The sequence below is a fragment of the Cavia porcellus genome, unplaced genomic scaffold (genome assembly GCF_034190915.1).
Source record: "Cavia porcellus strain 051 isolate PalLab524CR breed Dunkin Hartley unplaced genomic scaffold, mCavPor4.1 scaffold_41, whole genome shotgun sequence".
Taxonomy (NCBI): Eukaryota; Metazoa; Chordata; class Mammalia; order Rodentia; family Caviidae; genus Cavia; species Cavia porcellus.
The window spans coordinates 393,293-537,471 of NW_026947524.1; the positions used below are offsets into that span (position 1 = coordinate 393,293).

General features: G+C 41.8%; 2 long non-coding RNA genes across 3 annotated transcripts; both read right to left on the bottom strand.

The window, feature by feature from the left end:
• Positions 1 to 2,043: 2,043 nt before the first annotated feature.
• Positions 2,044 to 53,670, bottom strand: LOC134474891 (uncharacterized). Of its 2 annotated transcripts, none has more exons than XR_010045805.1 (5): positions 53,523 to 53,670; positions 34,208 to 34,307; positions 28,475 to 28,565; positions 23,882 to 23,983; positions 2,044 to 2,313 (listed from the first exon to the last, which is right to left on the bottom strand). It is a non-coding gene; the product is annotated as an uncharacterized LOC134474891 (long non-coding RNA). The 2 variants fall into 2 exon arrangements; XR_010045804.1 differs by lacking the exon at positions 2,044 to 2,313 and adding an exon at positions 9,903 to 10,057.
• LOC134474890 (uncharacterized) lies at positions 20,570 to 23,768 on the bottom strand. Its single transcript, XR_010045803.1, has 2 exons — positions 23,361 to 23,768; positions 20,570 to 22,583 (listed from the first exon to the last, which is right to left on the bottom strand). It is a non-coding gene; the product is annotated as an uncharacterized LOC134474890 (long non-coding RNA).
• Positions 53,671 to 144,179: the final 90,509 nt, after the last annotated feature.

Consider the following 144,179-nt stretch of genomic DNA (forward strand, 5'->3'; position numbering starts at 1 on the left):
CCTCCACTTCTCAAAATATGTCAAATTTTCTTGATCACTACAACTGTGAAAAAAATTCTGAGGCAACATAGCGAGGCTAATCAAATATTGCACGATTGGAATGGCTGTGGTTGTATGAGGTGGAAAGCTGCAGAGTTGGGCTGAAACAGTTCACAGAAATCCACAAGCTTGTGGTTGCCAGGCAACCACACTGGGCTGTGATTGGCTGAGCACCATTGTGAGCTGGACTTTAGGCTCTTGGATACAAGTGTGCAGTAGGAGACCTGAGTCACAATGCTGGGCGTTGCCATGGAGACCTCAGTGGCACAGAGGACCTTGTAGGGCAAGATTTAAATAGGATGAATATTCTTGGCCTGGTATGCCACAATATTCTCTCTGAAGGCTTCACTGCTCAGAATTTGTGGATGGAAATGCTTGCCAAACTACACATGGATGTACTTTCAATGGGATATGAAATATGACAGGGCCTGGCAGATGATCTCTGCCATGTCCTATCCTTGAGCATACACTTTTCCCTTGTCATGTCTGTCATTTGGCTGAGTCCTGTTCCCTAAGCTATTCAGTCAAGACTTGCTGGCATCATTCACCTGCAGTATAAGAGTTTTCTGTGAAATTTCTCAGCAGAAATCCTCTGCAAGCACATAGCTTTGGATATGAGAGACAGTGGTGGAAGTTGAATTTCAAGGGCAGATATTTGAAAACAATGAAACAAGCCCCGAATAAGATCTTTACATGTTTCCCAGATGAATATGTTTGGAAATACGGGGGAAGAGGGAGATCAAGGCTGAGAAGAGTGCACACCCATTTCAAGGTACAAAAACCAGGGAAAAACATGGGTAAGCAAGAGAGCTGGTTAATCTGATGTAAAAATCTTTGATGATGAAAGGAAAATTATATTCTCATGATGATATAATCAGGCTGTAGAAGTGAACTTCTCATGTTGGTTCTCCTATGTGTGGCCTTCTGCATTGGCCAGTGGATGCAGGACAGGAGATCTTCAGATAAATCTGGTGGAACACAAAATACTGAAAAAAAAAATTCAGCCTAAATCCTGTGTATTCCTTCCATTTGAGAACATATATGGATAATGTGTGAAGTTTCAAAAGAGAAAATGTCTATTGCGTCATGGTTTCAACAATGAAATGGTCACTTCACATAACATTTTGAATTTTGTTTTCACAGTTGCTCATGTACCGGGCCTGAGTAAAGCAGAATGCAGAGAAAGCCTCTTCAATAGTTGTGCATTCCATAAGTGGTTTTAAAACCAGTGAAACCCTTGGACTTAGTGTTTGTATTTATTGGTTGATTGGTTTTTCAAATTGTTTCTTTTACTATTTTTAACTTTGTGACTCAGGGAAGCCCTCACTTATAGTGATTTAGACCTCTCCAAAAGCTCTGAAGTTATTCATGTAACAGCTATTACATGTTATAAGTTTCTGCTATTAAAACTTGAAATACAAACAGACTCTGCTACTTTTCATCTAAATTCAGTGTTGGGCTAAATTCAGTGTTGGACTTTTCCAAGTCCTTTGAAATGTGTCCTCCTCTAGTCACTGGTCGTGCTGGAATTTACTTTCTTGTGAAGACAGGATTTGAGCAAATTGACACAAGTAGAGTTTGCCACTACTCTGCACGCCTGGTTAAATATCGAGTTCCCTAAATGGTGTGCGTTTTACTTTGATCTCTGCTCACACTTTGCTCATCCAGTTAGAACCACAGGGCTCCAGGCCATAGCGTTCCAGGCCTAAACAAGAAAATTTCCATTCCATTTTGGGAGTTCATTCCTCTCTCATAATTACTTTTTCCACAAATGTGTGCTTCAGGAGAGGCCCTGTCCAAATGTGGAGAGGCCCATTTTCATTCACTCACTTTCAGACTTTCTAAGGTTTTCAGTTACTAGAGGTTTGCCCAGACTTGCCATTGTCAAGGGACAGTGCACTTCAATTGAAGTTGTGCAGTATTACTTCATGTGTCTCCGTGGAAATTCCACCAATGGGAAACTCTTGCTGTAGTCATCTCCAAGTGTTTCTGGGTAAGAAAATATAACTAACAAAGGATGTGGTTTCAAGCAGAATGAGGAAAGGAGGGATTATCTTTATTTCAGTGCAGGTTGACCTTTCAAAGAAACAGTAATTCCTATGAAATAGGAGGTAAAATCTTTTGTAAAGAGACATGGACATGACGCGCTCAACATTATGTCACTTTTTTTAAAACGACAAGGGCATTTGAGAAATTCTTGGCTGCTGAATTGTCCCTTTTTTCAAATTTCTCTTAGGTAAGACACTCCAACTTCTTGAAACCATGGTCCTGTTCCTTCCATGTAAAAAAACAAAGCAAAAAAAAAAAATAAATTAAAACAAAACCCATCAAATTACATTTGAGAGCACACAATTGCTCAGCAGGCCCACTATTCAAGAAGCTAGAGGTACAGAAGCCTCAGCCTTCAGCCCATGGCCTGAAGTTTTGTCTCTATCATGGGCCCTCAATTCCCTGGCATGTCCACATTAACTCATGAATCTTTACTCATTTCCTCTTCAAATGCACAGGATCCAATATATTTGATCCCTGTTCACCTGGGCTGTAATCATTCAAGGACACACCAGAGGAAGGGCAGCCTCCCCCTTGCCTGCGGCCTGGAGCTTCTCACAATAGAAATGGACACCTGAACAAGGGGAGCCAAAACAAAGAGAGGCATATTCCTAAAGCCTGAAGCACAGAAGCTACCTATAGACCAGTAGTGGGATTTCACAAATTATGTAAGAATCTCTGTGCACATGCTTGGCATGGTGGCTCATGCCTATAATCCCAGCAATCTGGGGGCTGAGGTGGATGGATCCTTGGGAGTTCCAGTCCATCTTGGTCTACGAATTTATCTCAAGGCCTCTTTCAACAACTACATAAGATGCTGTTTCCAAAAAGAGGACAACAGAAACCTAGACACACTTGGTCTAGGTCCCTGGGTTCACTACATGAGTTGTGGAGTCTAAATATTCCATGCCATGAGAAAATACCTGGGATTTTTAGGAAAAGGTGCATTTGCATCCCTTTTCTAAGGGTTTCCCTTTCACCATGTTACATTTAAATTCTGGGAAAACCTGCTGGTGATAAGCTATCTAGCATTATGTTGGTTTAGGTATTGAGCTAGTACCTCATGTTTAGTGTCCAGGGTTATGCTGGAATGGCTGCAGACCTCCTTGAAATAGCGATTGCAGACAAGTGAACCCCGAGGAAGCTGGATAGTTGAAGCAGGCACTCCAAATATTCATGCACTGCAAGGATTCACTTTCATTTTGGGACTCACCTTCTGGTTGCTGGCATTTAGTGCTAACTGATACTACCATGGTGGCAGTAATCCAGCAGAGACTGCATGTATGGTTTGCAGGTTTGCTTCCCAAGCCACCAGAAACTTGGCAGAACCCAAATCATTGTGGCATTTTCTTTCCTCCCCTGAAACATTTGGCTTTCTAAGTTTGAAAATTGAATAGACTGGGCTAGCCAAGTTTGGACCCCATAGACCACCAACAGAGCTAAAGACAGAGCCAATTACTTCCCTCCACTTGTCAAAATATGTCAAATTTGCGTGATCACCACAACTTCAAAGAAAATTCTGAGGCAACTTAGAGAGGTGAATCAAATACTGCATGATTGGAATGGCTTTGGTTGTATGAGGTGGAAAGCTCCAGAGTTGGGCTGAAACTGTTCACAGAAATCGACAGGCTTGTGGTTGCCAGGTAACCACACTGGGCTGAGATTGGCTGAACATCACTGTGAGGTGGATTTTAGGCTCTAGGTTTGCAAATTTAAAAGACTGGGGTAGTCAAGTTTGGAACCCATAGACCTCAGACATACCAAAATGTTTTCCAATTACTTCCCTCCACTTCTCAAAATATGTCAAATTTTCTTGATCACTACAACTGTGAAAAAATTTCTGAGGCAACATAGCGAGGCTAATCAAATATTGCACGATTGGAATGGCTGTGGTTGTATGAGGTGGAAAGCTGCAGAGTTGGGCTGAAACAGTTCACAGAAATCCACAAGCTTGTGGTTGCCAGGCAACCACACTGGGCTGTGATTGGCTGAGCACCATTGTGAGCTGGACTTTAGGCTCTTGGATACAAGTGTGCAGTAGGAGACCTGAGTCACAATGCTGGGCGTTGCCATGGAGACCTCAGTGGCACAGAGGACCTTGTAGGGCAAGATTTAAATAGGATGAATATTCTTGGCCTGGTATGCCACAATATTCTCTCTGAAGGCTTCACTGCTCAGAATTTGTGGATGGAAATGCTTGCCAAACTACACATGGATGTACTTTCAATGGGATATGAAATATGACAGGGCCTGGCAGATGATCTCTGCCATGTCCTATCCTTGAGCATACGCTTTTCCCTTGTCATGTCTGTCATTTGGCTGAGTCCTGTTCCCTAAGCTATTCAGTCAAGACTTGCTGGCATCATTCACCTGCAGTATAAGAGTTTTCTGTGAAATTTCTCAGCAGAAATCCTCTGCAAGCACATAGCTTTGGATATGAGAGACAGTGGTGGAAGTTGAATTTCAAGGGCAGATATTTGAAAACAATGAAACAAGCCCCGAATAAGATCTTTACATGTTTCCCAGATGAATATGTTTGGAAATACGGGGGAAGATGGAGATCAAGCCTGAGAAGAGTGCACACCCATTTCAAGGTACAAAAACCAGGGAAAAACATGGGAAAGCAAGAGAGCTGGTTAATCTGATGTAAAAATCTTTGATGATGAAAGGAAAATTATATTCTCATGATGATATAATCAGGCTGTAGAAGTGAACTTCTCATGTTGGTTCTCCTATGTGTGGCCTTCTGCATTGGCCAGTGGATGCAGGACAGGAGATCTTCAGATAAATCTGGTGGAACACAAAATACTGAAAAAAAAAATTCAGCCTAAATCCTGTGTATTCCTTCCATTTGAGAACATATATGGATAATGTGTGAAGTTTCAAAAGAGAAAATGTCTATTGCGTCATGGTTTCAACAATGAAATGGTCACTTCACATAACATTTTGAATTTTGTTTTCACAGTTGCTCATGTACCGGGCCTGAGTAAAGCAGAATGCAGAGAAAGCCTCTTCAATAGTTGTGCATTCCATAAGTGGTTTTAAAACCAGTGAAACCCTTGGACTTAGTGTTTGTATTTATTGGTTGATTGGTTTTTCAAATTGTTTCTTTTACTATTTTTAACTTTGTGACTCAGGGAAGCCCTCACTTATAGTGATTTAGACCTCTCCAAAAGCTCTGAAGTTATTCATGTAACAGCTATTACATGTTATAAGTTTCTGCTATTAAAACTTGAAATACAAACAGACTCTGCTACTTTTCATCTAAATTCAGTGTTGGGCTAAATTCAGTGTTGGACTTTTCCAAGTCCTTTGAAATGTGTCCTCCTCTAGTCACTGGTCGTGCTGGAATTTACTTTCTTGTGAAGACAGGATTTGAGCAAATTGACACAAGTAGAGTTTGCCACTACTCTGCACGCCTGGTTAAATATCGAGTTCCCTAAATGGTGTGCGTTTTACTTTGATCTCTGCTCACACTTTGCTCATCCAGTTAGAACCACAGGGCTCCAGGCCATAGCGTTCCAGGCCTAAACAAGAAAATTTCCATTCCGTTTTGGGAGTTCATTCCTCTCTCATAATTACTTTTTCCACAAATGTGTGCTTCAGGAGAGGCCCTGTCCAAATGTGGAGAGGCCCATTTTCATTCACTCACTTTCAGACTTTCTAAGGTTTTCAGTTACTAGAGGTTTGCCCAGACTTGCCATTGTCAAGGGACAGTGCACTTCAAATGAAGTTGTGCAGTATTACTTCATGTGTCTCCGTGGAAATTCCACCAATGGGAAACTCTTGCTGTAGTCATCTCCAAGTGTTTCTGGGTAAGAAAATATAACTAACAAAGGATGTGGTTTCAAGCAGAATGAGGAAAGGAGGGATTATCTTTATTTCAGTGCAGGTTGACCTTTCAAAGAAACAGTAATTCCTATGAAATAGGAGGTAAAATCTTTTGTAAAGAGACATGGACATGACGCGCTCAACTTTATGTCACTTTTTTTAAAACGACAAGGGCATTTGAGAAATTCTTGGCTGCTGAATTGTCCCTTTTTTCAAATTTCTCTTAGGTAAGACACTCCAACTTCTTCAAACCATGGTCCTGTTCCTTCCATGTAAAAAAACAAAGCAAAAAAAAAAATAAATTAAAACAAAACCCATCAAATTACATTTGAGAGCACACAATTGCTCCGCAGGCCCACTATTCAAGAAGCTAGAGGTACAGAAGCCTCAGCCTTCAGCCCATGGCCTGAAGTTTTGTCTCTATCATGGGCCCTCAATTCCCTGGCATGTCCACATTAACTCATGAATCTTTACTCATTTCCTCTTCAAATGCACAGGATCCAATATATTTGATCCCTGTTCACCTGGGCTGTAATCATCCAAGGACACACCAGAGGAAGGGCAGCCTCCCCCTTGCCTGCGGCCTGGAGCTTCTCACAATAGAAATGGACACCTGAACAAGGGGAGCCGAAACAAAGAGAGGCATATTACTAAAGCCTGAAGCACAGAAGCTACCTATAGACCAGTAGTGGGATTTCACAAATTATGTAAGAATCTCTGTGCACATGCTTGGCATGGTGGCTCATGCCTATAATCCCAGCAATCTGGGGGCTGAGGTGGATGGATCCTTGGGAGTTCCAGTCCATCTTGGGCTACGAATTTTTCTCAAGGCCTCTTTCAACAACTACATAAGATGCTGTTTCCAAAAAGAGGACAACAGAAACCTAGACACACTTGGTCTATGTCCCTGGGTTCACTACATGAGTTGTGGAGTCTAAATATTCCATGCCATGAGAAAATACCTGGGATTTTTAGGGAAAGGTGCATTTGCATCCCTTTTCTAAGGGTTTCCCTTTCACCATGTTACATTTGAATTTTGGGAAAACCTGCTGGTGATAAGCTATCTAGCATTATGTTTGTTTAGGTATTGAGCTAGTACCTCATGTTTAGTGTCCAGGGTTATGCTGGAATGGCTGCAGACCTCCTTGAAATAGCGATTGCAGACAAGTGAACCCCGAGGAAGCTGGATAGTTGAAGCAGGCACTCCAAATATTCATGCACTGCAAGGATTCACTTTCATTTTGGGACTCATCTTCTGGTTGCTGGCATTTAGTGCTAACTGATACTACCATGGTGGCAGTAATCCAGCAGAGACTGCATGTATGGTTTGCAGGTTTGCTTCCCAAGCCACCAGAAACTTGGCAGAACCCAAATCATTGTGGCATTTTCTTTCCTCCCCTGAAACATTTGGCTTTCTAAGTTTGAAAATTGAATAGACTGGGCTAGCCAAGTTTGGACCCCATAGACCACCAACAGAGCTAAAGACAGAGCCAATTACTTCCCTCCACTTGTCAAAATATGTCAAATTTGCGTGATCACCACAACTTCAAAGAAAATTCTGAGGCAACTTAGAGAGGTGAATCAAATACTGCATGATTGGAATGGCTTTGGTTGTATGAGGTGGAAAGCTCCAGAGTTGGGCTGAAACTGTTCACAGAAATCCACAGGCTTGTGGTTGCCAGGCAACCACACTGGGCTGAGATTGGCTGAACATCACTGTGAGGTGGATTTTAGGCTCTAGGTTTGCAAATTTAAAAGACTGGGGTAGTCAAGTTTGGAACCCATAGACCTCAGACATACCAAAATGTTTTCCAATTACTTCCCTCCACTTCTCAAAATATGTCAAATATACTTGATCACTACAACTGTGAAAAAAATTCTGAGGCAACATAGCGAGGCTAATCAAATATTGCACGATTGGAATGGCTGTGGTTGTATGAGGTGGAAAGCTGCAGAGTTGGGCTGAAACAGTTCACAGAAATCCACAAGCTTGTGGTTGCCAGGCAACCACACTGGGCTGTGATTGGCTAAGCACCATTTTGAGCTGGACTTTAGGCTCTTGGATACAAGTGTGCAGTAGGAGACCTGAGTCACAATGCTGGGCGTTGCCATGGAGACCTCAGTGGCACAGAGGACCTTGTGGGGTAAGATTTAAATAGGATGAATATTCTTGGCCTGGTATGCCACAATATTCTCTCTGAAGGCTTCACTGCTCAGAATTTGTGGATGGAAATGCTTGCCAAACTACACATGGATGTACTTTCAATGGGATATGAAATATGTCAGGGCCTGGCAGATGATCTCTGCCATGTCTTATCCTTGAGCATACGCTTTTCCCTTGTCATGTCTGTCATTTTGCTGAGTCCTGTTCCCTAAGCTATTCAGTCAAGACTTGCTGGCATCATTCACCTGCAGTATAAGAGATTTCTGTGAAATTTCTCAGCAGAAATCCTCTGCAAGCACATAGCTTTGGACATGAGAGACAGTGGTGGACGTTGAATTTCAAGGGCAGATATTTGAAAACAATGAAACAAGCCCCGAATAAGATCTTTACATGTTTCCCAGATGAATATGTTTGGAAATACGGGGGAAGATGGAGATCAAGGCTGAGAAGAGTGTACACCCATTTCAAGGTACAAAAACCAGGGAAAAACATGGGAAAGCAAGAGAGCTGGTTAATCTGATGTAAAAATCTTTGATGATGAAAGGAAAATTATATTCTCATGATGATATAATCAGGCTGTAGAAGTGAACTTCTCATGTTGGTTCTCCTATGTGTGGCCTTCTGCATTGGCCAGTGGATGCAGGACAGGAGATCTTCAGGTAAATCTGGTGGAACACAAAATACTGAAAAAAAAAATTCAGCCTAAATCCTGTGTATTCCTTCCGTTTGAGAACATATATGGATAATGTACAAAGTTTCAAAAGAGAAAATATCTATTGGGTCATGGTTTCAACAATGAAATGGTCACTTCACATAACATTTTGAATTTTGCTTTCAAAGTTGCTCATGTACCGGGCCTGAGTAAAGCAGAATGCAGAGTAAGCCTCTTCAATAGTTGTGCATTCCATAAGTGGTTTTAAAACCAGTGAAACCCTTTGGACTTAGTGTTTGTATTTTATTGGTTGATTGGTTTTTCAAATTGTTTCTTTTACTATTTTTAACTTTGTGACTCAGGGAAGCCCTCACTCATAGTGATTTAGACCTCTCCAAAAGCTCTGAAGTTATTCATGTAACAGCTATTACATGTTATTAGTTTCTGCTATTAAAACTTGAAATACAAACAGACTCTGCTACTTTTCTTCTAAATTCAGTGTTGGGCTAAATTCAGTGTTGGACTTTTTACAAGTCCTTTGAAATGTGTCCTCCTGTAGTCACTGGTCGTGCTGGAATTTACTTTCTTGTGAAGACAGGATTTGAGCAAATTGACACAAGTACAGTTTGCCACTATTCTGGACGCCTGGTTAAATATCGAGTTCCGTAAATGGTGTGCGTTTTACTTTGATCTCTGCTCACACTTTGCTCATCCAGTTAGAACCACAGGGCACCAGGCCATAGCGTTCCAGGCCCAAACAAGAAAATTTCCATTCCATTTTGCGAGTTCATTCCTCTCTCATAATTACTTTTTCCACAAATGTGTGCTTCAGGAGAGGCCCTGTCCAAATGTGGAGAGGCCCATTTTCATTCACTCACTTTCAGACTTTCTAAGGTTTTCAGTTACTAGAGGTTTGCCCAGACTTGCCATTGTCAAGGGACAGTGCACTTCAAATGAAGTTGTGCAGTATTACTTCATGTGTCTCCGTGGAAATTCCACCAATGGGAAACTCTTGCTGTAGTTGTCTCCAAGTGTTTCTGGGTAAGAAAATATAACTAACAAAGGATGTGGTTTCAAGCAGAATGAGGAAAGCAGGGATTATCTTTATTTCAGTGCAGGTTGACCTTTCAAAGAAACAGTAATTCCTATGAAATAGGAGGTAAAATCTTTTGTAAATAGACATGGACATGACGCGCTCAACTTTATGTCACTTTTTTTAAAACGACAAGGGCATTTGAGAAATTCTTGGCTGCTGAATTGTCCCTTTTTTCAAATTTCTCTTAGGTAAGACACTCCAACTTCTTCAAACCATGGTCCTGTTCCTTCCATGTAAAAAAACAAAGCAAAAAAAATTAAAAAAAATTACAACAAAACCCAGAAAATTACATTTGAGAGCACACAATTGCTCAGCAGGCCCACTATTCAAGAAGCTAGAGGTACAGAATCCTCAGCCTTCAGCCCATGGCCTGAAGTTTTGTCTATATCATGGGCCCTCAATTACCTGGCATGTCCACATTAACTCATGAATCTTTACTCATTTCCTCTTCAAATGCACAGTATCCAATATATTTGATCCCTGCTCACCTGGGCTGTAATCATCCAAGGACACACCAGAGGAAGGGAAGCCTCCCCCTTGCCTGTGGCCTGGAGCTTCTCACAATAGAAATGGACACCTGAACAAGGGGAGCCAAAACAAAGAGAGGCATATTCCTAAAGCCTGAAGCACAGAAGCTACCTATAGACCAGTAGTGGGATTTCACAAATTATGTAAGAATCTCTGTGCACATGCTTGGCATGGTGGCTCATGCCTATAATCCCAGCAATCTGGGGGCTGAGGTGGATGGATCCTTGGGAGTTCCAGTCCATCTTGGGCTACGAATTTATCTCAAGGCCTCTTTCAACAACTACATAAGATGCTGTTTCCAAAAAGAGGACGACAGAAACCTAGACACACTTGGTCTAGGTCCCTGGGTTCACTACATGAGTTGTGGAGTCTAAATATTCCATGCCATGAGAAAATACCTGGGATTTTTAGGGAAAGGGGCATTTGCATCACTTTTCTAAATGTTTCCCTTTCACCATGTTACATTTGAATTCTGGGAAAACCTGCTGGTGATAAGCTATCTAGCATTATGTTGGTTTAGGTATTGAGCTAGTACCTCATGTTTAGTGTCCAGGGTTATGCTGCAATGGCTGCAGACCTCCTTGAAATAGCGATTGCAGACAAGTGAACCCCGAGGAAGCCGGATAGTTGAAGCAGGCACTCCAAATATTCATGCACTGCAAGGATTCACTTTCATTTTGGGACTCACCTTCTGGTTGCTGGCATTTAATGCTAACTGATACTACCATGGTGGCAGTAATCCAGCAGAGACTGCATGTATGGTTTGCAGGTTTGCTTCCCAAGCCACCAGAAACTTGGCAGAACCCAAATCATTGTGGCATTTTCTTTCCTCCCCTGAAACATTTGGCTTTCTAAGTTTGAAAATTGAATAGGTTGGGCTAGTCAAGTTTGGACCCCATATACCATCAACAGAGCTAAAGACAGAGCCAATTACTTCCCTCCACTTGTCAAAATATGTCAAATTTTGTTGATCACCACAACTTCAAAGAAAATTCTGAGGCAAATTAGAGAGGTGAATCAAATACTGCATGATTGGAATGGCTGTGGTTGTATGAGGTGGAAAGCTGCAGAGTTGGGCTGAAACAGTTCACAGAAATCCACCAGCTTGTGGTTGCCAGGCAACCACACTGGGCTGTGATTAGCTGAGCACCATTTTGAGCTGGACTTTAGGCTCTAGGATACAAGTGTGCAGTAGGAGACCTGAGTCACAATGCTGGGCGTTGCCATGGAGACCTCAGTGGCACAGAGGAACTTGTGGGGTAAGATTTAAATAGGATGAATATTCTTGGCCTGGTATGCCACAATATTCTCTCTGAAGGCTTCACTGCTCCGAATTTGTGGATGGAAATGCTTGCCAATCTACACATGGATGTACTTTCAATGGGATATGAAATATGCCAGGGCCTGGCAGATGATCTCTGCCATGTCTTATCCTTGAGCATACGGTTTTCCCTTGTCATGTCTGTCATTTGGCTGAGTCCTGTTGCCTAAGCTATTCAGTCAAGACTTGCTGGCATCATTCACCTGCAGTATAAGAGATTTCTGTGAAATTTCTCAGCAGAAATCCTCTGCAAGCACATAGCTTTGGATATGAGAGACAGTGGTGGAAGTTGAATTTTAAGGGCAGATATTTGAAAACAATGAAACAAGCCCCGAATAAGATCTTTACATGTTTCCCAGATGAATATGTTTGGAAATACGGGGGAAGATGGAGATCAAGGCTGAGAAGAGTGCACACCCATTTCAAGGTACAAAAACCAGGGAAAAACATGGGAAAGCAAGAGAGCTGGTTAATCTGATGTAAAAATCTTTGATGATGAAAGGAAAATTATATTCTCATGATGATATAATCAGGCTGTAGAAGTGAACTTCTCATGTTGGTTCTCCTATGTGTGGCCTTCTGCATTGTCCAGTGGATGCAGGACAGGAGATCTTCAGATAAATCTGGTGGAACACAAAATACTGAAAAAAAAAATTCAGCCTAAATCCTGTGTATTCCTTCCGTTTGAGAACATATATGGATAATGTACAAAGTTTCAAAAGAGAAAATGTCTATTGGGTCATGGTTTCAACAATGAAATGGTCACTTCACATAACATTTTGAATTTTGCTTTCAAAGTTGCTCATGTACCGGGCCTGAGTAAAGCAGAATGCAGAGTAAGCCTCTTCAATAGTTGTGCATTCCATAAGTGGTTTTAAAACCAGTGAAACCCTTTGGACTTAGTGTTTGTATTTTATTGGTTGATTGGTTTTTCAAATTGTTTCTTTTACCATTTTTAACTTTGTGACTCAGGGAAGCCCTCACTCATAGTGATTTAGACCTCTCCGAAAGCTCTGAAGTTATTCATGTAACAGCTATTACATGTTATAAGTTTCTGGTATTAAAACTTGAAATACACACAGACTCTGCTACTTTTCATCTAAATTCAGTGTTGGGCTAAATTCAGTGTTGGACTTTTTACAAGTCCTTTGAAATGTGTCCTCCTGTAGTCACTGGTCGTGCTGGAATTTACTTTCTTGTGAAGACAGGATTTGAGCAAATTGACACAAGTACAGTTTGCCACTACTCTGGACGCCTGGTTAAATATCGAGTTCAGTAAATGGTGTGCGTTTTACTTTGATCTCTGCTCACACTTTGCTCATCCAGTTAGAACCACAGGGCTCCAGGCCATAGCGTTCCAGGCCTAAACAAGAAAATTTCCATTCCATTTTGGGAGTTCATTCCTCTCTCATAATTACATTTTCCACAAATGTGTGCTTCAGGAGAGGCCCTGTCCAAATGTGGAGAGGCCCATTTTCATTCACTCACTTTCAGACTTTCTAAGGTTTTCAGTTACTAGAGGTTTGCCCAGACTTGCCATTGTCAAGGGACAGTGCACTTTACTTTAAGTTGTGCAGTATTACTTCATGTGTCTCCGTGGAAATTCCACCAATGGGAAACTCTTGCTGTAGTCATCTCCAAGTGTTTCTGGGTAAGAAAATGTAACTAACAAAGGATGTGGTTTCAAGCAGAATGAGGAAAGGAGGGATTATCTTTATTTCAGTGCACATAGACCTTTCAAAGAAACAGTAATTCCTATGAAATAGGAGGTAAAATCTTTTGTAAAGAGACATGGACATGACGCGCTCAACATTATGTCACTTTTTTTAAAACCACAAGGGCATTTGAGAAATTCTTGGCTGCTGAATTGTCCCTTTTTTCAAATTTCGCTTAGGTAAGACACTCCAACTTCTTCAAACCATGGTACTGTTCCTTCCATGTGAAAAACCAAAGCAAAAAAACCAAATAAATTAAAACAAAACCCAGAAAATTACATTTGAGAGCACACAATTGCTCAGCAGGCCCACTATTCAAGAAGCTAGAGGTACAGAAGCCTCAGCCTTCAGCCCATGGCCTGAAGTTTTGTCTCTATCATGGGCCCTCAATTCCCTGGCATGTCCACATTAACTCATGAATCTTTACTCATTTCCTCTTCAAATGCACAGGATCCAATATATTTGAACCCTGTTCACCTGATCTGTAATCATCGAAGGACACACCAGAAAAAGGGCAGCCACCCGCTTTCCCCGGGCCTTGGTGCTTATCGCAATGGAAATGGACACCTGAGCAAGGGGAGCCAAAACAAAGAGAGGCATATTCCTAAAGCCTGAAGCACAGAAGCTACCTATAGACCAGTAGTGGGATTTCACAAATTATGTAAGAATCTCTGTGCACATGCTTGGCATTGTGGCTCATGCCTATAATCCAAGCAATCTGGGGGCTGAGGTGGATGGATCCTTGGGAGTTCCAGTCCATCTTGGGCTACGAATTTATCTCAAAGCCTCTTTCAACAACTACATAAGATGCTGTTTCCAAAAAGAGGACAACAGAAACCTAGACACACTTGGTCTAGGTCCCTGTGTTCACTACATGAGTTGTGGAGTCTAAATATTCCATGCCATGAGAAAATACCTGGGATTTTTAGGGAAAGGGGCATTTGCATCCCTTTTCTAAGGGTTTCCCTTTCACCATGTTACATTTGAATTCTGGCAAAACCTGCTGGTGATAAGCTATCTAGCATTATTTGGTTTATGTATTGAGCTAGTACCTCATGTTTAGTGTCCAGGGTTATGCTGGAATGGCTGCAGACCTCCTTGAAATATCGATTGCAGACAAGTGAATCCCGAGGAAGCTGGATAGTTGAAGCAGGCACTCCAAATATTCATGCACTGCAAGGATTCACTTTCATTTTGGGACTCATCTTCTGGTTGCTGGCATTTAGTGCTAACTGATACTACCATGGTTTCAGTAATCCAGCAGAGACTGCATGTATGGTTTGCAGGTTTGCTTCCCAAGCCACCAGAAACTTGGCAGAACCCAAATCATTGTGGCATTTTCTTTCCTCCCCTGAAACATTTGGCTTTCTAAGTTTGAAAATTGAATAGACTGGGCTAGTCAAGTTTGGAACCCATATACCACCAACAGAGCTAAAGACAGAGCCAATTACTTCCCTCCACTTGTCAAAATATGTCAAATTTGCTTGATCACCACAACTTCAAAGAAAATTCTGAGGCAACTTAGAGAGGTGAATCAAATACTGCATGATTGGAATGGCTTTGGTTGTATGAGGTGGAAAGCGGCAGAGTTGGGCTGAAACTGTTCACAGAAATCCACAGGCTTGTGGTTGCCAGGCAACCACACTGGGCTGAGATTGGCTGAACATCACTGTGAGGTGGATTTTAGTCTCTAGGTTTGCAAATTTAAAAGACTGGGGTAGTCAAATTTGGAACCCATAGACCTCAGACATACCAAAATGTTTTCCAATTACTTCCCTCCACTTCTCAAAACATGTCAAATTTTCTTGATCACTACAACTGTAAAAAAAATTCTGAGGCAACATAGCGAGGCTAATCAAATATTGCACGATTGGGATGGCTGTAGTTGTATGAGGTGGAAAGCTGCAGAGTTGGGCTGAAACAGTTCACAGAAATCCACAAGCTTGTGGTTGCCAGGCAACCACACTGGGCTGTGATTGACTGAGCACCATTGTGAGCTGGACTTTAGGCTCTAGGATACAAGTGTGCTGTAGGAGACCTGAGTCACAATGCTGGGCGTTGCCACGGAGACCTCAGTGGCCCAGAGGAACTTGTAGGGCAAGATAAATAGGATGAATATTCTTGGCCTGGTATGCCACAATATTCTCTCTGAAGGCTTCACTGCTCAGAATTTGTGGATGGAAATGCTTGCCAATCTACACATGGATGTACTTTCAATGGGATATGAAATATGCCAGGGCCTGGCAGATGATCTCTGCCATGTCCTATCCTTGAGCATACACGTTTCCCTTGTCATGTCTGTCATTTGGCTGAGTCCTGTTCCCTAAGCTATTCAGTCAAGACTTGCTGGCATCATTCACCTGCAGTAAAAGAGCTTTCTGTGAACTTTCTCATCAGAAATCCTCTGCAAGCACATAGCTTTGGATATGAGAGACAGTGGTGGAAGTTGAATTTGAAGGGCAGATATTTGAAAACAATGAAACAAGCCCCGAATAAGATCTTTACATGTTTCCCAGATGAATATGTTTGGAAATACGGGGCAAGATGGAGATCAAGGCTGAGAAGAGTGCACACCCATTTCAAGTCACAGAAACCAGGGAAAAACATGGGAAAGCAAGAGAGCTGGTTAATCTGATGTAAAAATCTTTGATGAAGAAAGGAAAATTATATTCTCATGATGATATGATCAGGCTGTAGAAGTGAACTTCTCATGTTGGTTGTCCTATGTGTGGCCTTCTGCATTGGGTAGTGGATGCAGGACAGGAGATCTTCAAATAAATCTGGTGGAACACAAAATACTGAAAACAAATCATCTTAATCCTGTGTATTCCTTCCATTTGAGAACATATATGGATAATGTACGAAGTTTCAAAAGAGAAAATGTCTATTGGGTCATGCTTTCACCAATGAAATTGTCACTTCACATAACATTTTGAATTTTGCTTTCACAGTTGCTCATGTACGGGGCCTGAGTAAAGCAGAAAGCAGAGTAAGCCTCATCAATAGTTGTGCATTCCATAAGTGGTATTAAAACCAGTGAAACCCTGTGGACTTAGTGTTTGTATTTAATTGGTTGATTGGTTTTTCAAATTGTTTCTTTTACTATTTTTAACTTTGTGACTCAGGGAAGCCCTCACTCATAGTGATTTAGACCTCTCCAAAAGCTCTGAAGTTATTCATGTAACAGCTATTACAAGTTTCTCCTATTAAAACTTGAAAGACTAACAGACTCTGCTACTTTTCATCTAAATTCAGTGTTGGGCTAAATTCAGTGTTGGACTTTTTACAAGTCCTTTGAAATGTGTCCTCCTCTAGTCACTGGTCGTGCTGGAATGTATTTTCTTGTGAAGACAGGATTTGAGCAAATTGACACAAGTACAGTTTGCCACTACTCTGGACACCTGGTTAAATATCAAGTTCCCTAAATGGTGTGTGTTTTACTTTGATCTCTGCTCACACTTTGCTCATCCAGTTAGAACCACAGGGCTCCAGGCCATAGCGTTCCTGGCCTAAACAAGAAAATTTCCATTCCATTTTGGGAATTCATTCGGTTCATCATATGCTTGGTGGCTTCTGTGCTGTCACTAGAAAAGTGAATCCTTTCCCACTTAGGCAATCCCAAAGGAGACAAAGTGAGACCTCCTGGTCTGCTGCCTGGCTGGCTCGTGGGTTTGAGCGCTTCCTGGATTATAAATGCTAGCGAACAGCTCTTAGTGACTACCTGCTCAGTGGGTCTGGGTGTCCCTACCATCCGTACCATGGGGGAACAGGGTTATGAGACTGGGTGTGGCCCCTCCAAGCTCACTGTGCAGGGCTGTCCCTGCAGCTCTCTGTGCAGCCTGTGCTTCCAGATGCTGCCAGGTCTCTGTGCTGTATTCACATATCTGGGAGGCTTTGTGGGAGTCCTGATGGCCCCCTTCTCTGCTGGTCTGAGATCTCAGAAGCCTCATGCCTACTACTAGGCACTGTACCAACAGTGCTGCCCCAGACATCAGCCTGGAGCAGGTCCCTGCAGGGCTGCAATACACATAGGTGTACCACTGTGGGGCCTCCCAATAACAACAGATGCCAGCAGGGGGAGAGTGTGAGCTGAGGGGACTCTGTAATGAAGCCACAGGAGGACAGGGGATCTTCAGGATCAGATTACACCTTCAGAACCTCCCTCCAGTGTATAGTAAATAGCAGGCCTGTGGTACTGCCTCCAAAGGAACCTGGGGTCTATGTCTTCAACTATCACATCCTCTCTGCTCAGCCACTAATTTGGCCAAGTGCCAGGTCACTCTCCAAACATTAGTGGGAGCATCAAAATAGAGACATGGACACTAAGTCACTTCACTTCCTGTCATGATTTACTTCCGCTGTTTTAGTTCACTGTAACTCCTGGGCCCAGCTATCCCTTTGGCAGTAGCATGACTGTGTTTCTACCATACCCCCTGCTCTGACACATCATCACATCAGAAGAGGTGCACTCATCCAAAACCTAGGCCCTTGCAACTTTGTCCATGTCTCAGGGTAAATATCCAGCCCCTCAGGTCAGAGGCTAGGGGCACACTAGGCTAAATGACATTGTACCAGATAACAGTGAATACAGCCACTCAGCCTTTCATGGCTAAGAAAACTGGACCAAATTTTTTCAGCAGCACCACAGGCAAGTACCCTGTGAGTCATCACATAAAGGTCCCTATTCCCATACCCAGGACAAGCCTGTTTTCTCATCTCTAGAATGTGTTGTTGTCACAGGACACATGGGATGATACTTTTCATGTAAGGAGTTTATGACTTATTTGCTAACAAACTGATCTGAAAATGCTATCATTTCTAAATACTCCTTATGAAATTTAAACTTTGTGTATCACTGCAGCTTCCAGCACTCACAGTAGGGCATGGCTGGGCCACTAACTCTAGGCTTCCTACTGTCTCATCACAGACTGCAAATCACTCAGTGTAGAACTTGGTGGTGGTTTGCACAGTGAGGGTGGCACAGGCAGAAGGGCTGCACAGCCTGATGGAGCCCCTGGAACAGGACTTTCTGCACAGCTGCCCTATCCACAGCTCTTCCTTCTCAGGTCCCTCAAGGGCCAACATTTCAACCCCACAAGCCCCGATGCTGGGATAGTGAGTTTGCTCTCAGCTGCACAGTGTGACTCGGCCACCTAAAGCTGAGTCTTTGAAATGTGCTTACATCTCTCAGCCTCACTTCACTGAGAACTGAGAATTATACCCAGTAATAGGGCAATTCTCACAAGAGTGAATTGTACCTATGGCCAAGCTTATAGGGTCCCTATGGTACAAAATGGGGTTTCCAGGCAATTGCTTCACCAACCAAGGCTCTATGGAAGGCCTGCTGGAGTAGCTGTGTTTATTCTCCATTGAGTTGGTCTCTCCATGGGAAAGGTTTGTTTCTCCCTCACTGATTCCTACACTGAGTAAACATTCTCTCTTCATTGTAGAGGAGATTGGAGAGTTGCTCTATGTGCTTTCAGATGTATTATTCAGAGCCATATTCTCTGGGGACTGGCAGAGGCATCAGGGCCATTCAGACATCAGGGCAGGAACCAGTTGGTACCATGTGTACATGAATATACATAGAGCCACAACATGCACAGACACTTTCCAGGCACTGACCATGATCCAATGACCAGGTAAGATATATGTACTCCCCTCTTGACGTTCCACATTAGTGGGGGCTATCCTGGATGGCAGATCATGTATCACTGACATTATAGTACATGAGACCCCCTCTTGGTTTTCCTAGACATGGATGCACAACAGTGAAAGAGGAGTCCAGAGGAAGCACAGAGTACTGGGTGGCAAGTCACTGAGCAATCTAATGACTGAGTAGAGGTGGAACAGGACACATCCCTCTGTCCTCTCTCTTCTAACATACTTATGGAAGACAACCCCTGTACCATAACAGACAGTTTTCCATCCCCCATGAAGGCAACATGCTGTTGGAGAGAACTACACAGATGTGTGTACAGCTTCCCTGAAGAAGGGAGAGATGGTCACACCAGTGTACACAGACTCTCCCATGGAGTCATCTATCAGTCTCCCAGGGCTGTCTGGACCAAGACTGATTCACTGATGGTGGAGATAGAGTGGAACTGGGCTCTCCACAGATGGAGCAGCAGGCAGGTGTCTAACTCAGCAGGTTGCCTTGGGCAAGCAGTTTGGGATTGAGGACTAGAGCTCACACAGCTCCCCATACCTGTCTCCTCCAGAACCACAGTCCTATTTCTTAGCTCTAAGCAGCAGCTGCAAACCCACATGAACCCTCCAATGCAGCTTCAACTTGCTGAGCTTGAGCGTTGTGAACAAACTGAGGAAGAAACAAGGGTGACGAGGACTGGTAAGGTCTGTGGGTATGTGAGGAGGACAAGGCTAAGGGACCACCCTGTAGCTCTGAGACACACAGGAATCAGTGGGTGGACGCAGTGTGAGAAACTTCCGGATAGTGGATTTGTGCACAGAGCTGTCTCTGACAGGCACTGGGAAATTTGTTTGCACTGCAAGAAACAGGGGAAATTGGTGATCTTTTTCCCTTTTGCTGTTGAAGGGTCAGCTGCACACCAAGCTCATGGACCAGCTGCAGAGTCTGCACCTGATCCATCTCCAGTGCCTTCACCAGCTCTGGGACCACAGGAACACCCAGCACCAGGAAGCCCATCTGTCAGCTCAGAGGTATAACTAACAGGGTCTCCACAGCAGGTGGCAGGTCCTCAACTCCCTTGAGGCCAGCTCCTGCTAAAAACTTGAGTTTCCCATCTCCTCCACTATTTTTTCCATTTTCTTGCCCTTACTTCTATACTCCTTTTAAATATTATGGCATAAATTAATTTTAAACAGATGATAGGATGTCATTCACTTTAATTAGCATACTCAGTGCAGTGGCATGCACACATTCTCAATATGAACAATCTTCAGTTTTGCCCAGTTCCAGAACATTTCCCACAACTTCACTCCCATTTGGACACATTTCCCTCTCTTCCCTGCCAGCCCCAGCCACCACTGATCTTTCTGCCTCTGTGATTTAGTACTCTAGGTTTTCACATCAGTGCATCACAGCTCTGTTTGGCCAAGCATTAATTGAAGAGACTAACTGATATTTTTCTTTGATAAAGAGGACAGTCCCAAATAGATCCCAGTTTATAAATAAAACTCAGATACATTCATCTTTGAGGTTGGAATTGCTTTTCCATTTGTTTTGTGAGGTAAGAGACAAATACTTGCAATGCAAAAGGGAATCTCCTCATATGGCAAACAAATGTACAAAATGCACAGTTTCCCACTGAAGATACATTCAGGGCCATGTCACTGAGTGATGCTGTGTCCCCATTTGACTTCAGGATTTAAGGTAAGTGGGGAACAGCAATGGGGAGGAAATGGTGTGGGGGAAGCAGAACCATTTCCCTCAGCTCCCATCCGAGCTCTACACAGGGTCCCTGGACCTCTCTGAGCTAAGCATAGAGGTTTCTCCCACACAGAGAGCTGCACAACAACAACACAAAAAAAAAATAAAGAAAAATCTGCATAACATTTTAACTTTCTTTTCAAGATTGTTGTTCATAGCACTTTTAGAAAAGGAAGGAACTAGGACCCTCCCTACCCTGCAGGTAGAGTGTGCAGGGCACCAGTGTAGACCACAGAAAGCAGGGGAAGCTTCAGGGAAGCTGAGCTCAGTATCTCTGGGCCCACAGGGAAAGAGGCCAAGGGATCTGATTATGAAATTCCCATTGATGCAAGATGGATTTGTGTGTGGAAGATCTCAGTTTTTACAATGAAATATCTCTGCCATCAATGTGCATACACACAGAGATGTGCGTGAGACAATCAGAGGGACAGAGGCAGAGTGAGGCAGAGCCTGGGAGACTTGCCCATCACTTAATGAATGGAGCTGCAAAATACTGGAAATGTGAATGCTCTTCTTGGTTTTACTCTCAAAATCCTTTATCATACAATGTCATTGTTGGGTGGGGAAGTGGCACAGGGAACTAACACAAACCTGGTGACATAGATAAATATACCAAGATTTTCTTTTTTTTTAATTTTTCTAAATCTGTCATTTGTAATAAGAGAGCATATATTAATGGCATACAAATAGTTCTCCAGTAGCAGAGTCCTCCATGGGCTTGTCAGTCGCAGATTCAGAAGACAGAAGTAGGGTGGGAGAAGCAGAGCAAGGTCCATATAAAGGTGGAAATTGCATTTTGCCTTAGTTGAAAAAAATGTCACCTGAGACAACTTACTTAAACCAAAGAGAGATGCCACCTCTTCCCAAGGTGTGTGTGTGAGGGGGGGCAGCACAGAGTACAAGGCTGGGTAGGAAGAGAGCCAGGGCTCAGCAGTGTGAGAGGGGATCACAATGTACCTATCAGGGCCATTTAGGATGAGTGGTCTGCCATCCAGCAGCTCCTCTCTCCTGTCCTTGCCTGTTGTGAGGGCCTGTGTCTCTTCACTGCTGGGTGGAGAGAGGGCCAAGCCATAAGCTTTCTGTCATCTCTACTAAGACTGGGGACATGGCCTAGAACATGGCCTTCTTTTAGCATTTTCTGTGCCTGTAAGTTTATAATTCACTCAGCAATTTTGCTGTGTGCTATGTTCATGGTTTCTAATTTTTCACACCTTAACTGAGTAAAAAAGAACACGGGTGTCTTTCAATCTCACTTTTTATAATGAAGACTTAGCAGTACATTTTCCAGGTTAAATGCATACAGGTTGAATTTCATAGTCACAGATTTCAAACCTGAAGTCTCCACATTGAGTTGGAGCCTTGAAGAGGAAGTCTAGGGGTGCTCAGATCTCTGTGGAGATCTTATGTCAGGGGAAAATGGGCCAGGCAGTGGTAGAAGACACCTTGGCACCAGGGGCAAGAAATCCTGAGGTCCAGGCCTCCTGAGCCACAAGTCAGATTCTCAGCAAAGCAGAATACACTGCACACTGGACAGAAGAGGGCTGCAATGACCCTGCTACCAGAACTCCTCCCTGTAGGCCTGAGGCCCCTGACTCACTCAGGGAAGCACTATATGAAAAGGGAAGTCCATTACACAGCCAATACTGATGGAATGTCATCCATCCAAGTGCAAATCTCAACTTCTACATGTGGATGCACCACAGCTGTGGAGCAGGACAGGTGTTTACAGGCAGCAGGTTAGGAGGTGGGGCACTGCAGGCAGGTCAGTTTCTGAAGCCTGAAATAAAAGACGGGCATCTGATCAGCTCGTTTCCTTCAGCAGTAACCACCCAACAAGAACATTTTGCGTTAAAAGTCTAAGTAACTGAAAGGAGTTACTGCCAAAAATATATGCTGTAGTATTAGTTGGAAGATACAAAAGTAAATGGCTGCATCCCTAAGTAAAATGAGATGTGACCCTTAATGGGAATGTGGTCTCCTTTGGTGTCACTGAACCACATCTATCAGGAACAAACACACTGATGAACAGAGCAAAAATGAATATAGGCAATGGGTCAACAATCAAAACTCATTAATAACAACAACAAAACCCATTATAAGATAAATGACTCAGTGAATTTTTTCAAGTGTATAATAAAGAATAAATAGCAATCACTTTTGGATTCTTCCTAGAAATTGAAGGGAAAGAACCAACACCAACTTCTTTTAGATGACAAAGTCACCCTGAGAGTGAAGCCAGACAATAATGTATTAAAAAATAAAATAAAAAACAATTGAAAACACCCTACTGACCAATACTCCTAATGAACATAAGCAAGATTATTCAGCTAAATTCTTATCAGCTAAATTTGCAAACACATGCAAAATTTAACCACCATGATCAACACTTGGCTCAATCTCAGTGATGCAACAACCATCCCACTATAAAAACCATTGAGCATCACTTGCTACTTTCACAGAATGAGACAGAGCTAACCCTTCAATAGAGTTCGAAAAATAGCTTTGACAAATTCCAAAGTTCAACATTTTGTCATGGTAAGAACTACTCACACACCATGTATAGGAAGAATGGACCTCAGCACAGCAAAGATCATACATGAGAAGCCCATCCTGACATCGCACTGAGAGGCTGACAAGCTTCAAGATTTTCTTCTCAGATCAGGAACCAGACAAGGCTTGCAGCAACTTTCAACAAAGTACTCCAAGTTCTAGCCCTAGAATTTACTCAAGAATAAGAAATGAAAGTTTCCAAACCAGAAAGGAAGAATTAAGCACTGTTTCTGTTTCCTGAGGACACAACCTTTCATATAAGAAACTTACATCTCCACTTAAAACCTTTTAGAACAAATTCAAAAATCACATAAGGTGCAGGGTACAAGATTCACATGTCCTAAACAATTCATATCTATGTGCTTCAAACAAACTGCAGCCTCAAATATAAAGAATACAATTCATTTTACAATTCATCAAAAAGCATTAATGCTTAGGAAAAATTTAACCAAACTCACATATTCTTTAAAATTTGTAGAAATTGATGCAAGCAGTACAGTAGCACTAACAGAATAAAACACATACCATGATGGCAGATGGGAAGAATTCATGTTGTGATAATGTACAAGCTACCCAGATCAACCAGCTCTTTCAAAGCATTCTTGTCAAAATACCACTGATATTTTCCTAGAAATGGAAAACACAATATAAAAATTCACAAGGAAATACAAAGTGTCATCCTTTAGCCATGTAAAGAACATTAAATATAGAAGCACAAAATACCTGGTTTCCAAATATATTATAAAGTGGCAGCAGTCAAAAGCATCTTATACTGAAAGAATAGGATCACAGATGAAAATGACTAGCCCAGAGACAAACCAACTCATATAGTCAGCAGGAGTTTGGATTTGTTTCTTCATTCCATTCCTATCCTTTCCTGTATTTTCCTTTTCTTCTTCTTTTCAGGATCTCCCTCTGTCGATCTGCCCTGAGCTGAAATCAGAGTGGCCACTGAGGCAGCAGGCTTGTCTGGAACTCCCAGTATTCCTGCTGCCTCAGTGGCCTAACATTGCAGGTATTTTCACCATTCCTTGCTCAGCCAGTGAGTTTTTAATAACACCAGGATGAAACCACGTCTGGCGGTGTGTCTTGTAATGCTATCACTCTGGAAGGCTGAGGCAGGAACATCAGAAATTCAAGGATAGACTCACCAAATTAGCAACTTATTGAAAAACTCCTCAAAAAAGGAAGACTTTGGGGGCTGGGATTTAGCTTAGTGGCATAAGCGCTTGCCTTGTAAGCAGGCAGTCATGAGTTCGATCCCTGGTACTGATAAAAACAAAAAAAGTCCAAAAGGAAGACTTTTAAAAGTGGAATGTAATGGAGCTAAATGCAAAAGCTCTGTATTCAATCTCTAGAAACTGAATGGAAAATCTAAACCATACCCAAAACAAAACCTTGGAAAGTAGAAGGGAAGGTAACAAAGTTTTATTCTGGCCTGGCCGTCTGGAGGGCAGTGTACCCCAATTAGCTTTATCCTTCACATCTTTTTTTGGGATTTGATCCCAATCATCAATTTTCATGAGTGATCAGAGAAAAAGAGAAAGTGCTTTGGGGATATCAAGCCTCAGTCCCCCAGCAGAAGGCATTTGGAGTAATCTTCTGAAGTGCATTCTGACCACAGTTACAGTTAAAAAGCAGTGACTACCAATATTGTTAATTGGATTTTTAGTCCTACTCATTGTGAAAGAAACTGCAGATTAGGAAGGTGGTAGATAGCTTAACTAGATGGATTCTTTCTACAAAGTCTAAAGATCAAAGTCAAATATTTTATTCCATGAGTATACAAAATTGTTTGCCAATTGCCAACTCAGAATAATGTACACCTGTAATCCCAGCCCTCTGACAGCATGAAGAAGGATGATGAAGGGTTTAAGCCTAGCATGGGAAACTCAGAAAACTGGTGAGACTATGTCTTAAAATGTTTAAAAACAAAATTTTACAAATGTATGAAATTATTGATCATTAAGTAATCCTAGAAATCACTGTGCAAGGTACATTAACCACTCTTATTCTACAATTATTTTTTATTTTCCATAGACTTAAAAGAGTATCTTTTATATAGTCCTTATTATTATTTCAAAAAAAATAGCAATCCCTTGATCCACTTCTGATTCTAAATATAAATTTAGGAGAGGAAAAAAAGCAATGATCACATTCTCTTCACACTGAGCTACCCAAATCCTAAGAAAGTATATTCAGTAGCATATCTGCAGTCATCTCTGTAAAATATTCAAAAAATTGAAACAAGGCAAACCTAGCAGCACATCAGTGTCTACATGATGGTAAACCTTATGCTAGGTGTGCTGACTAAAGTACATTTGCAAGAAAAACTTACATATGTTTTTTATTCTGAATTCACAGGTGATATTTGACTTTGTATTTTTAAACTTTTTAATTTTTCTCTTCTTTTCTTTCTTTCTTTCTTTCTTTCTTTTACTCTTTCATTCTTTTTTTGAGATGGGGTTCTGCTATACAGTTGAAGCTGGCCTTGATCTTCCCTTTTAGCCCCAGACAACCTCAAAATTACAACAACCCCCTGCCTCAACCTCTGAGAACTGAAATGACAGGTGTGTACCAACATCACAGACTGTGTTTTCCTTTTAAAATTTTCTCCAAACAAACTTACTCAGAGTTATGTGATATTCTTATATTTTCTCAGATTGAATATACAAAATCAAATCAGAAACCACAGAAAATACAGTTTCAAAATCCTCACCAACATATAACATAATGTAACATAATATAGCATAGCACAATATACCATAATAAAACAAAACAAAAAGCAACCACCTAACTCTGCTTTAAACAACTGCTTCCAACGATACTTTAAGAATTTCTAGTTAGCCACAAACTAGTAATATAATCCATTAATTTCTAGTTAGCCATAAACTAGTAATATAATCCATTAATTTCACGTTTAAGTTGTTTTTCTTTAAAATGAAAGACTGCATCCACTCAAGCACATGTATAAGATTGGCTGTGGCAGCTTGCTTTCAAGGGTTGAGCCAGAAACAGAAGAAATGGACATCAGCCGATGGGTGAGGGGTGCATGAACAAGTGACAGCTGGTTTTGTTCAGCCCCACAATGGCATGTGGTGGCAGCACACTGGGAGCCCAGGATGGAGACATTGCTTGAAGGAGACCAACCAGAGAGCATTTTGCCTGATCAGCCTCAGGGCCATCACCTCTAGGAAAGGCAAACTACCCAGGAGGGACTCAAAGCCCATGGTCTGTTTGGAATGGGAGGACTGGAAGTGATATCAGTGGCTATGAGACAAGTTCCCCAGGAGTGATGTGTGTCCTTCCTCAGCATGGGGTGATGATGTCCATGGCCTTGGAAAGCCTCCCCTTGCAATCACCACCTGCTCTCCCCTCCACAGGGTGTCAGAGTATGGAGCTACAGTGTGTGGCTGAGTTAAATATCTAAGGATGAATAAGTAATCACTCATAGGCCCATGAGAGTAAAACTTCTTAGGAATCCTCATCCCCTGGACAGGAGGAGGTTATAACATGAAACATTCACATACTTCAAAGAAAATTATTATGGTTATTCTGGGAATATCTCCATACTCCCTAGTGGATTTGAAATAAAACTAACATAAGCCAAGGAAAGAAACTCATCCTAAAATTTGACAGATCTCTAAGTGAAGCCTAATTCTCAATGAAAAAAAAAAACTTTTTGGATGGAAATGTGCACTTGGTTCCCAGCCTGCCACTTCTGAAGAATCCATATGTTTGTTGTATGAAATATTTCAAAGTGAAGAAAAGTATAAAACCACATTCTGTTTTCTAGTTTTTCACTTGCGATTTCGAAGGAACACAAATTTGTTCCACAATAAAAAGAAAGGAGGCATCAGAGGGGGCAGCCCAGCTATGGACCCCAGCACATGACACAACTTCCTTGGCAACAGGTCTAAACAGAACTTTGAAGCTTCTGGTCACCAGGCAACTTTGTCTGGTGGCAGTTGACCTTCACCAGCACTTGGCTAATGAGAGTAACCAGTGAATATGCTGTGCTGCTTTCTGAGGCTTTGAAGCCCCAGCCTCTTGACCCTGCATGGGAAAACCACATGCAAATGAGTGAAAGGATGGTTCACTGGGCCAAGATGTTTCAGGAAGCCCACCGGGAACTGCCTAAAATCCAGGGCAGCACACGGCAGGGCCCAAGAGCCCCAACTCCCAAGACACCAGAAACAAGAGGGAGCCCAGGACACGTGTCCCTAGGTTCAGCCCCAGCCACTCAGAGACACCAACTAGAGGACAGCACATTAAGGCCTGGCCACGTCTTTGAATTCTTCTAAACAATTCCCATCCTAAATCATCAGTGTAAGTGCTCTAAGGACAGGCAGTGAGGGCAGATGCTCTGGGGCAGGGGCAGGTGTTGGGAAGTGTGAGTCTGTGCTCCTGTCATGTTCCTACCCAGAACAGGGCTGGCAGGAGGAGAAGGGCAGCATCATGCTTATCCAGAGCCTCCAGAGTCATCTCCTGTCCCCCTGGGTAGAAGTCTGGGAAAGAGCTGTTAGTCTTTGCGGAACATAAGGTTATCTGGGTTCACAAAGTGAAACCTGTGATGCCTCAGAGTCTCAGGCTTCCTGTTGGCTGCTGGGCACTGCCCCAACCATGCTGCACACAGGACATTGGCATGGAGGTGGACCCTGGGCCCTGTGTGCCACATCCCTGCTCCAGAGATGGGACCCACAATAACAGGAGGTATTGGCTCCAGTGCAGAGTATGTGAGCAGAAGGGAATGTATGGAGGCCCACACACGACTAAGAGGAACTTTGGGTCTGATTAACCCTTCCAACACCTCTATCCAGGGCTTGTCAAACACTGGGCCCATGGTCTTACTCCAAAGGAATCTGGACTGCAAGTGCTCAACTATCATATCCTCTCTACTAATCCTCTACCTTGTCACAGGCAAGGTCACTGTACATATATTGATGGAAGAGGAGAAAGGGAACAGACACAAAATCGTTTCATTTCTTGTCATGAATGAATTCTGCCATTGTACCTCATTTTCTGTACTGGGCCTGGTGTCCAAGGACCATTAGCAAGGTGTCTTTCTCCACTGTCCCCAGCTCTTACACAGCATCACCTCACCAGATGTGTGCTCACCTCAAATGTCAGTCCACTCTGTCCCATTCTCTGGCACTTGTCTCATGGGATTTTTCCATGCATTGCAGGTCCTTTTGCAGGAGCCTCTGGGCTAAATGAGCACAAGAAGAGAGCAGTGAGTACAGTGTCTAAGCCTTCCATGGCTATAGAAGAGGAACTTAATTCCTTCCTGGGGACTTTTCATCAGAATCTTGGGAACATTCTGAGGTGCCTCATTAATGCACCTGGACATCCAGAATGAGCCTCCTTTTCTCATCTCTAAAATGGGTGGGATGTCTTAGGACTCATAGGTTTTGTTCATACATAGACTTTTATTCAACCTCTCTATTGAGGTGATCTGAGAATGCTAGTATTTCTAAGTTTCCCTTGTGAAATGTAAGTTTTAATAAGAGAATCCCTTTTCTGCAGGGGCCCTCCTGTGAGCCCATTACCACTAGCCTCTGCAGACTAATTGGAATGTGGCCTTTCCTTCAGCCCCAAAACCTCCTGAGAAGCTATGTGCAGGACACCAATTCCATGTCTACCCACAGTCTCAGAAGTCAAGCAGCAGAGAGACTGGGAGAGGTCTGTACAGGAAGCACAGTGCAGGCAGATGGGAGTCACAGCCCGAAGCAGCCTAAGGAGCTGGCCTTCTGGATAGATACCCCAGGCACAGCCTCTCCTCCTTGGACTTCTCCAGGGCTAAGCTCTCTACCCTATAGGCACCAAAGCTGAGCAGGTAAGTTCTTACCTAAGCAGCCCAGTGGGAATTGGTCACCTGTGGATTCAGGTCCTGGCCCTATGCAAGGGCCTCACTCAACCCTAGTTTACAGTGCCAAACAGGTTGGGAATGAGTGGATTGAGAGCTTAGGGTCACTGAGGATGAAATGGGGGCTCCATGCCAAGCAGTTAGCTGTGGCCTTGGCCCAATGAAGACCTGCTGTATAGGCTGTGATAATTCTGATGGATGATCTTCCATCCCACCCAGTGACCAACACTTGGTGGATGCAGTTCTGTTCATCAGAAAGCAGACAGGAGAGTCACTCCATGACAGGAAATCTTGAGAATGGCAAATTGTCCATGGCTGTCAGACAGATAGGAAGAGCAGATATGTGTTACCAACCCACAATCGTATATGAAGACACACTGTGTGCAAGCACGTTTCTGGGTATTAACCAAGATTCTGTAAGCATAGCCAGTGGAACCACTGCCCTTTTGAGTTTTGATGTTTGTGGGAGGCCACAGAGTAACCCTTGGCAGCAGAACAGATATTGCTCACCCCAAAGCCATTGTTCCAGTCCCCAGGCCTCCCTAGTTGTGGGTACAAACCAAGCACAAGGAGTTATACAGGCGCAAAGAGAATTGGGCACTGCATCACTGCCTGAGCTAGAGACTGCAGAGATGCAGGACAGACACTGATTGATCCCTCACTTCTCAGATATTCATGGAGTGGCAGCCCTGAGCTTTTGAGTGCAAAGACAGGGCAGATTGCAGTCTCTACCTTCTCCAAGATGACTTTTACTGGGTAGGGGCAGGGAGATACTGTGTCAGGATTCCTTGAAGAATGTAGATGTATGATAAAACTAAGCAAGTTCTCCCTCCCAATGGGACTTCTTTCAGCCACTAAGGGCTCCTTGGGCCCTCACTGCCCAATTGTGGGTGGGTGAGGATGGGGCTGGACACTGAATCAACTGGGCAGGAGGTCCATGAAACCCTCTCTACAAGTGAGATGTGCAGGCATTGTGGGAGGAAAGCCCAGGTCTCTCACTCTGCTGGTTCCCTGTCTTCCCCAGTTCTTCTGTGCTTGAGGCCACATTGGAAGTATATGCCCATGTGGATCCCCAGGCTGAGCTTCTACTGGACCAGCTGGAGCCCCAGAGACTGAGCCACAGGGTAACTATCTTTGGAGTGTAGGATGTAGGGTTGTGGGGAGGTGATGACCTTGGAACTCAGCAAAGTGCCCAGATGCTGGGTGACCCAGGAGTATGACACACTCAGCAGTCTTTGTGGGGATGCAGTCAGGAGGCTTTCCTTGGGTTGTGTTGGTGCACATGGCTGCCTCTGACAGGCAGTAGGAACGTTTTGCCCAGGAAGTCCATGGAAAGTTGGCAATTTTTTCATTTCCTGCAACTACAGGGCCAGGCTCAGCCCATGCAGAAGTTGCACCTGCAGACCTTGTGCCAGCTCTACCTGCAGCTCCCTAACCAGCTGTGATCCCAGAGCAAGAGCCAGTACCTGGGTTCGTTTGTCCAGCAGCTGAAGTTCTGAGCTTCCTGGTGGCTCCACTTAGGAGTCATATCTCGAGCTCTAACTGCGGGCAGCTCTTGACCCACACCTGCCATTCCCCTCTCTTCCAGATTTACTTACTATTGTTTTCACAGCTACACTTATTTACCAGAGATACATTAGTGATAGAACAAATGTAGATAAAATTTAAGATTTTAGTGTTGTTTAAAATAATCAGCTTGCTGGCATTCAGTGCATTCTCAATGTTGAGCAAATTTTCCCAAGTCCACTTCCAGAATATATTCTTCAAATTTTTACACAATGGTGTTTTGTTTTCTTTCCCCTCTTGCCCCATCCCAGCCACCACTGATTGTATGTCCTCATACTTAACCTATATTACATTTCCCACATCAATGCCATAAAGTTTTATTTGGCCAGGAATGTTGGTAGTGACTATCTTGGGTTAGAGTTAGGTTTAGGGGTAGGTTAAACTTAGGGTTAGGGTTGGACTAAGCTCCCAATTATTGCGTCATTACCCACTGTATTTGTCATAAAGAAAGGACAATCAAGACAAAGCACATCCTTATGCTGGCAATCTCTTGGCCCTGAGCTGTATGCTCAATGCACAAAACTTTGAGAGCAATCACTGGTGGTTGGGTTGTACCACTGTGCAAAATATAGGGCCTAATATGCATTCTATGCATCACGTGTGCCCTGGTCCTAACACCAACATAATCAGTCTACACTGTAAATAGGTAGTAAGAAAAAATGTCCAGTAATCTGTAAACAAAACACAAAGCAAGAAAATCCACTTCTGATATTTGGGGAAAAAAAGAGCTATTGATGAAAAATCTCACACAGGAAAGACATGCTCTCTTTGGCCAGCAATGGTTCCTTTGTGCAAATGCAAATCTGTGGAGCAAAGCATCAGTTGTCCTCAATCTATGTCCTTGCTAATGGAATTTCTGGGGCTCATCTCCCTAACATAGGAATATGCACTTTTATACTTTTCTCTATGCACAACCTAACAGAGACACATAGAGGACTCACTGTGTGCTGGGTACCAGAGCTCCTCAGATGTAGATCACACTTGGGAAGACAATGAAACTCACACTGCCAATAGCTGGTGATGACTGAGTCAAGGACAGAAGGTGAAAACCAAACACAGGCAAACCTTCTGTAGGAACCCTCAGTCTGGCTCCCAAGTCCTGTATTTGTAACTCTGCTTAGACCCCTGATTTCTATCAATGTGATCAAAACTGCTGTCTCCTCTCTGGCCTCAGGATACAGGCTCAGAAGTGGGTGTAACAGTGACAGCTGGAGGTGCCCTGGCCCCTCTGTAACCACAGCGTTGGAGAAAGACTCTTGTCTTCCTCCACCTTCCTCCCTTGCCTCTCTCACTACATTTCAAAGGCTGAGCTGCTGCCTGGAAGTCTGTGTGGAGATGCTCAGCAGGGCCTTCAACATAGTTTTATCAACATAGTTTTATATGTGACATACTGTGTCACATACACACAGATTTCCAGTAAATGTTCTTGAAATAGAAAGATGTAGTAAAAAGTGACAGCTAACTGGAATGAACACTGCTTTATACACAAAGGCCCCACATCAATGTGGTGCGGGAGGAAATATATTAGGTTTTTGCCCCACTCTGTGGCCACTCAAAACTCAGCTACCCCATTGCTGATTACACAGATTCCTGCCCCACCCCACCACACTAGACTAAAGACTCACGAACACAAAGACCAGAAACCTAGGTGTTTGCCTCTGGAGCCAATGGCAGGAAGGTGAGGACACAGTGGTGCCTGGCAACTAGCTGACCAGACAAAAAAGAGATGAAGTGGCCATGACCATCTTACCCGAGGGTCAGTCACTGATACAGAGGCATATTATGCACAGGTGAGCCTTGGGCCTTCTCCTTTCCAGGTACTCTCCACTCTTGAAGGACCCAGAGACATACAAATAGCAGGGTGATGACACTGCCAGGAGTTATAACACAGTCATTTGGTTTGGGACAGAACACAGATGGATGATAACAGAGATGGATGAGTTGAGAAGAATTAATGCCCAGACACAGTTGGGCTGGGGCATCCTTATTCCCCTTCCTTCCAATGTGTGGTCCAGATATCAGGGTCCTGCTTCAATGTGTGGTGCACATAGCCTTTGTTCCCTAGCCAGATCCAATTCTGCCCATCCCACAGGAGCCATTTCAAAGTTACTGTTTCTGCTTGGATTGTGCCAGACAGAAGCATTTGCATTTGTCTCCCCACATATCCAGATATTCATAAATCACATGGTAACCCACAGATTAAGCTAGCTCCTTAGATGATCTACAGATAGGGATTTCCAGACTGACCTTGAGACCTCAATTCTGAGCACCATGTTCTGAGGAGAACTTCTAGAGCTGAGAGCTAAAATTAGGGGCTCTTCAGTCCTAAGCCCTGGACCAAGTGCAACACAGATTGGACCCAGCTTGTCCTAGGTGATAACCAATCAGCAATACTTGTGGGAACAGGATTCTCAGACAGAATGGGATGGCACAAAGCATCCCCTAGACCAGCCAGGGATAGCACAAGCCCAGCTTTGTACTCTTACAAGGAGAATGGAATATAGCAGGAGGAGGGAGGGGTGCCTGAGGAATGAGGGAATGAAAGATGCAATAACAGTAGAAAAAGGCCCTGAGTTACTCATTGAGGGACACCTGATTTTGTTACCTACCATACCTTTTTTTTTTGTCTTTTCTTTTTCATTTGTTTATCGGTATCAGGTATTGAACTCATGACTGCACACTTGCAAGGCAGGTGCTTATGCCACTGAGCTAAATCTGCAGCCTCCACCCACCATACATTTTGGGTGACAGCGGACAACAGTGACACTTGACTTTGGGCAGCTACACATACACTGCCTTCTCCTATGATTCCATTCAAAGGTCCAAGAAAGATTGGAGTGGACAATGGGGGCCCTATGTAGACAAAGGTTTGTAGGGGAATGACAAAGACAGTGTGAGAGGATGTCCTGGGCATGTGGTAGTGGTACACACCCTGTGTTGTTCAATGTGGCTACCCAACACAGCCAGTGTCCAAATGCCACCCTGACCCAACATCCCCAGGCATGGATCTCCATAGCTCATTCAAGAGGGACATCCCAATATCTTGAAAGACACTGGGGTCCACACACATCAGAGAAGGGCTGCCCAAATCTATGGGAACCATAGCACCTGCTCCTGCCCTTGTTGTGTGCTCTCCCTCATGGCACTCAGGTACAACATGATGCCACATGTTAAGAACAGATGGCTTGAAGAGTACTTGGCAAGAGTCACCTTCAGCAGGGCTTGTGCTGGGGAAGGGATCCCCCTGCCACACATTAGTGCTGTGCCTGGTTTTAACACATCAAGACACATAGGAAAAGTGAGTCCACATGGGTTCAGGAATCAAGTGAGGCTAAGATATTCTAGTAAGTAGCTCCACTGTGTGAGAGTGGGGCCAACAGACACTATTGTCCTCAGCCTCCAGCTTGGGACTGACTCACCTCAGACCATGATCCGGGCAGTCTGTTCAAGAACTACATGTCTGCTGCTTGGGGAGCTGCATTCCAGGTCCAGGTCAGAACATTTGAGATCTTTCATGCCCTGTGGGGTACAGAAGAGGAATGGAAGTGGTGAAAAGGTCTATCACAGGGCTTAGGAAGTGATCACCATGGCACAGGTATATAACTTGTTGTCCTTTCTAAAGCTGTATGCCAACAGAGATTTTGGCTTTAGGATATGATGCATGGCTTGGAACAAGGCACAGAGACTTTAGTTTTGTGGGACATTAAAATGCCCTGTGTCTGAAGCATGAAATTTTCTCAGAGTTAGGGAAAGTGAATTGGTATTTTAGTGGGTATGATCCCCAGAGAGAAGAAACCACATGTAGCCAACATTAGCAACAGCAGTAAGCAAGCATCTTTATTATCCAGCCTGTATATATCAGCCATCATGAAGCATTACATGCTTGCATAGTGTCACAAGCCTGAGCACATCCATGGCTGTCTATGTTAACTCATGCTTACATAACTATGCTTATATAACTATGCTTATATAACTCATGCTTATATAACTATGTCCATGCTAATCGGTTGGGTCAGATTCCATAGGTCATCATACCTTTTGGTGTTGAAGCAGTGTGCAGTGGTTTCTCACATTCCACCATCTCAAAGATCAGGGAAAGTGTGCTTATTATAAGTGATGTATAGGGTGGATTCATGCACACACAGACCATGACAACAATAAATGTAAAGAATAATACCACAAGTCATGCCACAGTGCAGCTAATGGTCACCCAGAGCCAGGTGGATCCCAAGTATTCCCACCACTGCATGAGCAGGTCCTGACACAAGGCATCAAGGACACAAAACTCCACATCCATTTCTTTTTGTTTTATATTTTAAAAAAATTTTAATTTAAACATAGAAAATAAAATTAAAAGAAAACAAAATACAAAAAAGCAAAAAAGTGTAGAATATAGAATTCAAAAAACTTAACTCCTAAAATTACTAGTTGATACATTACATATTGTCATCTTAAAAACAGTTGTTAAAGTTACAAAACAAAGCATAAAAAGTAGCTAAATACTGAATCATTGATGTGCAAACCCTTCTGTTCAGTGATCTAACAGAAATTTAGTAATATGGTCATCTATCTTACACACTATATGTATCATTATATCATTTAGAGCCCGTTTCTTTGCTTTTGCTTTTACAATATATACTATACTTTTTTGGACCCCAATTCTTTGTCAGTTTTATTATTTTTTTACACTAGGGAGACAATGAGAGAGGATATTCTCAAGCATATTCTTGAATATTCAAATATATTCTCAGCATACAGGTGTTTTACTTATAAAGGCCTCAATCTTTTCTATAGCTGAGTGGTATTCCATTGTGAAAAAATACAATTTTTTCATCCACTTGTGGTTGATGGCATTTTGGTTGTTTCCAAGATTTAGCTATCACAACTGTGTTGCACATATGTCACTGTGAAATAATTTTTTTCAAATTTTCTGCGAAAATACCCAGAAGGGCAATAACTGGATTGAATGGAACATCCAATCTTAGTTTTTTTAGGAATTTCCACACTAATTTGCACAGTGCTTTTATCAGTCTGCATTCCCACACCAACAGTGGACAAGTGTTCCTTTTCCCCTTCATGCTGCCAAAATTTGTTTCAGTTGATTTCTTGATGTCAGTCATTCTTTCCAGAGTAAGATGCAATCTCAGTGCTATCTTAATTTGCATTTATCAAATGGCCAATGTTGGTGAACATTTCTTTATGCATTTATTTGCCATTTTCATATCTTCATCTGAGAACTGTGTACTTACTTCTGATGCCCATTTTTGGAAAGGGTCTTTGAATTTGTGGGCTTGACATTTTTCAATTTTATATTGAAATTTATATAATTTCATTTTATATGTTCTGCATATAAGTCCTTTGTCGTCTGTCCAGATTCTTTCTGTCTCTGTGGGGTTTTTTTTTCACTTTATTTGATTTCTGTTTAAGTCCAAAACTTTTTAGTAATATGAGATCCCAGTTGTTGATTCTTTGAAGTATTTTCTATGTGATTGTGTTTTATTAATGAATTCTCTGCCTACTCCTATGTCTCCAAGATTTCTATCTACCATGTCCTCCAGTAGATTTTTGTTTCTTTTTTAATATTAAGATCCTTGAAACACTTTGACTTTAGTTTAGTGTATGGTGATAGGTATGGGTCTAGTTTCAGTCTTTAGCATGTAATGTCAATTTTTCTAACACCATTTATTAAAGAGGCTATCTTTTTCCAGTGAACATATTTAGCCCCTTTGACAAACTTAAGGTGGCTCCATGTCTTTGTAGTAGTGTTTGCATCTTCTAATCTGTTCCATTGATCCTCAGGTCTATTTCTTTGCCAGTACCATGCTGATTTTATTATTGTGGCTTTGTAGTATAGTTTCAAGTCAGGAATTGAGATGAGTTTTGTCTCTCTGTTGTTTCCCAGAAATGCTTTTGTTATTCTAGATTTGGTTACCAGATGAATTTCAGAATTACTTTCTCTAGATATGAAGGTATGTTAATGATATTTTGATTGGGATTGCATTGAATCTGTATAACAGTTTTGGAAGTATGGCCATTTTCACAATATTGGCTCTTCCTAACCAAGAGCAAGACATATCCTTCCATTTTCCAATATCCTCTTGAATCTCCATTTTCAGAGTAGTATAATTTTCAGCATACAGGTGTTTTACATTTTTAGTTAGGTTGATTCCTAAGTATTTCATTTTTTAGATGCTATTGTGAAAGCTGATATTTTCATAACTTTTCTCTCATGGAGTTTTTTTTTGTGTGTGTGTGTGCAGGGATGTTATTAATTTGTGAGTGTTGACTTTCTATCCAGCTATGCTGCTGAATTTGTTTGTTGCCTCTAGTAGTGTTTCAATTGAGATTTTGGGGTCTTCTATGTAGCATATCATGTTGTCGGCAAATAATGATAATTTAACTTCTTTCCCTATTTTTATTCCTTTTATTTCTCCCTCTTGTCTGATTGCTCTGGTTAATATTTCCAGAACTATATTGACTAGGAGAGGTGACAGGGGACATCAGTGTCTTGTTCCCGATTTTAGTGTGAAGGTTTTCAGTTTTTGTCTACTTAGAATACCATTGGCTGTAGGTTTGCAATAAATGGTCTTTAGACTTTGAGGTACATAGCGTCTATTCTGAGTTACTGTAGGGTTTTTATCGTGAACAGTTGTTGTATGTTATCAAAAGCTTTTTATGCATGCATTGCAATGATTAGGCGATTTTTATTTTTGGCTCTGTTGATGTGGTGTATCACATTCATTGATTTGTGCATGTTGAACCATCCCTGCATTCCTGGAATAAATCCTACTTGATTATGTTGTATAACCTTCTTCATGATTTGTTGCATTCTATTTGCCTATATTGTATCAAGAATCTTTGCATCATTGTTCATTAGTGAGATTAGTCTATAATTCTGCTATTTGGTTTGATTTCTCTCTGGCTTTGGAATGAGAATGACACTTGCTTCTAAGACTGAGTTAGGGAGGACTAATTCTCTTTCAATTTCATTGAAGAGTTTAAGGAGTGTTACAGTCAGATCTCTGAATTTCTTATGGAATTCAGCCCTGAATCCAGTGGGATATGGGCTTTTATTGTTGGTAAGTTTTTAATCACATTTTTGATTAATGTGGCTGATATTTGGTTACTCAAAATTGTTATATCTTTTTGATTGAGCATCAATAGTTCATATTTCTACAAATCTATTTCCTCTATTTTGAACCCTATGTGAGTAGAGATTTTCAAGGTAGGTGTTCATGATGTTTTGAATTTTCGTGGGATCTACAGAAATTTCTCTCTTTTCAGTCCATATTGTGTGGATTGTTTTTTTATTGATAAGCTTGGCTAGAGGTTTATCAATTTTATTTTCTCAAAAAAAACAGCTCTTTGATTCATTAATTTGTAATTTCTTTGGTTTCAATTTCATTAATTTCTGCTCTAATCTTTATAATTTCCACTATTCTATGAACTTTGGGTTTGACTTGCTCTTCCTTTTCTAGAAGCTTGAGATATAGCATTAGGTTATTTATTTGTGTTCATTCCATTTTCTTGATGTGACTACTTATTACTATATATTTCCCTCTTAGGATTGCTTTCATTGTGTCCCATAGGTTGTGGTATGTTGTTTCTGCATTTTCATTGTATTATAGACATTGTTTTATTTCTTGTTTAATTTCATCTGTAACCCACTGGTTGTTCAGGATTGTTATTTAATTTCCATGTATTTGTGCAGGTTTTTCAGGGATTTTTGCCATTGATTTCCAGTTTTAGTGTACTATGGTCCCATAATATGCATGAGATAATTTCGCTCCATTTGCATTTACTTAAAAATATTTTATGGGATAATATATGGTCTATTTTGTAGAATGTCCCATGTGCAGCTGAGAAGAATATATGTTCTGATATGGTTGGGTAGAATACTATGTAAACATGCACTAAGTCTATTCATGCACAGGTATGATTCAGTTATGTTATTTCTTTGCTGACTTTTTGTCTAAGTTGATCTATCTCTTTGTGACAGTGGGGTGTTAAAGTCTTCTATTACAATTGTGTTCTTGGGTGTTAGCTTTTCATGTCCATTAGTATTTGTGTAACATAGTTGGGTCCTCCTGTATTTGGTGCATATATATTTATAATTGTTAGTTCTTCCTCTTGTAGTTATCCATGTAAAAGTTTGTAGTGGCCTTCATTATCTCTTTTAATCATTATATGTTTGAACTTCACTTTGTCTGCAAACAGAATAGCTACCCCTGCTCTTTCCAGGGTTCCTGGTGCATGGAAACTCTATTCCATGCTTTGACTTTTAATCTGAGTTTCTTTTTGAGTCAGATGTATTTCTTGTATACAACATACTCTAGGATCCTATTTCTTGATGTATTCTGTCAACCTGTTTCTTTTGATAGGTGAATTGAGCCAATTTACTTTTATGGATATCACTAATATATACTGCTTTGACTTTGCTATATTGTGTACCTGTTGTTGGTTTCTGCTTTTTCTCCATTATTTAGTTTCTTGTCCAGCCTGGTGGTTTTTTTCTGTTGTTCTGGAGATTGTGGTCATTTTTACCCGTATCTTGCATGTCTTTCAGTATTCTTTCTAGGGTTGCTTTGATGGACATGAATTGATTCAGTTGTACTTTGTCTTGGAAGTATCTTGTTTCTCCATTAAATCTGAATGAAATTCTTACTGGATACATTAGTCTGTGCTGAAAGTTGCTTTCTTAAAGGGCTTAAAATGCTTCAGTCCAAGCTCTTCTTAACGTGAAAGTATGTGCTGAAAATTCTGCTGTGATTCTAATAAGCTTTCCTTTATAGGTGAGTTGTATCTTTTCTCTAACAGCTTTCAGTATTCTGTTTTTATGCTGTATTTCTTGGATCTTAATTATTATATATCTGGGTGTAGATTTATGTTGGTTGTGACTGTTTGACATTCTTCATGCCTCACTTATTTGTATACCTTTACTTACATTTGGGAAATTTTCTGCTATTACTTTCTGTGAATAATTTAGTTATGTCATTAGTATCCATTCCTGTGTCTTCACTGATGCTGGTTACTCTTACAGTGTTTCTCTTGGCATCGTCTTGAAGCTACTGAGTTTTCACTTCATGTTGCTTTGTTGTTTTTAAAAGTTCAACCCTATCATGATCACTATGTTCAACTCTGTCCTCAATGTATCCTCAGCTTCATTCAAATTGTTTTGCCAGCTTTCAATAGTTTTTTGTCTTGGATATCTCTCTGCATTTGCTACATGGATTCTGCTTGTTTTATACATTATTCATTCAAAGTTTCAATTTCCCATGCTACTGTTTTTTTTAAAAAAAATTTCTTCTCTAGCTATGTTGAGCAACTAATTTAATAAGGTTGGTATTTCTGTGTCTACATGAGACAGTCTTTCTAATTTGATTTCTGCTATGACCTCATGGACTTGTTTCTTTACTTCAGTTACTCTCTTTTGAGAGATTCCTGGTGTATGACTTTTAAGATCCTCTGTTTCAGTGTTGCCAGTTATTGCTCCTGATTAACTAATGCTTGAGAATGCACTTTGCCAATTTGCCTGTCATTTTCAAAATTGGGGTACATAGTTGTAAATCCCAAAGTAGTTTGACCTTTAGGGTCCTACTGTTTGGGGGATGTTTGTGCAATTGCTGGGTACCAAAATGAAGAGGAGATCCAGTCACCTGAATTCCTCCTGCAGAGCCTATTTTGTGAGTCCTATATTCTTCCCAGGCTAACTAGCCTAGAAGTATTGATGTAGGTCAACGCTTACTTTCTGCTATTGCTATGTCTTCAGGTTGTTGCAGGTCACCAGATCTCCCTGTCTATAATGTTCATGTCGGCCTAGGCTCTACTGTGTCACTGGGTTTCTTATAAGCTCTTTTAATTTGCTCCATTTGGGGGAGACCTTATTTGGGCACTCCTCAACCTGTCCAATATTCTGTGTGGAGAAGGTGAATCTTCACCCTCTTGTCAGGTTTTCCAAGGACTTATACTTGGAGGGAGATTCATGTCTGCTCCTGTTTACCCACTGCAGACCTCTATTTTAGGGGTAAAATAACCACATTGACTAGAGCCTGATGATGGCTTCTGTTTGTGTGAGGCTTTCCTGAGTCTCTCATCGAGCCAGCATGATAATCACTATATTCCAAGGTTTTGGGAGAAAGGGTTAGAGTCAAAGTTCAATGGCAATACTAGGTCCAGGAGGTGGGGGAGGTCCTTCACGGGGTTGGCCTGAGTGGTTGTCCAGTGGGTCCTAGGTTGTCAGTCAGAGTGGTGGCCTGTGGTGGCAGTCCAGGTGTCTCAGGTGCACATCCATTTCTTGCAAGGCTTCTTGTTCCTATCTCTGCTGGTCAGGGATATAAATGCCAGATTCTACATGCAAGACAGCACAAGGACCTTCTTGTGCTGTGGTTCACAAATCAAGGATCATGTGGTTTTGCAAAACCAACTTTCACATTTGTGATGTTTCATCCATGAGAAACACCAAGCCTAGCATGTGAGGTTCATGGATTGGGACCTGTATTGACAACGATTTCAATCTGGGTGGTGAGGTCAATGATTCCTGCCCTTGGTAGCAACACAGCTACCAGAGACATCCACCAGGCCACCTGTACAATATGGTGGCACCTGCCGAGTATTGTGTCACTTGTAGAACTGTTTCACAATATTGCAGAGTGTCCAATATAATGTGTTTGATGGTGTCCTGGATATATGGGAAAACCCAGGTTCTGTCACAGTCATTGTGGGGATAGTTATGGTCATCCCTAGCTCACACAGACCTAAGAGGCTCCCACAGTAAGCCAATCAGTGGGCACCACCCTGATGAGCTTGTTGCCACCCCAAATGTTTGTATCATTTTTCAGTGATACACAGTTACACAGATCAAGTCGTATCCACTGCACAGTGGGGTGCCCCAATGCTGAATTTACCCATTGCATAAAATGTGGGGCTGCATCCAGTTATGCTCCTTGGTTCCCTGTTACCCAACCCCAGACACTGTATATAACAGGACCCAGTCCCTGTGGTGTAGTCATGTTCTACAAATCAGCACCTTGCTGTCCTGGCATCTCTGATTCCAGGTTGCTGCTATCAACAAGTTTATGAAAGTGTGCTTTTCTGCTCACAGGCTGTCATATGCACATTCTGTAGAACTTGTCACATATAGGGAGTGATGGCTGGAATAAATTTGGGACACATTCTGTGGGCTCACCTTTGTGTTATCAGCACCATTTTCCCATAGCTGTAAAACCCATGTTGGGACAATTTCACTCACATTTTGCTTCAACTGTTTCACCAAGTCTCATATTCCAGGGCATTATGGGTAGAGGGAAGCATTCCCACAAGTCCCTTTCTTAGGCTAAGCGCTCTTCCACCTCCACCTTCTGTCAAGGAGCAGGCCTATCATGAAATACTAGAGAACTCTCACAGGGACTATCCTGGTCATTAGGCCTTAACCTCAGAAGGAGGCAGTGTTCCCTGGGTCATGCAGAGTGACTTATGCAGGAGCCAGCAGTGATTCCAAGGCCTCTATTGGAAGTGTCTATCACTTCTGAAGTGTCCAAGTGTCTATCACTTCTGAAGGCCTTCAACGTTCCCTTGGGAGTCAGATGGACCATTCCCAGTATGTACATGTCTCTTATTATTATCAGTAATCAGGTAAGTGAATATTCATCACACAAGGAGAAACACTGCTCATGTTTTGAAGAGCAGACTTTGTCTTTTACATCAAAGTACACTGATATTGGTGGGGAAGTGTAGGAAGGAGACTCCTTCTACCTTGCTAGTGGTACATTCACTTCAGAAATCATTTTGGTAGTTAATTTAAGAGTAACACATATGACTACCTTAACATTCTGTGCCTCCAATCCTCTTTATGTCATGAAGAGAATTTTGCAAGATATTCACATCAACATTGTTTTCCTTAAACTGAAAACTACAATGTGAATATCCAGTAAAACCTGAATGAATAAACAAACCACAGCAAGCCATGCACTGAAAGTCTGCTAAAAACATAGCAATAACCTCAGAATGACTAATTGGTGAAAAAAGGTAGAGAGGTCGAATTTTGTTCAGTCATTACACACATTTGCAAATATGACAAGACACATGTGTGATAGAAGGCAGGTCAGTCTGTACCTATCTGATATTAGAGATAATATGCTGTTGTATCAAGAGTTGCTGTGTATGAATCCAGGAGACTTAGCTGGGGCTGCTACCATAGTAGCTCGGAGCACAGAGCTACATACTCAGTGAACTTGCCAGTAGGGCAGAATTTGCTCTCGGGCTCCGTCCCTTGCATACCAGGCAGGACTCAAAAGCCTGATGTCTCTTCTCTCTGTTTTCTCTTTTGTCATTCAAGGTTTATCAGCCTGTCCTCAAAGAAGCTGCAAAGACAGGAGTGACTTATTCGGAGCCAGAGATTCACCCCCAGAAAACCCCCACAATACTGGGGAGAACAAATGAAAAAATGAGGAGGTTGGTAACAGTTATTTTGTGTGAACCTTAGTAGTACCAACACACAACCTCTGCCATATCCAGTTATTTAAGACTGAGTCATGAACTGGGGAGAGAGCTCAGGATACAACATGTGCTTACCATGCATGAGGTCCTGGGCTCAATTTCAGCACAGCTAATGAAATATAATAACAATAATAATAATAATAATAATAATAATAATAATAAACCACAAAGCTAGTCCCATAATATAGGGAACAGGCTACTCAGGATACGGCCATCACAAGATGATGTTTCAGTGACTGATCAGGAGCACAGGCAATAGGCCTGGTGGCTCACACAGGTGTGAATATAGGAGCTATGGACATAAATATGGATATGTAGCTCCATCCATAATGCTTGCTTAGTCTGTGTGAGCTCCTGATTTGAGGCTACAGCACCAATACATAGAAGAAATTGAGAGGCTTAGGGAAAATAACGATGGCTGAATAGACACACTTCCACCCCCTCATGAAGCCACCAGGGAAACATGTCCAGGATTTAAGTCTCATTTCTACTGCCATACAGCAGGATCCAGCATTGTGTGCACTGTATTCTACCTCCATCTTAACCCTTCCTGGATTTCACTTCTAGTTCCCTGCTCTATGTAAATTTGATACCAGCCCACAGATTTTACAAATGTTATCTCACACCACTTATGATGTTCCCAGGTAGTAGACGCCAGCATGACCTCCACAGAGCATAGGAACACATTGGGAACGTCCTGAGAGGCATGGTGCCATGTCTAGATTTACATAGGAAGTCAGGAGAACAAGTTCAATCCAAACCCCTGACTTTTGCCTCAGAGGTGAGACCCTGCCAGCACTGCTGTATTTCCTTAGCGTTGGAAAACATAGCATCCTGCCAAGGATCCATCACTTGGATGACGAAGTTGTTGTTTATTGCGAAGGACAACAGAGATTCATTCTGTGGGCTTCCATGTTATCCTGACCAGGAATCTCTGTGAGATATTATGGAACCAGGTCCACACAGAAATCATGGAGGGAGCGGGTGGGTACCTTTAATCATCAATTTCCTAGGCTCTGATAGATGTAATGACCAGATTCAGCATAAACACTGTTGTCTTGTGCTTCAATGTTGTTCAGGCCACACAGTCACCCTGCAGCGCAGATGAGGTACTACCCTCATTATTGTGAATGCACCTAACTTCCTGTCCTCTGTACATGTGAACACATAATAGGGTAATGAGAGTCCCACTAAGAATGGGCTGATGTATCATTATATACACTGAAGATGGAGGAAAGGCAGGCAGGACCCCTCCTCTCTGTCTAAACACTTTGAAGATATTTATAGTACAGCACCCCTGTAGAGTGACTATGAGTAGCATAACATTGCAGATACCACTCCTCCTCACAGAGCCAACAGGCCACAAGGGTGGTAAAGTTAGGTGTATGTCAGGCTTCCCTGAAGAATGGAGGAAAGTTGTTCATAGCACTATTAGGGACTTCTGTCAGCACATGAGGACAACCTGGCCCAGCAATGTTGCATTCCAGGCAATGAAAAGCCTGGGGCTAGGATCTCTGCAACAGGCACAGGAGTTTGATGTCCCACTCTACAAGATGCCCAGTTGAGTTCAACCAACCTAAGCTCACTGAAAATGAGAACTGCAGTCAGGTGGGTTTTTCCTGGGTCTGTGGGCTTCTGGGAAGTCCAAGGGACATTTTACACAGACAAAGACTCCAAGACTTGTAACTTCCAGCAACACTGAGACAAGCAGAAGTGAGTGGGTCAAAGAATGGGAAGCTTTCCTGGGGTGGATTTGCACACAGAACTGTCTGTGACAGACACTGGCAAGTTCTAGAGACTGCAAGGAACAAGGACAGTTGGTGATTTTTCTCCTGCTAACACAGGGTAGTACCTAACTGAGCTCAAGTCTCACATGCAGAATTTATGCTAGATCCATATCCAGTGATCTCTCCAGCTTTGGTAGCAAAGTGAAAACTAAGGCTATGAACCCTGACTTGAGGAATTCTAGAGCTGAGGCTTTTACTGGCTCCACAGCAAGCATCCTGAGCTCTATTCAGGGCCAATCCTGTAAAGCACCTGCCTTTCCCTTCCCCTCCCCTTGTACCCCTTGTATTATTTTCAGTTTATATTTCTACTCCTAAGTCTGTAATTCCAAACATTAAATTCTAGTACAATTTAAATTAAAAATTAAGATACCATTAGTTTCATCATGTTAAATTCAGTAACATATAAGCACATCATCAATTTGTACAATTTTCACATTTGTTGAGTTCCAGCTTTTTGCTAAGTTTTGGAGCCACCCAAACCCCTATCCTCTCCTGCTATAACTCACCCAGCTCTGACCTTTTTCTCAATGTGATTTAATACTCTGGGTCTTTAATAACCTTTTATCAGATTCTGTTCAAATTTTACTTAACAACAGTGGCTGCTATTGCTCTTTGATAGAAGAGAAAACCCCAGATAGAGAATGAGTTCATTCTGTGAGAGATGAAAAATTCTTGTAATTTAGAGCAGAAATCAATGCAATAGAGACTAAGAAAACAATCCAAAAAAATCAACGAATCAGAGAGTTGGTTCTTTGAAAGAATAAATCGAATCGATAAGCCCCTAGACACCTTATTTTAAAAAGGAAAGAAAAAGCTCAAATTCATGAAATAAGGAATGAAAAGGCAAAATCATTAGGGACCCAGTAGAAATACAGAAGATCATCAACACCTATTTCGAAAACCACTACTCACATATTTTTTTGGTCTTTTTTTTTTTTTCTTTTTCGGTACCAGGGATCAAACTCACAACTGCCTGCTTGCAAGGCAGGTGCTTATGCTGCCAAGCTAAATCCCTAGCCCAAAAACCTCTACCCTCAAAGATTTAATAAAACAGAAAAAATAGACAGATTCATAGAAGCATATGAAGTACCAAAGCTAGGTCAAGAAGAAGTAAAACTGCTGAATAACCCAAATTCTATTAATGAAATTGAAAATGTAATTAATCCTTACCCACAAAGAAGAGCCCAGGCCCAGACACATTCACTGCAGAATTCTACAAGAAATAAAAAAGACCTAATGCTGACACTCCTCAAACTATTCAATGAAATTGAAAGGGAAGCAATCCTTCCTAAATCATTCCTGGAATCAAATATTACTCTAGTACCAAAACCTTAGAAATACCCAACTGAAAAAGAGAACTACAGGCCAATCTCCCTGATGAACACAGTTGCAAAAATCCTCAATAAAATATTGGCAAATAGGATGCAGCAAATCATCAAGAATATCATACACCATGACCAAGTGGGATTCATCCCAGGCATGCAGAAATGGTTCAATATAAATAAATCAATAAATGTAATCCACCATATCAATAGAGTCAAAAGTAAGAATCACATGATCACTTCTATATATGCAGAAAAAGCTTTTGATAAAGTCCACCATTCATTTATGATAAGAACCTTGCAGAAAATTGGAATAGATGGTCTTTACCACAACATGATAAAGGCCATTTATGACAAACAAACAGCCAGTGTCATACAAAATGGCTAAAAAGCCTTTGAAAGCCTTTACTTTAAAGTCGGGCACAAGAGAAGGATGTCTGTTTTCACCACTTCTATTTAATATAGTACTGGAAATACTAGCCAGAGCAATTAGACAAGAGAGAGAAATAAAAGGTGTAAAGATTGGAAAAGAAGAAGTTAATTTATCATTATTTGCAGATGACATGATACTCTACATAGAAGACCCCCAAAACTCCATTGAAAGAATCCTAGATATAATAAATAAATTCAGCAATATAGCTGGAGACAAAATCAATAGTCAAAAACCAATACCATTCCTATACACTAACAACAAAGTCACAGAAAAAAAAATAAGAGAAGCCACACCCTTCACACTAGAAATCAAAAAATGAAATATTTAGGAATTACTCTCACAAAAGAATTGAAAGACTTATACAGGGAAAATTATACACTGAAAAATGAAATTGATGATTTCAGAAAATGGAAAGGCATCCCTTGCTCATGGATAGGAAAAATAAATATTGTGAAAATGGCCATTCTCCCAAAGCTGTTATACAGATTCAATGCAAACCTGATAAATATACCATCAACATACCTCATAGATCTCAAGAAATCACTCCTAAAATTCATCTGGAACCAGAAGAGACCTAGAATAGCAAGGACAGTTCTAAGCAGCAAAGGCAAGGCAGGAGGCATCACAATCCCTGACTTGAAGTTATACTACAAAGCAACTGTAATAAAATCGACATGCTACTGGAATCAAAACAGAGCTGAAGATAGATTAGAAGATACAAACACAACTACAAACACACTCAACCACTTATCTTTGATAAAGGGCCCAAACATGTTCATTGGAAGTATGGCAGTCTCTTTAATAAATGGTGGTGAAAAACTGGCTCTCCATATGCCGAAAACTAAAACTAGACCCATGCCTATCACCATATACTAAAATAAAATCTGAAAGGATGAAAGATCTAAATATTAAAACAGAAAGACTAAATCTATTGGAAGACAAATTGGGTAAAAACTTTGAAGACATTGGGGTAGGTAGAGAATTCATAAACAAGATTCAAACCACATGGGAAATACTTCCCAGAGTCAGTAAGTGGGATCACCTCTTATTAAAAAGTTTCTGCACGTAAAATGAGATCTCTAACATAGTGAAAAGAAAACCTATGAACTGGGAAAAAATCTTAGTGAACTGTCCCTCAGACAAAGGACTTCTTTATAAAGCATATAATGAATTTAAAAAAAATCAGACCCCCAATATTCAAAGACCCAATCCAAAAATAGGCATCTGAAAAGAATATACAATTCTCAGATGAAGAAATATAAACAACAAATAAATATATTAAAAAATCTTCATCATCATTGGTCATTAGAGAAATGCAAATTAAAACCACACTGAGATTTCATCTCACTCCTGAAAGAATCACTAAGATCAAGAAAACCACCAACAACAAATGTTGGAGAGGCTGTGGGGAAAAAGGAACTCTCCTGTACTGTTGGTAGGAGTGTAGACTTATGCAAACATTGTGGAGGTCAGTGGGAATGTTTCTCAGAAAGTTGGGATTGAGGGGCTGGGGATTTAGCTCAGCGGCATAAGCACCTGCCTTGCAAGCAGGCAGTCGTGAGTTCGGTCCCCGGTACCGATAAAAATGAAAAAGACAAAAAAAAAAAAAAAAAAAAAAAAAAAAAAAAAAGAAAGTTGGGATTGAAAGCCCCATTTGACCCAGCTATACCACTTCTAGGCATATTCCCAGAAGAACTGAAAGCATGATACCACAGTGACATATTTGCACCCATGTTTATTAGCAGCACAATTTGTAATAGCCAGATCTGGGAAACTACCTAAGTGTCCATCAACTGAAGAATGGATAAAAACGTTGTGGTATTTCTATACAATGGAGTACTACTCAGCCATAAAGGATGATCACATTGAGATATAAATAAATGTATGCAGTTTGAGAACATACTCATAAGTGAAATAAATCAAACTCACATGTATAAATACCGAATAGTTTCCCTAGTGTAAGAAATGATAAGAATACATAAAAGTGCATGGTAATCATGATTTCCGTCATATTGGTTTGAAGCCATATGATGTTTTCATTCATTATTTGGAATGGTTTTAATCTAGGTTGTTCGATTTTATTGTCTGTGATAGTATGAATAGTTATTTTGAAGAAAATTAGGCAGCGTAATAGCTAGTGCTGATTTAATATCATCCTGTTTTGAAGTCATACCAAGTTGTTGTTCATCTGTTTCCATTGGTTTTAACATGTTGTATCATATTATATTTTAATATGTGCAATAGTATAAAGAAAATTTTTTATAGGCAAAGAGATAGTATAGAAACCATTGTTCAATTTCTGTTAGCTGGTTCTAAATACCCTGAAATACTTTCATTCTCTTGAATGATTTCACACTGTCTTGATAAGTTTGATGCTATAGTAAACAAAGTTATGCTCAAATATGTCAAGGAAAGAGACACTATGGTAACAACTATTATGTCAGGCTATATGGTGGTGAAACACAATGATGCTTAAATTGTTCAGTTCTGACCTGTGTTGTTCTATTGATATGTCCTCTTTTATCTCAATATCCCTTTTTAAAAAAATAATTTATTATTTTTAAGGGAAAACTATACTAAAAATAGCAGAATATATTATAGTAACTCTTTTATTTTCTTATTAACTGATTTGAACCCCTGTATTGTTCTCCACATCTTGTCCTCACTGATTTTACTACATTCTGTTTTGCTTAATAGCATCAAGTTTGAGGGTGGGCAACCATTTTGAAGGCAACAACAAGATATTCTATGATGCTCATTATGGTTTGACTATTATTTTCTTTGGAAGTCCTCCAATGTGGGTCTTATTGGCCTTGTTATGTATAGTTTGGTTCAAATCTATTATAACAGATGATACAGGCAACTCTTTTTAAGATAGCAAGAGGCATAATGATAACCATTGTTGATCACCTGATATTCTCTTTTGCATTATATACCATGTCCATCCTCCTGTTCTAACTGACTCTGTTTTGCTTTGTCACGTGGGATTTTTTGTTTTGTTTTGTTTCATTTGTTATGTTTTTATTTTTATTTTTTTTCCTCTTCAAAGAAAAAGTTACAAGAACTTTGGGAATAATAAAACCCCAAATGTGTAATTGTTATCATAAAAAAGAGAGGAAAACAAAGTGATCTAAAGGATATAACTGCATGTATATTTAAGTGTATAGAATAGAAAACCATATTACTGAGTTTTTGTTGGATCATTGAACAGAACTGTCTACAACTTCACTGTATTAATGTCCACTTTGTATGCTTTAATTTTGTAATCTGGACAACTGTTAATGAGATGACAATATGTAATCTATTAACTAGTGATTTCTTACTGTATTTTTTCTTGAAATTCTGTATTACTTGTACTCTCTTACTGTTTTGTTTTGTTTTTCTCTTTAAATAAATAAAAAAAACCAGAATCACCACATTTGGGCAACAAATGCAGAAAATGCTGAGCCTTCAAAGCTGATTCATGCAGGCACACATCCCTGAGATGTGCTGAGTCTCCACCTGATGGCAGGTTTTAAGACAGGTGCTGAAAAGCACTGGGGAGAATATGGGGGCCAGAGCAGAGACCTGCCTGGCAGCTCACATCAGAGTGCTACACACATTTGTCCCTGGACCTGGCAGGGTTAACAACAGATGTTTATCCCTTACAGAGAGCTGCACAACTTTGCAAGATTTCCTTGAAAGAGTTTGATTCACAGCTATTTGAAGCAGGAAGGAACTGGGACCATCCCTCTCTTCCACATAAAGGGTGTGTGGTACCAGTGTGGGTCATAGGAAGCAGGGAAAGCTGCAGGATGTGAGAACAAGTATTTCAGTTATGAAAGGGAAATGTCTCTGACATCAATGTGCATCCACACATAGACCTGTAAGAATCTGCATGTAAGAATGGTGTCTCAGCAGTGTAGTTACTTATGGTGACCCTGGCTAAAAATAAAAAAGAATTTTAAAAACAGAAGTTAGTGTAGTTCAGTGCAAGTCCCTTGTCATAGTTTATGTCTGTGGCCCCTAGGCCTCATGCCTTTACATTTTGCATTTGTGATTGGTTCAATGTTTAGGGCTTGCATTGGGGGTGTGAGTGCTTCACAGGCCTAGGGGTAGAGCCAGGATGTGATGTACTGGCAGGAAGAAGTTGTGGCTGGTGCTTTTGCCAGTTTCCTCTTTGCTGTTTGCAGCCACCATGAACTGCAGCCCTGCCATGTCACCCTACCATGGAGCCAACTGCGTATGGATTGAAACCTCCACAAACTGTAAGAAATAAACCTTTCCTTTCCCAAATTTTGGCATCAGGATTTTTGTCTCAGCAACCAGTAAAAAGTAACTAAGACAGCCCTGCATCCAATTCCTAGAATTCAGTTAAGGAAAAACAAACAAACAAAGAAACAAAAATTGGGAGCAAGGTGAAGGGCTACAGAGTATTGCTGCCTGGTCTTTCTGAAGAGCAGTGTGCCCCAAGTACCTTTAGCCTCCACACAATTCTTGAGCACTCTTATTTTAAAAAATGATCATTTCCATGAGGGATGGGGAAAGGAGGATGGTCACCCAAAAATACAACGTCTCAGTCATGGTGGACAAGAAATTTTCAGTTCTCTACTAAACTGTATGGTGACTACAGTTAACTAAGAAGGATAGATTTCAAAACTCCTAAACAAAGGAATTTGCAGTCCCAGTCACAGTGAAAGAATTTGTAGGTTTCTAAAATGGTAGGTACATTAACTAGATTTATTCTTTCCACAAAGGAGCCATAGATGAAAAGCACATTTTATCCCATAAACATACATAATTATTGTAAATTTGTAAGTAAAGACAGCCTGTATCTGTACTCCCAGAACTCTGGGAGGTAAGGAAGAAGGACCACCAGGTTAAACCAAACCTGGGGAATTGAGTAAATTATTTAGATACTGTCTCAAGAAACAAACAAATAAGAACAAATTTTAAAAGTGCAGGGACATATACCTCATGCAGAAATCCCTGGCATCACTGAACGTAGTACATAAACAGCATAGTATGAAATTGCATAGTCTTTCTTTTATTTATTTATTTATTTATTTATTTATTTTTTGTCTTTTTGAGACGTAGTCTTGCTATGCACTTTAGGCTGACCTTGAGCTCACTTTTTAGCCCAGGCTGGTTTCAAACTTGCAAGGATTCTCTCACCTCAGCCTTCTGAGTGCTGGGATTACATGTGTGAGCCACCACGCCCAGCTGAAAAATTTCATAGTTTCATACTACACAGTTTTGCAGTATATAAATTTATATAAAGTATGCTATAGTGTATAAAGCATACTATATAGCTTCATAGTATACAAACTGCATAGTATGAAGACTTTCTTTATAAAAGTGTTTTCATATTTGCTTTATTAGTATCTACTTATGGTACATTAAAATAAGAAAAGAGGAAAAAGGGGTTGTTTATTTCGTTCTAAGACAAGGTCCTGCTATATAGTGCAGCCTGATCTTTAACTCAGCAAGTATTTCAGGCTAGCCTGGTATTCACTGTGATCCTCCTGTCTAACCCTCCAGACTGCTGGGATTACAGGCATGCACCACCATGCCCAGCAAGAAAATATTTTTATTTCATTTTTATTTTTAAGAGAATAAAATGAAACGAAACAAAACATAATGGAGTGAATCAAAACAAAAAGATGAACATGGTACATGACTTAAAAACAAAGTCCAACAGTAGGTTGTGTGGCCTGTCTCTCAGACTGCCCAGAAAATGACACAACCTCTTTCTGAACTCCAAATTTGACAAGAAATTTGGGAAAATACCTAGATTTTGAAAGATGTAAACGTGTCTTGTTTAGGCACCAATTCATATCAAGTGGCAGGGAAAGAGCAAAGAACTTTGACTTAGTATTTCAAATTTTGGAATTTATCCCAAGAAAAAATGATATATGTTCAATGAACGTTTTCTAAGAGGAACTAGACTTGTATACATGGTCAGTAACAGGATAACTAAGTACAACTGTACCTATGCATATAATATAAATATTCAACACTATGCATATATATATAAATGATGTGAGCAGAACTGGGGAGTAATGGTCAGAGACAGCAGAATAGGGACAAGAAGGGTATTCTGCAGCAGGGTTCAACAATGTGTGTGCAGTATTTTTGTGGACTTAAATTGTGGAATCACACTTCCTCATGCCTCAAAGCCCCATGTCGCCTTCAGACTCCTCACAAACCTAAACACCCCTCACAAAACCTAAACACAAAAGTAGCGCCAATATTAAAAGAAGCAGAAAGCCCCTTATCAGTGAAACGGACTGGAGCCACAGCACGTGCAGGTAGAATAATAACTACTATCTTACTGTAACATCTCAGTCCTCTCTCGGTTTCTGCAGGGAGGAGTTCCTAGTGGAATGAAATCGTCATTTTGGGGGGTAAATATCCGCGGCTAAGCATGGCCAGGCTCACTGACAGCAGAGGCCATGTGAGACCCCAACCCGCCTCCTGCAGGTCCCACATCAGGGCTGGGCTTCCAGTAGCCTGGCTGTGCTGACCCCCGACGGAGAGGAGGGAGGAAGGGAGAGAGGGGCCCTGCGGGCGGGGGCCAGGTCGCGCCCAGCGCGTCACCCCCACCGCCCCAGCCCATGACCCCGCCATAAGGACTCCCTGCCCGGGCAGCTGCACCCACTAACGTGGGGGCCACCGGGCCGCGCCCCCCGCTCACTGCCTGCTCCCGCCAGCCTACCTGGCCCAGACCCCAGCTCAGGCCCGGATGCAGCCTAGGCCGCTGAAGGAAGAGAGCACTGGTCTTCAGACAGCATCTCTAGCGGCAAAATGGCGACTCCAAGCACAAGACCGGCATGCACTGCGAGGGCGAGGAGGGGCGCGGGCAGGTCTGAGCTGGGATGTGGAGGCTCATGCTCAGGCTGTCTGTGGGCGTGGCCTGCCGGGTGTGGGGCGGGGCAGCAGAACCTTTGGTCCTGAAAGGGGGTGGGGCGAAGGGTGTGAGGGAAGGGCAAGGGGCAGGGCTAGAAGTTGGGACAAAGCAGGCGCCAAGCCTGTCAGTGGGGCAAAAATGAGGCAGTGGGCGTGGCAATTGGGGTTAGGGTCCCACTGAAGCAGGGTGTGGCTGCCAGTGGAGATCTCTGATGAGGCTTCTGGGAGACTCTGAGCCCCAGACCCACTATGACAGGAAGCAGAGGAGTGGACTGAGTCCCAGACTTGGAATTTATAGGTGTCTGGATTCAAATCTTGTAGCTCTGAAACCTTGGGCCCACTGCTCCTCTTCTTGGAGCCTCACTTGCCAATACTGTCATTCTCCTATTACTTTGTTTTGAAATATTGTGGATTTTTTTCCATTCAAAAAACAAACCGTGATGACTGGCAATACTCCTCTCTTGGCACTGCTGTGAAGATCCAGTGAAAACCCTGCAGAGCTCTTCCCATGGCTCCTAGCATATAGCAAGAGCTCAGATGCCATTGTTATTTGCGTTGTTGCCCTTCTTTTATTACAGAGAAATGAGTGCTTCCTGAATACATTGTCTGATGTTTTCATATCTTAAAAGTATGTTAATATAATGTACTAACAAGCTTCTTTCACACTTATCAGTGTCAGGCCAGGGCCTCTTTGAGGCGCTTTACATATGTTAATTCTTACAAGAGTGTGAGTTAGGAATTATCATTTACATTGCTGTGTGAGCCTAGACACCAAAAATAAATACCTTTTCCAATGACAAAGCAGTGGACAGAATTTTAACCCAGCGGGCCTTACACCAACACCTCTGTTAAGTAACCCATACTTAGCACAGCATCGCTGCAGTTCATGGGAGGTTGCACTGCTAGGTAGAGGCAGTTTTTGTCAGGGTTCACTATAGGATCAGATTCAATTTCTCTCTCTTTGTGTGTGTGTGTGTGTGTGTGTGTGTGTGTGTGTGATATAAAAAATTTACAAATTAGGTTTAGGATGGCCATCTGCAGAGTCAGGTGGAGAACAGCGCAAAAGGGTCAGGTGCTCCTTGGACATGCAAAACCTCCAATCACAAGTCTGAGGCCTGGAGCTCACTGCAGAGTCCCTGGAGAGTCTTCAGGGAGCAGAAGAATCTGTGCTAGGTGCCTGGAAATGGATACCTAAGGTGATGGCAAGGATTCAAACTCTTCTGAAGAGGCAGAAGCCAGACTTTCTCCTTTCCCATTTTACAGCTTCCAGGATGCAGGCCTGTTGGTTGCCCACCACACACAGGGAAGGTCTTCCATCTTCAGTGAGTCAGTAATCTACACACAAACACAAAATTGTGCTGAAACGATCAGCTAGGTGTTCTTTGTTTGTTGGTTTTTGGTTTTGTGAGACAGGGTTTTGCTATGGAATTCATGCTGGCCTTGAACTCACTGTGTTGCCCAAGCTAGTCTCAAACTCAAAGATTTTATTGCCTCAGCCTCCCAAGTGCTGAGTTTACAGATATGCACCTCTACACCAAGTTCCTCCTTTATTTGAATGCACTTATTCCATCATTTTGCCATTTTCTTTGAAACAGTTCTGGAAGTCCTCTTATGAGTATCTTTAGTTGTGCTGTTGTGGCTGCCTCAATGTATTGAATCAATTCAAAATATTCATCTTTCATGGTCATTCTGAATTTCAGAAGAGTCACAGGGGTCCAGATCTGGTGAATCACGTGGATGAGGACACACCATAATGTATTTATGAGCCTTCCTTTCCATTGGATGGCACTAAGCAGGAGCACTAACTATAATGTTTATTCCAATATATAAAGACACTCACAAAAGAGGACTTCCAAACTCCTTCAGAAATTGCCAGAACAAATGGGGAAGTGTTCTTGAAGTGAGGATGTGTATTTTATTTAATTTATTTGTCTAAATAGGTGCTTCTTAAGAAGGATTAATTGCCACATATCACTATTGTAGTACCTCTAAAAAATTTAAGTATTAGAGGTATATTTTGATCACCCATTGTACTTCTTCCTTCAGGTTTTTAATTAAACATCTATAAATTCAGTGTCCCCTATACAACATGATTGTGACCAGAAGTATTTGGAATTTCTATAATTTTATTGGAATATTTGCATATACATAATAAGTTATCTTGAGGATGGGACACAGTTTAAAAATGAAATTTATTTATGGTTCACATATACTTCATACTCATAACCTGAAGATAATTTTATACAATACTTTTAAGGAGTTTGTGTTTGACATGTGTATTGTGTTGTTTCTCTGGTGTGGGAAGCTGAAAATGTAGATAAGCACTAAAATAATCTAGATATTTTGAAAATTTTCTAATTAAATGAGGAATTATGCATGTAGGAGGAAGAAAAGAAGGAAGAAAAAAGAAACAAATGATGAGAAAAGAAGAAAACAAAGCTTTCATAAACAAGGAAGGTAAGGGAGTTGAAGCAAAATTAGGGGAATGGAGAATAACACATTCAAGTTTTTATTGTACGGTACAAATTTCCCACGGTTTCCATGATCATTATTTACACCTAAACTATACCAATAATCTTAATGAAAAAATATTTTGTGTTTGAAACAAAATTCTTGTTGTGAAATTTTTCACTTTTGGCACTGTATCATTACTCAAAAGTTCTAGACCTTGAAGCATTTCAGACTTTAGAATTCTGATTAGGAATGCTCAACTGACATTTGGGTAGTTATTGGATAAATATCCCTCCACCTCAATAGACTGTAGGCTTCATGGTAAGAGTATGACAGCAGTCTCTTTGTCATGGTTAACCTTAGTACCCCTCAAGCCTCATGCCATCCTGGATGCGACCATATCTATGTTTTCTGATTGGTTGTTTTCTAGCACTCAGATTGATGGTATGAGAACTACACCTGCCAAGGGTGGAGCCAGCATACAGTGTACCTAAGGAAAGAAGACTTGTGTTTCTCTTTTGCTGTTCATGCCTGATGTTTGTAGCCACCACAAACTACTGCCCCTCAGCCTTTTAACCTTGGAGCCAACTGAGTATGGACTGAAGCCTCCAACCTGTAAGAAATAAACCTTTCCTTCTTTCGTGTTAGACATCAGATATTTTGTCTCAACAACCAGTGAAAAGTAACTAAGACAACTTGTAATTATTGTTTATCAGTACCCAACACAATGCCTGACACAAGAATAGTATGGTTTTGTTGACAGAAAGAAAGTAAGCAATAGCTAACATTTTTAGATTTGTATCACACAGAATTTCACTACTTTCAAGGCTGTGCTGTGAAATAAGGTCTCATCAGTTTTCCTCTCTATAGGCACTAAGCTTGTCATTTCTTTTGCTTTATAATAGCAAATAATGCTCCTCTATCCAGTTTTCATTTACCCTTCAATCTTAGAAGTCAATTCTAAGCTGTTATACAATCTTATGCTGGGCATGTAACTCAGGATCTCCTTCATGCTAGGTGAGTCCTCTACCTCAAGATACATTCCAGCCCTTTCTTTTTTTTCCTGGAGTTTAGGCCATGGGGATGTACTGTGGTGGATGTCCAGCCCAAATGAGTCACCAGGGAACTGCAGTTTTAGCTGCAAGCTGACTGAAGTTCCATGACAGTTTACTGTAATCAAGAACTACCCAACTGAGCATAGACAAACCAAAAAATTGAGTAATAATTATAAAATTTTGCAATAAGGCAATGAGTTTGGGAATCCTTTGTTATACAACAATGGCTAATGAGCAAGAAAGGAGCAAGAGAGGCACTATTCACAATAACCAAGGCAAGCAATCAGTCTACATATCTGTCAGCTGCTCAACGGGAAAAGAAAACATGGCATGCGCATGCGCACACATGCACACACACATCCTACTCAATCATAAAGAAGAATAAAATCTGGTTATATGCAGAAAAATGCATGGAAATGGAAGATACATGTTAAACAAAATAATTCAGATACAAAAGAAATTGCATGTTTTCTCTCATATGTGGAAACTTAAAAAAAGTAGAAGAGGGACTACACGACATGGAAGGAGTGTTAGGTGAGAGGGAGAAGGTAGGACGGGGTGGACGAACTTGATTGAAGCACAATATATGCAAATATGAAAATATAATGAATCTCCTTACACTTTACAGCTAGTATGTGTCAATAAATTTAGTTTTTAAAACACAAAGGAGATGGAATAAAATTTAAAGCATGTGGGCAGTTACATGCTAATGCAGACACTGCTGAATCACTTGCTAATCCCTTGTGTCTTTGGCAGTTTTCATGTGATAGGAGTGCGTAGATTGCTGGGAAAACATCACTGGCCATATTCAAGGCTCACACTTTTGCATGTGGAACATGAATCAAGAGGCCTAAGGCTAAGAATCTTGCTGTCATTTGATAGAAGTTTTTTTCCAAGCAATGTACTATAGCAGAATTATTCCCTGCCTTCAGATGGCAAGGAGGTGGCTGTCAGACACCAGGAACAGGGACTGCATGCTGACTCTCCTACTGCAAAATGACCTTGAAAAGATCCTGTTGCTTTTCCACAGTTAGTTTTCTCCCTGAAAAATGATCACTTAAGTTAGCAACTGTAGAGACTGGAGGTGAGAAATAGCATTTTGATGGAGTTCATGAGTCAGAGGTGGCCAGAGAAAAGTCTTTTGCAAGTGCTTTTTCACCATAATTCTGGATACTTTGTACAACCTGTTTGGTATAATTAACCAATTATTTCCTCATCATAAAGTTCTAGAAGTAAGTTTGTTGGGCCAAGAGGGTGTGACCTTTTCCAATCTGGTTACCTAGGCATGTTGAATTAATTTATATTCTCACCAGAATATCCCTATTTTCTCATCAACCTTGGCACCACTAAGTTTTTATGTTACCTGAGTTGATGGTCAGTGTTTCTCAGTTTTTTAAAATTAATGTCCAAATCAAGCTGTTCCTTCTTATGCTGGCCAAACTGCCAGATGAATATCATCTTTTCTCCCCCACTCATCAGATATTGAGTACTTCATATATGCCAGGGCTTAGAGCTGGGTTTGCAGCAGGAACCAGAAAGCTCTCACTTCCTAAGACAAGCCAGTGAGCCAGCCACTGCAAATCAAACAGTTAACAAAATGCTGATTTATTACCTTGTAAACTGTACTACATGTGACCAGTACTTACAAGCAGTTGTATAACATTTATTTTTTTTAAGTTTATCAATACTATGATTATTTTATATTGATGTGGAATTTAGCACCAGACCAAATGGAGACACAGTACCACAGGGACTTTAGAAGACAGCTTTATTACACTAGTGGACTGACAGGAATCTCAGTTCCAAATCATCAGCACTGACTGGAATTTTCCAATCACTTATCTGTGTTTCCAAAAGGAAGAACAAAAGAGAGATGACATAATACCTATGTTGGTTACACATTTCTTTGTTACTAAGTTGTAGGCAGAATTTATTCTTTCAGAAACAGCAACTAAATGAGGTTACTATAGTGCAACACAGAGGAAAAACCAATCATTGGTTGAGACCGGGCAGAGGTGTCCTTGAAGTGATTACTCTCGGGGGCTTGGAACTAAGATAAACATTTCTTCCTGGCTGAGTTACTCCTATCTTGTAATTGGCACCCAGAGTATCAAGGCTTGTTAAGTCTTTAGCTTTCTAACCATGTGAACGGGCTGTGTCTCCTGGTCTCATCCTTGAACAGTGTTAGAAATATGCTTAATATTAGAAATATAATTTTTAAAATTTTATCTGCTTTAAAGTAGTTTCTACCATATGACATTCATTATAATGATGATAATAGTGTCAGCATCTTTGGCTATAATACTTCAGAAGTTGCTGATCTTCCCTGACCATCAGTTTCCTCATCTATGAGTAAGTTAGTGCCACGCACCTAGTGGAAGAATGTTGGGAACCAGCCTTGAAGCATGAATTTATGGCACCTGGCAATGAACCAAAGCCACAGTGAGGTTGCGATAAGCCACACACAATGATTGCTCTTCCTTGCAGCTATTCTGGGTACTGTTGAGTCACAGCAGCAGCCCACCTTCCAGGAATTGTTGGTTCTTTATATCCATAATTGGAAAGTGCAATCAAGGCAGCACTGCTCCCAACACAAGGCTGCTGGATCTCCTTCCCTGCCAGAGACCATCATCTCCCAGACCCTAAGCTGGAATCATCACCAACAACCCCAAATCATGTTCATCTTGCTTGAGCCTCTAAATACCTCATCTTGAGCTGGAGTCTATGGAGCCCCCAATCTCCTCCTCTACCTGCCCTACAACCATCTGAAAAGCAGAGTTCCTGGCTATAAACTTACAGAGTATTTCTTCTTCATGCATTGAATACCTCTGCTAGTGAAGACTGAAGACAGGGGCCCTGGGCCCTGCTTCCTGGTGACTTCACTTTCTAATTATGGATGTGAAGAACCAACAATTCCCAGCCAGTGAAAGCTGCTTACTATTACTAGTCTTCAGCAAAATGTAAATTAAAGCTCAGTGATTTACTACTGAGCATGTACAGTGGTACTATGGTTCATGAACTGTATTCCCTCTGTGTTAGAACTGTGGTCCTCAGCCCATGCTACTACTAGAAGGTGGTGGAACCTTTAGTAGTTCAAGCCCAATAGGAGCAAGTTAGATCACTGAGACGTGCCCTTGAAGGAAAATAGGACCCTGTCATTTCCTCTTTTTCTCTCTTTGCTTCCCAGTGGCCATGACATGAACAGGTTTTTTCCACTGTATTCCTACCATGATGTGCTGTGCTACCACAGGCCCAAAGCAAGAGTCAAGTGACCATATAGTAAAACCATGAGCCCAAATCACCTGCTTTCTAAATTGAATGTCCCAGGTATTTTGTTACAGTAATAGACATCAAACAAGCAACAATACTGTTGGTAAAGAAGTGAAGAGATGAGAATTCACATAGATGGTCACTGGGAATTTGAAACAGTAAACTTTGGAAAGCAATTCTGTGATTTCGTATCAAATCAAACCTACACTTACAGTACAATCCAGCAAACCTCTCCTAGACACTTACCATAAAGAAATGAAAACATTCACTATCAAAAAACTTTATATGTCAATATTCATAGCAGTTTTTTGTCATTTTTTAAAAATTTTGTCACCACAAATCAGACACAGTCCAAATGTCCTTGCACTGTGTCCTAGGAAATAGATGAACAAAGTGTAATATATTAATAAAATAAAATTTGACTCATGGACTCTTCTAAAAACCATTGTGTGAATGACAGAAATCACTCTATAAACATTCTGGAACCCCTTTGTATGAGATTATAGAAAAGGTAAATTTAATCTATGCAGGCAGAAGTACAGTTGCCTAGACCTGCAAACAATCAGGTAAAATTTTCACAGTGATTTAAAGTTCGTTAGTCTCAAATAACAAGATAGTCCATGTAGAGGGATCACAATTTATGACATATAAATAATCACTCTATAAAGCTTATTTTAAAAACCTGCCTTGTCTGAAAAACACACCACGTGCCCTGCATACTGGACCCTGTGGACATGTCAGTTGTCACCTCACCTGTCCTGCCTTCACTCCCTCTGTATTAGTCTATGTTGCATTACCATAATGAAATATCTGGATCTGGATACTTCAGAGGAAACAGAGTTTATTGCAAATGGCTCAGGGTATAGTATTGGCATCTGTTCAGCTCTCATGAGGACATCATGGTGAGTGACCATGCCAGCCCCGCATCCTGAGAAGAAGTCCAGAGAGGCATCTCTTCCTTTCCAGGGGGTTTGCTGGAACTTCCACTTCCCTTTCCTTTGTCAAAATTCACTTCCATGACCACACTTTGCAGCAAAGGATGCTGGGAAATGAAGCCTTTTCCTGTGCTCATTGTTGCACTATGAGATGATCAGCAGTGGGGGAACAACTGGAGGAAGGGTTGTATAAAATAAAAGCACTGTGTTTATGTTTTTAAAAATTGTTAAAATTCAGTGCTGGGCCCATTGTCAGATTCCTGTTTCAATAGGGTTGGAGTGAAATATGAGCACTGATGTTTCTAAAACAAGACCCAAGTTGACGCTATGCTACAGTCTGGGTATCGAACTTCAAGAGTCATCATCTCAGAGCTCTGTTTCTAAAGAGAAAGAGGACACCGACACTGAGGCCTACTTGGCAACTCCGTTAGAGACAGGAAAGTCACCAACCCATGTCTCACAAAGGCCCACAAACAGTGTGAAGACCTTGCTTCACACATAGCCTTTAGACACTGTACTTCACATCCTTTATTAAATGTATCAAACATACCCCCAGTGCAGAAAATATAGCTCTTTGCTGCATTTATAATATCAATTCCTAAATCACTTGGTTACAAGTGATTCATTCAATTTAAGAGCCATTGTGGTTTCTAAGCAATTACCTTGTATGTTGCTTTTATGGAGACTTCTTGCAAAATGAAAAAAAAAATCTAAGCTACATGTTTTTTGTTGTCTTGAAAATTTTATGAACATTAAGTCTAATCATAAAGACATTGAGTAAAGGGTTATATTTTGTGGGCATTTAAATAAATACATATGATTTTTTATTTCTCAGAGCTTTATAAAGTTTTGGGTGTAATAAAACATTTTAGGTCTGAAATAAAAACTAAGATCTTTAGGGTCTGGGGCTGTAGCTCAGGGTTTAGGAACGTTGGACCAGCATGGGAAAGACCCTGAGTTTCAGCTTCAGCACCACAAAAATATCAAAAATGAATTAAGTCCTTTGAAACAATCATAAGCCAGGATCTTCTGTAAAAAGATTTCACCAGATGAAGTGGACTCTCCCTGGAGGCCAGGGGTGAAAGCCCTCAAGGAGTCCCTCTGCCCACAAACCTTAGCAAGGTCACTTCATTGAAGGAACATCTGGGTCCTATTCAATACCAGCAGGCAGCCAGGCAAAACAAAAGTAGAGAGAAACAGGCCTTTTCTTGATCTCAGGAACCTGGCAGAGCTGATGCACAAGGACTGACTCATTTAGGGAGCCAGTACTGTGAAAAGCAATCAAGTTTTCTATGTTGGCCAAATCTTAGCAATCACTGTCTTAGCTCTCCACTCCTATGGTGAGATACCTGAGATAAGCAACTTAAAGAATGCAGGCTTATTGTGGCCTGTTGTGTCAGGGTTTGAGTTCATGGTCACTTGGCAGTTTTGCTTTGGACCTGAGGCAAGGCTGACTATCATGGCAGAGCAAAACTGCTCAAGGTTTAGTGGCTAGGAATTAGAGAAACAGGGGGAGGATGTTTGGGGTCCTGATAGTCCCTCATTGACTTCCAGAGAACACCCATAATGGCATAACTTCCTCTCACTAAGCTCCATTTCCTAAAGGTCCACTCCTCACTGTGGTGCTACAGGCTGATGACCAAGGCTTTAAAACAAGGAACTCTGAGGATCAATTACAATCCAAACCATCACACATACAAACAAAAAGCATTTCTCATGTGTGTGCCCCTCACGGGCCAACAGTGATGTCTAACTCACGTTGCCTGCACTTCCTTCCCCTCAGTGGGATACTGCCTTTCTTACTGCAGAGGAAAAATAATTTTTACTAATTAGTCAGTGGTAACTACAAAAAACAGAAGTCAAAATAAATAGTACATGGGAAACCCTGTTGCAATTCAGGTGCACCACTCAAAGCAGCCACATAAGGCAGATGCTGTGAGGTTTGTTGTAGAGGATTCCCACAGAGTTATTTTCAGAGACAGCTCCCCGACTAGACAGACACCTGAGTCACACATGCATCTGACTGATAGTTAACAAGGATCTTCCTGGGTGAGAGGTCTTGGAGGGGGAGATGAAAAGCTTCAGTTGTCCTCTAAGTCTAGGGAATTCTGCAGTTTAACCTGCAGCGGGTTTGCGTACTCTCCTGCAGGAATTTCCTGACTTACCTCAGAAAGTCTTAGCTTTCCTGATTTCATTTTATTTTCTTTCACAGCCGTGACTCAAGGCTTTTAGTGGGTAGTGACATGTGTCATTTGCAATAGTGTCTGACAACTATTCCCTCCTTGTCCAAACCCTAGTCAGGATCCTTTGGCCCCCTGACAGGGTCTGAGGAGTCTCCACAAAGAGGAGATGAGGACCTCCATTCATCCTGGGCCTGGTGCACAGTTTCCTTGTCTTGCCATGGAGGAGAATTGCTGTGTATCCCTGTGAGAGGCTCAGGTAAATTTAGTAGGCAGAATCAAAGATATAAGCAGTCAGAACAGAGTGCAGGTGCTCAGAAAATGAGGCACATTTTGGTCTAGGGCTGGGGGCTTCCATTATGATGGAAATCTGTGGATTTGTGAATCTATAGAAAGCAGGGGCTCAACTTACAGGTGACAGGCGATGGCCCATTTTCTAGATAAAAGGCAAGAGAAGGCCCAGTTTTAGGCCTTATTTTATCTTTAAGACACTGGATTTTATTTTATTTCTTTGAGTAAGTTTCTTGGAAGGGAAAAAAGACACTGTAACTTTGGGTACATTTGTATCCTGAAGCTGTAGTTGGTTTCTTTTTCTTTTTCTTTTTTTTTTTTTTTTTTGAGGGGTCTCCTTTCAACCTATACTTTTCTTTTTTAATTTTAAAGAAGAAAAAATAAAACAAAATTTCAAAACATGATAGATGTTACCATGATAGATGTAACAATGGTTAATACATTACATATTGTCATCTTTAAATTAGTGACTTAGAGTTCAAGATGTCTGCATTTAGTTGTCTGAACAATATTAGCACAAACCTTTCTCTTCAGAGAACTCAAAAATATCAGTAGTATGTTTGTTAGCTATCATCTACATATATATGTAAGTCTGATTTATTTCCTTTATGAGTATGGTCTCTAGTTGTGTCCATTTCCTTATACAATTCTCAAGTTAATCCTTTTTATGGCTGAGTACTACTCTATTATATAAAAATACCACATGTTTTTGTTTATTCTTCAGTCGATGGGCATTCATGTTGTTTCCAACGTCTGGCTATTATAAATGGTGTACTATGAACATGGGCTCACATATAGTGCTGTGGTGTGATGTTTTTAATTCTTCTGGGAATACAGAAGAGGAATAGCTATTGTTGGTTTCTATGAGGAGACACTTCCCAAAAACAAGGTGTGGCAATGAAAGGAAAACAAGAGACCAAGTTATGGGATGAGGTAGGGGCAGCAGCCTCCAGGACTGAGCCCCAAGTACAGATCTCTCTGGCTTTTTATTAAAGTCTTTTCTTTAAGAAGAACAGAAGTAGATGTCAGAAAGGTAACTAAGGTTCAATAAGTGGTAACTAATTGTTTAACTTTCCCAGGGATGATCTCTGGCTCTACGTGGCCTTGGCACACATCTTTTCAAAGCAGGTCATGCTGTGCCAGCAGCATTCCACTGATACTCCAGGTTCTGCATTCATTACCTTAAACACAATGCACCTGTAAGACTTCCTCCAGAACAAACAGTCATATGGCCTAGTATAGCACAAAGTCCCTGGGGTGACCAGAAGTTAATCTAGTTTACGTTAATCTATTACCCACATCTGGTTCGAATGGTACCAGCAATCTTAGTTTTTTGAGGAATCTCCACACTGATTTCCACACTGGATGCACCAGTCTACGCTCCCACCATCAGTGGAGAAGGTTGCTTTTTCCCCACAGGCCCTCTAGCATTTCTTATTTGTTGATTTCTTGACATAGACATTCTTTTCAGGCTGAGGTGGAACCTCAGTGTTGTTTTAATTTTTCACCTATATTTATTTCATCTTCCTCACTCTGAGTTCATTTTTGGCTTCTGTGTTCATATCTGCTTTGGCCAAATATAGCAAGTGTCCCGCTAAGTCAGTTGGCTGAAGTCTCCATTCCTGATATCTGCTCACCCTTTGCATCTGATTGGCTCCTCATCCTCCACCATCCCTCAGCTCATGCCTGCCCAGCCTGGCCTGTCTTCTGCAAGCATCCCATTAGGCTGGGTGAGGAAGCACCTGCCGTCCATCTGCTGCTTACTCTTACTGTTGTCAGCTCCCTGACCTGACGCTGCTCTGCAGCTGTGCATTGCTAATTTTCCTAGGTGCATGTGAATTCTCTTTCCTCCACAGTTAAACCCCTCACAGTGGCACCTGCCTCTCAGGATATTGTGAGAAATTCATGACAACACAAACAGGGCCCAAAGGGGGGGCACAGAGGACTGTGGCAACTTAATGAATGAACCAAGGCAAGAAACATCATGGGAGCAGCTGCCTACTGCTTTGGTGGTTGGTTGTTCTGTCCCCATCCCAGGACAATTTTTGTTGAGATCAGGAGAATATCAGGTACAGAGTTAAGGCTACATACATTTAGTGCATACAAAAATAACACGTGCTCTTTGCCACACAATGTACTTCTAAAGGTTAAACAAAGTGATAAATATTTCAAAATCTCTTAAAGTTGGCCCTGAAATTAAAACTTGATCTACATTAACTGGAGTTCATTAAATAGGTGTTTTGTTACTACATAATGAGATACAATTGTATTGGGTAATAAGTCTTTATATATAGTCATTAACATTGTTTCCTAAATTTATTAAATTTCTAGAGATGTTCTTTAATTCTTGTCAACACAGAATTGACAAGAATTCTGTATACATCTGTTAAAAATTTGAAATTTGCCTTAAAAATATAATAAGTAAATACATGCAAAGGTTTGTATACAGCATTGAAATTAGAGATTGCTAACCTCATGGTATATTAAATACATTTGTTTTCCCAACAGTATAGGTTTTTTTTTTAAGATGTAGGATGTGAGAAAGACATCTTATCCTTTAATGGCTTCGAGCTACACTTATAGGTGAGATTTTGGGTGCCTAAAAGAGATGGCGACCATAGGGAGGTTACTAGGTTGAAGACTTTATCCCACTCCATTTGCTGCGTGCAGAAGGACCTTACAGTGATGTTTGCACACTGAAAGGGCTTGCCTGGTTGACTGGCTTTGTCTTCTGCACTAAGTATTAACCAGCATCCCTCTCACTCATCCCAGTTGCATCAGAAGCTGTCTCTAGCAGAGCGTTGTAGTTCACAGAATGGCCAGGAGGTGGAGAGGGAGAAGGGAGTCAATATTGAGAAGTTTTGTAGAAAGGGCAACAAGGAAAGTGAAGCTTTGGTAACAAGGAATAATAAAGAAAAATGTTGAATTCAATGAATTTTCATAAATGAAATGAACATCTGCCTCTTGTGCTCTTTTATGCTGCTTCTCCTCTCCTCCCCCAAGATAAATCCTATCCAGAGATTAATTTGCCATTTTTTATTAGTTATGCATATGTATATGCCTTTATATCCATGTGTGTGCTCTTACAGTTTGTGCTTTTTGAGGGTCTGACTTTTTCACTTATCTTTACGTTTGTGAGTTTTAGACACTGATGCATCCACAAGCCATTACATCTATGACCTGTTTCATGTATTTGTAGATGGATTTGTTCTCATGGCTCTGTAGTTCTCACCTTGATTTGTCCCTTCTCCTGGCTGGTCTCTTCTACTCACAGGTTGATCGATTTTGGATAATTGCTCTTTTGAAGCAATTATGAGTTCTGTGGCTGGGGCTATATACCTGAGTGGAATTGAGGTTATACATAATTCTGCCCTATAACCTGATATTGTCAATGTATTTCCCATGCCATGGAGTATATTCATGATCTCAGAGCCATCTCTTGTGCTTATTTGAGATTTGCTGTTTTTTGAGAGGCAAGCCTTAAACTCATAAGCTGGAATGATATTCCTGCCTCAGCTTTCTGAGCAGCTGGGTCAACAGGCATGTAGTAGCATGCCACGTTAGATTTGTCTTTAACCTCTTTCTTCAGTAGTCATTAGGCACTTGCATCAGGCATCTTGCTAAGTAATACAAGTGATGCTAAAAATCCCTCATAGTGTTGGGCACATCGCTCAGTGACAGAGTTCTTGCATAGCATGTGCAGGGCCCTTGGCTTAGTAACCCATGACATCTGGTCCTCACAACCTAGAGGGAAGAGAGGTGTGCAGGTGTGTACCGGACCACTGTGATTGTGATTCAGCACAGGCACTGAGCACCATGGCCTGTGTGGTGACCCCACAGTCTTCAGGTTTTCCAGATCTTTAAGTGCAAATGTGGTGGAGGGAAGTCAAAGTGCAAAAGCTGACAGGGATTTGAGTGTGGGGCTGAGCTACGATGCCTGACCATGCACTGCCTGGGAAAAGGAGCCTTCTCTTCACACCAAGGACAGAGGGGAACAGGTCTGTCTCTACCACTGAAGGGTCTTTGCTACTTTCTACTATCACCTGCAGTACTCAGTACAGTGCTTAACACACAGTGAATTGTTATATTAGCTTCCCAGGGACAGCTAAAAGTAACAAAACCAAATGGTTTAAAACAGCAGAAATGTGTTGTTTAAAGGCCTGGGAACTCAAAATCAGAAATCAAAGTGTTAGCATGCTCATTCTCCCTTTCAGTTCACAAAGGGAGACCCATTCTTCAGCTCTTCCTATGACTGCTGGTCTCCTGTGTACCTCTTGACTTGTACCTGCTCCACTTCTTTCTCTGCCTGTTGTCACAGAGACTTTACCCTTGTTGGCCTGTGACTCTGCTCATACTGAGGATGAATTTTACTCACTCTCACTGTTTTTACTAATAAAAGGTTTTAACTTTGAGTCTTTATGAAAAATTGGAACTTAACGTCTAAGATTTATCAAAGAGATGTTCTAATTAAGAGACTGAAACTAATGTTATGCTGTTCCCCTGGCATATTTAAATAGCATCATATCTAGTTGTTTGTGAAGAGTTTAGGAAAAGAAAGTCAAGAATATATATATATATATACATGCTTGACCTGGATGTGATATTAGCAGAAGTTCTACAAGGTAGGAAATGCACTCAGATGCATTTTTCAGAGCAGACCAAAAGATTGTGGTCAATAAAACATTGCTTCCTTGTGCTGATGGCCACAAAATTCAAGATGAACCCCAGCTCAAAATCACTCACATGTTATTTGAAAATTGTAGAAATTGATGAAATAAGTGAAGCTGCAGTAAGAGAAGAAAAGACAGACTGTGATGAGGTGTGGGAAGGATTAATGTTGTTATAATGTACGTGCTACCCAGAGCAACCAGGTTTTTCAGTGCCATAGCTGTGAAAATATCAATGCTATTTTCCTAGAAATGGAAAAAACAACATGAAAATTCACAGGGAAGTACAAAAAGCCATCCTGTAGCCATGCGAAGAATATTAAAGCTAGGGGCATCAAAATACCTCATTTTGAGGTATGTTATAAAGTGACGGCAGTCAAAAAGGTCTTATACTCTAAGCACAGGGCTGCAGATTAAGACGGCCAGCTCAGATACCACCAACTCATACAGTCACCAGGAATTTTGTTTTGTTTGTCCTTTCTTTACTTTTCTTTTTTCTTCCTTTAATTTTTCTTTTCCTTTTGCTTTCTCTTTTTTGTTTTCTGGTCAGGGTCTATCTGTGTACCTCTGCCCTGAGCTGAACTCAGAGTGTGTTGCAGGCTTGTCTGGAGCTCCCAGGAATCCTGCTGCATCAGACTCCTGAGTGCAGGCATTGCAGGCATTTTCACCATTGCTTGCACATCCAATGAATTTTTAACAACAGTATCATGAGACCAGGTCTGGTGCTGTGGCTTGTAATGCCAGCAGTCTAGGAGGCTGAGGCAGGAATATCACAAGTTCAAAGGTACCCTCAGTAATTTAATTACTTTGTTAGAATCTGTCTCAAAATAAGAACAGTTTTAAAAGTAGAAAGCAATGGAGCTAAGTGCAAAGCTCTGTATTCAATCCCTAGAAACTGAATGCAAAAAAAAAACAAAAATAAATAAAACTTGGAAAGTAGGATGGGAGAGAATATAATGTTTTAAACTGGCCTGGCCTTCTGGAGGGGTGTGTGCCCCAAGTAGCTTTAACCTTCACACCTTTCTTGGGATTTAACTTCAAACAATTATCAAATTCCATGAGGTGTCAGAGAGAAAGAGAATGTGCTTCAAAGACACCAAGCCTCAGTCCCAGTGCAGAAGGCATTTGGAGTGATCTTCTGAAGCACATGCTGACCACAGTTAGAGAAGCAGAGAATCTACTAACAGGGTTAATGGGAATTTCAGTCCTACTCATTGTGAAAGAAACTGCAGGCTACGAAGGTGGTAGATTGCTTAACTAGATCAACTCATTCTCCAAAGTGTACGAGAAGCAAAGCCGAACATTTTATTCAGTGAACACACAAAACTGCAAACAATTGCCATCTCAGGATAATGTATACCTGTAATCCTGGCACTCTGAGAGGGTGAGAAAGGATGAGGAAAGATTTAAGCCTAGCCTGGGAAACTTAGAAAATTAGTGAGACCATTTGATTAAATTTGTAAAAAAACAAAAGATTTTATAAATGTGTGAAAATATCGATCACTCAGAAATCATGGTGCAAGGTACACTAACAACTATTAGTCTATAATTATTTTTACCTTTTCATAGAGTCAAAAAGAAAATCTTTATAGGGTTTTTACTATTATTTAAAAAAATAGTAGCCCCTTGAAAAAATTCTTGTTCTAAATATAAATTTAGGACAAAAAAGTGGTAAAATCCTCTTCCTAATGAGCTACCCAAATCCTTTTTTTTTTTTTTGTTTTTTTCATTTTTATTGGTACCAGGGATCGAACTCACGACTGCCTGCTTTCAAGGCAGGTGCTTATGCCGCTGAGCTAAACCTCCAGCCCCAAGCTACCCAAATCCTAAGAGGGTGTAATCAGTAGCATATCTGGAGTCATCTCAATATCAACCCTCAAGAACTTTAAACAATGCAAACCTGGCAGCACATCACTGTCTACATGATGGTAAACTTTATGCTAGTTCTGTTGACTAAAGTACATGTGCAAGAAAACCTCGCAAAGATTTGACTTCTCAATTGACAGATTTTTGACTTTTCATTTTTAACTTATTTATTTTCTCTTTCTGTCTTCTTTCCTTCCTTTCTTTTTTTCCCCTAGACAGGGTGCTGCTATGCAATTCAGGCTGGCCTTGATCTTACCTTGTAGCCCAGGATGATCTCAAACTTACAACAATCCTACTGCCTCAGCCTTCTGAATATTGGAATTACATGTGTGCACCAATATCCCTGAATGTGTTTTCCTTTTTAAATTTCTCCAGAACAAAATTATTAAGAGTTATGTGATACTCTTTTATTTTCTCAGGTTGGTTTCACAAAATCAAATCAAACAACACTGCAAACACACTGAAGGAGTTTCAAAATCCTCACTCACACATAACATAATGCAACATAACAGAGCATAGCATAGTGTAGCATAATAAAACAAAACAAAAGAAAAAGCAACCACCTAACTCTGCTCTAAACAACTGCTTGCAAAAATACTTTAAGAATTTCTGTTAGCCATAATCCAGCAATATGACCCAGTAATTTCACATCTAAGAACATTTTCCTTAAAATAAAGGTCTGTATACACTTAAGCTCACGTATAAGAATGGCTGTGGCAGCTTGCTTTCAAGGGTTGACCCGGAAACCGAACAAATGGCCATCAGCAGATGAGTGACTGCTGCATGAACAATTCACTCTTGGTTGGTTCAGCCCCATAATAGCATGTGGTGGCAGCAAAGGGGGAGCACAGCAAGGAGAAACTGCTTGAAGGAGACCAACCAAATAGTATTGCAACTGAACAGGCTCTGCGCCATCACCTCTAGGAAAGGCAAACTACACAGCAGGAACACAAAGCCAATGGTCAGTTTGGGATGGGAGGACAGGAAGTGACAGCAGTGGCTAAGAAACAAGTTCCTCAGTAGTGATGGGCATGTGTCCTTCATCAGCATGGGGTGATGATGTCCACGGCCCTGCAAAGCCTCCCCTTGCACTCACCACCTGCTCTCCCCCTCACAGGATGTCAATTATGGAGCACTCCAGTGTGTGGCTGAGTTAAACATCTAAGGATGAATAAGTAATCATTCATAGGCACATGAGATTAAACTTGCTATGAATCCTGCTCCTTTGGACCTACGGGGGCTATAACATAAAACATTCAAGGAACATTATTATGGATATTCTGGGAACATCTCCATGTTCACTTTTGGAATTGAAATGAAACTAACATAATCCCCAGAAACAAAGTCACCATGTGACAGATCTGTAAGTGAAGACACTGAGTCCCTCATCTTCAGAGACAATGGACACTTTGGATGGACATGTGTGCTTGGCACCCAGCCTGCCACATCTGAAGTATCTATAGGTTTGTTGCATTAAAATCTTCAAAGTACAGCAAAGTCTAAAACCACACACAGTGTTCTAGTTCTTTAACTTGCTGTTTCTAAGGAGGACACAGATTTGTTCCATAATTAAAAGAAAGGGGGCATCAGAGAGGGAGGCCCAACTGTGGACCTCAGTGCATGGGCTCACTTCCTTAGTGACAGGTCCAAACAGAAAACTGAAGGCTCAGGTCACCAGACACCTTGGTCTGGTGGAGAAGACCTTCACAGACAGTTGGCTGTAGAGAGTGAACAGGGAACATGTTGTGCTGTTTTCGCAGGACTTGAGGTCCCCTGCATCGGGGGACCACGTGAGAAAGACTGAAAAAATGGTTCACTTGTCCCAGAGGCTTCAGGATGATTGCTGGGAAATGTCCAACTGACAAGGGCACAAAGGACATGGCTTACTGTCCCCATCCCTCAGGCTTCCAGAGACAAGAGGGAGCCCAGGACAGCTGTCGCTAGGCTCAGTCACCAGCCACTCAGAGACACTGAGACCAGCACAGGTACATTCAGGCCTGGCCAGCACTGTGAGTCCCCCTGCATAACACCTGCCCTAGGGCATCAGTGTGCGGGGTTCTGAGGACAGGCACTAAGGGCAGATACTTCTAGGCAGGATCAGGGGCTGGGAAGCTGTGAGCCAGGGCCGCTGTCACATTCCCATCCAAGACAGGGATGGCAGGAGGAAAAGGGCAGTGCCCACATTTATCCACAGTCTGCAGTCATCTCCTGTCCACTTGGGTAGAAATATGGGACACAGCTGTCTGTCTTAGAGGACAATAAAATTGATCTGGAGCTGCTTGATGGGCCCTGCATGCCATGATCCTGCTCCAGACTCTAGGACGCACAACAGGTGCTGGCTCTGGTGCAAGGTGTGCGGGCAGAAAGGACTGTAGGGGCCCACAAATGACAGAGAGGTTTACCATTTCAGCACTGTCTTCCAAGGCTCAGCAAACACTAGACCCCTGGTCCTGCTTCCAGGGAGTCTGGACTGCAGGTCCTCAACTGCCATATCCTCTCTACTCAGCCTCTACCTTATCACAGGCAAAGTACCTTGTTCACAAATCGATGGGAGCAGGAGGATGGGGACATAGGCACAAAGTGATGCCATTTCTTTCATGATTTAGTTCTGCCACTGCACTTCATTGTCATATGTGGGGCTCAGTCCATGGACCATTAGCTGATGTCTTTTTGCTCTTACACAATGTGACCTCACCAGAGATGTGCTCACCTCAAATGTCAGGTCCATGCTATTCTATTCATTCTCTGGCACTTGTCTTGCAGAATTTTTCCATGCACCTCAGTTCCTATTGCAGGAGCTTCTGGGTTAAATGAATTCCAGAAGAGAGCAGTGAACACAGCTACTCAGCTTCCATGGCTATGGAAGAGTAATTTAATTCCTTCCTGGGGACTTTTCATCAGAAACCTGGGGAACATTCTGTGGGGCCTCAATAATGGACATGGGTATCCAGAATGAGCCTCCTTTTCTCACCTCTAAAATGGGAGGCTGTCTTAGGACTCATAGGTTTTGTTCCTGCATAGAGTTCTATTCAGCCTCTCTTTTATCAAGGTGATCTGAGCATGCTAGAATTCCTTAGGGTCCCTTGTGAAATGTAACTGTTAATATGAGATCTCTTTACTGCTGGGCCCCCGGTAACCCCTGTACCATGAGCCTCTGTGGACCATTTGGAGTGTGTGTTATGCTTCAACCCCAAAGCATGCTGAGAAGCCATGTTCAGGACACCAATTCCATGTTTCCCCAATATCTCATCACAGATTGGAAGTCAGCCTGCAGAAAACCTGGCAGAGGTCTGTACAGCAAGCACGGTAAAGACAGATCCTCAGAGCCTGATGGAGCCTCTGGAGCCAGGTTTCCTGAACAGCTGTTCCAGGACTGGACTCTCCTCCCTGGACTCCTCTAGGGCCAAAATCTCCACCCCACATGCCCCGATGCTGGGAAGGTTAGTTCTTACCTTAGCAATCCTGTGGGACGTGGCCTCCTGCAGATTCACGTCCTGGCCATGTGCACAGCCTCTCTCAGCTTCAGTTTTCAGTGCTGAACTCTGGGGTGATGAGTGGATCGTGACTGCAGGGTCAATAAAGGTGAAATGGGGGCTGCACAACAAGTGGTTAGCTGTGTCCTTGGCCCCATGAAGACTGCTTCAGAGGCAATGCTGATTCCTAAGGATGACTTTCCAACCTCTCATTGACCCCTACTTGGGGCAAGTTGCTCTGTTCATTGGAAAAGAGATTGGAGAGTCACTCTACAGGGTGCAGGGTGTGTTCAGAATAAGAAATCTTGAGTATAGCAAAGCATCCATGGCTGTCAGATGTCATGGAAGAGCAGGTAGGTTCATCATCCCACAAAGGTACATGAAGACACACTGTGTGCAGATACTTTTCTGAATATTGATCATGATCCAGTAATCAGAGCAGGTGCAACCACTTCCCTGTTGAGCTTCAATGTTCTTTGGAGGCCACAAAGTCAACCTTGGCAGCAGAACAGGTTTGACTCACATCAAGGAAACTGTTTTGTGTCCCAGCTTTCCTAGATGTGGGTACAGACAATAGACAAGGAGTTCTACAGAGGCAAAGAGAACTGGGCAACACATCGCTGCCTGAGCTAGAGACTGCAGAGTGGAAGGACAGATATGGACTGACCTCTCAATTCTCAGATGTTCATGGAACAGGATTTCTGAGCCCTTGAGTAAAAAGACACTTCAGATATCAGTCTATACCTTCACCAAGCTGAGCTGCACTGGGGAGGGGCAGGGAGAGGCTGTGTCAGGCTTCCCTGAGGAAGGCAGATGTGTGATAGAATTAACCAAGGTCTCCTTCCCATTCAGCGTCTCATGGCTCCTTGGGCCAACACTGCCCCCACTTTGGGGGGAAGAGGAAGTAGTTGGACACTGTACAGACTGGGCACAAGGCCTGTGCACCCTTCACTATGGGTGAGCTGCACATGAAGTGTGAGAGGAAAGGCCAGGCCTCTCACTCTGCTCCCAACCTCTCAGCCCCAGGTCCACCTCTTCTGTACTTGACTCTGCACTGCAACTCTGCACTCATGGGATCACCAGGGTGAGCTTCTCTGGAACAGCTGTCCTGGGCTTCTCTGGAATGAGTTGGAGCCTCCTGTGGCCACCAAGCCTGAGTCCAAATGTAAGGAGCCCAGTGGTGTGGCAGTGGGCTTCTGGAGAGGAGATGGGTCTTGGAACTCAGCAAACCACACAGAGGCTGGGTGACCCAGGAGCATGAGACACTCAGCAGTCAGTGTGGGGATGCAGTCTGGGAGGCTTTACTGGGGTTGTGTTGGTGCACATGGCTGCCTCTGCCAAGCAGTGGGACAGTTTTGCCCCTAGAAGTTCATGGAGAGTTGGTGATCTTTTCTCCTCCTGAAACTAATAGGGGCAGTCTCAGCCCATGCAGAAGATGAACCTTCACAGCTCATGCCAGCTCCACGTGCAGCTCCCTCACCTGCTCTGACCCCACAGCAAGAGCAGGCACCAGGATTCCCTTCTCCACCAGCTGCAGAGCAGGACCTCCTGGTGACTCCCCAGCAGGAGTCATCTCTTCAGCTCTACCTGCAGGCAGCTCTTGACCCACACCTGCCATTCCCCTCTCTTCCAGATTTACTTATTTTTGTATTCACTGCTACCCTTATTTCCCAGAGATATGCCAGTGATACAACCAATATAAATAAAGTTTGGGATTTCACTGTTATTTAAAATAATCACCTTGGTTCATTCTGTGCATGCTCACTGTTGTGCAAATTTCACCACTATCCATTTCTACCACATTTTTGTCAATATTGTAAACATAGCAGTTTTGTTTTCTTTCCCCTCCTGCTGTATCCCAGCCACCATTCATCTTATGTCCTCAGAATTTACCTCTGCTACATTTTTCACATCAATGCATTCAAGTTTCTCTTCAACCAGAGGATGCTGGATGTGACTGCTTAATATTGTTTTTTGTTAGAAATCATAATGTTAGATAAATGTCCTTGATTAGTCTTTCACATATTCAATTAATTAACCAATATTTTCTTGGACCAGAATTACAGTTAAATATACAACAAAATGTGAGTGAATAATAAAAGAAACAACATAGTGACTGTTGTTCCATTCAGGAACAGTGGCCTCTTTCCCAGGTGCTCTTCCTCTTGTCTCATTTTAGGCTCAGGCCAGGTGTTTAAGCCATTAGGTGGGGACTGTGTGTATGAAACAGCTCCTCAGGGATTACATGTAGGAGCTGGGTACACAGTTCTGTCATCTTCTATCCCATGAGAAGCACTCAACTTTGCAAATGTCATTGTTTAGGTTGGTGTCCTAGCAGTGATGTTTCTAGGTCTCAGTTATAGCAGCTGGATTAGCACCTGTTCCTGTCCATGGGATCTGAAGATATGCAGTGTCTGGGCACAGAGCTCCATGGTGACCTCTGACAAATGCAGCTCTACCAGCTCCTGTATTTCCATGAAGACAGTGCATCCCAGTGACATCTCAGCAGACAACTGAACAGCATGGCACCACTCTGTCTTTGCTTCTTACAGATGGATGAACATTCTCTACATTTTGATGGCATTTCTGTTACTAATACAAAATATCAGAACATTCTGAACACTGGGGGAAGTTTGGTTCAATATTCCCTCATGGAAGTTGTAGCATTGTTTTGAATCAGCTTCTTTACAGGTGTGTAAATTTCCTATTTTTAAAGGAGGGTGCACTGAGGGCCTTCTCACAGAGCTACATTCCATCCCTTTTTAATTTTTGATTCTTAAATTTGACACTTGGTCTCACTGTTTACCTAAATTGCTGAGTCCTAGCTCCAGTGTGTGACGCTCTTGCCCTAGTCTGGTAGAGTATAGGAATTACAGAGACTCCACACCTCAACCAGGTTCACTAGGCATTTTTAAAAACCCACTAAATCTACTGCTGTGGTCTGGCAACCATCAGAATGTGGTTGATTCATCTCTCTCTCTAACCTGTACCCAGGGATCATTCTATGAGATGTTAATAACTTTCTGTACTTGTGTCAACTGAGTGACTTTTCTTTCAGGGCCACCCATCCTTTGTGTCTGACACAGGCTCTGCACTGAGCTCCTTACCACACTGGACTCTTAGAGTCAGACACCTCACATGATTTGCCACCATTCTTTAAGGTGAGTTGGGAAGGTGATACACAATAAACCTCTCACAGTGAGCCCTGCACCCCCTCCATTCCCAAATAGTATGCACAAGGGGTAGTGGCTTCAGACTGCTCCCTGTCTGAGTTTGTGCCCACCAACACTGTAGGAACCATCTCATCAATGTCCTCACACAGCCTGAGTTCATGACCTCAACCAGCTTGCCCTGGGCTCCCTCCACACAGCACACAAATACCCTGCATTTGCCAAAGCCTGCAAGCTCCCAAATTTGTGTCACTATAAAAAAAGGATAATACAGGTTGAGCAGAGCTTTATGCTGGCAATTGCTGGGGGCTGAAACTGGGTGCTCAGTGCAAGCAAATATGGTAACAGTTACTGGTTGATATATTGCACCATAATGTACAAGGCAGGGCCTAGGTTGCACTTGTCACATTAAATGGACCATGTGTCCATCATCAATGTAATCAGTATGTACTGTAAATAGGCACTAATAAGAATATATTATAAATTATATACAAAATGCAGAGAAAAGAGACCCACTTCTGACATATGAAAAAAAAAGAGCAACTAATGAAAAATTAATTTCACAGGAAACAGATGCTCTACCTGGCTGGCAAGGAGTCCTTCAGGCAGAAGCAAGCCCCAGAACAAAGCACCAGCTGTCCTCAAACTAAGACCTCACTAATGGAATTTGAGGGGCCAATCTTCCTGTCACAGGAACATGTACTTTTATACTTTTCTCTCTCCATAACCTAACAGAGACACATAGAGATCTCACTTTGTCCTGACTGCCCAAGATCCCCAGAAGCAGCTCACTCTTGGGGAGACAAGTGATCCCACACTGCCAATAGCTGTTGATGATTAAGTCATGGAACAGAAACTGAAAAACAAACAAGTAAATCTTCTGGAGGAGCCCTCAGTCTGGCCCCCAAGCCCTGCCTTGGTAGCTTTGCTAGACCCCTGATTTCTAGCAAAGTGATCAAAACTGCTGTCTCCTCTCTGGCCTCAGCATACAGCCTCAAATGTGGCTCTGACAGAGACAGTCAAATGAGCCCCCTGCCTCTCTGTAACTGCTGTCTCCAGGAGAAAGCCCTTGGTCCTCCTCCACCTCCCTCCCTAGTTCTCTCCCATTGAGGTTCCATGTCTGAGCTACTGCCAGGCAGTCTGGGTGGAGATGCTTAACAAGGCCTTCAATATACATTATCCGGCACTGTCACATCTACACAGCCTCCCAGTAAATGCTCATGGGAAGGAAAGAAGAGGTAAAAAGCGACAGCTGACAGGAAGGACCCCTGCTCTCTACTTTATGACCCCAGAATCAATGTGGTGGTGAATGAAACACATGGGGTTCTCTCCCCACTCTGCAGCCACTCAAATCTCAGCCAGCCCATTGTTGATTGCACAGATACTTGCCTTACCCACCACACTCACCTAAAGCCTCACTGAACACCTGGAACCAGGTCCTAGGTGCTGTGACTGTGTAGCCAGAGGGCAGGAAGGTGAGAAGACAGAGGCAGTCTGCCAACTAGTTGGCCAGACAAAAAGAACTCATTCCATTGTTCTAGACCAGCACACCTGAGGGAGAGTCAGTGGGACAGAGGCAAATTCCATGTGTGCATTTTACACAGGCAGGCTTTGAGCCCATCTCCTGTCCAGGTGCTATACATCCCAGAGACACGCTACTAATATGCTGACTATACTGCCAGGCCTTATAACACAGTCAGCTGGTCTTGGGACAGGACAGAGATGCATGGCCCCAGTGTGTAGGAATTTGTCCTCACATACAGTTGGGCTGGGGCTCCCTTACTTAACTGCTTTTCAATGTGTGGTCCAGATCTGAAGGCCCTGCTTCATGATCTGGTTCACCCAGCCTTTGTCCTTGGCCTGATTCCATTGTGCCCACATCCTGAGTCATTTCAAAGGTACTGTGTCTACTTAGATTCAACTAGACAGCAGCATCTGCATTTGTTTCCCCATGTATCCAGGTCACTCATGCATCACATAGGGACTCACACCTTACATCACCTGTGCGGTGCTCCATAGTCAGAGGTCTCAAATTGCCACTCACGGTGCTCAGCTTCCGCATGGCACCACACATGGGGACTTGGATTTTTCCATGTTGCCCAGCACGGATCCTGTGCTTCAGCTTGCCATGTGGCACTGTACCAGTTCAAGTGATTCTCATCAGGCTCAGAAAGTAAGGGAGGTGACATTCCCAGTTACTTGGCTGCCATGTGTCAAAGTGGGGCCAAGAGATGCTATTGCCCTGGGTCTTTAGCCCAGGAATGACTCCTCTCAGACTATGAACAGAGCAGCAAGCTGGGGAACCACACATCTGCTGCTTAGAGAACCATGTTCCAGTCCAGGTCAGAACACCTGAGACACTCAGTGACCTGCAGGGCACAGGGCTGGGATGGAATTGATGCAAATGTACATTGCAGGGCTTAGGAAATGACACCAGGGCAAAAGAATGAAACTCAGTCTCTTCTCTATAAGTGTGCCCACCAGGGATTTGGGCTTTAGGATGTGATGAGTGCCTGGGGACAGGGAACAGGGCCTGTGTGTTGGTTGGTTATTGAAGTTCCCTGTGTCTGGGGCATGAGATTTTCTCAGAGTTGGGGAGTTAAAGTGGTATTTTGGCAGGTGAGATTGCCATGGAGAAGAAACAACATGCAATCATCATTAGCAGCATCAGTAAACAAGCATCTTTATTATCCAACCCATATATATCAGCCATTGTCAGGCATTACATTCTTGTGTACTGTCACAAACCTGAGCACCTGCATGGTTGTCTATGCTAACTACTGCTTATATAACTGTGACAATGGTGTGCTAATGCTAAATGTTGGGGACATGTCCTTACAGGTCCTCCAACCCTCTGGGTTTGAAGCAATGTGAATGTTTCCCACATCCCACACCCTCAAAGGTTGGGAAATTGTGTTTATTGTAAGTGTCACATCAGGTGGAATCATGCACACAAAGACCATGGTAGCAATAAAGGTAACTGCTTAATACTACTAATGCAACCACAGTGCAGCTTATGGCCATTCCTAGTACTTGATGAGTAGGTCCTACTGTTCCCCTGGGCAGAGAACTCCACACCCATTTCTTGCAAGGCTTCGTGCTCCTGCCCCTGGTGATCAGGGATATCCATTTCACATTCTACGTGCAAGAGGGCCCAAGTACCTCCTTCAACTGCAAATCTGAAGGTTAGCAATGCAAGGGTCATGTGGTTTAGCATTTCACAAATTTATCCATGAGCCACATCAAGGCCTGGCAAGTGAGGTTGAGGGCCTTGGTCCTGCATTACCAATAGTTTCAAGCTGGAGGGCTGGGTCTATAACACTTGGTCCTGGTAGCAACACAACCACCAGATAAAACAACCAGGCCTCCTTTAGAGTATTGCGGCACCTGTTGAGGATGGTGGCACCTATAGTACAGTGTTCCAATAGGGCGATGTGTCTGTGATGATGGGTTTAATAGTGTCCTAGATATGTGGAAATCCCCAGGTGCAGTGTCCTGGTCAGTGTCTGATATTTATAGGCAGCTCATGGCCCATATTCATAGGAAGCTCATTGACCTATTAGGCTTCTACAGTTAGCCAATCAATGGACACCACCCTGGTGAGTGATTCCACCCCAAGTTTCTATCATTTATCAAAGGTATATGGCTGCACAGCTCAAGTGGTACCTACTCCACAGTGGCGTGCCCCAATTCTATATTTACCTGTTGAATACAGAGGGGCTGCATCCAGTTATGCTCCTTGGTTCCCAACCCCAGCCATTGTGCATAAGAGGCCCCAGTCCCTGTGGTGTAACCATGCCCTCTGAGTCAGCACCTTGATGGCCTGGTATCTCTGATCCCAGGCTGCTGCTTTCAACCAGTTTTTCAAAGTCTGCTTATCTGTTCACAGACTGTCCTGTGCACATTCTGTAGAACTTGTCACTTAGTGGCATTGCTGGCTAGGGTATCCTTTGGGACACCTCCTGTGAACTCAACCTTGTGTTAATAGGCCCATTGTCCCATATCATAACAGCCATACTGGGACAGTTTCACTCAACTTTTGCTTCAACTGTTTCACCAGTTTCCATGTTTCATGGCCATGTAGACTGCATACATGTGTTACAGGTAGAGATGCGCGGTCCTTAGAGTACCCCTCCTTGAGCTGGGGGTTCCTTGTATTGCACCTTCTGTCAAGTAGTAGGCCTCTCATGCAATATCAAGGAACTCACATAGGGATTGTTCAGGTTGTAGGGCCTTAACCTCAGGAAGAGGAGGTGCTCCCTGGGTCATGCAGTGTGACTTCTGTAGGAGCCAGCTATGATTCCAAGTCCTCCATGGCATTTGCATGTCTATCATTTCTAAGGCCTTCAACATATCCCAGAGTGTCAGATGGATCGTTTTCCAGTCTCAAGGGCCTCCAACACCACCAAAAAGAAGCCTATGGTTGACAGCAGGAACCCAGGTGAATCCTGTCTACAACCCACTGGGTTTTCCCTAGTGAGGTGCTGTTTATAGAGTCTCCCAGGGGACACCCCCTTCATCTTGCCCACTATGACACTCATCTGGGTTGTGAGGCTGAAGGGTGTTTTCCAGGTGAGGTCCCCAGAGATCACAAAGCATGCAAAGCCCACAATAGCGATACAGCAGGTAAGTATCATTATTGTTTGCCCCATATTACTGGCCATTACCAGGCATTCTTTCCTGTGCATGGCCTTCTCTGCTCAGTACCTCTGCTCAGGTCTCAGATGGTGCCCACTTTGGCTAAACACACAGCTGTCTAGATGGTCAGGACTCTAATTTCTACTAGGATGCCCTCTCTGTGTTCTCCTTGTACTCAGCCCAGATGTCTGCCACACAGGGTCCTTCTCATGATGCCATCTCAGCTGACACAGCAGCACATTCTGACCTAAACCCTAGATCAATCAGCTATTAAATGTACCTGAATTTGCGAAACACTGCATTCTGGCACCCAATCTTCAAAGGGCGGGTAAACTAGGTTTGCCATCTTGATTGCATTCTGGAGACCATGAAGTATGTGGGCCCTGCTCCTTTGTTTTTCTTTGGTTTTCTTTCCTCACATTCCCTGAATGATGTTTGAGGATTTCTTCCCTCACATGCACACCACACTCACCAGGCCCTCTGTGCGAAACTATTTGTGGTATACAGCAGCATGAATCTGAGATCATTAGGCTGCATAATATATATGCAGGTTTTCTATCTCATTTTTCTCTGTGTGGTTGTAGGAAATAATCCCAGTTTTACCCAACATATAGAGATCTACATAATCTATTTCAGCCATACTTAGATATGTATGGTATAATGCTGAGGTCATAAAACAGGTAGCCAGTTTCTAAGGGCAACTGAAAAGAGATTTGGAGAAAATTGTTTATATTCAAGGAACAGTAATGAAAGATTTCACCAAGAAGCTAGCCCTCCCTGGGAACCAGCACTATGTGTGGGACACCACCACCAGGGGGACAGCCAGGTCATGAGTCACCACCTTTTGCAGACTGTGGGGAAAGAGAACAAGAAATCACCAGGAAGCAAACCTTCCCTTTAAACAAGTGCTGTGCACAGGGCACTGCCACCATAGGGGATAGAGGAGCAGACCTTCAGACCCCATGGTTTTCCCATGAGTCAATGCCACTCATGGACTGTGGGGGGAGAGAACAAGAATTCACCAAGAAGCAAGTCCTCTGGACAAACCTTTCCATGTGCAAGTATCTGCCACCAGGGAGGAGACAGCCAGACTTCCATCCCTTCTGGCATGTGTGATGAGAAACAAAAAGAGCCAGCCACTCCACCACCACCACCACCAGTAAGGGACTGGCCAACCTCAGGAAACACAGGCTTTGATGAGATTTCATGAGGTGAAATGCATTTGGATCCCTGTGGTGTTTGGTGTTTCAGACTTTGCAGGTGTATGGCCAGTGGTCTGATTATCTACTCAGAGGATAAGGATACGCAGTGTGGCATCTATGGGGCCTCTCCTTGTGAAAGTGGTACCATAGTTAAATTCCATATTCTCTTGTATTGAAGCCCTGTATGATTTCCATTATTTTATTGGGTTGGGTTTTATTTTATTTCATTTTGTTGGATTTTCTTATATTCAAAGGCATGGGCAGCTATTTCAAATATAATAAGATACATTATGGTAGCCTTTTTGGATTTACTCTTGTCTTGTTTTGAAGTCCTTTATTGCACTCTTTGTTTTGTTTTTATTGGTTCTATTCTTCTCTGTTTGATTTTTACCATGTCTGAAGGTATCTGCAGCTATTTGGAAGATAAGAGACATTAAGGCAACTATTGATTTCCTATTGTTTTGAAGTCTTGTGTCACACTAGTTTGTCTCATTACCTTTATTTTGCTTTATCTTGCTTGGTTTTGTTCTCTTCAAAATAAAATCTAAATATTTTTAAAAAGAAAGAGTTATGGTAGGTGAAAGGACAAAACATGCTACTACCCATATGTGGAAATTGACTTTCTTGAAAATTCCACAGCATTTCAGTGGAAGAAGAGCAATTTCCATGATAAGTGTATCTGTACATGTGTCAGATGTGTGTATGGTCCATAGAGAGCCACATACAAAGGAGGTTCTTAACCCTTATTTCTTACCATATCAGGATTAACTGAAAAATGACAAAGGATCAAGGAACAGAACCAAAACATAAGTCTACAGTAATGCTTATGATTTAGATGTAAATTTTCACTCAAAGGCTCTTGTATGTAGAGAGTGAATTTATCATAGGAGTTCTATGTTTCTCTGTGGGTTTATCCCATGGAGAGTTCCCGGGATGGGGTTGTTAATGTCACTCTTCTGGGAGGTGGGTTGGGGGTTGAGGAGGGAAAATGAGTATCACCCTCCCTCCTGGTGCCTCACGTCCTACCTTGCTTCTGTGCCATTAGGTCAACAGCTTTCCATCTCTACCACTTCTACTACGTAGTGCCTGCCCTGGAGTCAAACCTGGACTAACTCCACTGACAGCCCATACAAACCTTCTGACTTTTAGTTGTGGAATTGGGTATCATACCCCAAGAATGTGTAAATAACAAATACACATTACTATGGGACAAAATTGGGTTACTCCAGGGATAGGTAGAAAATACAAATGAGCAATACTGTAAACATGATCCATAACAGAACAAAAAAATGATAAATTAGGTTTCATTGAAATTATGAAATTCTCCATAAAAGACTTGTTACAAGACTAAAAAGACAGCTTGAGATATAGCTTAGTGGCACAAGCACCTGCCTGACAAGTGCGAGGTCCGGAGATTGATTCCTGATATTAAAATAAAATAAAATAAAATAAAAGGCCAATTGATAGAATGACATAAAATATTTTAATGATGTATACAAGAAACACTTACTTATATGCCATAAAAGAATAGAAAACACAACAGTAGTCAATTTCAAAATATGGAAAACACAGGCAAGAGAATTGGAGAAAATATTTCACCCAGGAACACAACTAGACTGAAAATAAACTCAGACATGTTTCCTATCATTCTCAGTTACCAAGTGAGTGAATGTTCATCCCACAAGGAGATACCAGTGATTATCTTGGAAGAGCACTGAATAGCAAACTTTATCTTTTAGGTCAAAACACACTGGTGTTGGTGAGGAAGTGCAGGAAGGAGACTCCTTCTGCCTTGCTAGTGGTACATTTACTTCAGACATCATTTTATCAGTTAATTTATGAGTAACACATTTGCTAGCTTACTATTCTGTGCATCCTCTGCTCTCTACTTAATACAGAGAATTTTACAAGATAGTCACATCAACTTTGTTCCCAATAACTGAGAACTGAACTATAAATATCAAATATCAGCTGAAAGAAAAAACAAACTACAAAGGTGCTGTGCATCAGGAATCCAGGAGACTTTGTTGAAGCTGCTACCATAACAGCTTATTGAACTGAACTATAGACTCAGTGGAGACATCACTCTGCTCTGAGGCTCTGTCCCTTGCTTATAAGCAGGACTCAGGACAAATGCCTGGTGTCTCCTCTGCCTGTTTTCCTTTTTGTCACTCAAGGCTCCTCAGACTCTCATCAGGGAAGCTGCAGAGATAGCAGTGACATCCCAAAGCCAGAGATCCAGAGAGTGATAAAAAACAAACAAACAAAATGAAAGACAAAAATTCAGAATGCAGGAAAGAACACAAAAGGGAACCAGCAGGAGGTTGGTGACAGTTATTTATGTGTGGACCTGAAGAGACCAAGAAAGCTCGTTCCATCTGCTGCTTCCCCTCCCCTTCTCCCTTCAAATCCAACTAGGTTAAGTTTTAACTTCCTAAAGGCCATAAAACAAAGGCCTGAGGTAATAGCTCCTGACATCCTGGGTCTTCCCTATCCAGAAGCCCCATCACAAATTGTGTTAATTGCATCAGATTGTATTAGATTGTACATTCTTCACAAAAATAGCTTTGTTTATATCATAGTAATACCTGTAACTGTAAATGTGTGTCTTCCTTTTCCCCTGGGTAAAAGATTGATATGTTAATCAATTAAGGTTGTTAATTGCTGTTAGACTTTTCTATTCAGGAGGCCTTGTGGTGCAGAGTTTCGAAACTACGTGCAGCTCCACCCCCACAGGAACCAGTGTTCTTAAACAGTTAAGACAAACAGTCTTAATCTAAGACAGATCTCTCAGTCATGAGACAAATGCCCATTCCTAAAAAATGCCACCCCTTCTAAGGAGACACTCCCTTGCCCCACTAAAAAACCCAATCCCTTAAGGACAGCTCACCATCAGCTCTGCTCTAATCGCTATGATTGGCTTCTGTAACAATGCTTGCTTGCTTTGCGGTTTTAGGCCTTAAAAGGCACAGCCCTGCTCGAGTAAGGGGTTCTCCGTTTCCACCTGTTTGGAGGACCCCGTGTACACGGAATAATAAAAACCCCTTTGTTTTTTACATGAGAGCGAGGCCCTTGGAGTCTTCCTTGCGACACCGGTCTAACAGACCTTAGAGGTCACATCACATGCCACCTGCCATATTCTGTTGGTGAAGCCTGAGGGGTTGGGGAAAAAGTTCTGGGTAGAGCACTTGCTTACCATGCTTGGGGCCCTGGGCTCACTTTCAGCATTGCTAATGCTAATTAATAATAATAATAATAATAATAACTGAGATCCATACTTAAAGGAACGAGGCAAGTTTTACTCAGAATGTGGCCATCAGAAGTCGAGCTCTCAGCTATTGAGCAGGAGCCCAAGTCATGGCTGTGGTGACTCACACAGGTGTAAATCTAGAAACAATGCCAGTAGATTTGGGGGTGCATCTCCATCCACAGTGCTTGCTTAGCCTGTGTGAGGTCCTGATTCAAGGCCACAGCAACAATGCATAAAAGAAATTGTGATGCTTAGGGAACATAAGGATGGCTGAACTGATGAACTTCCACCCCTTCATGATGCCTCCAGGGAAACAGGTCCAGGAGGTGAGTGTCATTTCCACCACCACACAGCAGGAGCCAGGTCTGAGTGCAATGTACTCACCTCCATACCAGCCCTTTCTGGATTTCACCTCTGGGGCACATGATACCAGTGCACAGGTTTTACAAACATCATCAAACACCACTGATGAAGTCCTTAGCTAGCAGATGCCAGGATGACCTCTGTAGTGCCGGGGACACCCTCAGAAGGTCCTGAGAAGAATGGTATTTCGTCTAGACTTATAGAGTAAATCCAAGTGTAAAGTGAGGTCTAAAGCCAGGTCTTTCTCCACAGAGCTGGGACCCTGGCTCTACTATAGTTTTTCCTTACTCATGGGCAAGTTTTGCCTCCTGCCAAAGGCCAGTCACTTGGATGAAGCTGTGCTGTTTTTTGTGAAGCCCACTCCATGGGCTTCTATGGTACCCCAAGAAGGAATCTCTTGGGGAAATCAGAGGACCTGCTCCATACAGACATCATAAAGGGAGATGATTGTTGCCTTTAATCATCAATTTTGCAGGCAATGACCATGATGTAATGACCAGTTCAGAAGTAACCACTGCTCTCTTGTGATTTCATGTTATTCAGGCCACACAATCACCCTGGAGAGCACACCATGTACTATCCTCATTAGAGTGAATGTGCCTAAGTTTGTGGCCTCTGTGCATGTGAACATATAATAGGGGAAAGGGATTCCCTGGAAGGTACACAGGATGGGGTGATGCATCAGTATATGAATTGAAGATGGAGCAAAGTTAGGCAGGATGCACTCCCTCTGTCCACTCACTTCTCAGATAGTTATAGAGCAGCACCCTGTAAAGTACCCATGAGTAGAATAACACTGCAGACTCCAGTCTCTTTCTCACAGAGACAACATGCCATGAGGGCTCAAAAGGGAGATGCATTTCAAGCTTCCCTGAATAGTGGAGGTCAGGAGGTCACAGCACTATCCAGATACTTCTGTAAGCAGGTGAGGGCTGCCTGGACCAGTCTTAAAGAAGACAAAGAAAATGCTGGGGCTGGGCTCTCTGCAGTTGGAACAGGAGTCTGGTGTCCAGCTCCACATGATATCTGGGTGGGCAGTTGGGAGGGAGGCCAGACCTGCACTGCTGCTTACTGCTGTCCTCCATGGAACAGACCCTTCCTTTTTGTCTCCTAGCAGGTGCTGCTGAAAGACATGGGACACCCTGCTCAAAGTATCCTGGCTGTGTCAGACCAATCTGAGCTCACTGAAGCTGAGAACAACAGTGCCCTGAGTCTGTGGGTCTCTGGGGAGGGCGCAGAGCACTTTACATAGAGAAAGACCCCCAGACTTGGGGCCTCTGGCAACTCTGAAGCATGCAGAAGTGAGTGGGGGTGAGGCAGAATGGGAAGCTTTGCTGGGCTGGATTTTTGCACACAGTTGCCTCGGACAGGGCCTGGGACCTTCGTGGGCCTGCAAGGAACAAGGATAGTTGGTGTTCTTTTCTCCTTTTGCTGATGCAGTGCTGGTACCTGACTGAGCTCATGTCCTCCTTGCAGGTCTTGTGCCAGCTCCACCTCCAGTGACCTCACATGCTCTAGGATCAATGTGAAAACTATGGCCAGGTTCTCTGTCATCATGAATTCTAGAGCTGCAGCTGCTGCTGGCTTCACAGTAGATACTCTGAGCTCCAACTCCAAATTCTAAGATAATATTAATCAAAACATAAGATTTCCCTAGTTTCAACATGTTCAGTTCAGTAGCACATAAGCACATCATCAATTTATAGAATCTTCACATTTGTCAAATTCCAGCTTTCTGCTCAGTGTTGAACCCATCCATACTCCTGTACTCTCCTGCTAGTCCCCACCCACCTCTGACCTTTCTCTCACTGTGGTATGCTACTCTGGGTCTTTCATGTAACTGCATCAGATTCTTTTTGGCCAAATGTTACTGGAGGAGACTGGCGGCTATTGCCCCTTGTTAGAAGAAAAAACCCCAGATAGACAAAGTCTACAGGGAAAATGTAGAGAGCATTGTGGATCTACTCATCTTTCTATGTTGGAAAAGATTTTCCCTAATTTCAGTAATAGAAGGGAAATAGGCAGGGCTGATTCTGTTTTAAAAAGTGAAACAAGATTAATGTAGAAACCACAACAGAAAATCTTTCCTTACAAGTAGTATGCAGATATATGGTTTTTATTACAGGTATAAAAGAGGCCTCATGTGTCTATTTTGTGAGACATATGGCAAACTCAGGTAATTCAAAAGAGAATCACCACACATTGAGAGAATCGACTCCCCATTTGTAATGTAACACCCCCCCCCAGCTATAGAACAGAGCAGTAAGGAATGTTTCACTCCCTAATTCCTCCTTGAGATATCAGGGCAGGACAGGAAGGAATGCATCTGCTAGTCATTAACCACAAGATGATCTGTCCTCTGTAAAGATAAAGATAAGTAAAGGAATGTGCTATTCAAATGAGACCGAGTTGTACCTGGCACTCTGAGATCAGACCAGGACCCTCAGTCTCCATGGTTACTCAGCCCCAGACCCCTCGAATCAGCATCTGCCAAGTCCTGCGCCGTTCAAAATTAACCAATGCGATCTGCTTCTGTAAACCTGCTTGCTTCCCGCTTGTGCCCTTAAAAACCCTGCGCAAATTCCCCTGGGGGCCCTCCGTACTCGTTTGCCTGGGGGACCCCATGCGCATGGAAATAAACTTTTTTTTGCCTCACCAAGAGTTGAGTCCTTGGGGTCTCTTTCCCTGCGGCGTCGGCCCTAACAACATGATCCACAAATGCAGAAAACACCCAGCCTCCTAATGCTGATTTATGCAAGCATACATTCCATGGGTATTCTGTGTGTCTATCCCATGACAGGTTTTAAGGCAGGTGCTAAACAGCACTTCAGAGATCAAGGGGGCAGAACAGAGTGCCATCCCTCAGTTCCCATCAGAACTCTACACAGGGGTCCCTGGACCTGGCAGAGCTAAGAACAGAGGTTTGTCCCACACAAAGAGCTACATAGCTTTTCAAGATTTCTTTTAAAGACTATAGCGGTTGAATGGCTGTGTCAGTCTGAGACATTTAGAAGATTAAATAAATGGGTTTAACAGCTCTACACCCAGGGATGAAGAAGACCCACCCTAGGGTGGCTCATCACCTGGAGGCATAAAAAGGAAGGAGGAAAGACAAATGCATTCCATTCTTGGGAGAAGCTCCATTCTTCACCTTTGGATTGGAGGTTGTCTTCTGGCTTCCAGTACAGACTCTTCAGCTTTTCAGCATAGACTCTTCAGCCTTTCATCTTAGAGCCTTTGGCCTTCTGTCAAAGACCCATCACCCTACAGGTGTGGACTTGCATGAGACACTGGGGTGAACTCCAGACTTTGGATTGAATCCTTCAGCCTTCAGTATGTAGACACCCTCTGCAAGCTTCTTCATCTGACTGTGGCTGACCATATTAAGCCAATCTTGTTACTTCTTTTACATGTATATCTTGTGTTATACTGGTTTTCTCTAGTAAAACCCTAACTAACACAGATATAGCTACCTAGGAGTGAGGACATTTGCTGTGACTATACCTGACCATGTTTTTGCGAGGCTTTGGAAATGGCTCATGGGTAGAGTTTGGAAAGGGTGGGACATGTCGCCTGGATTCATAAAGCTGGAGCGGCTTAGGCTGTTCTGTAGATGAGATTCTGTTCAGAGGTCAGGAGACCAGAAGGCTGATAGAAAGCCTGATGCTAAAGACCAGGCTTGAGAAGTTTCCTCTGAGAAAGACTACATTGGTTCTTGGACTCCACACAGTGAATGTTCTGGCTTAGCACAAAGTTTGTCTGCATTTTGCTCATGCACAGTGACTTTGCCTGAGAAAGGGCAATGAACTGATTAATCTGGAAAAGGAAATTTCAAAGCAGTCAAATGGAATTTTGAGGCTGTGGCATGGCTATTGTTGGGGGTTTTTAGGCAGCTTTATGCTGCAAATCAAGAGCAAATAGCTGAGCAGGATAATTTACAATTCTGTGAATTTGATCAGAAAGAAAATTCTAGGACAGCTATGGATTGTAAAGACAGGTTTGAGACTTTGATTGCTGAGGAGAAACAGAGAGATAAGAAAGATGGCCATGGGAAGCATAAGGTCCACAGCCTTTGTAGCTTCAAAACTGCAAAAGTGAATTTGCTTAGAGGAGAAAGCTGAAGAGCACCATGCTCCAAAATGGCAACTGAGGCCATATGAGGTTCCAGAATGGTGGCAACATAGAGAAGCTTTTCTTCAAAATCAGATTCACAGAGCTCAATGATCCAAGCAATCAACCCCTACAGCCAAGAGAGAGAGAAAAGCCTGGCTACTGCTCCAGCTGGCAGCAAACCATGGCAGCAGCATCCACCTGGTGATGATTTTATGTGCGAGGAAAAAGTATAAATTCTGAAGGTAAAATGGCTTCCACCTCCATTGCAAGGGGCCCGGGAGGCCAAGCCCTGTGTCCCTGAGAGGGCAGTTCATAAAGATGTAATGGTGAAGCCAAATGTACAGTGGAGAGCCTAAAAGTTTGGAAAATCCAGGAAAGTGTATCATCCAAGGAAAGCTGCAAGAACTGAGCAGAGAGGGTATAAGAGAGAAGCTTCAGGAGCTGATATCCCGGGAAGTGCCATGGAGGTGAAATCATCCAAACCTTTTGGAGCTTGAAGTCAGATTGCTTCAAATGCTGAGCATGACACTCTAGGACTTAATGTTTGCCCTGCTGGATGTTGGACTTGCTTTGTTTCCAATGCTTTATATTCCCCTGCTTGTAACATTTTGAATGGTAATGTTTATGTTGTGCCTTTGTATTTCAGAAATGTTTAACCTTGTTTCATTTGTACAGGGGGTTACAGTTAAGAGTTTGCCATAGATCTTGGAGGAGAATTGGGACCTGGACTTTTCAGCAATCCTGAAACTGTTAGGACTTTGCCAAGTCTTGGAGATGGACTAAATGTTTTTTGTATAAAGGATGTACATGAGTCCTGGGGTCCAGGGGTGGAATGTCATGGTTTCTGTCTGTGGCACCCAGGCCTCATGCATTTATATTATGCATTTGTGATTGGTTCATTGTTTAGCACTTGAGTTAGGGGTGTGAGTGCTACACTGGTCTAGGGTTGGAGCCAGGATATGATGTAATGGCAGGAAGAAGGCCTGTCTTGCTCATTTGTCTGTTTCCTCTTGCTGTTTGCAGCCACCGTGAACTGCGGCCCCACCATTACAGCCTGCCTTGGAGCCAATGAAGTATGGACTGAAACCTGCAAAAATCATAAGAAATAAACAATTCCTTTCCCAACTTATGGAATCAGGTATGTTTTCTCAGCAAACAGTAAAATGTAGCTAAGACAGCCCTGCATTCAACTCCCAGAATCCTGTTAAGGAAAAACAAACAAACAAACAAACAAACAAAAAAAAAAAACTGGGAGCAATGTGAGGGGCTGCAGAATAACATTGTCTGGTCTTTCTGAAGAGCTGTGTGCCCCAAGTAGCTTGAACCTTCACACCTTTCTTGGGCACTTTGACTTTAAAAATGATCAGTTCCATGAGGGATGGGGAAAGAAGGATGTTCACCCAAGAATAGAAAATTTCAGTCATGGAGGAGTTGGAATTTTCAATTCTCTACTAAACTGTATGATGATTATATTCAATAAGAAGGACAGCTTTCAAAACTGCTAAACAATGGGATTTGTAGTCCCAGTCACTGTGGTAGAATTTGTAGATTAGGAAGGTGGTAGATATATTAGATTGCATCTTTCTACAAAGGAGCCATAGATCAAAAGTACATTTTATCACATAAACAAACATAACTATTGTGAATTTCTAAGTAAAGATAGCCTGTACCTGTACTCTCAGCACTCTGGGAGGCTAACGAAGGAGGATCACAAGTTTAATCCCAACTTGGGGAATTGAGTAAATTATTTAGACCATGTCCCCAAAATTAACAAAAAACAAATTTAAAACAAAAACAAAAACAAATTTTAAAAGTGCATGGCTATATAGCTCATGCAGATATATACGATGCAGTTTCATAGTATATAAAGTTATATAAAGTATACTATAGTATATAAAGTATACTATACTTTCATATTATATAAACTGCACAGTATGAAAACTTTAATCTATTTATAAGAGTTTTCATATTTTCTTTATTAATATCTACTTGTGCTACATTAAAATAAGAAAAGAGGAAAAATGGGTTCTCTGTTTTGTTCTGAGACAAGGTCTTGCCATGTAATGCAGGCTGACCTTGAACTCAAAATGCATTTCAGGCTAGCCTCCAACTCTCTGTTATCTTCCTGTCTAACCCTGCCAAGTGCTGGGATTACAGGCATGCACTACCATACCTTGCAAGAAAGTGGTTTTTTAAAAAAATTTTTATTGTAAAGAGGATAAAATGAAATGGAATAATCAAAATAGAGTCAATCAAAACAAAAGGATGAACATGGTACATGACTTACAAACAAAATCTAACAGTAGGATGTGTGGCCTGTCTCTCAGTCTGCACAGAAAATGACTCAACACCTCTCTGAACTCCAAATTTGTCCAGATAATTGGGCAAATACCTATATTTTGAAAGATGTCTACTGTAAACATGACTTGTTTAAGAACCAATTCATATCAAGTACCAGGGAAAGAACACAAAATTTTGATTTAGTATTTCCAATTTCTGGAATTTATCCCAAGAAAAAATGATACATGCACAACGCAGTTTTTCTAAGAGGAACTAGACTTGTGTACATGGTCAGTAACAGGATAACTAAGTACAAGTCTACCTATGCATAAAATATAAATGTTCAACACTATGCAAATATATAAATGATATGAGCAGAACAGGGTAGTAATGGTTAGATACAGCCAAATATGGGCAAGATGGGTATTCTGCAGCAGGGTTCAACAATGTGGGTGAATTATCTTTATTTCTGGATTTAAATTTTTTAAACACTATGATCACACTTTGCCTTGTCAAAGCCCCATGCTTCATTCAGTCTTCTCCCAAAACCTAAACACCCAAGTGGCACCAATATTAAAAGAAGCAGAAACCCCTTATCAGTGGAAGGGACTTGAGCCAAAGCATGTGCACGTAGAATAATAACTGTTATCTTACTGTAACATCTGGGTCCTCTCTCAGTCTCTCAGGGAGGAGCTCCGAGTGGAATGAAATCACTTTTGGAGGTAAATGTCCATGGCTCAGCATGGCCAGCCTCACTGACAGCAGAGGCCAGGTGAGACCCAGAGCTGCCCCACCTCAGGTCCCACAACAGAGCTGGGCTCCCAGCAGCGCCTGGTGGGGGCCAGGGATCCAAGGCCATGACCGGTTCTTGCCATGCAGACCCCCGACAGAGAGGAGGGAGGAAGGGAGAGTGGCCCTGAGGACCCAAGGCCAGGTAGCCCCAGCGCCATGCCTACTGCCTCCCAGGGCCCCCGACCCTGCGCACCCTGCCTGGACACCCTGCAAGGAGTATTTCCCCGGTAACATTGGAGCCACCAGGCCATGCCGCCACTTGGCACCGGCTCTCGCCCGCCTACCTGGCCCAGACCCCAGGCCTGGCCCTGCAGCCTAGGCAACCTAAAGAAGAGTGCTCAGGTCTCCAGATAGCATGGCTAGCGCTAAAATAGCGACTCCATGCACAAGACTGGCATCCACTGAGAAACGAGGTAGATGCAGGGCAGGAGTGAGCTGGGATGTGGAGGCTTGTGGTTCAGGACTGCCAGTGGGCGGGGGCAGGTTGGTCCAGGTGGAGTGTAATCTTCCTTTAAGTTCAGGGGGTGGGGCCAGAAGCTGGGACCCAGCAGGTGCACAGCCCTCCTGTGAGGCAAGAATGAGGCAGTGGGCGTGGCAGTGGGGGTTTAAAGTTCCCCTGAGGCAGGGTGTGGCTGCAGGTGGAGGTCTCTGATGAGGCTTCTGGGAGACTCCGAGCCCTACTTCCACTATGAGAGGAAGCAGAGGAGTGGACTGAGTCTGAGGCTTGGAATTTATAGATGTCTGGACTCAAATCTTCCTGGGGCTGACACCTTAGCACACTGCTTCCCTTATGGGAGCCTCAATTTCCACTATTATTATTCTACTCTTATTTTGCTTTGAAATATTGTGGGTTTTTTTTCCATTAAAAAATAAATCGTGATGAATGGCAATACTCTCTTGGCACTGCTATGAAGATGCAATAAAAACCTGCAGAACTCTCCCCATGTTCCCTGGAGTATACCAAGTGCTCTTTTACCATTGTTAATTGCCTTGTTACCCTTCTTTTATCACAGAGAAATGAATGCTTTTGGTAAAGACCTCTGATTTCTTTATATCTTAAAAGTATGTTTACATGTTAATATAATATACTAACAAGCATATGTAGCACATACTCGAGTCAGGCCAGGGCCTCTCTGAGGTGATTCACATATGTTAATTCTTACAAGAGTGTGAGTTAGGAATTATCTTCCTTTTCATAGCTGTGTGAGCCTAGACATCAACATTTAATACCTTTTCCAATGACAAAGCAGTGTACAGAATTTTAAGCCAGTGGGCCTGGCACCAACACCTCCATTAACTAACCCATACATACTACAGCAACACTGCAGTTCTGCTTTGGATTTTTCACACGAGTGAGGCACGAAATTGTTCATGGGAGGCTGCACAGGTAGCTAGAGGCGTTTTCTGTTAGGGTTCACTAGAGAATCAGATGTAATTTGTGTACATAAGGAGTTGTGTACATAATTTGTGTACATAAAGGATACTTGTGTAACTTGTGTACATAAAGGGTACATAAAGGATTTACAAAGGAGGCTTAAGATGGCCATCTGCAGAGTCAGGTGGAGAACAAAAAGGGCCAGGTGCTCATTGGAGATGCAAAAGATCCACTCACAAGTCTGAGGCCTGGAGCTCACTGCAGAGCCCCGAGAGACTCTCTGGCAGGAAGCAGAAGAATATGTGCTAGGAGTCTGGAAATGACACCTAAAGTGATGGCAAGGACTCAAACTCTTCTGAAGAGGCAGAGCCAGACTTTCTCCTTTCCCTTTTTACTGATTCCAGGATGCAGGCCACATCACACACAGGGAAGATCTTCCATCTTCAGCGAGTCAGTAATCTACACACAAATTCAAAACTGGGTTGAGCCAATCAGATAGGTGTTCTTATTTGTTGGTTTTTGGTTTTTTGAGACAGGGTTTTGCTATGGAGTTCAGGCTGGCCTTGAACTCACTGTGTTGCCTAAGCTAGTCTCAAACTCAGATTTTCTTGCTTCAGCCTCCCAAGTGCTGAGTTTACAGGTATACCCCACCACACCACTTCCTTCTTCCTTTGAATACACTGATTCAATAATTCTTGCCATTTTCTTCTGAATCAATTCTGGAAGTCCTCTTATAAGGTTCTTTAGTTTTGCTGTTGTGGCTGCCTTACTGTCTTTAATCAGTTCAAAGTATTTACTTTTCATGTTCATTTTGATTTTGGGGAAGAATCAGAAGTCACAAGAGTCCAGATCTGGTGAAACAGGTAGATGAGGACACACCATGTTATGGATTAAGAACTGGTGGTCAACTTAACACCAGCTGGATTACATCAGCATGGCATTGAGTGAAGATGCTCAACCTGAGGAAAGTTGCCAGGATAAATTGGTGGAGAAGAAGAGAGATGTTGAGGGTTGAGGCATTAAGGAGCCATTGTGGGTTCTCCTAGGAGTTGCTGTCTGAGCTGTTGATTCTCTTGGAGAAGCTTTCGTCCTCACATTGAGCATTGCTTCCTGGCTCCGGAGGGGAAGATATGTGTTGCTTGGTCTCAAGGATGAACTCTGAACGCTACTTCCTGGCACATACCCGACTTTGCTTGTCCTTGGAGGAGCTGGGGGCCTCAGTGTCACTGAGGAAAGCTGTTGTGCCTTTCAGGATAGAAATGGTCTTTGTTGTGAGTGTGACTTCTCAGCTCCAGCATTGAATCCTCATCCCACTAGCACAGCTCCTTCATCCTGCTGGCATACACTTTCTGGCTTCCAATGGTGACCCTTGGGTCTTTTCGGCATGGATTCATAAAAGAGACTGGCAGGCGTCCTTCTTGTGGGCTCTGGGCCTCCAGTTGGACTCATGGGAGGCATTGTCCTGAGCTCTGGGTTTTTATTTGGACTCATGTGGTACATGTGCTGTGGGGTTTAGGCTCTTGACTAAATCTATGTCTTTGGTGTTGTGGATAGATTTCCTGCATTTTCCTGTGTTAAATTCTGGTGACCATTATAAAAATATTATAAATTTCATGTCTTAATCCTAGTTGTTCTCTGTGTACAACCCCTGACTACTACACAATATAATGTATTTATGAGCCTTCCTTTCCATTGGATGGCACTCAGCAGCAGCACTCACTATATTTTATCTCAATTTGTAAAGACACTCACAAAAGAGGACATAGAAAACTGCTTTCAAAATTGCCAGAACAAATGGAGAAGTGTGTTTGAAGTAAGGAGGTGCATTTAATTTAAATTATTGTTAAGTAGGAGTTTTAAAGGAAGATTAATGGGCACATAACTTTTATTTTAGTAAATTTAACAAGTTTAAATATTAGATGAATATTTTGATCACTTCTTGTGCTTCTTACTTAAGGTTGTTAATTAAACATCTGCATATACATTGTCCCTTATTCAAAATGATTGGCACCAGATGTGTTTGGAATTTCTGATTTTTTTATTGGAGAAATTGCATAGATTTCATAAGCTGTCTTGAGGATGGGACCCAAGTCTAAACAGGAAATTTATTTATAGTTCATATATACTTCATACTCATAGCATGAAGATAATTTTATACAATATTTTTAATAATTTTGTGTTTGACACAGGTAATGTGTTGTTTCTCTGGTTGTGGGACTCTGAAAATGTAGATAAGGACCAAAATATAATAGATATTATGAACATTATCTAATGAGATGGGGAATTAGGGATGGAGGAGGGATAAAGAAAAAAAGAGAGAAGAAAAAAATAATGAGAAAAGGAGGAAATAAAGCTTTCATAAATAAGGAGAAGAAAGGACTTGAAAGAAAGTTAAGGGAATGGAGAAAAAAAAGATTCATATCATGTATGATACAAATTTCCCATGATTAACATATCATTATTTACACCTAAAATGTGCCAATAATCTTAATTAAAAAGCATTTTTTATTTGCAAAAAAATTCTTGTTGAGGCATTTCCCACTTTTGGCACTACATCAGTACTCAAAAGTCTTGGACATTGAAGCATTTCAGACTTCAGATTTCAGATTAGGAATGCTCAGCCTATATTTGGAAAGTGATTTGATAAATATCCCCTCTACCTCAGTAGGCCGTAAGTTTCATGGTGAGGGTATGAGAGCAGGCTCTTTGCCTCTACTGGTGTCATGGTTTATCTCAGTGCTCCTCCCAAGCCTCATGCAATCATAGATGTGGTCAAATCCAGTATTTCTGATTGGTTCATTGTCTAGCACTCAGATTGGTGGTATGTCTGCTATACCTGCCCAGGGGTGGAGCCAGCATACAGTATACCTGAGGGAAGAAGGTGTGTCTTTCACTTTTGCTGTTCATGCTTGTTGTTTGCAGCCAACATAAACTGCTGCTCCTTAGCCATGTCATTTTGCATTAGATCCAGCTGAGTATGGACTGAAACCTCCAACCTGTAAGAAATAAACCTTTCCTTCTTTCATGTTGGGTGTCAGTTATTTTGTCTGAACAACCAGTGAAAAGTAACTAAGACAACTTGTAATCAGTGTTTCTCAGTATCCAACTCAGTGCCTGACACAAGAATGGTGAGCTCTTGTTGACAGAAAGAAAATAAGCAATAGCACACAATTATAGATTTGTATCACACAGAATTTCATGACTTCCAAGGCTCTGCAGTGAAATGAGGTCTCATCAGTTTTCCTGTCTGTTGGCACTAAGCTTGTTATTTCTTTTGCTTTATTATAGCAAATAATGCTCATCTATACAGTTTTCATTTACCCTATGATCTTAGAAATCAATTGTAAGCCGTTATACAATCTTATGCTGGGCATGTAACTCAGGACCTCCTTCATGCTAAGCAAGTCCTCTACCTCAAGATACATTCCAGCTATCCCTTTTTTATTCCTGGAGTTTAGGCCATGGGTATGTACCATGCTGGATGTCCAGCCCAAATGACTCACCAGGGAACTGCAGTTTTATCCATAAGCTGACTGAAGTTTCATGACAGTCTACTGTAATCAAAAACTACCCAACTTAGCCTAGTCAAACCAGAAAATTGGTTAATAATTATAAAATTTTACAATAAGGCACTGAGTTTGGGAATGCTTTGTTATACAACAATGGCTAATGAGCAAGATAGGAGCAAGAGAGGCACTATTCACAATAACCAAGGCAAGCAATCAGTCTAGGTATTTGTCTGCAGGAGAATGGGCAAAGCAAACATGGCATGCACTCTTGCATACATGCACACACACACACACACACACACACACACACACACACACACACACACATCCTGTTCAACCATAAAGTAGAATGAAATCTGGTCATATGCAGAAAAATTAAAGGAAGTGGAAGATATCATGATAAACAAAATAATTCAGACACAGACAATTATTGCATGTTTTCTCTCTTATGTGGAAAATAGAAAAAAAGTAGAAGATGGGCTACACAGGCCTGAGAGAACAGTTAAGAGAGAGGCAGATGGCAGGAGAGGGGTTGATGAACTTGATCAATGCACTGTATGTGCATAAATGAAAATATCATAGTGAATCTCCTTACTCTGTAAAACTAGTATTTGTCTATAATTAAATTTTTTAAAATAGAAAGGAGATGGAACAAATTTTAAAGCATGTGGGCAGTTACATGCTAATGCAGACTTTGCTTAGTAATCCCTTGCCCCTTTGGGGGTTTGCACGATATAGGAGAGCCTAGATTGCTGGGAAAACATCACTGGCCATATTCAAGGCTCAGACTCTTGATGTGGAACATGAATCAAGAGGCCCAAGGCTAAGTATCTTGCTATCATTGATAAAAGTTTTTTTCCCCAAGCAATGTATTGGACCAGAGTCATTCCCTGACTTCAGATGCAAGGGAGGTGGCTGTCTAACACCTGGAACAGCATCTGCATGCTGAATCTACTATTGCAAAAATGATCTTGAACAGATTCTGTCACTTTTCCATAAATTGTTTTCTCACTTAAAAGCGATCATTAATTTTAGCAGCTGTGTAGAGACTGGAGATGAGAAATAGCATTTCCATGGTGTTCATGAGTTGGAAGTGGCCAGAGGAAACTGTTGTGCAGCTGTTGTTAAGCCCTGCATCTCTGGCTATCCAAGAAGAACAAGGCTCTTAGAAGAACAAGGTGTTTCCCTAAGGATAACAGGAAAACAATGGCTTGTCCTGCAGTGGGAGGCAGCAGAGGCCCAAAACAGCTCACCTTGCAAGGGGGGCTTTGAACATTTAATCATTGAATGCTTTCCCCATCCTCTAATTTTTATTTTTCTGTTTGCCCCTCAATCATTGTTTTGGTAATTATGATAATATTTACACATTTCAAAAGGTCCAACAAACAAGGAGGAAAAATTAGAAATATTTGCTCTTTTTGTATATAGAGAAGTAACTATCATTGGTACATTTTTAGCCTCCCTTTTCCTCTTAACTATTTATTGTAGACATGGTTCTAGGGTGATTAATTTAGACCTACAGCATTTTAACAGGGATCAGTGAAATAGGAATCAGGATTCTATTGGGCATTAAGAACAGCAGCACCAAAATGGAGTCAGGATGTCCAAACTGGAGCCTGCTGAGTTGTGACACTCCAGGGATCTTACAAAAGCATCTGATGACTGTGCTTCAGCTGTTCAGGAACTTTCCAGAATATGACCAGGCAGGCCATTGGCTGAAGGGTACATGGGCTGTGCATGGGCACTGTGTGAGTACGTTTTGGCCTGTTATGGGGACTCAAGGAAGATTTTCTTGGGTGAGTTCCCAAGGTTAGATAATGTACATGTTCAAGACATCAGCAACAGTGGTAGGCAGTATGGAGCAGAGCAGAGAACCACTGTTTATGTTGTAGAATTCTTACACAGGTTACATTCTTGTGTAGTGCTGTAAGCAGGCCATGGGAGTTCACCTGTGCTAAGTCATGGTTACATAACTGTACCCCACTTTGTGCCTGTGCAGACAAGCATGGTCATGTCCACAGTTGTCTTTACATGTCCCTGAAATGTGAAGTAGTTGGAGTGGTTCCCCACAACATGCATAGATTGAACCCTGAAATGTAGTTGGTTTTCCATTGGGCAGCTCTTTTGTATTCCTATTAAAACTTCCAGACAGAGACTCCCTCATGGGTATCCTACTCACAACACTTTCCTTGCTGGTAGGAACTTTACTCACTTGTCTTTATATTATCAGAGTGGAGGAGGCTAAGGGGTACATTGCTTGTTAGGTTCCCAGAGACAGCAGGGAGGCAGACATCAGTACAGCAGCAGCAGGCAGCAAGCAGAGAGAACAACTGTGTCTTTATCATCCAGCCTCTGTATATGTTGTTATGTTTACATTATTGCATGCTGGCCTCCCAGTGGTGCCACTGGCTGATGACCAAGCCTCTCCCACAAGGATCTATTTGGGACAATTACAATCCAAACCATCACACACACACACCAAAAAAAAGCATTTCTCATGCATGCATCCCTCATGGGCCAACAGTTGTGTCTGACTCACATCGCCTGCACTTTCTTCCCCTCAGTGGAACACTGCCTTTATTACAGCAGAGAAAATAGAAATGTACTAATTATTCAGTTCTAACTACAAAAAGAAGTCAAAAGAAATAGTACATGGGAAACAGTGTTGCAATTCAGGTGCACCCTCTCAAGGCAGCCCCATAAGGCAGATGCAGTGAAGTCTGTTGTTCCCTGAGTCACACATGCATCTGACAGTTAGTTATCCAGGATCTTCCTGGGTGAGAGGTGTTGGAGGAGGATGTGAAAGCTTCAGTTGTTTTCTAAGTCTAGGGAATATTCTGCAGTTTCACCTTCAGTGGGTTTGAGTACTCTCCAGCAGCCATTTCCTGACATACTTCAGAAAGTCTTAGCTTTCCTGATTTCATCTTATTTTCTTTCACAGCAGTGACTCTTAAGGCTTCTAGTGGGTAGTGACATGTGTCATTTGCATTTGTGTCTGACAACTATTCTCTCCTTGCCCAAACCCTAGTCAGGATTCTTTGGTCCCCTGACAGGGACTCAGGTGTCTTCACAAAGAGGAGATGGGGACCTCCACTCATCCCGGGTCTGGTATAGAGGTTCCTGTCTTCTCATGGAGGAAAATTGCTATGTATCCCTGTGAGAGGCTCAGGTAAATTTAGTAAACAGACTCAAAGAGGCAAATAGTCAGAAGACAGTGCGGGTGCTCAGAGAATGAGGTACATTATGGTCCAGGGCTGGGGGCTTCTGTGTTCTAGGGGATGGAAATCTGTGAAATTTGTGAGTCTATAGAAAGCAGGGGCTCAACTTCGAGGTGACAGGCAATGGCTCATTTTCTAGGTAAAAGGCAAAAGAAACCCCAGTTTAAGGCCTTATTTTATCATTAAGATACTGGATCTTTTTTTCAATGAGTTTCTGGGAAGGGAAAAAAGACATTGCAAATTTGGATACATTTGTATCCTGAAGCTGGGATTTCCCAGGCACCATTTTTGGCTCTACCTGGCCTTCACATTTACAAGTCCTTTGGAAATATCTTAGCAAAGCAGTGGTGCTGTGCCAGCAGAATTCCTCTGAGACTCCAGGTTCTGCATTCTTACCTTAAACACAATGCATTTGTAAGACTTCCTCCAGAACAAACACTCATATAGCCTAGTATAGCACAAAGTCCCTGGGGTGACCAGAAGTTAATCTAGTTTAAGTTAATCTGTTATCCACTTCTGGGTCAAATGGGATCAGCAATCCTAGTTTTTTGAGGAATCTCCACACTGGTTTCCATAGTGGATGCACCAGTCTACCCTCCTACCAGCAGTGGAGAAGGTTCCTTTTTCCCCCACAGCCCCTCTAGCATTTCTTATTGGTTGAATTCTTGACATAGACTTTTTTTAAGGATGAAGTGGAATCTCAGTGTTGTTTTAATTTTTCACCTATATTTATTTCATCTTCCTCACTCTGAGTTCATATCTGCATTATCCAATTTTATCAAGTGCCTTGCTAAGGCAGTTGGCTACAAGGATCCATCCCTTATGTCTGATCACCCTTAACATTCGATTGGCTCCTCATCCTCCACCATCACGCAGCTCATGCCTGTTCAGCCTGGCCTGCCCTCTGCAAGCATCCCATTAGGCTGGTTCAGGAAGCAGCTCCCTTCCATCTGCTGCTCACTCTTAATGTTGTCAGCTCCCTTGACCTGAACCTGCCCTGCAGCTGTGCATCCCTAATTTTCCTAGCTGCATGTGGAGTTCTCTGTCCTCCACTGCTGAACCTCTCACAGTGGCACCTGCCTCTCTCCGGATGGTTGCCATTTTGTGAGAAACTTCTTGACAACCAAAACAGGGCCCAAAGTGGTGGCACAGCAGAATGTGGCAACTTCCTGAATGAACTAATTCAAGAAAAGCCCTGGGTGCAGCTGCCTACTGTTTGGTGTTTGGTTGTTCTGTCTCCATCCCAGGACAATTTTTATTGAGATCAGGAGACTCTCAGGTACAGAATTAAGACTGCATATGTTTAGTGCATATGAAAATGACAGGTGCTCTCTGTCACACAGTGAACATCTAAAGGTTAAACAAAGTGGTAAAAGATTTTGACATCTCGTTAAAGTTGATCATGGTACTTAATGCTTGATCTACATCTACTGGAATTTTTTAAATAAGCATTTTGTTACTGCATAAATAAGATACAATTGTATTGGTTAATAACTATATATATATGGTCATTAACACTGTATCCTAAATTTATTAGATTTCTAGAGATGTGTGTTAAAAAATCTAAATTTTGCTTTGAGTGTCAAATGTAAGTAAATGTACGCAAAGTTTTTATATGGCATTGAAATTAATTATTCCTAACCTCACAATATATTAAATACATTTCTTGGTGGAGTTCCAAGCAAACAGGCAGGTGCACCCTGTCCCTGGAGCCCAGCCTGTTTGGGACCCTCACACTGTCTGGGTGCAGTGGAATGGCTGGGCAGCTCTAGGGCACCTGCATCCACGTCCCCACGTGCCTGGAGGACTGAGGATTTCTAAGCAAGAAGGTAAGCATCACCAGTTCCACAGGCCCTGTGTGCTGAGGTAAGTGCCTTGTGCACTCTCCCCCAGCCCAGCTTGTTCAGGACTCTTGAGCTTTCCAGGTTCAGTGAAACAACTTGGCATGCCAGAGGTGCCTACACCCACCTCCCCATTCCGGCTGCACTCAGAGAACTTGGAGTTCCAAGCAAGCAGAGAGCTGCATACTGTCCCCGGAGCCCAGCCTGTTGGGACCCTCGCACTGTCTAGGTGCAGTGGAAGAGCTGGGCAGGTCTGGGGCACCTGCATCCATGTCCCTATGTGTCTGGAGGACTGTGGATTTCTAAGCAAGCAGGTGAGCATCACCAGTACCAGAGACCCTGCATCCTGGGGTAAGTGCCCCATGCACTCTCCCAAAGTTAAGCTTGTTCGGGGCCCTTGAGCCTTCTGCGTGCAGTGAAACAACTAGGCAGGTGAGAGGTGCCTACATCCACTTCCCCATTCTGGCTGCGTTTGGAGAACTGTGGAGTTCCAAGTAAGCAGGTGGGTTCCCACTCTCCCCAGAGCCCAGCTTGTTTGGGACTGCGGAGTTCTAAGCAAGGAGGTGAGCACCACGGTTTCCAGAGGCCCAGCGGCCTGGGGTACTGGGTGCAAGAGCCCCAGGAGCTGCATACATAAAAGTGGATTTCCAACAGAACCTAAGGAAGCTTTAGAATAACAATTGAAGCACAATAATATAGGAAAGTAACAAAATGAAAGACTAAATTACAACCTCAAACCTCCATCCCTCTCAAGGAACCCTAGGAGTGATATATATAGAAGAGAATATATGCCATACACGTCAAATATTGGACATAATAGCTACTGAACTAAACAAGCAACTCTGGGAATCTTTAAAGGAATTCAAATTAGAAATAATCTCTCAGGTAAAAGAAGAAATGATAAAAGAAATGAAAGAGATGCTGAGCATATCTAAAGAAAACACAGTTAAAAAATTGGAGGAACTAAACAAAAAGAATCCCTAAAAGAGCAATATAAGAAACAAATAGAATACATAAAGCAGATGCACAGAGATATACAGGAATTCAAAAATTCCATTGAAAGCTGTAAAAACTGCATCAATGAAAGTGAAGATAGAATTTCAGACCTTGAAGACAGGATTGCAGCTAGTGAACAGGAAAGGAAGGATCTTTTAAAAATAATAAAAATCAGGAAATAACGTTTCAACAACTGCAAGATGATGCAAAGAAAAACAACATAAGATTGATAGGGATTAATAAAAAATAAGGGGACCACATAAAGGACGTCAAGAGGATATTCAGAGAAGTAATAGCTGAAAATTTCCCAAGAATAAGATCAGAAACTGACATCAGGTTCAGTGAAGCATATAGAACTCCAAATAGTCATAACCAAAATAAAACTACACCCAGACATATAATAATCATCATCCCAGAAATCCAGCACAAGAATAGAATATTAAAAGCTGTCTGTGGGGGTTTTTCAAAAATGGTGGCTTGTTAGGGGATTGAGCAGAGAGTCGGTCTGAAGAAATCATATTAAATGCTAGAATATGACAACAGGGAGAGGGCCAGATGAATAGATAATGATTCTTTTTAACCAAGACAGCATGGCTGGTGGATTTAAGGTCATGCCGAGACTGCAATGGCTGATAACAGGAGTCTGCAAATCCCATGCCTTTAATGCAGCAAACTAACCAGTGGACCCAAGAGGAAAAGCTGTATTGGCTTTTAGTGACTGCTGGAAATTGAGACCCAGGACCCTGCGAAGCAGCCAAGGCTGCCTGGCTGCACCAGAAGAGATTGTGAGAAGCTCTGGAGTTCTGAAGCCGGGCACCATGCAGTTTTCTGACCATTCCACGCTGTGTTGGGAACTCAGTGAAAGCAAGTAGCATAGTGTGCAATAGACTCAAGAAGAAGACCTGCACTGAGTCCTGGTGATTATTGGGGACTGGGTCCCGCGGCTGCTGTGGCTGGCTGGAAGACATCTTGAAATTGGGCAGAGCCCACCACCACAGCTATATAAGTAACATGGAGAGTCTGGTGGAAGACATCTTGGAGTTGGGCAGAGCGCACGGCTCAGTGACATCAGACAGTCGCCCCTGGTGTAGAGAGGTCTGGTGGAGGACATCTTGAAAGTGGGTAGAGCCCGTCACCATATCGGTGTCAGTGACATAGAGAGAACCAGTGGAGGACATCTTGGAACTGGGCAGACCCGCAGCTGCAGTGACATTACATAGTCACTCCTGCACAGAGAGGTCTGAAAGAGGGCAGCTGGGATTTGGGCAGAGCCCTGTGCCACAGTGACATTAGCCAGCTGCTTCTGGCACAGAGAGAATTGGTAGGACCTGCTGGGGCTGAACCAAGCCTCTGGTTGGGACCCAATAAGCAGATACAAAATAGTCACAATTCTGTGAAACCCACAAAGTACAGCCTAATTTGCAGATTGACTGGCACAGAGGTTGGAGGCTAGCCTGTACCATCCCTGCATCCCTGCCTACCCCAGATAACAGCAAATTGGGGAAGACAGCAAAAACTCAAGTCAACACACTTCTGAAAGGCCCTAAGCAATACAAAGAGGGCCCCAGAACACTCCAGTCTGAAAGAAACCAGAAACATGACAAGAGATAGAAATAAAAAAAACTCCAGCTGCCCAACATGAGAAAATAAGTCCAGGAGAAGTAAATACTGAAGAGAACAAGCACAGTAACCATTCAATACTGGACATATTATCAGCCAAAATAAAAAAATACCTCCATGACCGCATAGATGAATTTAAAGCGGTACTCTTGATCCAAGTGAGCAAGATATAAAGAGATTAGTTGAAGAAATGACAAGTCCTGCCCAAGAGAACACAGATGGAAGAACTGAGGAAATCAGAAAAGAAAGAGATACTTCTGAAGAAGAGTTTAAACATAACTTAAAATACATGAAACAGATCCAAAGACATTACCAGGAAACTAAAATCTCCATTGAACACTGGCAAAATACCTTGACAGGAACCAAAGTCAGCCTTTTGAAACTTGTAGAGAGATTTAACATATATGATTGTGAAAGAAAAGACCTCTTAAAAATAACAAGGAACCAGAAAGAAACAATTCAAAGGCTAGAAGATGACAAAGGGATACATAACTTAAGAATAAAGAACATGAGTGAGGAACCAGGAGCAACCAAAAATGAAATACAAAGAATATTCACAGATACATTAAAGAAAAATTTCCCATGTATAGCAAAAATAAATGATATCCAGATAAAAGAGGCATACAGAACACCAGCTACCTACAACCAAAACAGATATACACCAGGACATATAATAATCAAGATTCCAGAAATCCACCAAAAGAACTGAATATTAAAAGCAGCCAGTGAAAAAAAGCAGATTACCTACAATGGGAAAATTATCAAAATAACAACAGACTTATCAACACAAACTCTTAAATCAAGAAGGGAATGGGGAGAAATATTTCAAGACCTAAAAGAAAATAATATGCAACCAAGACTCGTATAACCATCAAAACTCTCTCTCAAAATTAATGGAGAAATAAGATGCTTCCAAGACAAGGAGGAACTGTGGGAGTTCATGGCCACCAACCCAACCCTACAGACAGTGCTGAAGGACATTCCAGAGAAAGAGAAGAAAGGATACCAGCATTCCAGCAACAGTGGCAGAAAGGCCTCAATGAATGGGGCAGACAGTGGAAAGAGGGAGTAAGGTGGACAAACTATAGCAGTAAAGTGGAGTAGGAGACATGAGGCAGAGAAGTTAAGCTATAGGCTTTAGAATAGATAGCTTTGATACACTACAAAAAAGGCAGAGGTCATTGTTAATAGTGTAGAAGGATTTAAAAGTCACAGTAGTCTTATCATCTTTTTTAGTTTTAATTTAATTTGTTCTGGTCTGTCCACTCATATTGGATTTGAGGTCACAGACATCTGACCCAAAAATAGCAGGTTATAGCATGGTAACAATCCTTAATTTCCTATTAACTTGAGCTGAAATCCTGTACTATTTATATTGTCTTACTATGACTGATCTTATTTGAATTCAATTCATAAGACCACGGTTTTGCCTTGGCTGATTTTATTTGAATTCGATATGCTTGATAGTATCAACCCTAAAAGTAGAGGCAACTACTCTGCAAATGACATGTTGTAAAAGATATGCATACCAGTATTAATTAACAGCTCTCAAGTCCTACACTTTTTTCAAAGTTGTGTTATTATAAAAATAGCTAGGTAATACTATGTTCAACTATATTATGCCCGATGATGTGGACAAGACTATGGAAAAATAACAAGAGAAAGCATAGTAACTATGGTAGATCACCTAATATTGTGGTCTTACGTGCCTTTTTCACTGCATGTTTTTCTGGGAATTTGTTTTGCTGTCTTGTTATGATTTGTTTTCCCCTATAATACAGAGAGGATAGATATACATGTAGAAATTCACGCATGAGAAGATTTTTTTAAAAAAACTATTTATGGGAACAGATTATATAATGCAATATGCAACTAACAGACACTCTGAAGAAGAGACACTAAGAGACCCGATGCTAATTTTGTTACTCTATAAAATCTAGCAATACTATTACTCACTAATCAGAGTGATATTAGTCTAGTCTCTTAAGTTCAATATCAGCATATGTAAAGATAAGGACAGCTACTATGAAGAGAATGAGAAATGTGATGATAGTTATTATTGTCTTACCCAATGTCAGAACTTGAAGACCTAAAAAGCCTTTATCATCCTGTAATGATTTGATTAGTTCTATAATATGTAGTATGTATTTAATGTGTGTGAAGATGGGGACAACTATTTGGAAGAAACTAGAGACAATTAGATAGACAGTGGAGATCTCCAGTGCACTTGCTTTGAAATCTGTTCTTCTTTAAATTGTTTTTTTAAACTGTTTTTTCTGTTTTGATATGTTTAATCTTACCTTCCTTAGGATATAAAACAAGTGTGTAGGACTGATAACCATATTACTAAGTTTTTGTTAGATCATTGAACACAACTTTTGGCAGTGTCACTATTTGAATGTCATTTTACATGCTTTAATTTTGTAACCTGAAAAGCTATTTCTAAGATGACAATATGTAACTTATCAACTGGCAATTTCTCACTATTTATTTTTCTGTAATTCTGTATTATTTCTACCCATTTTATCTCCATGTATTTTTTTTGTTTCTTACTCTTTAAATAAAAAAAAGCTGTCAGAGAGAAAAGACAGATCACTTATAAAGGAAAATCTATTAGAATCAAACCAGACTTCTCAGCACAAACAATAGTCAAGAAGAGCATGGAGTGAAGTATTGAAGATCCTAAAGGAAACTGATTTCCAATCTAGACTGATGTACCGAGCAAAACTATCATTCAAAATCAATGGTGAAATAAAATACTTTCATGACAAAGAACAGCTAAAGAACTTCATGAACACCCACCCAACCCTGCAAAAAATATTGAAAGACAGTTTAGATACACAAAGGAAAAAAACACTAAGCAAAGCAGATAATTAAATAGAACAGAAAGATAAAAATGCAGCAGTAGAAAGATAATATGCCAACAATAAACCAACATATAACAGTTATAATCACTAATGTAAATCATCTCAATGCACCAATTAAAAGAAACACAGTGGCAGAATGGATCAAGAAACAAAATCCAACCATATGCTTTTTACAGGAAACCCATCTAACCCAGAAGGATACTCACAGACTGAAAGTCAAAGGATGGAAAACAATACTTTGCACAATAGGAATCCAAATAAAGAAAGAAAGAAAGAAAAAAAAGCAGTAGTAGCCATTCTGTTTGCAGACAATGTGAACTTTAAACCAACAATGATCAGAAAATTCAAAGAAGGTCATTACATAGTAATTAGGGGAAAACTCCAAGAGGAAGAGATAACTATCTTAAATATATACGCACCAAATTCCAGAGCACCCAGTTATATAAAACAACTATTAACATAAATGAAAAATCAAATTATCAGTAACACAATTGTAACAGGAGACCTTAACACACCATTAACACCAAGGGACAGATCACCCAGACAGAAAATCAGCAAAGAAATAACAGAACTGAATCACACTGTGAACAAATGGACTTGATAGACATATACAGAATGTTCCACCCAACAACATCAGAATACACATTCTTCTTAGCAGTACATGGGTCATTCTCTAAAATAGACCATATATTAGATCACAGAACATATTTAAATAATTGCAAAAGAGTTGAAATCATCCCTCGCATGTTATCGGATCATGGCGCTTTCAGATTAGAAATTAATGATAAAAGATACAGCAAAAATCCCACAAACACACTGAAATCACTGCAGACTCTATAGAAACACAGAAGATCATCAACACCTATTTTGAAAACCTCTACTCTCAAAGGTTTGATAACACAGAAGAAATAGATTCCTAGAAACATATGAAGTACAAAAGCTAGATCAAGAGGATGTAAAACTGTGGTATAACCCAATCTCTATTAATGAAATTGAAAATGTAATTAAGTCCTTACCTCCAAAGAAGAGCGCAGGCCCAGACGGACTCATTGCAGAATTCTACAAGAAATACAAAGAAGACCTAATGCCGACACTCCTCAAACTTTTCAATGAAATTGAAAGGGAAGCAATCCTTCCTTAAGTCATTCCTGGTAGCAAATATTACTCTAGTACTAAAACTTGAGAAAGACCCAACTAAAAAAGAGAACTATTCACCAATATCCCTAATGAACATAATGCAAACATCCTCAATAAAATATTGTCAAATAGGATGCAGCAAATCATAAAGATTATAAACCATGACCAAGCGGGATTCATCCCAGGCATGCAGGGATGGTTCAACATATGTAAATCAATAAATATAATCCACCGTATCAATAAGCCAAAAGTAACAATCACATGATCATTTCTACAGATGCAGAAAAAGCATTCAATAAGGTCCAACATTAATTCATTATAAGAACTTTACAGGAAATTGGAATAGATGGTCTCTAAATCAATATAATAAAGGCCATCTATGACAAACCAACAGCCAGTATCATACTAAATAGCCAAAAATATAAGGCCATTAGTTTAAAACCAGGCACAAGACAAGGATGTCCTTTATCTCCACTCCTATTTAATATAGTACTGGAAATACTAGGCAGAGCAATTAGACAGGAGAGAGAAATAAAAGGGGTAAAGATAGGAAAAGAAGAAGTTAAACTATCATTGTTTGCAGATGATATGATACTCTACATAGAAGACTCCCTAAACTCCATTGAAAGATCAATAAACTCAGTAATGTAGCTGGATGCAAAATCAATACTCAGAAATCAATAGCATTCCTATTCACTAGCAATAAATTCACAGAGAGATAAATAAGAGAACCCACAATCTTCACACTAGCAACCAAAAAAATGAAACATTTATGAATTACTCTTATGAAAGAAGTGAAAGACCTATACAGAGAAAATTATAGTACACTGAAAAAAGAAATTCAAGGTGATCTCAGAAAATGGAAAGACATCCCTTGCTCATGGATAGGAAGAATAAATACTGTGAAAATGGCCACTCTCCCAAAACTCTTATACAGATTCAATGCAATTCCAATAAAAAATACCATCAACATACCTCATAGATCTAGAGAAATCACTCCTAAAATTCATCTGAAGTGAGAAGGGACCTAGAATAGCAAAGACAGTTCTAAGCAACAAAGGCAAGGCAGAAGACATGACAATCCATGACTTGAAGTTATACTACAAAGCAACCATAGTAAAATCAACATGATACTGGAATCAAAACAGAGCCAAAGATCAATGGGATAGATTACAAGATACAACCACAACTACAAACACATTCAAACACCTTATCTTTGATAAAGGACCAAGCAGGTTCCCTGGAAGAATGGCAGTCTCTTTAATAAATGGTGGTGAAAAACTGGCTCCCCATTTGCCGAAAACTTAAACTAGACCCATGCCTATCACCATGTACTAAAATAAAATCTAAATCGATAAAATATCTGAATATTAAAACAGAAACACTAAATGTATTGGAATACAAATTGGGTAGAAGCCTTGAAGACATAGGGGTAGGTAGAGAATGCATGAATTGGACTCAAACTGCCCAGGAAATACTTCCCAGAATCAATATCTTGGGACCCCTCTTATTAAAAAGTTTCTGCATGTCAAAAGAAATCTCTAGCATAGTGAAAAGAAAACCCACAAACTGGGAAATGATCTTAGTAGACTCCCCATCAGACAAGGGACTTTTGTCTAAAACATGTAGGAATTTTAAAAATGCAGACCTCTGAAATTCAAAGATCCAATACAAAAATGGTCATCTGAGATGAATACACACTTCTCAGATGAACAAATACAAATGTCAAATAAATATATGAAAAAATGTTCATCATCATTAGTCGTTAGCAAAATGCAAATTAAAACCACACTGAGATTCCATCTCACTCCTGAAAGAATGGCCAGGATCAAGAAAACCACCAACAAAAAATGCTGGAGAGGCTGTGGGGTAAAAGGAACTCCCCTGCACTGTTGGGGGGAGTGTAGACTGGTACAACCTTTGGGGAGGTCAGTCTGGAGATTTCTCAAAAAGCTGGGATTGGAAGTTCCCATTTGTCCAGCTATTCCATTTCTAGGCATATTCCCAGAAGAACTGAAAGCATTATACCACAGTGATGTATGCCCACCTATGTTTATAGCAGCACAATTTGTAATCACCAGATCTTGGAAACAACCCAAGTTTCCATCAACTGAGGAATAGATAAAAATGTTGTGGTATTTTTATACAATGGAGTACTACTCAGCTATAAAGAAGGATCACATTGATATATCTATAAATAAGTGGACACAGCTTGAGACCATACTCATAAGTGAAATATATCAAACTCACATGTGTGAATACCGAATAGTTTCCCTGGTGTAAGAAAGGATCCAAATATATAAAAGTTTGCGGTAATCTTGATTCCCCATTATGTGGCCTTGAAGCCTTATAAAGTTTTCACTCATTAATTGGAATGGGTTAATTCTGGGCTGCTTGACATTATTGCCTGTGAACAGCTATTCTGAAGAAAACAAGACTTCATAATAGCTAGTGCTGATTTAATATCATCTTGTTTTGAAGCCCCACCAAACTTGCTCTTCTGTCTCCATTTGTTTCATCATGTTGTATCTTTCTAGATTTTATTATGATAGTATAAACAAAAATTGTTATAGGCAAAGAGATAATATAGAAACCATTGTTTGTTTTCTGTTAGCTGGTTCTAAATACCCTGTAATACTTTCATCCACTTGAATTGTTTCACACTGTCTTATGTTTGATGCCATAGTACATGAAGTTACATTCAAATATTTCAAGGAAAAAGACACTATGGTAACTACTATGAAGTTGGATTATTTGGTGGTGAAGCACTAGGTTGCTGAAATTGTCATGCTTTGACCTGGATTGTTATGTTATTATGTCCTCTTTTATCTCAATCTACCCCTTATTCATTAAAAAATATTTTTTAATTAAGGGGAAAATCAAAAAAATTAGCAGGATATATTACAGTAAATTTTTTGATTTCCTATTAACTTGATTTGAAGTCCTGTATTACTTCCACTATCTTGTTTTGACAGATTAGACTCTGTTCCGTTCTGTTGGATAGTAACAAGTTTGAGGGTATAGGCAACTACTTTGAAGGTAATAAGATTCACTATGGTGCTCATTCTGGTTTGACTATTATCTTCATTTGAAGTCCTGTAATCTTAACAATGTTTGGGTTTTATTGGTCTTGTTCTGTACTGTTTTGTTCAACTTTATTATACATGATGATATAGGCAATTCTTTTTAAGGAAGCAAGAGGCATTATGATAACCATTGTTGATAACCTTGTACTCTGTTTTTACCTCATGTGCTATGTCTATCCTTGGCTTTGACTGACAGCTTTGTTTTGTCATATTTGGTTTTATTATCTTCCCAAAAAATAATAAGAACTATGTGAGTTGTAAATTTTGTTTTAAAAAAGAGAGGAAAAAATACTCTAAAGGATACAACTTCAAGTGTATTTAGGTGTGTTAGGATAGATGATCATATTACTAAGTTTTTCTTGGATCATTAAACACAACTGTTTGCAGTCTTACTGTTTGAATGTCCCCTTTGCATGCTTTGATCCTGTGACTTGAGCAACTATTTCTAAGGTGACAATGTGTAATCTATTAACTGATAATTTCTTACTGTTTTTATTTGTATTTCTGTATTACTTGTACCCTTACACTGTTTTGTTTTGTTTTTTCTTTTTTTTCCTTTTAAATAAAATTAAATATTTTTTAAAAATTAAAAATAAATAAATACATTTCTTTTTCCAAGGGCGTAGGGTTTTATATGATATAGGATGTGTGAAAGACATCTTATCATATTGATGACTCTAAACTACAGTCGTAGGTGAGATCTGGGGTACATAGGAGATCAGAGGGCAGTGACTAGGTTGACGACTTTGTCCCACTCCATTTGGGTGCACATGTGGCTTTGGTTCTGAGAGAGGCTGTGTGCAGAAGGTCCTAAAGTGATGTTTGTACAGTGACAGGGCTTGGTTGGTTGGCTGGCTTTGTCTTCTGCAAAAAGTATTAACCAGCATCCCTCTCACTCAGCCCAGCTGCACCAGGAGCCCTCTCTAGTCCAGCATTGTAGTTCACAGAATGGCCACGAGGTGGTGGAGGAGCAGCGAGTCAATTTTGACAAGATTTGTAGGAAGGCAGCAGGGAAAGTGAAGCTTTGGTAACAAGGAATAATAAAGGAAAATGTTGACTTCAATGAATTTTCATAAATGAAATGAACATTCATCTTTTAGGCTCTTTTCTGGCTGCTTCTCCTCTCCTCCCCCAAGATAAATCCTATCCAGTGATTAGTTTGTCCTGTTTTTATCAGTTATACATATGCATGTTCATTTATATCCATGTATGTGCTCTTACAGTTTGTGTTTTTTGAGGGTCTGACTTTTTCATTTATCTTTATGTTTGAGAGATTTACACACTGACTCCTTCACAAAGCCATTACATTTATGACCTGCTTCATGTAGTTGTAGATGTCTTTCTTCTCATAGCTCTGTGTTTCTCACCTTCATTTGTTCCTTCTCCTGGCTGGTCTCTTCTACTCACAGGTTGATTGACATCGTGAACTTTGTAGTGAGACTCTGTCTCAAAAAGACAAAAAACCATTAAATCAATGAAAGCACTGGGGATTGCATTTGTTGCTGTGGATCATCTTATGCTTTTGGGCCACTGTTTTCAGCTTGGAATTATATTAAATCTGATACATGAGACAGACCAACAGATGACTTGAGTATTGCATGTGTTGCTCTGAAATAAATGCATTATGAGCCAACCTTTGACAAACTATCAGTGTGCATGCAACAGCAAGATAACATTAATTGTGTGAAAGTGTACCAAATGCAAACCTTCACTTTTCAATACAAGGTTGTATCCTTGAAAGCTTTGTGATTGTGTTTTTCTCTCAAGACACAATATGTCAATGGATGAGTACTTTTTCTAAACTAAAACTTCAGTTCAGCATTCAGATCTAGTTGCAGTGTAGGCAGTGCAGTAAATAAGTGGATTTTGGGTTGCAGTTTGAGCCCTTGGTCTCTAAAAGATTCCCCATAACTGATCCAGGAGCCCTGAGGGGCGAGGATTCCATCCCGAGCTCTCTTGTGTGCCCTCTGGCACTCACTGGGGTCCCAGGCATCGACAGGGCATTCAAACAGGGTCTGATTCCTCCAGCTCACACAAGGCAGACCCCAGCCTAAACATCAGTTCCCTGGGAACTGTTTGAGTCAGCAACTAAGTTTGGGACACAGTCAATCACAGCTCTTCTGACCTTGTAGCAGCAACAGCTGATAATTCTAGCTCTTTCCCCTAAATCATAGAAAGTGAAGCATTCACACACTCAGCCTCCAAAGGCCAGCTTTGTGGGGCATCTGGGCTTCACTGAGGAGTGTGGAGCTTCAAGGTGTGGGTCACCAGGCTACGGATTTCCATGGTGTAGAAGGGGACAGTCCCTAAAGAGTTCACTTCACTGCAGAACTGACCCTAACTGGTATATGGCTTGGGCCCAGTCCCTCTTTGTTCCTACTGCCCCATGGACCACACAAACCCATCAGGTACCGTGTAGTCTGAGGCTCCCCCAGACTAAGGATCAGTGCCAGCAGCTTGATTAGATTCTGTGACTGCTCCTCAGCCCACAGGATCTCAGTGAAAAACCCAAACCTCATGTCCTGTTGGTGGAGAATTATCCAGTGATTCAACAATTCTAAATATGTTTATACAGCCTAACAGAAAACAGGAGCTCAAGATATTTGAGATATTTGCATTCTCATGTCACAATAGGATTATTCCTAAGAGCTAATACATGGAAACAACCCCCAAAGTGTGGATGAACAAAAGGTGGTATGTATATACCCTGCAATATTATGTTAAGTGAAATAAAACAGAGAGAAAAGGAAAATGTTAATGATTCCAAATATGCGATGGCCCAGAAGAGTTCAATTCATGGAGACCACAGTCGAATGGTGTTTCCAGGAGTTGAAGGAAGGGAAATGATCCTATTGTTGGGAGGGTTCACAGTTTCAATTCGCAAATAGAGATTTGGAGCAGGATGGTGCTGATTATTGCACAAGGTAAATGTTCTTTTTTTTTGTCTTTTTCTTTTTTATCGGTACCAGGGATCGAACTCACGACTGCCTGCTTGCAAGGCAGGCGCTTATGCCGCTGAGCTAAATCCCCAGCCCCTAGGTAAATGTTCTTAACTCACTGAACTGGTCACTGACAAAATTAGTGGATTTTGTGTTGTGCATATTTTAACATTTTTTTTATTTAAAGAGAAAAAAAGGAAGGAAATAAAATTTTTAAAAAGCAAGTAAAAGGGTACACATAATACAAAATTTCAAGGAAAAATACAGTAAGATATCACTAGTTAATAGGTTACATATTGTCATCTTTAAAAGAGTTGTCCAAATTATAAAATTGTAGATAGTAGATAGGAGATGATAAACTGGACAGAAGAGATGAGTGGATTCAGGGAAAATTTTGTGACACCCTGTTCACTTTTTGAGGAGTAATACTTTCCTGGGTCCTGATCATAACATACATCCCATATATCACTCAAAGGACAGATCTTAGAGTTAAACTTCCTATCTCTAGACCGTGCACATCTGATTCTTCACCTACACTCAGTAACATCACTGATGGCTTCATTCTAAGCAGGGGGAGGAGAAGAAGCATTTGGGAAAGGTGTCCATGACCAGTGATGTCCTCAGGAGGCTGCCAATCTACAGGTCTGTAGTGGGGGTAGGGAGACTCCTCATCTGCTCTTCTTTCTTTATTAAGGCAAAATTCAATCTAAAATTCAGCATCTGTCCTGGAGCACACAGCTCAGTGGCATTTCTTGCACTCAGGTGGTAAAGAACACCTTCACCATCCCCAGTGATAACCTAGGTTCATTAAACTGTCATTCTCCATTCCCCACGCTCAGCCATGGACCACTGTTGTGCTTTCTAGGATTTGCCTGTTCTGGATGTTTATAAAAATGGAAGCATAAAAGTAAGTAAATATTTACTTTTGACAATAATTTAATTTTATTAGTCACCGAAGTTCTAAATCATGAAGAAGACATTTAACAGTATGTTTGTACACAGCTCATTTAAATGGGTAAAAAAAAAATTGAAAACTATTCCCACAACTGACCTGAAAGTAAGGGTGAAATTATGGTAAACTCAGTAAAAGCTGTGTAGGTTGAAGCACATATGTAAACAGAAAAACAATTGTCTTGGTCAAGGATTCCCATTAGTAGGACACAGAATCCACGACACACAACTGGGAAAAGCAAAAGTTTAATCTGGCTTATGGTTTCCAGAGATTCATTCCTTCCTGGTTCCAAGGCAGGGACACCACAGCAGGAGGGTGATGGAGCAAAGCTGCTCAGTCCATGGTGGCCAGGAAGCAGAGAGGAGTGACAGTGCCAGGGAGGAAGGGGCCAGAGACCAGATGGAGTACCTAGGGTGACTCCTCCATGACCCATACAGGTGAGCCCAGAAGTACACCTTACTAATCTCTGGACAGTTCTCAAGCCCATCAGGTTGACAATGCAGATTAACCATCACATAGCAGAAGTTTTGTGATATTAAAATTATAGGGGATTTACATATGTGCATATAGACAGTATTTTGGGGTTTTTTACACCTTTAAAATTCTATCCAAAGTCCAAAAATGTTGAGTTTTATGTAATAGAAATAACCTTCGATTAGGTAAATTTTATAAAATACCTCAAAAGGACTGAAAAACATAAGAACGGGTTTTTAAAATACTCACAGGAAGAGCCAGAAACCTTAATTCTGCTTTGAACAACTACTCTGAAAGACAAACATTCAAGGCATGAAATATTCAACTTCACACTAAGTACCTTCCCCGGGGAAATGAGTGCTACAGCTATACAAGCACAAGAATGAGTGGAAGTAAAAACTGGAAAAAATACAAAGGGACTCAGCTGATTGACACATAAATATCTGTGGTTCATCCACATTATGTGATGTGATGGCTCAGCCACTGACCAAGAGCAGCACACTGGAAACCTAACATGGTTATGAGGATTGAAAAAACTCTACCATCTCCCCCCAAACAAAACAAAAGCACTCTGTATGCTGGGTGGTTACAGACCTGTCACCTCTAGAAAATACAAAGTGTTTCCCAGAGACAAAAAGCAGATGCGTTGCTTAGGACAGAAGGAAGTAAATGTAAGGATCCATAAGGAAAATTTGAACATGACGTACACATCACCATTGGGTGATGGTTTTCAAGGTGCTCATGTATGTCAAGATTCCTAGGGCATGTTTTGTTTATCAGTTTTATATTTGTTTTGCTTTGGGTATTTAGGAACCAAATTCAGGAACCTGTGCTTGCAAGAGAGCACTTTGTAGCTGAGCTATATACCTGGTCCATGTTAAGATTCATCTAATTTTATACTTTAAACCAGAAAGTTCATTGTATGTCAATCATAATGAAATAAAATTGCTTTTAAAACACTTCTCGTCTGAACTAGCCACCATAGATTTTGTTTATTGATAGCTTTACTTACAATCAATTTTGTTTATTAATAAATTTATTTCTAAGCAGTTTTGTTTATTTATGTATTTGTTCATAAGACGTTTTGTTTATTTATAGACTTATTTATTTTTGTCAATGTTGGGGATTGAATCCAGTGCCTTGGTCCTTTTATCATAATTTATTTCCAGACAGGGTCTTGCTAAGTTGCTAAGTTGTTTAGGTTGGATTCCATCACATTTATTAGCATTTTTGTATACTGAAATATAACAAAGATAACTAGATTAGTCTCAATTAAATCAACAGATACAAGTTAACAAACAATAGCTGGATGTGATGGTACATGCCTGTAATCCCAGCAGTTAGTAGGCTGAGACAGGAGGACTGTTGCATGTTCTAGGCCAACGTAGTTTACATAGTGAATTGAAGGCCAGTCTGAACTACACAATGAGAGTATCAAAAAATAAATTAATAAAATAAAATAAATAAGATAAAAACCTGGACTAAGGCAAGTTATTATATTCTACTCTAGAGCATGGGCATCTTCAGAGGATTTACTTTAGAAGGTGTTATGGTTTGTATCTGGGTGTCCCACCAAAAGCAAGAAGTCACAGAGGCAGCTAAACCTAGCATCAGTGACTGGTTCATTGTTTAGTAATGTGATTAATGATGAAACTACTTCACCTTCCCAGGGTTTGAAATACCAGAGTAAAAGAGTTCTCACGAGTCCATTTTGTGAGAGAAATGAGAAAGTCTTGTAATTCACAAGGAAATCACCACCTGTGGCCAACAGGTACAGAAAACATTCAGCCTACTAAAGCTAATTCATGCAGGGGCAAATCACTGAAATGTGCTGTATACCCATTCAATGGCACATTTTAAGGCAGGAGCTGAACAGCACTGGAGAACATGGGGGGCAGAGCAGAGTCCTGTCCCACAGCTCCCATCACAGCTATATTTAGAGCCGTCCCTAGATCTCATAGTACTAAGAAGAGAGATTTCTCCAACACACAATGCTGCAAATATTTTCTATATTTCTTTTCAAGAGTTTGATTCACAGTACTGTTTGAAGAAGGAAGAAACTGGGACCCTCCCTAGCCTCCATGTAGAGCATGTACATGAGAGCTGTTTGGAGGATGCTCCCCATGGCTGTTGGAGAGAACTGTGCCCTGGGCGGTAGAGGTGCAGGTCTAGATGTGAAAAACTCAAGGCACAGCAAAGTTTTCCAAGGGTCAGCCAATGCCCTGGGAGTGTACCCTGCAAACCAGTGCTTGCCAAACCAGGGCCAGCACTGGGCAAGGACATTTGGATGCCAGAGTGGCCAGTCAGCTGAGGGTCAGCCCTGCCAGACACAGCTGAGCAAAGAGTATCACTCTGTAGCTGAACCTCCAGCAGGTCCACCTCACTTCCTGCTTCAGGTATGTCAGCAAGGACTTCACACAGAAGCACAGCAACACAATTGAGGTTTGATCAGACTAAAACGTTTAGCTTCCTTTGAAGACATGACTGAAAATGCACAAGTCTGAGAAAAACAAGGCTGATAACAGCATTATACAAGTTGTATAAATAAACTGACCCTTTACAAGTCATGAAAATCATGCCCATGAGTGGGTCTGCTATGGCAGAGGTGTGACATCACATGCATGCAGGTTTCACAACTGCAAAAGAAAAACTCCAAATAAATACTACATGTACATGGCTTCCCTTTGGCACTGCACTACAGGAAGGAAAATCCCAGCAGCAATCTAGATTTTCTGAGGCACCTCAGTAAACCCAGGGCAAAACCCTCCAGATGATTCTATCAGGCAACTGTGAAGGCTCAGCAGCTCTGTTCGCTCCTTGAAGCTGATGCTGGTTGACAATTTTGAGAAGTTTCTATCTGCATAAGCCATCTCCGCCCCTCTCAGCTCATGGCTGCCAGGATGTGAATCAGACTATGTTTACATAACATCCCATAATGATTTCAGGATGAGTAGCAACCTTTGGTTTACTGGAAACTATGTTTCAAGTTTAGGCATAATAAAGCTTACACAATGCACTTAGCCAGCTGGGGTAAATGAGATAGTTTGAAGTAAATGCAGGAAACTCATTTGTCAGTGGCAGATTCAGTTGGTACTGAAGCCCATATTTTGTGGGTAAACAGGCCTGAGTCAGGATTTGCTGTACAAAATGCTGAAAGGCACAGAAATGTCCCCACATTCAGTTTCTGCTTTGCTTCCCTCATTCTATCAAGCTGGCGAGTGCATTCTGAGCATTCAGGCACATAGGGTTTGAACTACAGTAGAAATCTGTAAAAACTTCTGTCAAATGAGGAGTGAAAAGACAAGGAATTTTTTTTCGGCAAAATGCAGTTCTAAATATATGCTTAAATAAACAGAAACCACAAAAAGAGGAGAAGAAAAAGAAATGTAATGACAATGCTGTGCTTTGTTTCAATGCCACAGTCTCAGTCAGAAAGGAGAGAAGCAAAATTTGCAGACTGGAAGGGCCACTGTATCAGTGGTCTTCCTCCCCTGAGGGCTAAAGGGTGTGCCCAGCCCACTAAGCCAGATGAATGCAGGGCAGCACCCGCATCCTGGTGGAGGCTGAGACCAGGACCCCATAACTGAGGCCCCTGGGGCTGAGGTGGCAGAGTCTTTGCTGCATCCTGGCTGCTATGCCTTCCAGTGCCTGCAAAGCTGCAGCATGGATGCGGAGGGGGAAAGGGGTATAATGCAGGCCATGCTGGGCTCCTCTGCATGCTGCACCCTCCCTGCTCTGCCTGAAAGCAGGAAGGTTCAGGACTTCTTTGTGGAAAAATAGATTCTGAAGAACAACTCTTGCTGTCCTCTGGCATTAGCAGGCACAGGTGAGTATGATGACTTCTAAGGTAGGGAGGGCAGCAACACATACCACAGTGGGTTCCTCATGGCTTTATGAGTTGGAGCTTTTAAAAGTTAGTCATTAATGTTGTGTTGGCTTGCTGAATATCAAGCCTCCTTATTTTGTATCTACAGTTGTATTTGAAGTGTATGTATTGTGCATAATTTTCATTATATATAATGAAATTAAATCATCCATCTTCATATACCTATTCAAGACATTAGCCACTATTAAATATTAACTGAATTGAATAAAAGGAATATTGAATAGAATACTATAAATAATGCAATGGAGTGGAAAACAGAAAAAAAAAAAAAAAAAAAAAAAAACGCCACAAATGCATCCTTCCCAGGATCAGAGGGCTGCCCTGCAGGAGGTTCTATTTCCTGTCCTTGCCTGTGATTTGGGTCTGTGTCTCTTCACTGCTGGGTGGAGAGAGGCCAGAACACGAGCTCTTCTATCATCTTGGGACACGGCCAAGAAATTGGCCTTCTTTCCACATTTTCAGTGGTCTAAGACAAGGCTATCTTTCAGCATTTTCTGTGACTATAATTTTATAATTGACTCAACAGCTCTGCTCTGACACATTCACGGATTCTATCTATCCACCCTCATAACTGAGGAAGAAGGGATTACAGGTGTCTGTCAATCTCATTTTATTTTAATGAGGCATTAGAAGTGGAATTTCAGGTTAAATGTATGTCAACTGAATTTCCTGGTATTAGAATTCACACTAGAACTAAGCACAGATTTGGAGCCTGGAAGGGGAAGCACGAGGATGCTTAGGTCTTTGTGAAGATCTGAGGTTTGGGGAAGATGGATCGGGCAGAGTTGGAGGACACCAGGGTATCTAGTAGGTAATCATGGGCAAGAAAGGCCCAGGTCCAGGCCTCCTGATCCATCAGTCAGCTTCTCAGCAAAGCAGCACACACTGCACACCAGATAAGAGAGGGCTGGTGTGGCCCTGCTGCCAGAGCTCCTCCCTGATGGCCTGAGACCCCCTGTCTCACTCAGGAAAGCTCTGTATGAGAAAGTCAGCCTATTACAGAGCCCAACTTGACTGAATGTCTTCCACCCAGGTGAGATCTCAACTGCCGCATGTGGCATCACCACAACTGTGGAGCAGGACAGGTGTTTACAGGGAGCAAGTGAGGAGGTGGGGACACTCCTGAGGCAGGTAAGTGTAAAAAGCCTGAAATAAGAGACCTGGCCCTAGCCTTCCCCAGTGTCCTCCAGGAGTAACTGCACCCTGCGACTATGTGCATTAAAAGACTTAATAACTTAACAGATTACTCACAAAAATATATACTGTAGGGGAAATTTGAAGATACAAAAGTAAATGGCTATGTCCCTAAGTAAAATGAGACATGACCTGTTGGGAGCCGTGGCCGAGCCCGGTCGCCTTACTTGGCGGACGTGAGGCCTGTAGGTAAGAGCAAAGCATGAGCTAGATTACCCCTCCCATCGAGTGTGCTAAGATGGCGCTTGTCTCCTGCTTCCTGCTTGGTAAACAACCCGCTCTGTAAGATAGTCTGCGTAGCAACAACTGATGTTAGCCAATCAGCCCGCATCGCGCGCTTTGAACTGATTGGCCACTGTAACCCTATAAAAGTGAGTGCCTCTCCCGCCAGAGGAAGAAGCACGGAAGGAGCCGCGGAGAGCAGACCGGTAGAGGCTTCGGGACAGACTGTAGAGAGAGAAGCACGGAAGGAGCCGCAGAGAGCGGACCGGTAGAGGCTTCGGGACAGACTGTAGAGAAAGAAGCACGGAAGGAGCCGCGGAGAGCCGACCGGTAGAGGCTTCGGGGCAGACTGTATAAGGAGAGAATAAAGAAAAGCCTGACCACCGCCAGATATTGTTGCGTGTTCTTCCTGCCGGCCGGGAGCGACACCGACAACTGGTGGCCCGTACAGGGACTGATCAACCCCGAGACGCGGCGGTGGACTGCATTCTCCAGTACGGTGCTGCAGGACAGGTGAGTAGAGGATAAGCCTGGGCCCTGGGTGGCGCGCATCTACAGGGTTTGTAGACTCCTCTCAGGCTCACGCGTAAGTGGCGGATTCCTTGGGCCTCACGCGGTGAGTAACATATTAAAAAAAATGGGAAAAATGCCAAGTAGCGGCACTAAGAGTGAGGGTAGTTACGGGGGGAGCTCTCAAGAACTTGTAGAAGTACGCGAGGTGTTTGAACAGGCACAGTCAAGGAGCTCCCGAGAGGGGTCCGTCAAGGAGGACAAAGGTACAGAAGAGGAAGACAGGGCTCAAGCCTCGGAGTCGTCAGACTCCGAGGAAGAGGGAGACTTGAATGACGGGGAGGCCAGAAGGGCTGACTGCCAGGAGGCTAAACCAAGTGATAAGGAGGCACACGGCTCTTTCGCTGCGTTGCGCCGAGAATTGCGCTCCGCTCAACTAGGCTTACGGAAAAGCAGAGAGCTTCTGAGCGCCCCCTGGCAGGGGAGGGAGACAGAACCTTCCGCTCCGCCCTGGAACCCATTCCCAGAAGCGGTCCCTTGCCGTGAGGCCACCTCGTGGGACTTCCCCCCTCTTCAGTCAGTACAGGAAGTGACGCCCAGGCCGCCATTTCCTGCTCAACTGCGGCCGCCATCTTATGATGCTCCGCCACCGGCGGGACGTTATTTCCACAGACAGCTGTGGCATGGGGGTCGTGTGTCTAATGAAGACCACCCGTTCCCAGGGATAGATAGCGGCCCCTATGGGATATATCCTGTACAAATGGCCCTAGGCCAGGGACGTAATGTGTGGGAACCCTTTGAAATAAAACAGATTAGAGAACTTAAAAGTGCTGTTACGACCTTCGGACCTACTGCACCGTATACCATTGCCATGCTGGAGAACCTATCCGCCGGGCCCCTTACCCCCGCGGATTGGGTCCAGTTGGCAAAAGCATGTCTGCCCTCGGGCAGCTACCTAGACTGGCAAGCCTGGTATGCAGAGTTCTCCGCCGAACAGGCTGAGAGAAATGCCAGCCGGGGAAACCGGGGATGGAATAAGGATATGCTTATGGGAGAAGGCCAACATGCAGATGATCAGACCCAGTTCCCCAGAGCTGTTTATGAACAAATTAATGCCATAGGGCTTCGCGCCTGGAAGCAGGTAAGTGGTGCTGGAACAGCCTCCCTATGTCTTTCAAAAATAGTTCAAGGCACCACGGAGCCATTCGTTGACTTTTTGGCCAGGATGCAGGATGCTGCCGATAAAATATTTTCCAACCAGGATGTGGCTCGTCCGCTCATCAGGCAGTTAATTTTTGAACAGTGTACAAAAGAATGTAAAGCAGCAATAGCCCCACATAAGAATAAGGACCTTAACGCCTGTATCAGAATATGCAGAGAAATAGGGGGGCCACTTTCCCATTCAGGAGTTGCGGCCCTCCTAGCCACGGCAGTACAACAAAAGGGCCCTCGAGGGCCGAGGAAACAGCGCAAGGCCAAGGGGTGCTTCAGCTGTGGGGACCCAGGGCATATCAAACGCGACTGCCCGAATAACACAAGCGCCAGGCCTCACCCCAAAAACGAGGGATCGTATGGCGTCTGCGGGCGATGCAGAAAGGGCCCACATAAGGCAGAGGATTGCAGATCAGTCTATGATGCTCAAGGAAATTGTATTTGTGGCCGAGATGTTAACGAGCCAAAAAACGGCCAGAGGGGGCCCTCCTCGCCGGCGGGCCCCCACCCCCGAGACAGAACAACACAGGGTGGCAGCCTTCCACAAGGGCTACCCCTGGGTCAGCAGGCGTGGACCTCTGTGTCGCCTCCAGACTCATATTAGCGCCCGACATGGGTGTTCAGGTGGTCGAAACCACCTTCAAGGGACCGCTGCCTGAAAATACAGTTGGCCTAGTAATCAGAAGGTCCTCCACGGCCCTTCGGGGTCTCACCATGATCCCTGGGGTCATAGACTCAGATTATACAGGAAATATTATGGTAATTAATGAGGGGGACAGGATAGCACAGCTCCTGCTGCTCCCCAGCCTCCATAAGAGGTTCCAGTCTAAGCAAAAGACCAGAGGAGATCAAGGCTTTGGCTCCTCCGGGGAGATTTTTGAGGGACTCCACATGACTCTTGACAAGAGGCCCATAATTTTGCTTAAGATCAATGGCAGACAATTAAAACATGGTATCCCATACAATCCTCAAGGTCAAGGAATTATTGAGAGAGCTCACAAAAGCCTCAAAGAAGTTTTATATAAACAAAAAGGGGGAGTAAGCCAAGGCCTGCCTCCAAAGGCACGGTTATCTATGGCACTGTTCACATACAATTTTTAAAATTTAAACAATAATAACCGCTCACCAGCTATGGAGCATTCTAGTCCATCTCCTAGCAATAAGGGATGGGTGAAATGGAAAGATGTCCTAACAGGACAATGGATGGGCCCGGATCCGGTAATCAGCTGGAACCGAGGTGCGGTTTGTGTTTTTCCGCAGGAACCGGGACGGGAACCACTGTGGGTCCCAGAGAGACTGACACGTGCGACAAGTCCATCGGCCGAAGACCCGACTTGCCACACCAGGGACCAGCCGTAGACGTAAAGTCAAGATGAGCCAAAAAAGGGCTGCCCTCTACACTGGGAGTGCTATCTGCTCCCTGCTTCTGCTTTTACTTATAGGACCATTCTTGCTCAGATGGGTCACATCGTTTATTAATGGACGCCTTGAGGTGGCCCAACGACAAGTCCGCTTGGTTGCCCACGCGGCTCTGGCAGCGGTCCAAAATGGACAAAACGACCCCCAGGCATATGCATGGCTCGCTCGCATGGCCTACGACCGCGTTTAAAAGTGACAGGCTTCCCACATTCTCCTCCCTAGACAACAACATGTAGCAGGGTGGGTGAGTCAATGACGGGTAAGAGCGTGCCTCCCCAGCATGACTCGATCTAAGCCAGGCCCTACCCCACATCGCACGAAAGCCACTGGATTGCTAGATTCTGCCCAGAGTCTAGATGCCTCTCCGAGGGGATCACACGGAGTGGCATGAGCGCATGCCTATGTGCATCCAGGTTCCATCCAGTTCGTTCCTGGCCCTGGAAAAAAGGACGAGGGCCTCAAGGCCTTGGTGGACCCTGGGACGGCCGCCCGGGTTCCAACCCATAGGCCTGCGGTGGGCCTCAGATACAGGGCGTAGGCCTCTATGCTCGATCCAGGACGGGCTGCGATGCGCTCGTTCTTGTAAAATAAAATAGGGGGAGATGTTGGGAGCCACGGCCGAGCCCGGTCGCCTTACTTGGCGGACGTGAGGCCTGTAGGTAAGAGCAAAGTCTGAGCTAGATTACCCCTCCCATCGAGTGTGCTAAGATGGCGCTTGTCTCCTGCTTCATGCTTGGTAAACAACCCGCTCTGTAAGATAGTCTGCGTAGCAACAACTGATGTTAGCCAATCAGCCCGCATCGTGCGCTTTGAACTGATTGGCCACTGTAACCCTATAAAAGTGAGTGCCTCTCCCGCCAGAGGAAGAAGCACGGAAGGAGCCACGGAGAGCGGACCGGTAGAGGCTTCGGGACAGACTGTAGAGAGAGAAGCACGGAAGGAGCCATGGAGAGCGGACTGGTAGAGGCTTCGGGACAGACTGTAGCGAGAGAAGCACGAAAGGAGCCGCGGAGAGCGGACCAGTAGAGGCTTCGGGACAGACTGTAGAGAAAGAAGCATGGAAGGAGCCGCGGAGAGCGGACCGGTAGAGGCTTCGGGACAGACTGTAGAGAGAGAAGCACGGAAGGAGCCGCGGAGAGCGGACTGGTAGAGGCTTCGGGACAGACTGTAGAGAAAGAAGCATGGAAGGAGCCGCGGAGAGCGGACCGGTAGAGGCTTCGGGGCAGACTGTATAAGGAGAGAATAAAGAAAAGCCTGACCACCGCCAGATATTGTTGTGTGTTCTTCCTGCCGGCCGGGAGCGACACCGACAATGACCCTTAATGTGTGCATGATCTTCTTTGGTCTCCTGGACCTACAACCTCAGGAGAAAACACACCATTTGACAGAGCAATAACAAACACAGGCAATGGATCAATAATCATAACTGCTTAATAACAACAACAAATGCCAGGATACAAGAACTGCCCTGCTGAGTTGTATGAAGTGTATAATAAAGAATAAATACTGGATCTGGCCATGTTGGGACTTAGGCAGCAGAACAAGAAAACAATTCTCAGGCCTTCCTGGCAAGCACCCCTGGAGGGATCCAGGAGGAGAACCAGTCACCATCTCCAGTGAGCCTACTGGTGCATGGACTCAGAACCATACATCTCACTTGATCACCCCCTGGTGAGCAACAGGAGGCAGAGTTCTGAGCATCTCTTGGGAATATGACTGTGTGCAATATAGAAAATATGGGGAATTCCCTTGCATCTTCTGTTTGAAAACAAATGTTGTCTTTAAGTTTCTGTTTTGTTATGATTAATGATTTTGCTCTATTCAATATTCTCTTTTGCTGGTTTTAAAGTGTTCTTTTTTTGGTTTGACTGTGCTATAATTTATTGAATGGAAAATTATTGTGAAGATAACAAGATATACTGTGGTACCTCTTACTTGTTATCATGGTACCCTGCTGTGAAGCTCTGTACCAACTTCACTGCATTGACTTGATTTGCTTTGTTCTGTCTTGCTCTTTTGTATTTACTACCTTCAAAATAGAATTCTGAAAAAGAATAAATACTAATCATCTTTCACATCTTGCAAGGGAAGTGAACCACCCTCAACTCTTTTTAGATGATGAAGTCACCCTGATAACAAAGCTCGACTATAATGCATTAAAAATGGTAATACTCTAATGGCCAATATTCTTAATGAACATAAACAAAAATATTCAACTAAGTGCTCATCAGCTAAATTCACCAGCACATGCAAAAGTTAAACACCACAATAAGCACTGGGTTCACCCTCAGTGGTGCTAGAATGGTTTCACTTGCACAAATCATTCAGTGTCACTTGCCACATTCACAAATGAGGCACAGCTGACCCCTCAAGACATTTGGAAAAATCACTTTGAGAAATTCAAAAGCTCACCATCCTTTCATGATAGGAACCATTCACACACCATGTGTAGGAGGAATTAATCTCAGCACAGCAAAGAGCATAAGTAACAAGCCCATCCCTGACATCCTGCTCAGAGGCTGACAAGCTGTAAGCTTTGCTTCTTGGGTACTCTCCTCCCCTCTCCTCTCCTTTCTTTTTCTCCCTTCTCTTGCTCCCTCCCCTCCAGTTTACTTCACTTCCCTTTTGTTTAGTTTTTTTTCTTTTTCTATTTCATTTTTGGTCAAGGTCTTCCTGTGTAGCTCTGGCCTGAGCTGAACTCAGAGTGTGTGGCAGGCTTGTCTGGAACTCCCAGGAATCCTGCTGCCTCAGGGTCCTGAGTACAGGCATTGCAGGCATTTTCACCATTCCTTGCACAGTCAATTTTTTAACAACACGATGATGAAACCAGGTCTGGTGGTGTGGCTTGTAATGCCAGCAGTCTGGAAGGCTGAGGCAGCAACATCACAAATTTAAGGACAGCCTCAGCAATGCAGCCACTTATCAAGAAGCTGGAAGAAAATAATAAGAATTTTAAATGTGGAAAGTCATGGAGCTAAGTGCAGACCTCAGTATTCAATCCAGAGAAACTGAATGCAAAACAAAAAAACTTGGAAAGTCCGACGGTAGAGAAAATAATATTTTACACTGTCCTGGGCTTCTGGAGGGCAGTGTGCCCCAAGTAGCTTTAGCTTTCACACCTTCCTTGGGTTTTGACTTGCACCAACCTTCAAAATCCATGAGTGATTAAAAAAAAAAAAAACAGAATGTGCTTCAAGAACACCAAGCCACAGTTCCAGTGCAGAAGGCATTTGCAGTGATATTCTGAAGTGCATGATGACCACAGTTACAAAGCAGATAATCTACCAAAAGTGTTAATGAGATTATCAGTCCTACTCACTGTGAAAGAAACTGCCAGTCAGGAAGGTGGTAGATAGGTTAACTAGATCCACTCTTTCTGCAAAGTGTCTAAAGATCAAAGCCAATTATTTCATTCTATGAATGCACAAAATTACTGCTGATTACTGACTCAGGATAATGAACACCTGCAATCCTAGCACTCTGGGAGCGGGATGGAGATTGAATAAGGAAAGTTTTAAGACTAACCTGGGAAACTCACAGTCTTAGTGAGATCATGCTTTAAAATTTATAAAAATATTAACAAATGTTACTAATGTATGAAAATATAGATCATTAAGAAATCCAAGAAATCATTGTGCACCATACATTAGATAATATTATTCTTTTATTCTTATTCTGTATAATTTTTTATCCTTTTATAGACTTAAAAATAGCATCTTTGATGTGGTCCTTAATAATACGTACTTGAGTTACATTAAAATAAGACAAGTAATGTAAAAAACAGTAATGTAACCCTTTTCTCAAATCCTACTTTTGTATATAAATTTAGTACAAAAATAAGAAGAACCATTAAATTCTCTTCATACCAAGCTCTCCAAATCCTGAGAAGGTATATTCAGTAGCATATCTATATTCATTTCATTTAAAAGGTCAAAAAATCAAAACAGTTCAACTTCTTGGCTGTAGATCAATGTCTACTTGATGGTAAACCTAATGCTCAGTGTGCTGACTAAAGTACATATGTAAGAAAAAATTCACAAAGATTAGATTTGTCCATTTATAGATGATTTTTGTCTCTTTTTAAACCTTTTCAAATGTATTTTTATTTTGATTTATTTATTTATTTTTGAGACACAGTTTTGTTATGAAGTTCAAACTGCCTTGAACTCACGTTGTAGCCCAGGCTGACCTCAACTCACAGCAATCTTGCTGCCTGAGCCTTGTAACTTCTGGCATTACAGACTTTTACTACCAAACCTGGCTCTCATTTCCTTTTTAAATTTTCTCCAAAATACAATTACCCAGAATTATGTGATATTCTCATATTTTATCATGTGAGTTACACAAAATGAAATCAGAAAGCACTGAAAATACACTGAAGGAGATTCAAAGTCTTCATGAACACAAAACATAGTGTAACACAACATAACATAACATAACATAACATAACATAACATAACATAACATAACATAACATAACATAGTATAGTATAAAAGAACACAACAAAACAAAGCAAAACAAAATAAGAAAACAGGGATGGAGGTTTAATTCTGCAGTATAAGTGCCCACTCGGCAAACATGAGGTCCTAAGTTCAACCCCCAATACAAAAAAGCAAACAACCACCTAACTCTGATTATTAAAAATGCTTCCAAGGGTACCTTAACAGTTTGCAAGTTAACCATACACAAGCCAAATAATCTGGCAATTTCACATCTAAGTATTTTTCTTTGAAATAAAAGTCCACTCAAGACCATGTATAAGAATAGCTGTAGCAGCTGGCATTCAAGGGCCAACCTGGAAACAGAACAAATGGGATCAGCAGATGGGTGAGAGATGCATGAAGAAGTCACACTTTTTGGTTCAGCCACATGAGAGTGTGTGGTAGCACCAACACCAATAAGGAGCAGCACAGGGGAAGCCCAGCACAGAGATGCTGCTTGAAGGAGACCAACCAAGAGCACCTAAACTAAACAGGCCAAGTGCCATCACCTCTAGGAAAGGCAAACTACCCAGCAGGGACACAAAGCCCATGGTCTGTTTGGGATGGGAGGACAGGAAGTGAAAGCAGTGGCTAGGAGACAAGTTCCCCAGTGGTGAAGCCCATGCATCCTTCATCAGCAAGGGTAATGATGTCCACAGCCTTGCAAAGCCTCCCCTTGCTCTCACCACCTGCTGTCCTACCTCACATGATTTCAGAGTACAGAGCATTGTAGTGTGTGGCTGAGGTAAACATCTAAGGATAAATAATAAGTGATCATTCATAGGCATGTGAGAGTAAATCTTGCTATGAAACCTCCTCCCCTGGACACATGGGTGCTATACCATGAAACAATTCATATCCTTCAAGGAAAATTATAACAGGCATTCTGGGAACATCTCCATGCTCCTTAATGAAATTGAAATGGAACTAACATAAGCCCAGAAAAGACAATCAAAATAAAATTGGTGAAATATCTCAGTGATGACACTGTGCACCTCATCTTCAAGGGAAAGGATCTTTTTGGTGGAAAAGGCTGTTTGGCACCCTGCCTGCCACTTTTGAAGTATCTACATGTTTGTTGCATTAAAATCTTCAAAGTGCAGAAAAATCTAAAAACACACATATTTTAATAGTTTTTTAACTTGTTCTTTCTAAGGAGGACAAAGATGAGCTCACAATAAAAACAAAGGAGGCATCAGACAGGGAATATCAACTGTGTACCACAGCACATGACCTCATTTCCTTGGCAACAAGTCAAAACAGAAGTCTGAAGGCTCTGGTCTCCAGGCACCTTAATCTGGTGACAGTCGGCCTTCACATACCATAGGCTTGAGAGAGGGAATAGGGAACATGCTGTGCTGCTTTCCCAGGCCTCACAGCCCTAGCGTCAAGACCCCGTGTCATTGAACCACATGTGAAAGTATGAAAGGATGGTTCACTTGGCCCAGAGGCGTCAGCAAGCTCACCTAGAAACACCCACCCATCATGGGCAGCTCAGGCCAGGACTCACCAGCCCCTGGCCAGAGGCTCCCAGAGAAAAGAGGGAGCCCAGGAGAGGTGTTCTTGGGCTCAACCACCAGCCACTTAGAGACACTGAGTCCAGGACAAGTTCAGATACGGGGAAGGTAAGTTCTTACATGAGCAGCCCTGTGGATCTTGGCCACCTGTGCATTCAAGTCGTGGCCATGTGCAAACAACTCAGCCTCGGTTTACAACACTGAATGGTGGGGTGCTGAATGGATCCAGAGTGCAGGGTCACTGAGGAGGAAATTGGGGCTCCATGACAAGTGGATAGCTGTGGCCTTAGCCCACTGCAGAGGCTATGCTGATTCCCAGGGATGACCTTCCACACCCCTCACTGATGCACACTTGATGAAAGCTGTTCTTGTCATTGGAAAGGAGATTGGAGAGTCACTCTCGAGGGTTTGTGGTATGCTAAGGGCAGGAATTCTTGGGGATGGAAAAGTGTTCATGGCCCACAGGTATCATTGGAAAGTGAGTGGCTGTCATCAAGTCACCAATATACATGAGGACACCCTGTGTGAAGACACTTTTCTGGGTATTGTCCATGGTCCTGTAAGCAGAACAGGTGCAGCCACTGCCCTTTTGAGTGTTGATGTACTTTGGAGGCCACAAAATCAGCATTGGCAGCAGAACAGATATTGTTCACATCAAGGCAGTTTTTCTGGCTCCTAGCCCTCTCTAGATGTTGGTACAGACCATGCAGGAGGAGTTCTATAGAGGCAAAGAGAAATGGGCAACAGGGTCAGGAAGGAGACAAGGCTTGCAACTCTTTCAACATACAGTACTCGAAGTCCTGGCCATAGAATTTAATCAAGAATAAGAAAGCAAAGCCTTCCAAATCAGACAGGAAGAATTAAGTTTTCCTGAGGGTGCAGCATTGTATGTAACAAATTTAAACTCCACTGACAACCTTATAGAACAAATTCACAAATCACTTAAATTGCAGGATATATGAGCAACATGCCCTAATCAATTCATTACTATGTACTACAAACAAACTGTAGACTCAAATACAAAGAACACAATTCATTTCACAAATCATCAAAAATCACTAATGATTAGGTTAAATTTAAGCAAACTCACCTCTTCTTGGAATGCAATCAGTAGAAAAGCACTAACAGAAGAAAAGCCATACTGTGATAAGGGATGGGAAGAATTCATGTTATAATATACATGCTACCCAGAGCAACCAGGTGTTTCAGTGCATTCTTGTCAAAATATCAGTGACATTTTCCTAGAAATATAAAAAAATATGAAAATTCACAAGGAAGTACAAAGAGTCATCCTATAGCTACAAAAAGAACATTAAAAGAAGAGGCATCAAAATACTAGTCTCCAGGTATTAAAAAGTAAAAGCAGTCAAAAGAGTTTTACACTGGAAGAAAAGGACCACAGACTAAAACAGCTAGCACAGATGCAATCCAAGGCACATATTCACTAGGGATTTTATTTTCTTTCTTCTTTCCTTTCTTTTCCTTTCCTTTCCTTTCCTTTCCTTTCCTTTCCTTTCCTTTCCTTTCCTTTCCTTCCCTTTCCTTTCCTTTCCTTTCCTTTCCTTTCCTTTCCTTTCCTTTCCTTTCCTTTCCTTTCCTTCCCTTTCTTTTGCTTTGCTTTCCTTTCCTTTCCTTTCCTTTCCTTTCCTTTCCTTTCCTTTCCTTTCCTTTCCTTTCCTTTCTTTTCTTTCCTTTTCTTCCCTATTCTTTTTCTTTTCCTGTTCAGGGTCTCCCTGTATCATTGTAGCCTGAACTGAACTCAGAGTGTGTTGCAGGCTTGTCTGAAACTCCCAGGAATCCTGCTGCCTCAGCCACCTCAGTGCAGGCATTTTCAACATCCTTTGCCAATAAGTTTTTAATAACACAATGATGTGACCGTGTCTAGTGGTGTGGCTTATAATCATAGCAGTCTGGAAGGCTGACTCAGGAGTCAAATTCAAGGTGAGTCTCAGCAATTTAGCCATTTTTAAGGACCTGCCTCAAAACAAGAAAAGTGTTAAAAGGTGAAGACAAAGAAGCCAATGCAAAGCTCTGTATTTAAAAAAAAAAACAATTTTGCAACTGACACCAGGAGGGTAAATATTTTTTTACACTGACCTGGCCTTCTGGATGGTAGTGTGCCCCAACTACCTTTAACCTTCCCACCTTTCTTGCAATTAGACTTCAAACAATCATCAAATTCCATGAGGGTTCAAAGAAAAAAAGAATGTACTTCAAAAACACCAATCTTCAGTTCCAGTGCACAAAGCATTTGGAGTGATCTTCTGAAGAACATGCTGACCACAGTTAGAAAAGCAGAAAATCTACTAACAGTGTTAATGGGATTTTCAGTCTTACTCACTGTGAAAGAAGCTGCAGGCTAGGAAGATAGCAGACAGCTTAACTATAGTGACTCTTTCTACAAAGTGTCTCAAGACCAAAGCCGAACATTTTATTCCATGAATACACAACATTGCTACAAATTGCCAATTCAGGATAATATACACCTGCAGTCTGGGAGGGGGAGGAAGGATGAGGGCACATTTAAGTCTAGCCTGGGACACTTAGAAAATTAGTAAGACGACGTCTTAAAATTTGTACAAAACCAAAGCATTTACATATGTATGAAAATGTTGATCATTAAGAAATCTCAGAAGTCACTGAGCAAGAAACATTAACCACTATTAATCTATACTTATTTTATCATTTTATAGATGTAAAAAGTGTATCTTTATATGATTCTTATTATTATTTCAAAATAAAATTTTTAATCCCTTGCTCAAATTCTGGTTCTAAATACAAATTTAGGACAGAAAAACAAAACAGAATGATCAAAATCTCTTCAACTACCCAAATCCTAAGAGGTTATATTCAGCAGCATATCTGCAGTCATCTAAGTAAAAGCATTAAAGAATTGAAAGACTAACAAACACCAGGAAGCACAGCAATGTCTCCATGATGGTAAGCCTTATGCTAGGTGTGCTGACTAAACTACACATGCAAGAGAGCCTCACAAAGATTTGATTTCTCACTAGAAAGGCAAATTTGACTTTTCATTTTATCTTTTTTTTATCTCTTTCTTCTTTCCTTTTTTCTTCAGACAGGGTTTTGCCATGCAGTTCAGTCTGGACTTGATCTTACCTTGTACCCTAGGATAATGTCAATCTCACCACAATCTTCCTGCCTCAGCCTTCGGAGTCCTGGAATGACAGGTGTGCACCAACATCCCTGATTGTGTTTTCTTTTTTTTAATTTTCTCCAAAAAAAAGTGCTCAGAGTTATGTGATATTCTCAAAGTTCATCAGGTTGGTTATACAAAATCAAATCAGAAAGTACTGAAAACACCCTGAAGGAGTTTCAAATCCTTACCAACATATAGCATAATATAACATAACAGAGCATAGCATAGTATAGCATAATAACACAAAACAAAATAAAAAAGGAACCACATAACTCTGCTTTAAACATCTGCTTCCAAAAATACAGTAAGAATTTCTAAGTTATCCATACACCAGCAATATGATATATTTTCTTTGAAATAAAGGTCAGTATCCACTCAAATGCTTGTGTATGAATGGGTGTGGCAGCTTGCTTTCGAGATCCAATCTAGAAACATAACAAATAGCCATCACTCTAAGATGGGTGACAGGTGCATGAAAAGTCACATTTGCTTGGTTCAGCCCCATATAGTGGGTGATGGCAGCACAGGGAGAGCCCAGCATAGAAACACTGCTTCAAGGAGACCAATCAAAGAGTATTACAACTGAAAAGGCTCAGTGCCATCACCTCTAGGAAAAGCAAACTACCCATCAGGGACACAAAGCCCATGGTCTGATTGGGATGAGAGGAAAGGAAGTGACAGCAGCAGCTAGGAGACAAGTTCCCCAGGAGTGATGTACATGTGTCCTTCATCAGTACGAGGTGATGATGTCACCTCCCCTTGTACTCACTATGTGCTGTACACCTCACGGGAAGTCAGGGTGTGGAGCACTACAGTGTATGGTTGAGTTAAACATCTAAGGATGAAAAAATAATCATTCATAAGCACGTGAGAGTAAAACTGGCTATGAACCCTCCCCCCTGAACATATGGGGGTTATAACATGAGACCTTCACATTCTTTGGTAAAATTATTATGGGTATTCTGCCCCCTAATGGAACTGAAATGAAACTAACATAAGCCCAGGAAAGGAAGTCTTCCTAACATTTGACAAATCTTTAGCAGAAGACAATGAGTCCTTCATCCTCCAAAACAATGGACCCTTTGGATGGAAATTTGTTTTTGGCACCCAGCCTGAGACATCTAAAGCATCTACATGTTCGCTGCATTAAAATTTTCAAAGTGCAGCAAAGTCTAAAAGTATACCCAGTTTTCTAGCATTTTAACTTGTTGTTTCTAAGGAGGACATAAATTTGTTCCCCAACAAAAAGAAAGGTGATATCACAGAGGAAGGCCAAACTGTGGACCCCAGTGCATGACCTCAGTTCCTTGACGACAGGTCCAAACAGAACCTTGAAGGTTCAGGTCACCAGGCACCTTGGTCTGGTGACAGTTGGTCTTCTCAGACAGTTGGCTCTAGAGAGTGAACAGGGAGCATGTTATGCTGCTTTCCCAGGACATGAGACACCAGCCTCAGGATCCCACATAGGTAGACCACGTAGGAATGACTGAAAAAATGGTTCACTCATCCCAGAGCCTTCAAGGATGATTGCTGGCAAATGCCAAATGACAAGGGCATTAAAGGACAGGGCTCACTGTCCCCAGCCTTCTAGCACCCAGAGACAGGAGGGAGCCTAGGACAGTTGTCACTAGACTCAGCCACCAGCCACTCAGACTCACAGATTCCAGCAGAGGTACATTAAAGCCTGGCCACCACTGTGAGTCCCCCTACACAATTCCTGACCTAAGTCAACAGTGTGACTGGGTCTGATGACATGCCCTGAGGACAGATCTTCCTGGGCAGGTGCAGGTCCTTAGAAGCTGTGAGGCTCGGCCACTGTCAGGTTCCCACCCAAGACAGGGCTGGTGGAGCAGAAGTGCAGCATCCCTTTTTAATCCACAGTTTACAGATGAATCTTCTATCTTCCTGGGTAGAAATATGGGACAGAGCTGTCTGTGGTACAGAAATATAAGATTATCTGGGTTCACAAAGTGAAACCTCTGTTGTCTCAGAGCCTCAGAGCCTCTGGCTTCCTGCCAGAAGCTGTGCTCTGCCTCAGCAGAGTGGTATATAGGACACCAATCAGGAGGCGGTCACTAGGCTGTGTGTTCCATGGCCTTGCAGCAGACTCTGGGACCCACAACAGGTGCTGGCATGCTCAGGCATAAAGTGTGTGAGCAGAAAGGACTATAGAGACCCACAGATGACAGAGAGTATCTTTGGGTCAGTGCTACACTCTACTTAACTGTGAGCATTTGCATGAAACTCTAGCCAGGGTTATTGACCCTCTGATTATCCATGGAAATTTTAAAAATCTTTTCTAAGGCAATAGAAAAAGAAACAGTTATGTACACCTAAGTTTCACTGCAGTACACTTACAGCACTGAACCCAGCAGAGAATGTCACGAGGCTGGTGATATGCACATCACCACCTCAATAAGGCTGAAGTTTCTACAGATGCTGGAGGTAAAGTATGGAAATACTTTAATAACAAAAACAGTTGAAATAAAATACCCTGAATATGCACTTAATATACCAAATCTAAACTAGGCTTGGTGGCTCTTGCGTGGAGCCCAGTACTTGAGACACTGAGGGAGGAGAATTGTTTGAGACCACTCTGGGTTACAATGTGACCTCAAAGCCAGTCTGCACTTCATAGCAACATGCTTCCTCAAAAAGATACATATATCAAATCTAATGAACATAATAGTGCACTAGTGATGGCCTTGTGACATTAGCATCACTATCATATTTATAATGACCTGTAGTCTACTAGGAAAACCTAAGTCATAGCCCACTTCACAATAAAATATCACACCATTTACCAAATGGAGTACACTGGTGAGTATTTATTGTTCGTCTTTGGTATTTGGTGGTGATGGAGCAGTGCTTGCTGCTGCTCTCCACAGAAAAATGACTATTGCTGCAGTAACAGGAATCTGCATGCATCACTGCAATATGTCCTTAACTCTTTGGGGAAGAGACCCACTAAAGGAAGCACTGCACTAATGAGAATTACTAATTTTAGTCTTTTGAATATTTTAAACCTGACTTCAGTAGTAGTTGAACTATTTACCTACATTTTCACCAACAAGATTAAATAGTTCCTTTTCTCCTGTAGTCCCATGAATGTTCTTTAGACCTTGTGGTGATTTGTTCTCTCTGCAATGAGATGTCCCTATTTGCATTTCTCTGTTGTGCAAAAATGCTCAGTAGTTCTTCAGGTATTTCTTGGCAATTTGTACATATTCTGAAAAATGTGCGTTCCTTTCATGTTCCTATTGGTTTTACATGTTAGCTGTCAGGGAGTAACAGGCAAAATTTCTCTCTTTCTGTAGTTTATTTTTTCATCCTTTTGGTTTGACTTTTTGTGGCTTCTATGATTATGCAGGAGGATTAAAATCTTACAAAGTCCTTTTTGCTTGTTTTGTCACCCTATCTTATTTTCTATACAAAACAGAAGCAATAGCATTAAGAAAAAATGTTTTTTAATACCTCTACATTCAGAATATGGAATGCCTGGCTCTTTCATGTTTCACTGTTTTACTCTAATAGAGGCATATATGAGACTGCTGCACAAATTACCACAAAAAGTACATTTCCTGAGTGATAGAAAAATCACAATTTGCAGTAGTGATTTTTTTATCCTATCGTACATTTGTATTCTTGACTTCAACTTACTTGTTTCCTTAAACTTCAAATGCAGGGATAAAAACAACTGCTTCACCCTCTGCTAAATCATTTAACCATTGCCTCCCAAAGTCAGCTTGAAAGCCATAATCTTAACATCTCATTCTCTCCTGATGCTGGGACTAAAGAAATCACTGTTAGCCAATCTTTACAGTAACTCCTTACCAATGCAATTATTTAATTACAGAATGAAAATTGCATACTTTTTGCTAGTTTTTATAAAATAACAAGGAATATAAAAGTGACAATTTTACTGTATTCAATACAAGAATTAATGGGTTTAAATTGACAATTGCCCCAATGATGCTTAGGATGGTCACTACATAAACAAATGTGCTTCCCAAGTGATTCTCAGGGATAACTGCAAGGTGGCCAAGTGATAAAAGGACAACTACTGATGTGTAATTCTGAGTATTAAAAAATGTTGACGCTGGGGAAGAAAGGGAAGAGATTTAAAGCATTAAGCTACATCTGCAGAACTTGAAGATATATTTTGAGACAAGGTCACACTAATTGTGTAGGTTAGACTCAACTTCCTCTTCCACTAATTTAAGCCCCCTGAGGTGCTAGGATCACAAGCATGAATCAACAGGGCCTGCAAGATTTACTTTCATGGTAAAATGAGAAAGTGCATGTAGTCAGGATATATGTTTTATAGATTCACTATTCTATTATTAGCTGTAGTACAAACTCCAAATTTTCCCATTGATGGTATGCAGAAATGTGCGGCAGGGAATCTCGCCACATGCTGTAGTGCATAGAGGCTGACAATGCACTCCACAGTGTCTTTTACTTTGTAAAGTATATCAAGTTCTTCAGGTACAAAATAGACATAGATTTAGTGGTGATTACACAACAGGTGAGTAATTTATTTTCCCAAGGATAATTGAGACTTGGGCAAGCTATCTTCACTGGATTAGGGATATTTAATGCAATGTACACTTGTGTTTTCATGACACCACAGTTTTTAACAACATGATTCCATTCGAACCTAAGCAGATTTTGTATTCAACAACACTGCATTAAACACTTTAAAGTTACATGAATGTTAAAATGGAAGTGAAAACCACAGGCCACAGGAAACCAACTGGGACTCATGGCCCAGTGTATGTGTTTAAAGATAATCACCACAAACATCAGACACTGGTCCTTATAAATAAAGAGATATGCCATTGTATAAATTCACAACTCAGTAAAACAGAACACAATCTGAATCTTAATTTAGCAAGTTTACTTTTTACTGTGTTGACAGCTCAAAATTTAGGTTTCCCTTCATGCCATTACTTCAGTGTTTTAGGAAAAAGCAGTTATAATTACAAAATATTTAATGTATTCACAGTACCAAAGAATAAAATAAAGGCTTTTGCATGATGCATCCAATAACAACCTTTTCCCCAAAAACAACTCCACATTTAAGATAAATTGATTTCAAAGTATGGTTACTCATAAATCATGCCAAATTTTATAATTTCTGGAGATATTACTATATTTTGTGGTGTGCTATTGGAGACAAGTTATGGTTTTGTCACTGTGGAGCAATCAGAAATTCACAGTAGTATAGTTTACATTTGGTACATGTTGGGAAACCTTACTAGCAAAGTAAAGATGTAATATAAACATAAAGGTAAAATTCTGATGGTTAGAAAAACAAAGGTTTACTTAAATGACAAATATTGGCTCCACTGAAAAAGAAAATCAGGCAACATAATGTACGTGGTATGATACCCAGTGATGTTAGGAAATCAGCAGGTATCTTGTCACAACATGGAATACATAACATTCATTAATGTACAAGTTATGTGAAAAGAACACAACTTTGTGAAAAAATCATGCACCAAGCCTCTATAAATGTATATCTTAATGCCAAATATTGCATCAACTTCAGAAACATCATTTATGAAAGAGAAAATGAAGCATGTGCATCAAAAGATTAAAGCAAATACCATATTAAAATTACAATTCAGCAAAAAATAAGAAACTAGACTAACATCACTCTGCACAGTGAATAATAGTATTGCTCCATTTTATATCATAATGCTACAGAATTAGCATTGGGTTTCTTAGTGTCTTTTCTTCTTCAGAGTATCTGTTTATCACATCATGTATTATATTATTTGTTCCAATAAACAGGTTAGAAATTCTTCCTAGGTGTGAATCTCTATGTGTATATCTATCCTTTCCGTATTATGGGGAAAAACAGATCGAAACAAGACAACAAAACAAATTCCTAGAAAATCATGATTTGAAAAAGACATATAAGACCACAATATTAGGTGATGTACAGTACTTACTATGCTTTCTCTTGTTATTTTCAATAGAATTGTCCACATCATCAGGCACTATATAGTTAAGCATAACATTACATAGCTACTTTTATAAAAACACTACTTTGAAGACATTGTAGGACATGAGAGATGTTAAGAATCAAACCTTGGGTAGATCCCATGGTTTCCTGCCAGGACCAGCAAGTTGGGTTGAGGCACAGAATCCCATCCCAGTCTGGGGGAACTCCCCTACTCACTGGAGGACTAGCCTGGGGTTTCCTGCAAGGACCAGCGAGTCAGGCCTAGGCAGGGTGTCTTGTCCGTCTGGGGGAACTCCCTTCCTCACTTGGGGACCAGCTCATAGTCTCATGCTGGGACCAGTGAGTGGGGCCGCAACATGGAATTCTGTCCCAGTCGGGGGAAACTCTCTTCCTCGCCTGGGGACCAGCCTGCAGTTCCCTGCTAGGACCAAAGAGTGGGGCCAAGGCACAGAATCCCATCCCAGTCTGGGGGAACAGTCTTCCTCACCTGGGCCCCAACCCATGGTTTTCTACCATGACCAGTGAGTGGGGCCATGACATGGAATCCCGTCCCATTCTTGAGAACTCTCTTCCTTGCCTGGGGACAAGCCTGAGGTTTCCTGCCATGACCAGCGACTTGGACTGAGGCACAGAATCCCATCCCAGTCTGTGGGAACACTCTCCATCACTTGGAACAACACTTGCAGCTCAAAAATATAGGAAAATGACAAAATGAAAGACCAAAATGCAGTCTCAAGCATCCAGCCCATTCCAAGAAAGTCTAGGAGCCATGTGCATAGAAGAAAACACATCCCACATACCTAAAGTACATGAAATAATAGAACTGACATAAAGAAGCAGCTCTGGGAACCCTTAAAGGAATTCAAACTAGAAATAATCTCTCAGGTAAAAGAAAAAATGATAAAATAAATGCAGGAGATGCTGAAAATATCTAAAGAAAACACAGTTAAAAAACTGGAGGAACTAAACAAAAAGAGAATCCCTGGATGAACACTATAAGGAACAAACAGAATACATAAAGCAGATACAAAGAGATATACAGGAAATAAAAAAACTCCATTGAGAGTTGTAAAAAGTGCCTTAATGAATGTGAAGATAGAATCTCAGACCTCAAAGACAAGATGCAGCCTGTGAACAGGAAAGGAAAGATCTTTTAAAAATAACAAGAAACCAGAAAATAACAATTCAACACTTGCAAGATGACGCAAAGTGCAACAAATTAAGGTTGATAGGGATAAATGAAAAAGAAAGGGACAACATAAAGGATGTTAAGAGGATATTTAGATAAGTGATAGCTGAAAATTTCCCAAACATGAGATTGGAGACTGATATCAAGATCAATGAAGCATATAGAACTCCAAATAGCCATAACCAAAATAAATCTACACCCAGACATATAACAATGACCATCACAGAAATCAAACAAAAGAATAGAATACTAAAAGTTGTCAGAGAGAAGAGACAGATCACCTATAAAGGAAAACCTATCAGAATCACAGTACACTTCTCAGCACAAACAATAAAGTCAAGAAGAGCATGGAGGCAAGTATTTCAGATTCTAAAGGAAAATGATTTCCAACCTAGGCTGATGTACCCTCCAGAACTGTCCTTCAAAATTGATGGAGAAATCAGATATTCCATGACAAAGAACAGCTAAAAATTTCATGATCACCAAGTCAACCCTGCAAATAATACTGAAAAACAGTCTAGATACATTTAGGAAAAAACCACTAAACAAAGCAAAAAATTAAACACAGCAGAGAGATAAAGATGCAACAGCAGAAACATAACATGTCAAAAATAAACCAATATATAACAGTTCTAACCGTTAATGTAAATGGTGTCAATGCACCAATTAAAAGAAACAGACTGGCAGAATGGATCAAAAAACAAAATCCAGGGGCTGAGGATTTAGCTCAGCGGCGTAAGCATCTGCCTTGCAAGCAGGCAGACGTGAGTTCAATCCCCAGTACCAGAAAAAAAGAAAAAAAAAAATCCAACCATATGCTGTCTACAAGTAACCCAACTAACCCAAAAAGATACTCACAGACTGAAAGTCAAAGGATGGAAAACAATACTCCATGCAACAGGGATCCAAAAAAAAAAAAAAAAAGAAGAAGAAGCAGGGATAGCTATTCAGTTTGCAGACAATATGAACTTCAAGCCAGTAATGATCAGAAGGGATAAAGAAGGTCACTACATACTGATTAGGTGAAAACTCCAAGAGGAAGAGATTATTATCTTAAATATATATGGACCAAACTCCAGAGCACATAGTTATATAAAATAAGTACTAACAGAAATGAAAAACCTAATTAGCAGTAACACAGTTCTAACAGGAGACCTTAACACACAGTTGACACCAATGGACAGATCAACCAGACAGAAAATCAACAAAGAAATAAAAGAACTGAATCGCATCTTTGAACAAATGGACTTAATAGACATATACAGAGTATTCCACCCAACAACAACAGAATACACATTCTTCTCAGTATTACATGGGTCATTCTCTAAAATAGACCATATATTAATTCACAGAGCATATTTAAATAAATGCAAAAGGGTTTTGAAATTATCCCTTGCATGCTATCAGACCATACCATTATGAAATTAGAAATTAATGATAAAAGATACTGCAAAAATCCCACAAACACATGGAAACTGAATAACACTCTTGAGTAATCAGTTAGTCACAGAGGAAATTAAAGAAGAAATTAAACAATACCTACAAACAAATGGAAACACAAATACAACATACCAGAATCTGTGTGATGCAATGAAAGCTGTCCTCTGAGGAAAATTTATTGCACGAGTTCCCACATTAGGAAAACAGAATGAATACAAATAAATAACCTGATGTTATACCTCAAACACCTA